General features: G+C 43.6%; 1 long non-coding RNA gene and 1 pseudogene across 2 annotated transcripts; one reads left to right on the forward strand and one right to left on the reverse strand.

Annotated features, from left to right (window-relative positions):
• Positions 1 to 22,700: 22,700 nt before the first annotated feature.
• On the reverse strand, positions 22,701 to 25,914 carry LOC143171945 (uncharacterized). The gene is made up of 3 exons (XR_012997245.1): positions 25,750 to 25,914; positions 24,701 to 24,912; positions 22,701 to 24,070 (listed from the first exon to the last, which is right to left on the reverse strand). It is a non-coding gene; the product is annotated as an uncharacterized LOC143171945 (long non-coding RNA).
• A 162-nt stretch (positions 25,915 to 26,076) lies between these two features.
• LOC143171931 (DNA excision repair protein ERCC-8-like) lies at positions 26,077 to 83,711 on the forward strand (annotated as a pseudogene). The gene is made up of 8 exons (XR_012997242.1): positions 26,077 to 26,233; positions 61,707 to 61,802; positions 61,954 to 62,055; positions 67,212 to 67,336; positions 72,608 to 72,689; positions 73,353 to 73,421; positions 76,870 to 76,936; positions 83,593 to 83,711. The product of XR_012997242.1 is annotated as a DNA excision repair protein ERCC-8-like (transcript).
• The last annotated feature ends 35,695 nt before the right edge of the window (positions 83,712 to 119,406 follow it).

Here is a 119,406-nt window from a genome sequence, read left to right on the forward strand (position 1 = left end):
CAGTACTGCAAAGTGGCCTGGATCATGGGAAACCATCCCGGTCAACACGGGGCTAGTGGGAATCGGAGGCCTGTCGACGTCCAGGCAGAGTGCCAACTTAATACAGATTGTAAGCCCGGAAGGGCAGGTTGCAACTATTCGACCTTTTGTGGTTCCTGCGCCGTTAAACCTGTGGGGACGAGATGTCTTGAGCACTTGGGGACTAGTGATTGGCACTGCTGATCCGCATCAACATTTTTAGCGGGGGTCACTGGCGCTCGGCCCACCGTTCGACTCACATGGCTCACCGATCAGCCAGTGTGGGTGGATCAGTGGCCCCTATCACAGGAAAAGGCCGACGCGTTGCGAACGTTGGTGGACGAGCAAGTGAGTCAAGGACATCTGGTTCCCACCACCAGCGCCTGGAACACCCCAGTGTTTGTTATAAAAAAGAAAAGTGGCAAATGGAGACTTCTACATGATTTGCGGCAAGTAAATGCCGTGATTCAAGATATGGGGACGTTGCAACCAGGTATGCCTTCACCAACATTGATACCTCGTCAATGGGACATTGTGATTATCGATTTGAAAGACTGCTTTTTCACGATTCCCTTAGCGCCGGAAGATGCTCCCAGATTTGCCTTCTCTCTCCCAGTTGTAAACCATCAAGGGCCTAGGTTGCGATATCATTGGACGGTGTTGCCCCAGGGCATGAAAAACAGTCCCACAATATGTCAGATGTATGTTGCACGTGCGTTGTCGCCCATAAGAAACAAATATCCTGACTTAATTTGTTATCACTACATGGACGATATTTTAATCGCCGGACGAGACCCAAAGGAACTCGTCACAGTTATGAAAGATATGTTGGAGGGGTTAAAGACATATGGCTTGCAAATAGCTCCTGAAAAGGTGCAAGTGCAAGCCCCGTGGAAGTACTTGGGGTGGAAGATTTTAGAACATACGATACAGCCCCAACCCATAACCTTGCAATCTAACATTAAGACACTGAATGACTTGCAAAAACTAGTAGGGACTATCAATTGGGTACGCCTATTGCTGGGAATAGATAATGACATGTTAAACCCACTGTTCAAGTTGTTAAAGGGTAATCCTGAGTTGACATCTCCACGAGAATTAATGACAGAGGCCAAACAAGCGCTAGGAAAAATATCACAGGCGCTTACCGAAAGGCAGGCACAACGTGTAATTGAAGGATTGGGAGTTAACTTGTATGTCCTGAATCAGTCCCGACAAGCAGTGGGCCTCTTAGGCCAATGGGACACCAAGGGTACCCAGGACCCCTTAGCCATCATTGAGTGGGTATTCCTGCCGCATCAAGCACCAAAAACGATAGTAACGAGGGTGGAAATGTTTTCGATGCTTGTGCGAAAGGGACGCGCGCGATGTTTGGAATTAATGGGCACAGATCTTAAAACAATTTATCTCCCACTGACTAAAGACCACCTTAATTGGTGTGAGGCTAATAGCCTAGAGCTACAGATAGCGCTGGAAAACTTTAAGGGACAAATTCTAATTCACTATCCATCTCACAAATTATTCTCCCTTAATGAGGAAATTAGTATAATTCCTGAATCCTTGAGTAAGGAGGTACTTGTCGAAGGACCCACCTTATTCACCGATGGATCAGGACGAACAGGTAAGGCAGTTATAGTGTGGTGTGAGAAAGGGGAATGGAAACATCAAGTTCACCATGTTGTAGGAAGTCCTCAGCTGGTGGAAATATATGCAGTAATTCAGGTCTTTCGCCAATGGGAGATGCCATTAAATTTGGTTACTGATTCTCAGTACGTCGCCAACATTGTCAGGCGCTTGGAAAAGGCTTGGCTCAAAGAAGTTGATAACGAACCAGCGTTTTTAATGTTCAAACAGGTATGGGACTTGTTGAATCGCTGCGTAAACCCGTATTACGTGCTCCACGTGAGGAGTCATACCTCTCTCCCAGGGTTTATATCGGAAGGGAATGCACGAGCTGATCGTCTCGCTGCCCCCGTATGGACAATCCCTGTACCAGACATTTCTACACAAGCCCGATTGTCACACGAGTTTTTCCATCAGTCTGCCCAAATGCTGCATCGACAATTTGGGTTGACTTGGGACACGGCATGAAGTATTGTACAAATGTGTCCTGACTGTCAGCAATTAGTTCCCATACCCCAAACAGGGGTAAATCCCCGAGGAGAAAAGGCCCTACAGATTTGGCAATCCGATGTTACTCATATCGGAGAATTTGGCAAACAAAAATATGTGCATGTTTCCATCGATACGTTCTCCGGAGCTCTATGGGCGACCGCAGAGACCGGAGAAAAAAAGCAAAGATATTTTACGGCACTGGAAAGGGGCCTTTGCTGCTCTAGGGGTTCCACACCAGATCAAAACGGACAATGGGCCCGGGTATGTAAGTGCAAAAACGCAGGCCTTTTTGGCACAGTGGGGCATTCGACATATCACTGGTATCCCTTATTCCCCTCAGAGCCAGGGTACCGTTGAGTAGGCTCATCTCACTCTCAAGCAGTTACTACAAAAACAAAAAGGGGGAATGCTAGGGGAATCACCGCAAGCCCGCCTCCATAAAGCAATATATGTGTTAAATCATCTTACAATAAGGGAAGACAGGACAGCAGTTGGCAGCCCTAACACGGTAATAGCGAGACACTTTACATCTTGTAACTCAGCTTCTCCGGTAGGAGAAAGGGCTCGGGTGTGGGTCAAGTCATTGGAAAATAGCCAATGGGAAGGCCCTTATGATCTTATAACATGGGGGAGAGGATATGCTTGTGTTTCCACAGATCGTGGACCCTGGTGGATACCTGCCCGCTGCGTTCGACCGTATCTGGACAAGGAGCCCAAGGAGCCCACAGATGCATCAATGGTTTGAAGTAGATTACTGGGATTTACACAAAGTATCTCATTCGATATTCGGGGAACCACCTAGTGGGCCAGGCCGTGCCGGGGTATATAGGGGACCAAGTGGGTTGCCATTAGCCGTGGACTGGGAACACCAGGCGGTGGAGAACAGTCAACTGGATAATCGAGAGGTGACAGGAATTCCCTGCCTCCAGTGTCCCGGGTCAACACATCACGCATGGACTTTGTGCAAATGCGATAATTGCGAAAGAAACTGGTATTGTCACTCTCAGTTCCGGGCGGGAAGGTGCACAAGGTGTAAAGGGCATACCACCGGGAGCACCGAACCACAGATTCTACAGCTAGTGTGTGGGAGATCACATGGTGTCCCCCAGCTGTGGACTGTGTGGGAAACGGACTGGGAAAGTACCAAACAACAGTGTGACAAACGACTTGGGTGGAAACGGAACAAAAAGAGAACGTAAACCATGATGCCAGTATGGGGGGGGTGTCTTGTGGCTAGTATCACTGTGTGTGGTTGCTGCGTTATGGGCACCCTCACAGCCGAAGGAAAATGTTTGGGTAACTCTGGCCAATCAGACAGGACAGGATTCCATCTGCCTGTCGATATCTTCCCCCGGCAACCCCTTTTCTACCTGCCTAGTGGGGCTTCCTTTAGATAATTGGGACTTGGGCCTGATTAGTCCTTTCAAGGAGGCCTGCGGGGGGGGACGACATGCCACTGACAATTGGGATGGATGCCTACCACATCTTAATCACTTGCCAATAGAACCTCAGGAACTCAAGCTATTAGGGTCCATAAAAATGGATTGGTGTTTGTATTTCAATTATTCAGGGGCCAAGGTTTCCCGAGCCTGGTCAGTTAACGCTACCCTGGGAATCTATAAAAATGAATCACTGTGGTGTAACCACACAAGCAGCAATATATCTAAATCATCCAACGCACCTATAGGATTACCCAGGGGGGTCTTTTTAATATGTGGAGACGGGGCCTGGCCTGGCATTCCCTCTCATATTAAAGGTGGGCCGTGTTTGTTGGGAAGATTAACTCTACTAATGCCAAACACATCTATGATCCTAGACCACAGAAGGGGCACCCCTAAGACGCGCAGTAAGCGCAGAGCACATGCCTACACTTCACAATGTGATGATGCTGTCGACCTATGGAACCGGAACACTATAGCTGCGGTTGCAATCTTGGCTCCAGGTGTCGCAGCAGCAAAGAGTTTGGTCACATTAAATAAATTAGGATGTTGGCTAGCAAAACAATCAAATGCAACCTCTGAAGCACTAACAGGATTACTAATGGATGTAGATTCTATACGACATGCTACTTTGCAAAATAGAGCAGCGATAGATTTTTTTGCTTTTAGCGCAAGGCCATGGGTGTGAAGAGTTGGAGGGAATGTGTTGTATGAACCTATCTGATCATTCGGAATCAATTCACCGCAGCATTCAGATGTCGAAGGAAGGAGTACAGAAGCTAAGAGTGGAAGACCCCTGGGATTGGTTGGATAAATTATTCGGGAAATGGGGTCTAAGCGGCTGGTTAAAAGGACTAGCCAAGCTAGGAGGGCTATGCTTAGTAATGTTCCTTTGCATCCTGGTTTGTGTGCCGTGTCTGTTACAAGGTATGCGAAAAATGATTGAAAGATCTGTTTCAGCAGTGTTTCTAGTAAAACAAAAAGGGGGAGATGTGGGGATGGGAATCTCACTAACGGACATTCCTGAGTTTGATTTTAATGAGCAAACACTGTACCACCTGGCATGACAAGGCACATAAGCAGAAAACAACGGAGAAAGGAATGTGCAGCTGGAAGGAGAAAAACAAGATAAAGACCATGAAGGCATTTCGCATGATCAGAAAGAACGGGCCAATCTGCTAGAGCATAGATGCGCGTGAACACAAGGCTATAACCTATCTGCAAGCTGCAGGTAGCGCGTGTACACTTCTGCTTGCTATAAAAGATGCTAACAAAAAGCAATAAAGGTCTTTGGTTGCCGTGTCTGCCGGAGTCCATGCCGCTTTTCACCCCCACAGTGTGGTGTTTAGCTGCCTGCCTGGTTAAACCACAACACTTCCCTAGAGAGCTTTCAGGCTGAAGTCACAAGGGTACTTTCAGTGTGTTCAATATTACCTCCTATTGCTTTTACTGTAAATAATACTGCTGAAAAGATAATGTGTAATTATTAGAGGAGTATCCAGAATAAAAACTTTAGAAGGTGTAGTTTTGCATTGTAATGACCTAAACTAAGGATTTGCAGTTGAAGCTTCTGCCACTTATCTTGCTCTGCCTGCACATTGGTTTATCGGATAGCAGGTTATGAAGTGATCATTTCTTGCTGACAAATGAGCCATGTTCAGAGCCTGGCCAGTCCTACAATCATTCATATCAACAGAACAGACCATCTAGATTTGCTGGACTATACCAGCAAAATATACTATATTTTTGGCATACCTCTTAATTTTTTGTTATATCATACAAGTATTTTTGTACTTTATAAAAGGTCAAATGAAATACTAGTTAATTTTTAAAATATATAAAAAAAGGAATACATAATCTATCACTGATTAATTGTTGTATCGTTTTTTTTTCTCTCTTTCCCTTCTCTTTGGCCTCATTAACAGAAGTGTTGCATCTATTAGTTTTTTGATATCGGTTAATAGCTTTTCAACACTAGAGTCAGAGTTCCAGTAACAACTATCAGTTTGTCAGGGAGCATTTGCATGTATAGAAACACTGAAACCATCCTCTTAATCATTAGCTGTTTGATAATCAGGTGTGAATAAAAACAATTTTGAGATGTTTCTGGACAAATTGTACTGTCCAGAGACTTTTACTAGGACAGATATTAGCACTATGTATAGCTCTTGACCATTTCTTTAAGAATGAGATACTCAAAATGGAATCATCGTAATAATCACTTGTTTGGTCTTTGTGAAAGTAAAATATTTCTCAATATATATGAGCCCTAGTGAATCAGCGTATACACACTGATTGCTAATCTTTCTGTGAAATAATGTGGAGTAGCTGTACCAAGTATTTAATACAGTTATTCAGACTTCAGGTTCTGCCTTCCTGTTCTCTTCCTGCTGGGTTTAAAATACATATTTTTAATTTTTGTACAGGATTGGCTTCCTACTCCCAGTGTGGCATGGAGTGTTACATTCTGTTTGCATATTGTAGACATACTTAAGTTTGTATGCATTTGTCTGCTTACCGTAACATTTACAATGTGGTGAAATTGGGCCTTGTTTTACTCGCTCTCTTTGGCTAGAGCTAAGGGTTTGGGGGTTTTTTGAGGGGTGGGGTGTGTATTATTTGTTCTCTTATTTGACTGTAGAGAAGATACTGTAAAACATTTGGATCCGGAGAACTGTGGTTTCCTTGTCTTCTATTATATTTAAGGATAGATTTAATCTTGCTGCTTGGAAGGAATTTGTCATATCTCAAAACGAATATTCTCGTTTGTTTTATAATCCCTTCAGCCCTAAACGCTCTGACAAAATACTCTGTTTACTAGGGAGAGAGGTTGTATCATCTTTCTTACTGCTAATTAACTACCCTTCTTTGAGAATAGTGTGATTATTTTTTTTTTCTTCAGCAGCACAGGCTATCAGAGATAACAAACAATATGTTTTGATCCTTGTCCGTGACCTGGATTTCTAAGATGTTGGCATAGTATCTGTAATGCTACCCATATCCTCAGGAACAGTGATGGCATCCGCATCCTCGAGAACAATGACAGAAGCGATTATTTCTAAAATTAAAGGCATTTGTCAGAGTTCTAGGCAAATAGACACAGACCATGTAAACAATGAACAAACTCAAACCAGCAATAGCAGTATTTTAATCAAATGATTCCTGCCACACCAGATCCAATGAACTAACACCTCGGATGTTAGTTTAGATGCACCTATAGGAGCTGGTGCCACGTCTCTGGATTGGCACATAGATGTTAACCCAGACCCCACAAGATGACTTTTATAGTTCTACACTGAAAAAGCGTCTTCTGGCCTACTGAAAACTTAGAGCCCTCTCAGCCCAAAGACTGTATTTTGGGACCATCTTGGGTTGAGTTCACAATTGCCATCCAGAAGGATTTCAAAGCAATATTCAACAATAGAGAGAGTGTATCAGAATTACTCTGTGAAATCTAACATGCAGTTAGACTGCCATACTGGTGGTTAGCAAAGCTTTTCTTCTTCCATATGCAAATGTTTTAATCAGATGTTTTACTAAGCTTGTCTTCATATCTGTCTGTATACCAAAAAAGTTATGTTCTACTAGCCTCTAAATGGTTGTGTTATGTTCCTGGTGCATTTATATATATGTGTGTATATATATGTATTTTTAAACTTTTCATCTCTGAGGTGATTCCATTCAGAGATGGATAAAGTGATGCTGGTACACACAGTGCATGGTTTGCACTGAATATTTTGCAAGCTTGCATAAGTTTCTCTCTGAGTGATCTGAACAGTGCCTTTTTTTTCTTTACAAATATTTTATGTTTTGTATTTCTGGCTGTGGCTTGATACCATTAAACTCAATAGAAAACTCATTGACTTCTCTGTGTGTGTGTTTTTGCTTTATTTATCACAAAAATATCAGATTGTTCTTTGCAGATTTCCCCTCTGCCAAGACCAAAGTAAAAAGTGGCATCTTCCAGTAATGATTTGCTAGAATAGATTATTCCCTAGACTTTTTGACATTTGTAAAACAGAAGTATATTATTTAAATAAAACATTTATTGCAAAGTTTTTTGAAAACTTGAACTTTCCATAGCAAAACTTGTTTTAATTTAGACAAAATACTTGTTTACACTTAAACAAACAGTTAAGAGACATTTAAACACAGTTGGCCATAATCCAGATGATAGAAATTGTTAAACTTTTGGCAATTAGAGCAGTCAGACAGAAATACGGTTTGTAATTTAAAGAAGAGACCAGCAACATTTTGAAGATCACCTTAAAGGACTGTTCTAAAATGTACTAAGCTCTTTCTGTAAGGGACTGACCTTACTAACAGTGATATGGTACTGTATGGTCTTACTGAGTAAACTGAATGGAGGGAGCAGTGTATTACACACCTCCTTCTGATTTCAGTGAGATCTACAGTTGTAGATTACCTTAGGAAAATGGATAATGAAATAGTTACTAGCATTGCACATTGTATAATTGGATTACCTCTCCTGGTGTTTTTTTCTGTTACTGGTTGCATCATTATTAGAATATTTGTTCCATCACCAGTTTCAGAAATTACAACTTGGTGTATCAATGAGCCTTACAACCCAGGTATGTGCATTTTTTTTTTTCCTGTTCAAAGAGACAGCTTGTAGACAAATTGTTTGTCATCCTAGTTTTCTGGGTAGTTGACAGATATGTGCAGGGCAGAGTCCTAGACTAGGGGGGTAGCAGTCTTCAAAAAATAGCATAGACTTATAATTAGGAGAGAGGAGGCATATGCAGGCTTTTAAAAAACAATAAAACCCAAAGCCTGTGCTGTTTTCATTTTTTTAACTCGTTGTTCACATTTTAACTATAGTAAATGCATTTTTAAACTCAGAGTTCTTTTTTTTTTTTTTTTCCCCACTCCCATCCCACCCCAGTCCTTCCTGGCTGGTTATGTAGGTATTTTTCCAAAGTCTCATTGATCTATGCCATATCTTTATTATCAGCACTTTGGCTGAGTAACTTTCATTTGAACATTGCTATTATCTATATTGCACATTTTATGTTACTGTAATTTTTAATTTCTTCTGAAAGCATAATTAGGCAATGGGTCATAGAAAATACATTTGGGTATATATATGTATGTATGTACATTCAGTATATCAGTGACTGGATACATGCAATGGAGCAGTTAAGCAAAAATGTGATTAGTATGGACTAATGACCCACACAAGCATAGGCCTTTTGATTTAAGAGGGGGGAAAAAAATATCTGCCATTTGTGCCAAACTGGAAAATTTTAATATGCATAACTCTTTTTAACTGGGAAACGGAATTGAATTGCAGCCTGGACACTCTAGATGTCTAACGGCTGTCATGAAAGTGGATTGTCTTTTGAGAGGGCTGAGGGAAAAGCTTGTTCTGTATTAATCAAAATACAGAATATATCCATCTAAAGAAACAAAGCAGCTAACTGTCAAAATCATTAGCAGACAAAAGATACAAATTGGTATATGAAATTGGAATAAATCTGTATAGGCCTGGTTACCTTGCAATATTATTTGTGTTCGCTTGGGTTAAATAGGGCAGGATTGAGTTGTTGCCTGTTTGGAAAGCACTGTTCTAAGTCTTTCTTGTTTACTTCATGGGAAATAGGCAACAATTTCTTGATCTAACAGGATAAGGTGTTTAATTTCCTTATAGTCATACATGACTACAGCAAGAAGGATATTGAGCAGGTTTTCCTGTTCCGTATGCCTGTAAATAATTTTCCTGCACCCAGGAAATAAAAATTTTCTCAGAAATAAACAATGTGGCTCTTGTTTCAAGGAATAATGTATGGACTTTTTTCTGGACATAATTTTATTTGGTTTTTGTTTGCTTGTGGAGTATGTATACATTGTAATAGATCAATTGCTAGTTAGTGAATAGTTGGACAGTAAGCCTTGTTTGCAAAAACTTCATTGTTTAGCATACACTTATAAGAAGGGCAGAATCTAGATGGCATCGAGAGTCAGATTTAAGTTGACATCCTGGATTAAAATTTAGGACAAAACCAGGCTAACCATACCATAATGCTTTTGGAATAGTAGTGTCGGTCACGTTTACAAGAGTGAGAACTTCTCCAGAGGACCAACAATCCATCCTAGAGAAGCTTTTGAAGATGATTTATATACAGCTCTCTTTCCCTGGGAAACTGACAGTGGATCCTATCAAGATGTGAAAAGTCCTCGTCAATGGAAATTTTAAAGGAGAAGCAAAGTCTTTTGGGACAGCATCAGATGTGCTGCCATTATGCTAATACCCATTTCTGACAAAAGATATGAAGTTGGAACATGTCTCTGGCAAAGCTAGCACTCTCTCCTCATCTAAATTCCACATTAAAATTTGACATCTTCTGTAGTGACTGTAAGTACTTCATGATAATTAAAACAAAACCAAAAAGCTTAATATCTCCTGTGAGAGACCCAGACCCGTAAGTCTGATCTTATCTGTGTTAAACTACTTAGGCTATAGTTTTTTTTAAGGTACATTGACTAGAGGCTGCAGTAAATGTAGGCTATTTGGGCTAGTATTACCTGCCAGGGCAGGTGTCTGGAAGACTGTCAAACTCTGAGAGAAGGTGGGAGAAATTATCAAAGCTCTGAATTTGCTGTGACTAGACTGTTTCTGGAATGTAAGTGAACTCACTTAAAACTAGCTTGGCTATCTTTAGGTTCTGTTGCAACATGAGCCTACCCTTAATCTTTTTGTACCACATCAAACGCATTGTTAGTGGGATACAAGTAATATTTAATGAATTGTATTGGAAAAATCTGTTAACCAAATGAATTAAACATGGCAAGCTGTTTCCACCTTATTGGACATTAGTTGTAAATGCTATAGAAAATCAGAGCAAGGTGGGAATAATTATTTTGCTACACAGTGTGGGATAGTTGGAATGGCAATTAATACAAAATAACAAATAATACTAAGACGGTATGGCTACGATGCTGGCACTGTCAGCTGGCATTTCTTTTGGGAAGTGAAAAGGGACTGCGAGGCTTGTACTGCATGTGAGTCTTTTCCTTTGGCAGTATGTGTTTCCAAAAATGGAAGCAATCATCAGCCTGACTTCAAACCTTCAATAGAAGTCTGAAGAAACACATCTTCCTTTGGAAAGAAAATAGTACTTGCAGACAACTCTGTAAAGCCAAATGTATTGTTGATAAGATGTAAATATAAATAGCAAAATCAAAGCACGATTTTGACCCTGAGTGCCAGGTGCTTCCAGCTTCTTTGGATTTGCTCATTCAGCATTTACCAAGTTTAATATTGCTTGATCCTGCATCAATGTAAAACTGGAAATCACTGATCCTGGTTCTCTTGAGGTTAATGGAAATCAGAACCATAGAACAAAGCAGCCTATGGCCTTACTTGCTGCTCTTAAAAGTTGAAATGAGTTTCTAATATGATTTTATAAAGCATAAAGAGTTTTAGATTACTTCAAGTCTGTGAATTATTGGAGAAAATATTACTACATGCATAAGTGATAGATGTTAGGTGCAAATATTAAACTTTTTGTATTTTATTTTAGACTATAATATGTATTTATTGTATGAATAAATATGAACTATTGAAAGTTATTAATTTGTCACTTAGCAAAAATTAATTAACTTTATATAAATTTAAATTATGAAAAAATAAAATCAGAATTCTTTAGGAGAAAAATATTATCATAAAATGTTGACTTCCTACCTAAGGTGAAGGTTATTATTGCAGAAATACGGGAATTCTGACCACGAGGTAACATGAAGGCAGTCACCAATGAACAGGGTCACTCAGCTATAAATCTATGCCAAGGAGGGATCTAGGCTTGCACAAATTTATGTTCACCTTTAAAAGGGCTGCTTTTCCTTTTCTTCACAACAGACCTTTTTTGTTTTGTTTTTTTTTTTTCTCTCCTACAATAGGGGTGAGAGCTTCATATCTTGCTTTGAAGGTGATGGGCCACTCCTGCAGCCTGTAGAGAAATAATCTAGTTTTTGTTGTCTCTAGAGGAGTAATTCATTCTCTGCTTTGTGGGAAGAAGTGCTGGTAGTTCAGTTGCTTTGCTAACTTAAGTACTGCTTCATATTTAGGAAAAACTGCAAAGTTTGTTGAAGTGTTACCAGACAAGAGACAAGAAATGGGGGATCCATTCTGTGAACTTCTTAAGATACTGCTGAAAAAATTTTTAGAAATCTTTGTTTCCACTAGGTAAAGTTTATGTTGTGTTATGGATGATGAAATAACATACTGTTAGTAAATGAAGTACAATATCATCCCTTCCAAGTACATAGTGCTTCAGTAAATAAGTATGCTTTAAAAATATTTGCTTGTTTCATCATAAAGTTTACAGCAATGCTGTGCAACTGAAATCGAGTCTATTTGTCTTAATTTAACAAAGGCTGCATATTCAGACTGTGCATTTTTTTTTCTTTAAGTAATTAATAAAGTGTTTCTTCCATGGACTCTTACCATGCAGACAGTGCAAATCAGCAAGCAAAATGAGTCCCGGTCCTGAATTCTCATGAGCATCTGAGATTCGATTTGAATGGGAGTTGTGAATTGTTGCTTTCATGTGGTAGCTCCATGCATGCCCATGTGTGAGTGTGTGACCCGTGTCTATCTGCTGACTGCAAAACATACTGATATTTCACAGCCAGAAGGGGCTCTCGTTCAGTTCAGGTACCAAAACCATCCAGTTCCCTGTTGATGGTCCAGTTTCTCCTCTCACTGATAATGCATGCCATAGTTTGTCCTAGCTGTACACATTAGACAAACTTATTTGGAGATTAACAGAGAAATCTTTTACAAATAATAATTTTGTAAACAGTGAAAATCAATTTAGGGCTACTAGAGATCTTTAAAATAATATATATATCATTTTAAGAAATTGATATGGGAAGAATTTTCATTGGGTTATGGTGATACTGAATAAAAGAAATACTAAGGAGACATATGGTTCTCTTTGTCGAAACAAAGTAGCTAAATGTTCCGTAGATAGATAGACTGGACATTCCGTAGATAAAAGGAAGCCTTGAAGCTCTGTGTACAGGGGTGGAATAGATAAGGAAGTTATGCTGAAATCAGCTAGTGCAACTAGGTGAAAAGACTGAGTTCAATTAGCAGACACGGTGAGGAAGACTATCGACGACCACCAGAGGACCCTGAAAGACCACCAATGAGCATAAGAGCGCATGCATTAAAGACTTTTACATATCTTGATGAGTTCCAGGAAATAACATGAATATGTTAATCATTTCCTGAAAATTTAATGAATATGTATATTCTGATTGTACATAACTCTGGTAAATGAGAGATTCGGCGTGCACACTAGGTGGAGGGATCCCCTGTGCACCCGGCGCCGCAATAAAGAATGCCTGCTTTCTAAAACTCCAAATTGAGTCTTAGAGAGTTTTTCATCTGCTGACTTACGGTAACAATGGAAAAACACAAGCTTGGGATTATTCATTATTTAACTTTATTTTGATCTTGAAGGTTCTTCAGTGGGTTTTTCTTAATGCAAATGTGGATATATCAGATTTAGTGACTGCAGTGGAAACAACTAGGATTTTTTTGTCTGTAGAAGAGGGGCTCTTCCCTAGAAGAAATTGAAAAATTAAAATATTTGTTTTATAACATCTGTGCATTTCTACAGTTAATCATGTTTTTGTTGTGGAAATATAACTTAGTTTCTAGGCTTCATAGTCTATAGACAAGGCTGTAGAAATGTAGAAAATAATCCATTAAGCCATTTGCTATCCCTTCACATTTCACTTACTATTTCCCTTGCTGGCTTTGGCTACCTCTTTCTCATGCCAGCAGTCTGCCTAACTTCTGTTAAACACTTCTGTTTTCAGGCTTTTATACAAATTCACTTCAGTCATCACATGGACTTTCAGATAGACTGGGACAGAAAGGCCAAGAGAAAATATGTACAGTAAGAAAGTATATAAATCTAAAATGTGTAAATACCATATCACTTGCTGAAAGATCTGTCCATTACTTAGACTTCTTGGCCATTTTGCCTGCTTGTAACTCATGCAAAGTTGCAAATCTTGGCTACTTCAGTGTTTTGTGTAAATGATGTTGTATCTGAGTGAGTACTCTGTTCATCTTTTAAACTCTTTCTGAAGTAATCTGCTTTTTGTTTTATGAGTTATTGGCTGTTATTCTTTGGATATGTTGTGATTTATATAATCCCAACTTAAAAAACTTGAAGTATTAATGGTTCTTCTATGTTTCTAAGATCTAGTGGTCACATGAAAATGAGGTTAATTTTAAAGTTAAAACTGTAAATAGTAATTCTTACATTGCTATTTGCAATTGCTTCATATGTATATGCTTACAAGTGAAGTTTCTTTGCAATAGCAAAGACCACAGTATTTATTTGAAAACGTGGGAATAAATCAATATAAAGCAAAATAGTCAATATCTTTAGTATGAAAAAACACTTCTCTAAACTGTAAAAGGTTTTAATTAAATCTAAAGAGGCCTCTTTGGTCTTCAATAGAAAAGTCTACGTAAATTATTTGTTAGTGGTGGTCTGCCAAAAGAAACCTAGGGGACAAGGCAAATGAGACAGTTGAAGTTAATTACTGTTGTATGTGCGTCACAAATGCAGAGAGGCTTAAAAGCCACCAGCACTACTGTGTAATGATTCTTCGAAATAACATCTTTGGGAAATAATTTTCTGAGTTTGGCTCTACAATGTGATTTGACTGTGGAATACAGAGAATGAATTTTTTACATGTGTTTTGTGAAAGCTTGCAGCAGAATAAAAAGTGGTGTATTTTGTTAAAAGTAGATTAGTTAAGAACTTTTTATTTGGGAACGGATAAAGATATAACATCAATCACGTCATGGTGGCAGGCAGAAAAATACACTCCTTTGTTACTTTTGCTTATGTCAGTTTACTCAGACTGTCCTACCTGTGTAGGACTCAAATTATGGACAGTTTTTTAAAGGCACTGTGCTAACAGTAAAATGCAGTGACTTTCCAACAATGGAGAAGAGTGTTATTTCTGAGACTAAAATAGGACCAGGCATAAATAGGTCTTCAACTTTTCTGGAAATCTTCTGTATGGGAAGAATCATAGAATCATAGAATCATTAAGGTTGGAAAAGACCTCTAAGATCATCGAGTCCAACCGTCAACCCAACACCACCATGCCCACTAAACCATGTCCCTAAGTGCCGCATCTACACATCTTTTAAATACTTCCAGGGATGGTGACTCAACCACTTCCCTGGGCAGCCTGTTCCAATGTTTAACCACTCATACAGTTGGCCTCGGCCCATTGATCCAGCCTGTCCAGGTCCCTCTGCAGAGCCTTCCTACCTAATCCAACTTTCAGCTCTGACTCAGCGTGGGCGGGGACAAGAGGGGCGGCAGCAGTTTAAAAACCCACTGTACCCGCCATTTCAGCGAAGCCACCGAGGCGAAGGGCTCCGGAGCGGAGGATCGCGACGGGGGACCCTTCCTGAAGCGGCAAAAAACCGCGGCCAAACCCGCGAAAAGGAAAAGCGCAGGGAGCGAGAGGGAGCCCCAGCCCCGCCATTCCCCGAGCCGGAGGAGGGCGTTCCTGACGAGCGGCAGCTCTGACTCAGCGTGGGCGGGGACAAGAGGGGCGGCGGCCAAACCCCCTCACTTACAAGAGCAGCTCCAGGGAGCGCGAGCGACCCGGAGCGCGGCGAACAGGGCGGGCAAACAGGACGTGGCGCGTCAGAAGGGCGTGGCGCGGCAGTTCACGAGGGAGGGCGTGCAGGGAAGGCGAGCGGGCAGTGCGCAGCCCCGCTCCCGGCTCTAGAGGCCAACTCAACTGGTAATCGTCGGCTTCCGAGAAGAGGACCGGCTATGGTTTCCACTCGGCCGAAAGCCGTCGCCAGAAGGAATGTGGCGACCCAGACGGAGCTCACACGCAAGCATACAGCTGTCCAGGTCTCTGGCTGCAGGGAGTGCCTGAGCCTGTCAGCTGTGCCGGAGGGCAGCAGAGACAACACCTGTGTGCGGTGTGACCAGGTGGATGATCTGCTCGGCCTGGTGGCAGAGCTGAAGGAGGAGGTGGAAAGGTTGAGGAGTATCCGGGAGTGTGAGAGGGAGATAGATTGGTGGAGCCGCACCCTACCATCCCTGAGGCAGAGGCAGCAGAAGGAGGCTCCGCGAGAAGCAGAGGATCCCCTGCCTTCTTGCCACCAGGTAGAAAGAGGGGACCTAAGCGACGGGGGGGGATGGAAACGGGTCCCTGCTCGGCGTGCCAGGCGAATCCCTGCCCGGCCTCCCTCACCTTCCCGGTTGCCTTTACACAACAGATATGGGGCCCTGGAACTTGAGGGCGAGGCAAGTGAGGATGTAGACGAAGGTCCATCCGGACCGTCGCCTAGGGTGAGGCAGTCAGCCCCACGCATTACGACTGCCGCTGCTAAGAAAAAAAGGAGGGTAATTGTCATAGGCGATTCCCTTCTGAGGGGAACAGAGGGCCCGATATGCCGACCGGACCCGTCCCACAGGGAAGTCTGCTGCCTCCCTGGGGCCTGGGTCAGAGACATCACTAGGAAGCTCCCTGGTTTGGTACGGCCTTCTGATTACTACCCGCTGCTGGTTATACAGGCTGGCAGTGATGAGGTTGTGGAGAGAAGTCCTGCAGCGATCAAAAGGGACTTCAGGGCACTGGGGCGACTGGTTCAAGGATCGGGAGCACAGGTAGTGTTTTCCTCTATCCCTGCAGTGGCAGGGAAGGATACCGAAAGGAGCAGGAAAACACACCTGATCAACGCGTGGCTCAGGGGCTGGTGCCGTCGGAGGAATTTTGGCTTTTTTGATCATGGGGAGGTTTACATGGCACCGGGCCTGCTGGTGACAGACGGAGTCCAGCTGTCTCACAAGGGAAAAAGGATCATGGCTCATGAATTGGCAGGGCTCATTGAGAGGGCTTTAAACTAGGTTCGAAGGGGGAAGGGGATAAAACCAGGCTCGCTAGAGATGAGCCGAGGGGTGGCGTGCCGATGCCGGGGGCGAAATCGATAGCCCAGCTCAAGTGCATATACACCAATGCACGCAGCATGGGCAGCAAGCAGGAGGAGCTGGAAGCCATTGTGCAGCGGGAGAGATATGACTTAGTCGCCCTCACAGAAACATGGTGGGGTGACTCTCACGACTGGAGTGCTGCAATGGATGGCTACAGACTCTTCAGAAGGGACAGGCGAGGAAGGAGAGGCGGTGGGGTGGCCCTGTATGTTAGGGAGTGTTTTGATTGTATAGAGCTCAACGATTGTGATGATGGTACGGTTGAGTGTCTATGGGTAAGGATGAGGGGGAAGGCCAACGAGGCAGATATCCTGCTGGGAGTCTGTTATAGACCACCCAACCAGGATGAAGGGGCGGATGAAGCGTTCTATAAGCGGCTGGCAGAAGTCTCTCAATCGCTAGCCCTTGTTCTCGTGGGGGACTTCAACTTCCCGGATGTCTGCTGGAAATACAACACGGCAGAGAGGAAGCAGTCTAGGAGGTTCCTGGAGTGTGTGGAAGACAACTTCCTGACACAGCTGGTAAGTGAGCCTACCAGGGGAGGTGCCTCGCTCGACCTGCTGTTTACTAACAGAGAAGGACTGGTGGGAGATGTGGTGGTTGGAGGCCGTCTTGGGCTTAGCGACCATGAAATGATAGAATTCTCGCTTCTTGGTGAAGTAAGGAGGGGGGGCAGCAAAACTGCAACCATGGACTTCCGGAGGGCGGACTTTGGCCTGTTCAGGACGCTGGTTGAGAGAGTCCCGTGGGAGACGGTCCTGAAGGGCAAAGGGGTCCAGGAAGGCTGGACGATCTTCAAGAAGGAAGTCTTAAAGGCGCAGGAGCAGGCTGTCCCTGTACGCCGTAAGAAGAATGGGCGGGGAAGACGACCGGCCTGGCTGAACGGGGAGCTCTTGCTGGGACTCAGGAAAAAAAGGAGAGTTTACCGCTTGTGGAAGAAGGGGCAGGCGACTCAAGAAGAGTACAGGGATCTCGTTAGGTCGTGCAGAGAGGAAATGAGAAAGGCAAAAGCCCAGCTAGAACGCAATCTGGCCGCTGTCGTTAAAGACAACAAAAAAAGTTTTTACAAATATATTAATGACAAGAAGAGAGCCAAGGAGAATCTCCATCCTTTATTGGATGCAAGGGGGAACATTGTCACTGAGGATGAGGAAAAGGCTGAGGTACTCAATGCCTTCTTTGCCTCAGTCTTTAACAGGCAGACCAGTTACCCTCAGGGTACTCGGCCCCCCGAGCTGGAAGACGGGGACGGCGAGCAGGATGAACCTCCCGTAATCCAGGAGGAAGCAGTCAATGACCTGCTATGCCACCTGGACACTCACAAGTCTATGGGGCCGGATGGGATCCACCCAAGAGTGCTGAGGGAGCTGGCGGAGGTGCTCGCCAAGCCGCTCTCCATCATTTATCAGCAGTCCTGGTTAACGGGGGAGGTCCCGGAAGACTGGAGGCTTGCCAATGTGACGCCCATCCACAAGAAGGGCCGGAAGGAGGATCCGGGGAACTACAGGCCTGTCAGCCTGACCTCGGTGCCGGGGAAGATTATGGAGCGGCTCATCTTGAGGGCGCTCACAAGGCATGAGCGGGACAACCAGGGGATCCGGCCTAGCCAGCACGGGTTCATGAGAGGCAGGTCCTGCTTGACCAACCTGATCTCCTTCTATGACCAGGTGACCCGCCTAGTGGATGAGGGAAAGGCTGTGGATGTGGTCTACCTGGACTTCAGCAAGGCCTTTGACACTGTCTCCCACAGCATTCTCCTCGAGAAGCTGGCGGCTCACGGCTTAGACAGGTGGACTCTGCGCTGGGTCAAAAACTGGCTGGACGGCCGGGCCCAGAGAGTTGTGGTGAATGGAGTTACATCCAGTTGGCGGCCGGTCACGAGCGGTGTTCCCCAGGGCTCAGTTTTGGGGCCGGTCTTGTTTAATATCTTTATTGATGATCTGGATGAGGGGATTGAGTGCACCCTCAGTAAGTTTGCAGACGACACCAAGTTGGGTGGGAGTGTTGATCTGCTCGAGGGTAGGAAGGCTCTGCAGAGGGACCTGGACAGGCTGGATGGATGGGCCCAGGCCAACTGTATGAGGTTCAACAAGGCCAAGTGCCGGGTCCTGCACTTCGGCCACAACAACCCCATGCAGCGCTACAGGCTTGGGGAAGAGTGGCTGGAAAGCTGCCTGGCGGAAAAGGACCTGGGGGTGTTGGTCGACAGCCGGCTGAACATGAGCCGGCAGTGTGCCCAGGCGGCCAAGAAGGCCAATGGCATCCTGGCCTGTATCAGAAATAGTGTGGCCAGTAGGAGTAGGGAAGTGATTGTGCCCCTGTACTCGGCCCTGGTGAGGCCGCACCTCGAATACTGTGTTCAGTTTTGGGCCCCTCACTACAAGAAGGACGTTGAGGTGCTGGAGCGTGTCCAGAGAAGGGCAACGAGGCTGGTGAGGGGTCTGGAGCACGAGTCTTATGAGGAGCGGCTGAGGGAACTGGGACTGTTCAGCCTGGAGAAAAGGAGGCTGAGGGGAGACCTCATCGCTCTCTACAACTACCTGAAAGGAGGTTGTAGCGAGGTGGGTGTTGGTCTTTTCTCCGAAGTAACAAGCGATAGGACGAGAGGAAATGGCCTCAAGTTGCGGCAGGGGAGGTTTAGATTGGATGTAAGGAAAAATTTCTTTACTGAAAGAGTGGTGAAACATTGGAACAGGCTGCCCAGGGAAGTGGTTGAGTCCCCATCCCTGGAGGTATTTAAAAGACGTGTAGATGAGGCGCTTAGGGACATGGTTTAGTGGGCCTGGTGGTGTTGGTTGACGGTTGGACTCGATGATCTTAGAGGTCTTTTCCAACCTCAATGATTCTATGATTCTATGATTCTGAAGATCTACTTCCTCATCCAAAAGTTCTCCAGCCACTGCTGGTCACCTTAGGTCTGTGTGACTGTCATGCAATCACTCTGTACCACAAACACTGAGAAGCATATATAAAGCCTCAGATAACTCTGCTCTGAATAAGTTCTCATCTAAGACCTGCTGCTGCCTTTTAAGAGTCAAAAAATGCAATGCAACAGTCTCCACCTGCATTTGGCTGGAATTAATAGGAAATAAGGAACATGGACAGGCAGACTGTCTCAGATGGGTGTGGGCTAATCACCCTTTCACAAAGGATCTTAGACTGGTTCAACCAACTTGCTATATGAACCCGTTCCTTAGGATTGCTGAAATCAGTGTGGCACTAATAAGCCTGCACTATATCTTTCTTCAGAAACCTTAGTGCAAATCCATGTGACTTGACAGTGTAGTGCATGGGAGGGTACAGCTGTTTGGAAGGATGCTTTTGGCAAGCACCAGTACAGGGACCTTGGAGTCAAGGGTCAGGTACCCTGCAGGATGGACTTGCCTAAAAAGATGCAACTGCCAGAACTGAGATGCACTTTCACAAGTCAAGTCATTTTATTCAGGCTTGCTTTAAAGAAAAGACAATTGGCCAGTCCCATTTTTATGAGCTGCATTTACATTTTTAACACTTAACTTCTTCATCTTTGTAACTGCATTTTTTTTTCTTTGTGATTCTGCCAGCACCAGAGAGAATTCATGGAGAAAAGGAAAATTTATTATATGCAGAGAGGCAACAGTCTTTTCCTCTTAAGTACTGAATTTCTCTAGAAACAGAAAGAAAAGATACATACATCTTTTTTTCCCCCCTGTGCATTCCTTAAGCAGAATGGGTGTGTATTACATGTTTCTGACAGATAAAGTATGGGAATTCCACAAAAAAGGCTAACCCATATTTTTTTGTTCAATGCCAATTTAAACATTACAAACAGTTTTGTGGAAGTTTAACATAATTTTAAAAAGCCAAAACTGGTGCTTCTGCTGTGGGTATAGAGGCTGTTCAGAGAACTATTGTACCTTCGCTACATATTGGGGTGCGAATTAGGGATGTGGGATGCTCTGAAGTTCAGTTCATCGCTACTTCTTTTCTGCCTCTTGTAAACTGAAAAATTCTCTATGAGTAAGAAAGGGGAAAGAATAGAAAGAGTAGAGAGTTCAAATAATACTATAGAAGCCAGTTAACTGAGTGGGAACAGTATAATACAAGGTTTTTAGACACAGTTGCTGAAAGGCTCATTATAATTCTGTCCCTGTTTTTTCCTCTTTAAGATTGGTCTAGAAGTTTCCCAGGCCCACAAGACCTGTGCTGAACTTTCACTCTATATCTTCTGTCCAGACTCTTGAAAATTTCCCTGTACATTCTTTCTGTGGGTGTTTATTTTATAATTCATGCTGTCATGGACACTGATCATTCCAGCAAATAGTCCGAGACTTTGCAGACGGCTTTCTAAAACACTTGCTTTTTTTCTCTGAACAGTAAAAGATGAATAGAAGGTTAGAAGGCTGTATAATATTTCTTACTTCTGTTTTCTCTTTACCCTTGGAACTTTTTTTTATTTTTAGTCTTCTAAATCCTCTCTGCTGGGCACACGCTTACATCTCCAGGGGTCTTCTCTCCAAATCCTGCCTATGCTCTCTGACATCTGCAGCCTCTCCGCTACAGTTTCAGCTGGTTCAGCAATAGCACTCTCCTTGCTTAGCCTTCTCAGGCGTTTCACTTTAAGGACTGTACTAAAGTGTCTGCTGCCTTATTTCCTCTCCTTTTTCTAGGGATCTGCAGAGAATTGCTTTCACCTGTGCTTTGTTCCACCAGGACTCAGCTTTTTTACTTGTGGATAATCCTTAATGGCCACCTGATTTAAAAGCAGTCATTATGGCACCCTTTCTCTCTCCCCGTTTTAGAAAAAGAAATCTCTTGTGACCTAAATGAATAAAAGTACTGACCCTGGAAATATTTAAGGGTGTGAGTTGTCTGAGGAGAACTTGCACAAAACCAAGGGCAAGGGATTGTTTAGGGAGTGGGAGCAGGCTGTAGTGACATTTGAAGGGATCTGAGCTAAATCTTATTGTGTATCTAAGACCTACAGCCTGGACAGCTGGTAAACTAAGGGGCTGTCGTGGTTTAACCTCAGTTGGCAACTGAACACCACGCAGCCGCTCGCTCACTCCCCCCAACCCCTGGTGGGATGGGGGAGAGAATTGGAAGAGCACAAGTGAGAAAAACTCGTGGGTTGAGATAAAAACAGTTTAATAATTGAAATAAAATGATAATAATAATATAATAATTATAATAATAATAATAATAATACACAAAGCAAGTGATGCACAGTACAATTGCTCACCACCCGCCGACCGATGCCCAGCCAGTCCCCGAGCAGCGGCCCCCCCCGGCCAGCTTTCCCCAGTTTATGTACTGAGCATGACTTCATATGGTATGGAATGTTTCTTTGGCCAGTTTGGCTGTGCCCCCTCCCAGCTTCTTGTGTACCTGCAGCCTTCTCAGTCAGTAGAGCATGGAAAACTAAAAAGTCCTTGGCTAGTGTAAGCATTACCTAGCAACAACTAAAACATCGGTGCATTATCAACTTTGTTCTCATCCTAAATCCAAAACACAGCACTGTACCAGCTACTAGGAAGGAAATTAACTCTATCCCTGCCGAAACCAGGACAATATCCACCCCTTATTCTATACCATCTGCGTCATGCTCAAGTCTCATATTTTCCAGTACATTTTCATTAATCACCACCCCTTTATGTATATATATATATATATACACACACACACACAGAGATATCATTCCCTTAGTCTGTGGGCTATCCCTCTAAAACGTTTGGTGAGTTCATTTAGTCCATGACTTCGGGCTCCATCTGTCATAACAATCTTCCAGGGCAGGAAAAATGGAGATGGTATGTGGTGCTGGATTGTTTCATGTTGAAGTCAGTTCTGGTACCATCATCACTGTGCTTTGCTTGGTTTCACTGAAGTTATTCTTCATTAGTCTGGGTGATTCTTATTGTAATAACATTAGTATGGCATATAATATTATTAGTGTTATTAGTATATCTGTGTATTATTAGTATAACTATTATAACTATAGTTAGTACTTAACATCACAAAATTCAGATCATTGGCTATTCTCACCCAAAATCAAATCCCCTCGAGGTACACATCGGACTTCCCCATCCTTCCGCATTATCCACCAAGTGCACCCAGGTCCTTGAGCAAAAGCAGTCCCACGGATGGGTTTGCCTTTGCCCGAGGCAGGAATAACCCAGACTGTCTTCCCCAGCATATTTTTTATGTGCACTACAGGGACTTTATTCCCATCTACAGTACGTAAAAGTTCTGACTGGGCAGGGCCAGCTCAATTGGCAGATCCCCTCGTGTTGACTAACCAGGTGGCCTTTGCTAAATGCGTAAATACATTTTGCATTCTCTCTCCCATTTTATAACAAGTTGCAGGTTCTTTTTCTCTACGCAGAATTAAGTACTGTGTTTTAGTCATTCATCTTCAGCAACTTATTACTCATCCACACTTATGCCAATCTTCAGATGCACCCAATAGCATCTTTTCTTTTGAGCCAACTCCAGATCCCTCTTTACATTTTGGCCAACTTTCTTACTCTGTATCTTTTCCTAATTAGCAGTACCATCATTTTTTACTCAGCTCATTCTTCATCTTAGTACCCTATTTTCCCCATCTAGTTGGACTACAGCCACGTATCTCCTCATAGGCTCAAATACAGAGTCAATGCATTCTTGAACCTCATCCCACAGAATTTCAAAGAAAATGGCTGAAATTGCTCAGTACATTACAGAAACACTTCAGAATCTCCATATCCCCGCTCCCTCACTTACAAAATGCATCAGAACCCCATTATGCCAGTGTCAGTCTAAACACTTGCTGTCTTATTCATGCAGACTGTCAACTCTTGCCTAGAAATTACCTCCTATAAACAGTTTCAATTTCACTTAGCAGTTATGAGGTCTTCTATTACATAAGATTTTTAGATTAGTATCGTCATTTTAAAGTGCTAACACTTTAAAAATATTAAATAGTGATATTATGATTTAACCTACTGTGTCAACTTTAACTATAGTAATGCAAGATAAAAATTCCAGTCTGCCAATAACTCTTCAGAAATAAATTTGGACCTCTTTTGAAAAGGCTCTCAATAAAGCAATATTCAGTAAATTACAAACTTTGATCTGAGAATGCAAAATTTTCTAAATTTACTGAAATATTGGCTTCATCATCTGTGAGCTCCTCCAGCACGACAGAAGGCAAGCCACGGAACATGCCTTGGGAAGCTACCCCGAGAAAAAGGAGCGCATGCAGCATGCCAGCTACAGATGATCAGGGTATTCATAAAAGGGTAAAATGTTATTGCTACTTGTGAATTGTTACTAAAATTAAGCACAGCTTGTGGGTGTGAGAGGGAAGTAAGTGGAAAATCTAGTGAATACTGCATACATATCGTAACTTGCCTGGCCATTGCAGCGCCACAGAAATGACAGAAAAAAAATCTCATCATTTGAGACAGGTTGGTTTTAAGTACAGAATTACTTCTTTTTAATCAAAACTGTACCAAGAGACACCTGGGGAAGTAGGGAAAAAAGATATCAACAGATTATGCTGTCAACTTTAGATATGATAATGTGCTTCAGAGATAAAACATTCTTCTACATGACAACTGAACGGATGGGGAATTTCTCATTTTTTGTTAACTAAACCAATACTTAAAATATAATTCAAATTAAGCTTAAAGCTACTCCCTTCTAAGAAGCAAGTGCACCATCCCAAAAACAATGAATTGAATGCTGCAGAGATTAAACTGACATTATTATATCACATTATGCATTTAGGCAATACTTCAAACTAAATGTTGAAGAAACAATAGATGCTAATACACAGTGCGTTAACGTGAGAAAAAAATACATGTTCCATATTTGGTGGAGAAAAAAAAAATCCAACTCTGCAGGGTATGACTCTCCTAAATCTCAAATGCATATACATTTCTGTTCTCTTCCTCCCTCTGAATTGTTTTACTGCTTCAAACAGCAGTTATAAATAGACTGAACCATAAATACCTATCACTGTCCAGCATTTAAGCTCCCACTGAAAAGTGCTTTTTCTACCTTTTCAGCTTCTCTAAATCCATTTCTTTCCAACTATATCCATTAAGAAGGAAAATCTCCAATTTGATCCAAGTCTTTGTCCACTCTCACCTTATTTCCAATGTATACTTGTTTGGTCTTTCATGATGCTTCCTCTATATAGTCAGAGACACACACAAGTCTATGGGGCCAGATGGGATCCACCCAAGGGTACTGAGGGAGCTGGCAGAAGTGCTCACAAAGCCACTTTCAATCATTTATCAGCAGTCCTGGCTAACCAGGGAGGTCCCAGTTGACTGGAGGTTAGCAAATGTGACGCCCATCTACAAGAATAAACAAGATAAACAAGCCTGTGCAGGGAGAGGAAACAGGATTGTAAAATATTGTAGCATGTGCATTTAGACACCTTCAGGGAAGCTGCCTTCAATAAACTATACGTAGCTGTACAGCATAAATGTAGCATTTGTAGAGAATGATGTGAGGACATGCTATAAGAGCACCCAGGCTCGTGGAAAACAGGCAGAAACCTAGAAAACTATTTTTCCTCAGGAGTGCAGTGAACATACATACAAGAATTCATTCAAAAACATATGCAGAAGTGCTCTAAATTATCAAGAAGAGTCAATTTGCTTATTGCTGCCTGCCTACCTACTACAGGTTGATAGCTACACTCAAGTCTCTTGATGACTGGCTTTACTTTTTTCTTGCATTAGAGCATCAGTCTAATCAGAAACTGAATGTGCTTTTTGAAGCAAGCCGCATACAACGGACCCACCCTCGGTCCCCTCAGCAGCTGCACCCTTTCTTTCACTTAGAAGTCTTTCTTCTTTGTAACTGGGCAGCAGCAGTCAATCAGCCCTGCTGACTACACAGACAGCTGCCAACAGGGTCACCGACCGCGCGGGACCGCGCTCCGCTGGGGCTCGGCACTCTCCGCCGGCGGCTCGGAGGGGCTCCGCAGCAGCGCCCGGGGCTCCCGAGCGGGGGGAAAGAGGCAGGCACGTCTGGGCGCACATACGCGCATGGCCCGCCCGCACGCACGCACGTTTTGCTTCAGCCATCAGCCGCCGCCACCGGCCCGCCAGGCCCCCCAGCCACGGCCCCCACCGGCAGGCGGCCCCTCACCCCACCGGGGCGGCCCGGCGGCCCCTCGCGCCTACTTGCGCAGGTCTCGTGCTTGGGCACCCAGTAGTATTTGTTGCCGAACTGGTCGGTGCCCACCATCTCCTTGGCGGGCCCAAGGAGACGCAGAGCGCGCAGCGCCCGCCAGAGCCGGCTCATCCGGGCGGGGGACGCAATTCGCGCCGCTAAGGTCACCGCCGTCAACGGGCCCCGCTGCAGCACCTCAAGCCCCGCCCCCGGCAGGCTGCGTCACGTGCCCGCGCGCCGTCCCGCACCCTACCCTGTCCAGCTGACCACGCTCACCGGCGCCCCGATGTCTGCCCGGCTCCGCCCATCAGTGGCGGACATGCCAGCAACGTCGCTCGTCATTGGTGGAGATCGGCCACCGAGCTAATCCCGTCCACCCAAGTCTCAAGATAGTGGAGTAGCGTTGGGTGGCCCTGCTATGTTGGGGCTCATTTCGACCCGTCAGGCTGGCCTTAGTGATCCAGCGAGGCTGTGCTCGGCCGAGTCCACCCGGAGGTAGCGTGGCACGGGGGGAGCCAGGACTGGGGTGGGGCTGCGCGGGGAGGCCCGGAGCGGCCGTCTCAGGCCCGCGGGGCGGTAGCGGCAGCCCATGGCTCCGCACTGCTGGGGAGCCCCCACCTGGTCCAAGCCGGGCCAGCCTGAGGTGGGGCCCTGGGGCTGCCCTTGCTGCCGCTCCGTCTGCGCGAGCTGAACCCAGCTTTGCCTCGCCGCCAGCCCCACTGCGTGCTCCGGGCGCGGGGAGCCGAAGCGGCGGAGCTGGGAGCCTGCTTGCGCTCCCCGGCAGAGGCTTCTGCGTGTCTGCCGTACCTCGTCTCGGAGTTTTCCGCACTTTTTCTTTATTTACGTTTGTGGATTAGCAGCCTTGGGCTGAGGAATGTTATTTTGATAGACTGAGTACAGACAGGGCAATAAACCGTACCTCAGTATTATTGCCCTTCTATCTTAACGACTTAAGAACAATTATTCTTGGGGTACCCAGCCTGCTGAGCTCGAAGACAGAGGCGGGGAGTGGAATGAAGCCCCCATAATACAAGGGGAAATGGTTAGCAACCTGCTACACCACTTAGACACACACAAGTCTATGGGGCTGGATGGGATCCACCCAAGGGTACTGAGGGAGCTGGCGGAAGTGCTCACCAAGTGTTGTGGTTTAACCTGAGTCGGTAACTGAGTACCACACAGCCGCTCGCTCGCTCCTCCCCCCCCGCCCCCGGTGGGATGGGGGAGAGAATTGGAAGACTAGAAGTGAGAAAAACTCGTGGGTTGAGATAAAAACAGTTTAATAATTGAAATAAAATAATAATAACAATAATAATAATAATGTAATAATAATAATAATAATACACAAAGCAAGTGATGCACAGTACAGTTGCTCACCACCCACCAACCGATGCCCAGCCAGTCCCCGAGCAGCGGCCCCCCCCGGCCAGCCTTCCCCAGTTTATGTACTGAGCATGACGTCACATGGTATGGAATGTTTCTTTGGCCAGTTTGGCTGTGCCCCCTCCCAGCTTCTTGTGCACCTCCAGCCTTCTCAGTCGGTAGAGCATGGGAAACTAAAAAGTCCTTGGCTAGTGTAAGCATTACCTAGCAACAACTAAAACATCGGTGCGTTATCAACATTGTTCTCATCCTAAATCCAAAACACAGCACTGTACCAGCTACTAGGAAGGAAATTAACTCTATCCCTGCCGAAACTAGGACAATATCCACCCCTTATTCTATACCATCTGCGTCATGCTCAAGTCTCATATTTTCCAGTACATTTCCATTAATCACCACCCCTTTTCCTGGGTTTCTTTTAATATATATATATACACACACAGAGATATCATTCCCTTAGTCTATGGGCCATCCCTCTAAAATGTTCGGTGAGTTCATTTAGTCCATGACTTTGGGCTCCATCTGTCATACTAATCTTCCAGGGCAGGAAAGATGGAGATGGTATGTGGTGTTGGATTGTTTCATGTCGAAGTCAGTTCTGGTTCCATCATCACTGTGCTTTGCTCGGTTTCATCAAAGTTCATTCTTCATTAATCTGGGTGATTCTTATTGTAATATATGGCATATAATATTACATAGCAATTAACATCACATAATTCAGATCATTGGCTGTTCTCACCCAAAACCAAATCCCCTCGAGGTACACATCGGACTTCCCCATCCTTCTGCATCACCCACCAAGTGCACCCAGGTCCTTGAGCAAAAACAATCCCACGGATGGGTTTGCCTTTGCCCGAGGCAGGAATAACCCAGACTGTCTTCCCCAGCATATTTTTTATGTGCACTACAGGGACTTTATCCCCTTCTACAGTACGTAAAAGTTCTGACTGGGCAGGGCCAGCTCGATTGGCAGATCCCCTCGTGTTGACTAACCAGGTGGCCTTTGCTAAATGCGTATCCCAATGTTTGAATGTCCCGCCACCCATTGCTCTCAGCATAGTCTTTAACAGTCCATTGTATCGTTCAATTTTCCCGGAGGCTGGTGCATGATAGGGGATGTGATATACCCACTCGATGCCATGCTCTTTGGCCCAGGTGTCGATGAGGTTGTTTCGGAAATGAGTCCCGTTGTCTGACTCAATTCCTTCTGGGGTGCCATGTCGCCATAGGACTTGCTTTTCAAGGCCCAGGATAGTGTTCCGGGCAGTGGCATGGGGCACGGGATATGTTTCCAGCCATCCGGTGGTTGCCTCCACCATTGGAAGCACGTGGCGCTTGCCTTGGCGGGTTTCTGGGAGTGTGATATAATCGATCTGCCAGGCCTCCCCATATTTATATTTCAGCCATCGTCCTCCATACCAAAGAGGCTTTAACCGCTTGGCTTGCTTGATTGCAGCGCATGTTTTGCATTCATGGATAACCTGTGCAATAGTGTCCATGGTCAAGTCCACCCCTCGATCACGAGCCCATCTGTATGTTGCATCTCTTCCGTGGTGTCCTGAGGTGTCATGGGCCCACCGAGCTATAAATAATTCACCCTTCTGTTGCCAGTCCAGATCCACCTGAGCCACTTCAACCTTAGCAGCCTGATCCACCTGCTGGTTGTTTTGATGTTCTTCAGTGGCCCGACTCTTGGGTATGTGAGCATCTACGTGATGGACTTTTACAACCAGGTTCTCCACCCGGGCAGCAATATCTTGCCACAATGCGGCAGCCCAGATGGGTTTGCCTCTGCGCTGCCAGTGGCTCTGCTTCCATTGCTGCAACCACCCCCACAGGGCATTTGCCACCATCCCTGAGTCAGTATAGAGATAGAGCACTGGCCACTTTTCTCGGTCAGCAATGTCTAAAGCCAGCTGGATGGCCTTGACTTCTGCAAATTGGCTCGATTCACCTTCTCCTTCAGCACTTTCTACAAGTTGTCTCATAGGACTCCATACAACAGCTTTCCACCTCCGATGCTTTCCCACAAGACGACAGGACCCATCAGTGAACAGGGCATATTGCTTCTCATTTTCTGGTAGTTCATTCTACATTGGGGCCTCCTCAGCACGCGTCACCTCCTCCTCTGGCGATATTCGGAAATCTTTGCCCCCTGGCCAATCCATGATCACTTCCAGGATTCCTGGGCGACTGGGGTTTCCTATTCGAGCCCGTTGTGTGATCAGTGCGACCCACTTACTCCACGTAGCATCAGTTGCATCATCTGTACAGGGGATCCTCCCTCTGAACATCCAGGCTAGCACCAGCAGTCGGGGTGCCAGGAGGAGCTGTGCTTCAGTGCCGATCACTTCCGAAGTAGCTCAAACCCCTTCATATCAGAAATAGTGTGGCCAGCAGGAGTAGGGAAGTGATTGTCCCCCTGTACTCGGCCCTGGTGAGGCCGCACCTCTAATACTGTGTTCAGTTTTGGGCCCCTTACTACAAGAAGGACATTGAGGTGCTGGAGCGTGTCCAGAGAAGGGCAACGAGGCTGGTGAGGGGTCTGGAGAACAAGTCTTATGAGGAGCGGCTGAGGGAACTGGGGTTGTTCAGCCTGGAGAAAAGGAGGCTGAGGGGATACCTCATCGCTCTCTACAACTACCTGAAAGGAGGTTGTAGCGAGGTGGGTGTCGGTCTCTTCTCCCAAGTAACTAGCGATAGGACGAGAGGAAATGGCCTCAAGTTGCGGCAGGGGAGGTTTAGATTGGATGTAAGGAAAAATTTCTTTACTGAAAGAGTGGTGAAACATTGGAACAGGCTGCCCAGGGAAGTGGTGGAGTCCCCATCCCTGGAAGTATTTAAAAGACGAGTAGATGAGGCACTTAGGGATATGGTTTAGTGGGCATGGTGGCGTTGGGTTGACGGTTGGACTCGATGATCTCAGAGGTCTTTTCCAACCTTAACGATTCTATGATTCTATGATTCTATATGCTGCCAATATCTCTTTTTTAGTTGGAGTATAGCGGGCCTCGGATCCTCTGTCTCCCCGACTCCAAAACCCTAGGGGTCGACCTCGAGTCTCCCCAGGTGCTTTCTGCCAGAGGCTCCAGGTAGGGCCGTTCTCCCTGGCTGCGGTGTAGAGCACATTTTTTACATCTTGTCCTGCCCGGACTGGCCCCAGGGCTACTGCATGAACTATCTCCTCTTTAATTTGTTCAAAGGCTTGTCGTTGCTCAGGGCCCCATTTGAAATCGTTCTTCTTTCGGGTCACTTGATAGAGAGGGTTTACGATCAGACTGTAATTTGGAATATGCATTCTCCAAAAACCCACGATGCCTAAGAAAGCTTGTGTTTCCTTTTTGCTAGTTGGTGGAGACATGGCTGTTATTTTGTTGATCACATCCATTGGGATCTGACGACGTCCATCTTGCCATTTTGTTCCTAAAAACTGGATCTCCTGTGCAGGTCCCTTGACCTTACTTTGTTTTATGGCAAAACCGGCCTTCAGCAGGATTTGGACTATTTCCTTCCCTTTCTCAAAAACTTCTCCTGCTGTGTTGCCCCACACGATGATGTCATCCATGTATTGCAGGTGTTCCGGAGCCTCACCCTGTTCCAGTGCAGTCTGGATCAGTCCATGGCAAATGGTGGGGCTGTGTTTCCACCCCTGGGGCAGTCGGTTCCAGGTGTACTGGACACCCCTCCAAGTGAAAGCAAACTGTGGCCTGCACTCCGCTGCCAAAGGGATTGAGAAAAACGCATTAGCAATATCAACTGTGGCATACCACTTGGCTGCCTTTGACTCCAATTCGTATTGAAGTTCTAGCATGTCTGGCACAGCAGCACTCAGCGGTGGCGTGACTTCATTTAGGCTATGAGAGTCTACTGTCAGTCTCCACTCTCCGTTAGACTTCCGCACTGGCCATATGGGACTGTTAAAGGGTGAACGAGTCTTGCTGATCACTCCTTGGCTCTCCAGTCGACGAATCAGCTCATGGATGGGAATCAGGGAGTCTCGGTTGGTGCGATATTGCCACCAGTGCACCGTGGTGGTAGCGATTGGCACCTGTTGGTCTTCGACCTTCAGCAACCCCACAATAGAAGGGTCCTCCGAGAGACCAGGCAAGGTGGACAGCTGTTTAATTTCTTCCATCTCCAAGGCAGCTATACCAAAAGCCCACCGGTACCCTTTTGGGTCTTTGAAATACCCTCTCCTGAGGTAGTCTATGCCAAGGATGCACGGAGCCTCTGGGCCAGTCACAATGGGGTGCTTCTGCCACTCATTCCCAGTTAGACTTACTTCAGCCTCCAATACAGTTAGCTGTTGGGATCCCCCTGTCACCCCAGAAATACAGATGGGTTCTGCCCCTTTATAGCTTGATGGCATTAGGGTACACTGTGCACCGGTGTCCACTAGAGCCTTATACTCCTGTGGGTCTGATGTGCCAGGCCACCGAATCCACACAGTCCAGTAAAGCCGGTTCTCCCTTTCCTCCCCCTGGCTGGAGGCAGGGCCCCTCTAGTCCTCATCACAGTATTTGTTTCTCATTTCTTGTAAATACGAGTCAGAAGTTTCTTCATTAAGATCAGAAGTAAGATCAGCCCTTCTACTCTGTCTGGGGAACTGCCCGCTGGAAATTGGAGCAGCAATTTTCCTGGAAGAACCCCTTTCTGTGGTTGTTTTCCCTTGCAACTCACGTACCCGTGCCCCTAGGGCTGAGGTAGGTTTTCCATCCCACTTCCTCATGTCCTCTCCGTGGTCACACAGGTAAAACCATAGGGTGCCCCGTGGTGTATACCCTTTATATCCTCTCTCTTGAGCAAAAGAACGCTGACTCCTAATTGCCGAGATATTGGTCTGTACAGGTGGGGAGTAGGACCTATCGTCTCTGAGTTGCTGGACCTCCCAGGAGAGTTTCTCCAGAGCCGAGACGAGGGAGGAAGAGAGACTTTCCTCGTATTGTCTGAGTTGACTAGCCAATTCATCCACCGTTTGTTCCTCTCCATCTTTCCAGGTCATCACTGCCAATGAATTGGCGTATGACGATGGTGCGCTCCTTATAAACTTCTGCCACATGGGTCGTGTGCACTTGACTTCATCTGGATCTTTGGATAGCTGTTCATTGCTCAGGTCACCATAAATCACCTCCAGCACAGCTAATTCTCTCAGGTACTGGATAACCCTCTCCATGGTGGTCCACTTGCCTGGGTGACATATAACATCTTCCTTGAAGGGATACCTTTCTTTCTCACCTGACAGGAGTTGCCTCCAGAGGATGAGGGCTTGTGCCCCTTTCCCAATTGCTTTGTCAATGCCCCCTTCCCTGGAAAGGGATCCCAGCTGCTTGGCTTCCCTACCCTCTAATTCCAGGCTACTGGCCCCGTTATCCCAGCATCGGAGCAGCCAGGTGACAATATGCTCACCTGGACGATGGCTGAAATCTTTTCATATCTCTCACAGCTCACTCAGGGATAGAGATCGGGTTGTTACTGCCTCTTTCATTAATTCTTCCTCTTCTTCCTCCCCGAGCAGTTGCCGGCCCTCCTCCCCCTGTTCTCGTGATGGCCCTTCTCCAGGGTAGTCTGCCTCGTCCACGTCTTCCTCCGGCTCCCTTTTAGAAGAAGTTTCTTCCTCCCTTACTAAACAAGCCGACTTCCGCTTCTATGATTTTTTCTTGTGTACAGGGGCAACTGATACCGGCACAGGTTGGCTTTTTGGATCAGCCACAGGGCCTGTTGCCGGGGTCAGAGTGGCCGCAGGGCCTGTCGCTGGGGTCAGAGTGGCCACAGGGCCTGTTACCAGAGTCTGAGTGGCCGCAGGGCCTGTTGCCGGGGTCGGAGTGGCCGCAGGGCCTTTCGCTGGGGTCAGAGTGGCCACAGGGCCTGTTACCAGAGTCTGAGTGGCCGCAGTGCCTGTCACCGGGGTCGGAGTGGCCGCAGGGCCTGTCGCCGGTGTCTGAGTGGCCACAGTGCGTGTCGTTTTACTGTCAGATCCAGAGACCTTCTCTTCCCTTTGAGGGTACTGAATAGTGTTGAACAGGGCTCGGTAGGCATGGGCCAGGCCCCAGCACGTTGCAATGATCTGCATCTCTCTGGAGTTGCCAGGGTGGCAGCATACTTTGTCCAAATGTTCTACTAACTTTTCAGGATTCTGCACTTGCTCAGGGGTGAAGTTCCAAATCACTGGGGGTGCCCATTATCCCACACACCCTGCCACTCATAACTATCTAGCCTTGGGGCAGATCTCTGGATGATATTCTTAAATTGCTTATTAACTCTACAAAACCGAAACAATATTCCCAAGAAGTACCAATAGAAGTATCTTAACTACCAAGGCTGTTCAAGATATTGAAAAGTTACTGTAATGAAGGAGGAAACATCACAGAAGAAGGTAGTGACACTGCCATTCTGTATTTCCTCCGTAAAAAAACTCTCAGAAAAGTTACTGTAATTGCTAGTTGTCTCCACGAAGTGGTATCCATAGTACAGTAATGGCTTCATTGCAAAATTCAGATACCAAATTAAGACCAAGGTCAATGTTTTAAAAATAAACTTCCCAAGCGGAATATCACCAATCACTGCCGACCACAGCAAACTGCAAAAACCAACACCAATCTTTAACATGTACAGCAAAAAACCGAGCACGATGCAGATTAGACAAATCAATATCGAGAACAGAGGAACCAACATTGTGACCCACAACTGTTAACAGATATAAATTCCTTAATATGCTCCGGTTAATCTGTTATTGTCTCAAAGCCGTCGTGCCCCACGTTGGGCGCCAAAAAGGACTGTCGTGGTTTAACCTCAGCCGGCAACTGAGCACCACACAGCCGCTCGCTCACTCCTCCCCCACCCCCCTGCCCCCTGGTGGGATGGGGGAGAGAATTGGAAGAGCACAAGTGAGAAAAACTCATGGGTTGAGATAAAAACAGTTTAATAATTGAAATAAAATAATAATAATAACAATAATAAAATAATAATAATAATACACAAAGCAAGTGATGCACAGTGCAATTGCTCACCACCCGCCGACCGATGCCCAGCCAGTCCCCGAGCAGCGGTCCCCCTGGCCAGCTTTCCCCAGTTTATGTACTGAGCATGACGTCACATGGTATGGAATGTTTCTTTGGCCAGTTTGGCTGTGCCCCCTCCCAGCTTCTTGTGCACCTGCAGCCTTCTCAGTTGGTAGAGCATGGGAAACAGAAAAGTCCTTGGCTAGTGTAAGCATTACCTAGCAGCAACTAAAACATTGGTGTGTTATCAACATTGTTCTCCTCCTAAATCCAAAACACAGCACTATACCAGCTACTAGGAAGGAAATTAACTCTATCCCTGCCGAAACCAGGACAGACAGTCACAAGAAAAATGAAGTTAGAGAAAAGAAACAAAGGAGCCGTTCTAGTTTATAGAAGGGAAGGTAGAGCCCTGCTTGTGGTCCAAGATGCACAGGGTGTGTATGTTCGACAATCCTCCGTGTTGCAGCGGTGCCTCACCAGGTCCAGTGCTCACTTCTGTGGTGCCCTGATCTCCTGAACCCTGAGGTGAAGGTCCTGCTCCACGCGGGCCAGTGCGCGGGAGCTGTGAAAGCAATGGCTTTCACACTGCTTCATCTTCCCCCTATCTCCATTGCTTTACCTAGGGTCAGTTAAATACAAATCTTTCACGGTCTCCAACTCCTGCCTCCTCTCCCTCTCTCTGCAGCAGGCTGTTCATAATCATTGCTGTTAATTTGCATCTCCTTTCTCTGCTGCACATAGCCATGCCTACACACAGCTCTCCAAGCTGGGACTTAGTCCTGGCCTGTCTCTACACTGAAGTCCTCAACCTTTTACTCATCCAGTATTATTCATCAAGCTCTTCTGCTTAAAACTATCAGTTTTATTTGCTTCTGAAATATCACCCAACCTCTCTGGGCAGTCCTTTGGCCTGTCCTCCCATTTCTTCTCCATTTCCATTTGGCTGGCATGGCTACACGCTTAGGTGCATACAGTGGTTTGCATAGTTCAAATAGTTTTTTGAGCAGAAGAACATGAGAGCTTTGATCTGAAAGCCATTGGGCTATGTTAGAGCAGAACTGTACCCACAGAACAAGGCAAATGGGAGGGAGGATTCATTAGCTTTTTTGTAACCCTATGTTAACATATACAAGCAGTTTCTAGAATAACATTAGCTGCTTTTTAACACACTTGGACCCAGTGCAATATTTTTCTATGAAGAAGCAGCTCATTAGTTCCCACACTTGCAGCATTTGTTCATTAAAGTCAGTAGAAAACAGTTGTCTTGAAAACCTGACATTTAAATATTATTTTCATTTTATAATTGACCTTTTTTCATTATTATTTTCCCCAGTCATCTGCAGCTTCTTAAAATCTTACGCTCATTAGCAAAAGTAATCATATAAATGTTCAATGCCTGGTTTATCTAAAAGAGACTTAGTTAAATAAAAGTATAGCAGAAGTATTGCCGAAATATTTGAAAATCAGCAGCACTACTAACTGCCATATTAAAGTATTTCTCAGTTTTATAACTTTATTCAATATAAAACAGCTGCCAGCTTTGTTCTTTATCCTCATTTGTTGATGCTACTTCTCCATGATCTTTCTTTACCCAAATTCACATTTCTGCTTTTCTCCCCATCAATTTCTAAATGCCATTTCAGTAGTCCAAACTGAATTACTTAATTTCTCTTAAAATGTTCTCACTGCCTTGTCTCCTGTCACCATATCTAAGACCAGCAGCCTCCATGACACAGAGCTGTAAGCTCTGCTCCATACAGCATTGAGTCTGCAGCGTTTGAGCCCCTCGGGGCTGTTAAAGACAGGCCAAACAGGCACAGGGACATCCTTAAAATTAACTTTGTCTCACCTCTCTTCAGGTGGCAAGAAGGAAAGCTCTGGATTGCTTCTTCAGTTTCCATGCATGAAAATCATGCTATGTCTTGGTAGAGTCTTTAAAATAAATCCAGCATAATGGAAAGAATTTGTATGGAAACTCTCCTGCTTTGTCTTCTTGGGTTATTTCTCTCCTGTTTTTCTGTTTGATCCATCTTCCTTTTATATTTTTTTAGACCATTCTCATCCTCCCCACCTTTCTTTGTAGCCTGTTAGGAAAAATAAGGTGTTTTCTTAGGAACTCTAATCTACAAGCCTTTTAACTATTAAAGTTTAACCATTAAAGCATCTGTGGAAAAACACACATTTCCCTGACACTTGACTCTAGCCGCATTCTGAAACTCAGCTATTAGTAATGCTTCAATAGCTTGTTCACACTTAACAGGTTGATAGGAAGACAAGCTCAGATCCTACATGGAAAATACACAAATGCAAACTAATGTCGTATGCCTGGGTGGGGAGCTACAAAAGCCTCTAACTGCGAGCAAGCAAGTGTAAGAACCTGTCTTTCAGTGGCACAATTTGTTGGAGATTTTGATGAAGCTTTCTAGTGAGCTTTCTAAGAGTGTCTTGGGTGCTTTCAGAGTGGAGGAGAGGAGGGTTGCACACGTGCCTGTGCACAGAGAAAAAAGGATGAATGTAGCAAATCAGGTGGAGGAGATCAAACAAAAAAGGGCCTTTTGGAGAGGATGATGCGCATGTGTGGCTGAAAAAGCAAAGCTCTGAAATGACTATTTCAGAGCACACAATATGCTTCAGATAAGAAAACCCAATGCTACGGCACTGGTAGGAATTTTCCAAATGGTATCTACATTCATGTTGAATTTGGGGGCCAAACGTGGTCTAAATGCTCAAACCTTTACCTGGATTTCCCTATAAGATTAACGGATATTTGGACCTTTCCTTTACACAAGGTGATCAAAAGCAGTTGCCAATGTCAGTGAGAGGTTTCCTACACAGCATTTTGCTTAGTCCCTTTTTAGTGATATTGAAATATTTGTTTCTACCTCACCATAAAATCACAGTAGAAGCCATTTCACCATTTAGACCAAATTAGCTAAACTCTTTTTAAAGAAAGAATATAAGGCAGACTAGATTGAGAGATTTCTTTGCTTTTAGGAATTTCAGTGAAATTTAAAATGGCTTCTCAATTTCTGCCTTAAAAATAGAAGTAATTAGTTTTGTTATAAATTCATTTGTGATTTGGAAGCATCTAGATCCTCTAGCAGAATCAAGGACCAAACATCCTGGGACAATAACTAACCCAACTGACAACCAGAAAGAGAGTGGGAGAAAGAGAACGATGTTGGCTTTTCTTAATTATTTATTTTTAATTGTTATTTTAGTTTTTATTGTTATTGCATTAACTGGTAGTATGTAGGATGATTTACTTCAGTATTTTCCGTGATTTGCAGAATCCTAGACCAGAAGGATTAGGGAAAATGTTCTGACAAAGAGCACTAATTCCTGTATGGCTTCATATATGAAAATATTGCCACCAGAAGAAATGAAGATGCTTGGGGGTAACTTCTTTTTGCTCGTCTTCAGTACATGACAAAGAGACAAGCTGCCTTAAAAATGGTAAGAGAGAATAGTAAGCAATAGTAAGTAGTTTAGTCCTTTCCTTGTGTCACAGTGACATTATATCTGCCAAGAGATGTTTCAGCTGCATTCATATGTATGAGCTTGTGTAGCCTTTGAGACTTTTTATGTATATAGAACTCATTATAAACAGTAAAGACCAAGATCAAGCTGAGAGCAGCCTAGAAGACAAGAGCCCGCAATGTCTCTGAAAACCTTGACATAAGTTCAAAATTTCCATTCTGTTCTCTTACTGCATCTCTCAGTAGGCAAAGGTGAGCGCAATAAATATAACAGTTTACCTCAACCACAGTAAACCTCTAAATAAGACAATAGTTGTCAGGAAGGAAAAAGGGTGGGGAGAAAGCTTCAGAGTATTGTCTAGAAATACTTGAGAAGCCATGTTAGAATCACAGCAAAAGACTGGTAGCCTTAGTTAATAGTTTTCTACTATTCAGTGGTTAAGCTTTGAAGAGGAAACTATTGGCTTCTAAGATTACAGAATTCATCCTAAGCTCTGTCTAAAAATCATCTTTTTATGTGTTTGTGGGTGTCACATGCATAGAGAAAACAGTACCTCAGTTGCAAAACTGATCTAAGAATGTAGGTCTTTCAAACTTCACTGAAGATTTAAACCCAAAAATTTCTCCAGCTGAAGAACATCAGACTGTGTATTATTCCATAGTAACATGCTGTAGACTAATGCAGAAGTAACAATTCATTGAACAGTAACAACCAAGGAAGCATAAACTTCTTTTTGAAACGCTGGAATTTTTTAATAAGATTCAACACGCTGTAAAGAGTTGTGTTAATCTCAGCCAATCTCTGTTTGAGCTGTTCGTGTAACTCATTACTCTGCCTGTGGCTACCCTAGAGTGAGTGTTAAGGAATGTCAAAATGGGTGGAGATATGAAAACAAGTCCACCTAAAAGGATTTTTTCCCAGCTCCCACCTACACATAAGAGTCAGATAATGCTCTGCCATCTGATATGAAGCCACATTCCCACTTCCACCTGTTATTCTTGACCTATTTAAATTCTCAGCCCCAACAGTAAAGAGGAGAGGAAGAATGACAGCACCTACTATGAAACACACTGTAAGACATAACGCTGTTGCATGCAGTTGGTTAACATGTCCCCAGATGCAGCTGTTGAAGATGACAGGAGTCTGCCTGGAAGAGTGTCCTCAGTGGGAATATAGGCCCAGGATATACCCTGTAGCAACAACATACCCTATAGCATTTAAAGTCTCTCACTGGCAAGTCTTAATTTCTCAGCTAGAATAGGAAGACAGTGATCTTTTTTGGAAGAAACCATTTGGTTCACTGAGTTCAGACTAAAAGTTTCACTAGTTTGTTTGGTGGGTTTTTTTCCCACCTTCCTTCCATACTGGCCTTAGACTCCTTCACAGAACATTTTAGGTTTCACGGCAGATTCTCCAAGACAGAATGTGTTTTTCTAGTCATGTTACTATTCATATTTTTAAGCCTCGCCTCACTGTTTGATAGCTCTGATGCACTCCTTTAAACACATAAAGGAGTCATCTTTATCTGCAAAAATTCATTGTTCTGAACTGTTGCCAGTGACATTTATGGTAGGTAGTAATATAGGAGTTTTGAGCACTTCGTAAAAAATCAGACTACTTAGCCCATCTCTGTAAGCATGTTACACCTGTATCGTCAGTAGTGCCACTTGTTAGTAGTGTCTGCTTAAAAGACCACTATCATGGCTGCCTTGAAGATCAATGATAGTATGGCAATAAAAATGCATCTGTGTTGGCCTGCAAAGGGGTACACAGGGTTTTTTCCATGAGGCACTAATAAAGCCAGGCCGGTAAAATCCCAAAAAGGAGGCAATGCCCAGCCCAATAACAGCCCAAAAAACTGTTCGATAACCTCATGGGGACAGCTCCTCTCCTCTCTCCTTCACTCCTGCCATGGTGCCAATTAAGTACAGCTCAGCTTCATCAGGCTCAGCAGTCTGAAGAGTGTTTACTCAGCCCTCAAGGAAGCTTTAGTTACTTGCTCCGAGTTTGCTGTTGCTGTGGTTATGCTACTACAGACACTTGAACTGGCAAGAATAAAAGGAGTTCAGGTTTGTTTATGTGAACTGTTGTGATAGTAATGTAAGTGTGTGTCCTTTGGAAGGAGAACTTTAATCACAATGGGAAGGCATGTGTTGTCTTGCTGGTGTGTGGTGGTGGTTCAGGTGCTTCCTGTCACATCTGATTGTAAAGGTTAAAGAAAAGAGGGATATAACAAGTAATGCTTTGAATAGAAGTCTCTGTTATACTCTAAGACTGTCTGCCTTCTTCCTCATGGAGGAAAAGATGGCGATGTGTATGCATGTCTGTGCTAGCTGATCAGGATTGTGTAGAAAGGATTGGACTTGTTTGGAGAGTGCTAGGGATAGACTCATGTAAGTGAATGAGAACTGTTGAGCACAGCTTAGCTATTTGTGCATGTGATTTTATTTTCACTTTGTTTTGTTGCAGTCTTAAAACTCAGATTGTGGGCTATCTGCTACCCCTTGGAGAGGGTATAAAAGGTACAAAAGAGATGCAAGAAAGGAGTATATTCTTGATGCCCATTCCCATGGACTGAACTTGTTGGCAGAGAGGAAGGGGAAGACCATGGGCAGAACTGAGCAGGAAAGGGTTTGGGGGTAAAGTTGTTTGGGTGACAACACTGTGAGGTGGAATCTGCATCATCCTCTCCGGGCAGAGTGCCTAAAGGACCAGCCTAGTGTAACAGATCTGTGATCTTCCCAGGCCTTTGCACTGGGCAGATGGATAACTGAATGGAGATGCTCAGTGCACCAACTGCTGCACGTCTTACTGGGAAAGTGTGATTTGCTGCAGCTTCAGGGTTAGGTGTTTAAATTAAGAAATACCAGAACTAGTTACTCATTCAACTCTTACTGCTCTTTCTTATGCTTATGCAGGATGAAGGTGTATCACTTAAGATTATTTTCAGCCATTCTTCTGGATCAAAATATACAATAATTCCAACTCTTGGCAAATTTTTGCTGATAATTATTACAGAGTTTATGAAAATTGTCTGAACCAATGAACTTGCTCCAAATTATCACTGACGTAACTAAAACAGGGTTCCACTATGCAGGGAATGCTGTCAATAAGCAGAAAACTAAGGCTTGTTCAGCTGCTTTATTCCCTGAGCATTCTTCCTCTTTGGGGTGCAGCATATAGCCAGCATTTAGGGTCTTGATGGTTTTGGTTTTCTTTAGAAAGAAAGTCTTGAGACAACTGGGTATATTCTCTGGTAGAACCCTGTTTCCTTAAAAACAGTGTTTCCCCAAAATCATAGGGGAAAAAGTTCAAGCTGACAGCCTCCTTGTCTGATTTCCGTAAGGGTAGTGTCTCTATGAGAAATTGTTTCTTGGCTTACTCCAGTTTTGTTTGTATGCATTTCCCTTATTTGCTGTCTCTCCTGTGCAGTTTCATCTCATTATTTGTAGGGACTGGGAGATTGTAACCTGTCCTAGGAAAAAATATCTTTAAGATGCTGCAGCTTAGTCCTTGTAAAATCTTACCATGTAGCTAGTTGATTTAACTGCTTTGGTCGGTGTCTACCTCACTCCATAGAGAAGCATAAATGACCTTTCTACTGAGTGGCAAACGGTGCTCTCTCACTCTTCAAATTAAACCAGATCTGTGACTCTCTAATGTTTTCTTCATGACTGCCACTGCTATTTTTCAGCACACCTGCACCATCTGAACATGCACTGTGAGACTGTGAGTGAGATGGGCTCTTGTGACTCTAATAGGTTATGGATGTAACTGCAGACCTGCACAGTGCATCCTTTCGTAAAAGAAAGTCATTGGGTGTCCACATTTCTATATATAGGAGCATGATAATGGGAGATGTCCTTAATGCCTTTTGCAAATATTTCTAGAAAAACAAATATATAAGTGAAGAATGGGGGTTTTTTTGTTTGGGTGGGATTTTGGGGGGGGGTGTTTTTTTGTTTTTGTTGATTGTTCTCTTTTCTTAATTTCAAAAGCTTAATTTAAAATACCTGATCTGTGGTAGTACTATAGGTATGAGAGACCACAGAAGAAGTGTAATTAGCTATGAAATGTAATATAGATTTCTGTTTGTTTGCCTTCAATCACGTGACAAGAATCAGCAGTTCAAAAAGAGACCACATAGTATAGTGGATTACTACCTAATGGCTTCAGATGCAAGATATATAAAGAAAAACACTAATTGGTAATTAGGTTATGGGATTTCTTTTTCAGGAATCGTTGTCTCACAGGTCTTACATTGCCAGTGAAGAGGCTCAGTTTCAAAAACTTGTTTATGTGTGTAACCTAGCTATGACGACACAGTATGAACTACAAAGACTCCTCTACCATGCAGCAAGATTACACCTTGAAATTCCAAGGCTATTCTTCTTAGCAACTTCTCTAAAAATTCATCTAAAGTAGCAAGTTCTTACATTTGATCAGTTTGTTTCTTCTGAATTTATTGAAGCCCTTATTAGGAAATTGGTGGTACTTATTTTAACTCACGTATTGGGTTTACGTGGCAAGGTTTTGGTAACGGGGAGGCTACAGGGATGGCTTCTGTGAGAAGATGCCAGAAGCTTCCCCCATGTTGAATGGAGCCAGTGCCAGCTTGCTCCAAGACGGACCCATCGCTGGCCAAAGCTGAGCCAATCAACAACGGTGATAGCACCTCTGTGATAACATATTTAAGAAGGGGAAAAAAACTGCTGTGCAACAGCAGCCAGAAGAGAGGAGTGAGAATATGTGAGAGAAACAACTCTGCAGACACCAAGGTCAGTGAAGAAGGAGGGGGAGGAGGTGCTCCAGGTGCCGGAGCAGTGATTCCCCTGCAGCCCATGGTGAAGACCATGGTGAAGCATGTTGTCCCCCTGCAGCCCATGGATGTCCACCGTGGAGCAGATATCTACCCTGCAGCCCATGGAGGACCCCATGCCAGAGCAGGTGGATGTGACCTGAAGGAAGCTGTGACCCCATGGAGGGTCCACGCTGGAGCAGGCTCCTTGGCAGGACCTGTGACCCCGTGGGGGACCCATGCTGGAGCAGTCTGTTCCTGAAGGACTGCACCCCATGGAAAGGACTCATGCTGGAGCAGTTCGTGAAGAACTGCAGCCCCGTGGGAAGGACCCATGTTGGAGAAGTTCGTGAAGGACTGTCTCCTGTGGGAGGGACCCCACGCTGGAGCAGGGGAAGAGCATGAGGAGGAAGGAGTGGCAGAGACAACACGTAATGAACTGACTGCAACCCCCATTCCCCATCCCCCTGTGCTGCTCGGGGGGAGGAGGTAGAGAATTGGGGAGTGAAGTTGAGCCCGGGAAGAAGGGAGGGGTGGGGGGTAGATGTTTTCAGATTTGTTCTTATTTCTCATTATCCTACTCCTTTGTTAATTGGTAATAAATTAAATTAATTTCCCCGAGTTGAGTCTGTTTTGCCCGTGACGGTAATTGGTGAGTGATCTCCCCCTGTCCTTATCTCGACCCACGAGCCTTTCATCGTATTTTCTCCCCCCGTCCATCTGAGGAGGGGGAGTGATAGAGCAGCTTGGTGGGCACCTGGCGGCCAGCCAAGGTCAACCCACCACAACCCATTTCAAACATATCTTACCTATGGCTCTCCTCCGAGTGTCTTCAAAAGCATGTCTGCCACAAGGCCATTTTTCCATGGTTTACCTTTCCTTGAGCATGAGTGGGTATCTTCAGCTTCAAAGTAACTTATTAATCTGTGGCCTGTGTACCAAGCACAGGTTACATTACTGTCATGGGGAGCATGGGGACAAGGATGGCCTGTTTTTTCTGAAATCTGAAAGGAACCCCAACCAGGGGAAGCTGCAATATATTCACAGAAATGGTGTTGAATGCCTCTTTCCCTTTTGCTTATCCATTTCTCTCCTTTTATTTTCCTGCTCTTCTTCCCAATCCCCGTCTGCAGAAAGTTTTATCAAAAAAAAAAGGGAAAAATCCATGAAAGATTTAGGTTTCCACAATGCATTGTTAAGTATACCTAATGTGACCAAGTCTGAATTTTGGAAAATAATTTCTCGGTATGATTTTATTGTAGCTTTGCATCCTGTGAGTACTGGCATACCTGTCAAGGCAGAATGAACTGTGGATTTGTTGTAATTAATGGTACAGCTCCCTTTTGTGGTCCTTTGTTTTTGTTCTTATCTCAGAGGTTGGCAGAGAAAGGAAAGAGAAGCTGCTCTGCTGTTAGCAAGACTCTGCAATTTAGTAGCATTCATGGGAATTCTTGTGAACATCAGCAGGAGAAATATGAGAACAGACAGGAGAAGAAATAGATGGTTGGTCTTTGGAGAGGGGGAGGTGGACTTTCAATGGCTTCCTCAAAAGTTTGTAGATGTCCATTTCTCACTGTGCTATTCAGTCACCTGATAAGATCTCTCCTGACCCTTGGCTATCTGGGCATGAAATAAATGAAACAACCTGAGGGCTCTGGTTCAAAGGTCTCTTCTCGCTCCTGAACCCAGGTGTACCACCTTTGTAATGCACTCTCACAGCAAAATGTCTGGAAATTGGCAAAATTAGTTGGAGCTTCTGCATGGACACTGAACATAGCAAAGGGACCACTCTTTGACAGGCATCCCTGTCCCTCCTGTTCAGGGAACATGGCAGTCCACGAACTCCCAGAGCGTGGTCTTTTGACTAGTGAGGGAACAGGAAAATGATCATGGAATCATAGAATATCTCAAGTTGGAAGGGACCCATAAGGATCATCGAGTCCAACTCCCTGATCCATGATGCGAGAGATGCAGCTGTTCGCACATCTCTGTGTCATCACATGCCACTTGAACGTGGGTAAAGAAGCTGTCCCTTTTGTGTTCAGACAAAACGCAAATCAACAGTTACTTAAGCCCACTCCTGGAAAAAATCTTGCTCTTATCCTTGCAGATGTTGTGCAGGACATGGCATGCTGCAGTCATATGCACGGCTAAGTCTTCACTAGCACCGAAGAGTTTCCCTAGGCTGTACTGGTTTATCTTCAGCTTGCCTAATTAACTCACTTGCTTCTAACAGCACAAACCAAACTTTAAATCAGTTAAAAATTCTCATTGATTACACTGATGTAGAGGTGGTATAGTTTGTACTAACAGCTTATTGTTATCGATCTTCCTAGCGCTCTGCACCCTTCTGGTGTATTCCACCATGACATTTCTGCACCTGCCAGTTTGGCCAGCTAAAGCCTATCGAGCACAGGGCAGGTATTCTGCAGAGTTAGCATTCACTTCTTTGTTAAGGGTTTTTTGTATGTTTATTTTATGCTACATGTTAGAAGGTGCTGGCAGTCATGGAGCACTGCTCTCTAAAAGGAAGTTATTTTTCCAGACATGCTTACACCCCCAGCTCATGGATAAGGCTGTGATTATGACATAATGTTGTGGCCCAGGTACAACAAACAGACCCCACAACCCTCCACCATCCTAAAAAGATTACTACTTCCTTTAGCTTCCTCTATGTGAGCTCCTAAAGAATAAGACATTTGCTACCATCACTGTCAATAACACATACAGCTAAAATTTGACTTATGAAGGATTTAGCTATTCATTTTGTATAACAAAACAGTTGGTAGGTAGCATCTGAATTAGAGTTCTCAGCTGTGAAAAGCTGTAAGATGTTGCAGGCTCCAGAACAGCTGCTGTCTGCAGTATCATGGAACATGCTTGGAGTGTTCATTCAATGGTTATCCATGTTGCACAACAAGCATTTAAATCTTCATGTTTATACATTTTTAAATTGGCAATTGTATTCATGACGTTAGTGAGGTTGGCTCTTTTTTCACATATTGTTTTCGAAGATGGGAAGATTAAAATAAAAAATCTGGTGATGCAAGATTATGGTCCGTATTGGGACCAGTACTGTTTAATAATTTCATCAACAACATAGACAGTGGGATCAAGTACACCCTCAGCAAATTTGCAGATGACACCAAGCTGAGTGGTGCGGTCGACATGCCTGAGGGACGGGATGCCATCCAGAGGGACCTGGACAAGCTCCAGAAGTGGGCCCATGTAAACCTCATGAGGTTCAAAAAGGCCAAGTGCAAGGTCCTGCACCTGGGTCGGGGCAACCCCCGGTATCAATACAGGCTGGGGGATGAAGGGGTTGGGAGCAGCCCTGCCGAGAAGGACTTGGGGGTACTGGTGGATGAAAAGCTAGGCATGAGCTGGCAATGTGCGCTCACAGCCCAGAAAGCCAACCATATCCTGGGCTGCATCAAAAGAAGCGTGGCCAGCAGGTCGAGGGAGGTGATTCTGCCCCTCTACTCTGCTCTGGTGAGACCCCACCTGGAGTACTGCATCCAGCTCTGGAGCCCTCAATACAGGAAAGACATGGACCTGTTGGAGCGGGTCCAGAGGAGGGTGTTGTGGTTTAACCACAGTCGGCAACTGAGTACCACGCAGCCGCTCACTCACTCCCCCCACACCCCGGTGGGATGGGGGAGAGAATTGGAAGACTAGAAGTGAGAAAAACTCGTGGGTTGAGATAAAAACAGTTTAATAATTGAAATAAAATAATAATAACAATACTAAAAATAATGTAGTAATAATAATACCCAAAGCAAGTGACGCACAGTACAATTGCTCACCACCCGCCGACCGATGCCCAGCCAGTCCCCGAGCAGTGGCCCCCCCGGCCAGCCTTCCCCAGTTTATGTACTGAGCATGACTTCATATGGTATGGAATGTTTCTTTGGCCAGTTTGGCTGTGCCCCGCTCCCAGCTTCTTGTGCACCTCCAGCCTTCTCAGTTGGTACAGCATGGGAAGCTGAAAAGTCCTTGGCTAGTGTAAGCATTACCTAGCAACAACTAAAACATCGGTGCGTTATCAACATTGTTCTCATCCTAAATCCAAAACACAGCACTGTACCAGCTACTAGGAAGGAAATTAACTCTATCCCTGCCAAAACCAGGACAATATCCACCCCTTATTCCATACCATCTACGTCATGCTCAGGTCTCATATTTTCCAGTACATTTCCATTAATCACCGCCCCTTTTCCTGGGTTTCTTTTAATATATATATATACACACACAGAGATATCATTCCCTTAGTCTATGGGCCATCCCTCTAAAATGTTCGGTGAGTTCATTTAGTCCATGACTTTGGGCTCCATCTGTCATACTAATCTTCCAGGGCAGGAAAGATGGAGATGGTATGTGGTGTTGGATTGTTTCATGTCGAAGTCAGTTCTGGTTCCATCATCACTGTGCTTTGCTCGGTTTCATCAAAGTTCATTCTTCATTAGTCTGGGTGATTCTTATTGTAATATCATCGATATGGCATATAATATTACATAGCAATTAACATCACATAATTCAGATCATTGGCTGTTCTCACCCAAAACCAAATCCCCTCGAGGTACACATCGGACTTCCCCATCCTTCTGCATCACCCACCAAGTGCACCCAGGTCCTTGAGCAAAAACAATCCCACGGATGGGTTTGCCTTTGCCCGAGGCAGGAATAACCCAGACTGTCTTCCCCAGCATATTTTTCATGTGCACTACAGGGACTTTATCCCCTTCTACAGTACGTAAAAGTTCTGACTGGGCAGGGCCAGCTCGATTGGCAGATCCCCTCGTGTTGACTAACCAGGTGGCCTTTGCTAAATGCATATCCCAATGTTTGAATGTCCGCCACCCATTGCTCTCAGCATAGTCTTTAACAGTCCATTGTATCGTTCAATTTTCCCGGAGGCTGGTGCATGATAGGGGATGTGATATACCCACTCGATGCCATGCTCTTTGGCCCAGGTGTCGATGAGGTTGTTTCGGAAATGAGTCCCGTTGTCTGACTCAATTCCTTCTGGGGTGCCATGTCGCCATAGGACTTGCTTTTCAAGGCCCAGGATAGTGTTCCGGGCAGTGGCATGGGGCACGGGATATGTTTCCAGCCATCCGGTGGTTGCTTCCACCATTGTAAGCACGTGGCGCTTGCCTTGGCGGGTTTCTGGGAGTGTGATATAATCGATCTGCCAGGCCTCCCCATATTTATATTTCAGCCATCGTCCTCCATACCAGACGGGCTTGAACTGCTTGGCTTGCTTGATTGCAGCGCATGATTCACATTCATGGATAACCTGTGCAATAGTGTCCATGGTCAAGTCCACCCCTCGATCACGAGCCCATCTGTATGTTGCATCTCTTCCTTGATGGCCTGAGGTGTCATGGGCCCACCAAGCTAGAAATAATTCACCCTTCTGTTGCCAGTCCAGATCCACCTGAGCCACTTCAGGGGTTTCCTATTCGAGCCCGTTGTGTGATCAGTGCGACCCACTTACTCCACGTAGCATCAGTTGCATGATGTGTACAGGGGACCCTCCCTCTGAACATCCAGGCCAGCACCAGCAGTCGGGGTGCCAGGAGGAGCTGTGCTTCAGTGACGATCACTTCCGAAGCAGCTCGAACCCCTTCATATGCTGCCAATATCTCTTTTTCAGTTGGAGTATAGCGGGCCTCAGATCCTCTGTATCCCCGACTCCAAAACCCTAGGGGTCGATCTTGAGTCTCCCCTGGTGCTTTCTGCCAGAGGCTCCAGGTAGGGCCGTTCTCCCCGGCTGTGGTGTAGAGCACATTTTTTACATCTTGTCCTGCCCGGACTGGCCCCAGGGCTACCGCATGACCTATCTCCTCTTTAATTTGTTCAAAAGCTTGTCGTTGCTCAGGGCCCCATTATGAAATCGTTCTTCTTCCGGGTCACTTGATAGAGAGGGCTTACGATCAGACTGTAATTTGGAATATGCATTCTCCAAAAACCCACGACGCCTAAGAAAGCTTGTGTTTCCTTTTTGCTAGTTGGTGGAGACATGGCTGTTATTTTGTTGATCACATCCATTGGGATCTGACGACGTCCATCTTGCCATTTTATTCCTAAAAACTGGATCTCCTGTGCAGGTCCCTTGACCTTACTTTGTTTTATGGCAAAACCGGCCTTCAGCAGGATTTGGACTATTTCCTTCCCTTTTTCAAAAACTTCTCCTGCTGTGTTGCCCCACACGATGATGTCATCCATGTATTGCAGGTGTTCCGGAGCCTCACCCTGTTCCAGTGCAGTCTGGATCAGTCCATGGCAAATGGTGGGGCTGTGTTTCCACCCCTGGGGCAGTCGGTTCCAGGTGTACTGGACGCCCCTCCAAGTGAAAGCAAACTGTGGCCTGCGCTCCGCTGCCAAAGGGATGGAGAAAAATGCATTAGCAATATCAATTGTGGCATACCACTTGGCTGCCTTTGACTCCAGTTCGTATTGAAGTTCTAGCATGTCCGGCACAGCAGCACTCAGCGGTGGCGTGACTTCATTTAGGCTATGAGAGTCTACTGTTAGTCTCCACTCTCCGTTAGACTTCCGCACTGGCCATATGGGACTGTTAAAGGGTGAGCGAGTCTTGCTGATCACTCCTTGGCTCTCCAGTCAACGAATCAGCTCATGGATGGGAATCAGGGAGTCTCGGTTGGTGCGATATTGCCGCTGGTGCACTGTGGTGGTAGAGATTGGCACCTGTTGGTCTTCAATAGTCAGCAACCCCATGTCCTGGTTTCGGCAGGGATAGAGTTAATTTCCTTCCTAGTAGTTGGTACAGTGCTGTGTTTTAGTTTTAGGACAAGAACAAGGTTGATAACACACCGATGTTTTAGTTGTTGCTAGGTAATGCTTCCACTAGCCAAGGACTTTTCAGCTTCCCATGCTCTACCGACTGAGAAGGCTGCAGGTGCACAAGAAGCTGGGAGGGGGCACAGCCAAACTGGCCAAAGAAACATTCCATACCATGTGACGTCATGCTCAGTACATAAACTGGGGAAAGCTGGCCGGGGGGGCCGCTGCTCGGGGACTGCTGGGCATCGGTCGGTGGGTGGTGAGCAATTGCACTGTGCATCGCTTGCTTTGATTATTATGATTAGTATTATTATTACATTATTATTATTATTGCTGTTATTATTTTATTTCAATACTTAAATTGTTTTAGTTTAAATACCTCTCCTGAGGTAGTCTATGCCAAGGATGCACGGAGCCTCTGGGCCAGTCACAATGGGGTGCTTTTGCCACTCATTCCCAGTTAGACTTACTTCGGCTTCCGATACAGTTAGCTTTGGGATCCCCCCGTCACCCCAGAAATACAGATGGGTTCTGCCCCTTTATAGCTTGATGGCATTAGGGTACACTGTGCACCGGTGTCTACTAGAGCCTTATACTCCTGTGGGTCTGATGTGCCAGGCCACCGAATCCACACAGTCCAGTAAACCCGGTTGTCCCTTTCCTCCCCCTGGCTGGAGGCAGGGCCCCTCTAGTCCTCATCACAGTATTTGTTTCTCATTTCTTGTAAATACGAGTCAGTAGTTTCTTCATTAAGATCAGAAGTGAGATCAGCCCTTCTACTCTGTCTGGGGAACTGCCCGCTAGAAACTGGAGCAGCAATTTTCCTGGAAGAACCCCTTTCTGTGATTGTTTTCCCTTGCAACTCACGTACCCGTGCCCCTAGGGCTGAGGTAGGTTTTCCATCCCACTTCCTCATGTCCTCTCCGTGGTCACACAGGTAAAACCATAGGGTGCCCTGTGGTGTATACCCTTTATATCCTCTCTCTTGAGCAAAAGAACGCTGACTCCTAATAGCCGAGATATTGGTCTGTACAGGTGGAGAGTAGGACCTATCCTCTCTGAGTTGCTGGACCTCCCAGGAGAGTTTCTCCAGAGCCGAGACGAGGGAGGAAGAGAGACTTTCTTCGTATTGCACTTGCTCAGGGGTGAAGTTCCAAATCACTGGGGGTGCCCATTATCCCACACACCCTGCCACTCATAACTATCTAGCCTTGGGGCAGATCTCTGGATGATATTCTTAAATTGCTTATTAACTCTACAAAACCGAAACAATATTCCCAAGAAGTACCAATAGAAGTATCTTAACTACCAAGGCTGTTCAAGATATTGAAAAGTTACTGTAATGAAGGAGGAAACATCACAGAAGAAGGTAGTGACACTGCCATTCTGTATTTCCTCCGTAAAAAAACTCTCAGAAAAGTTACTGTAATTGCTAGTTGTCTCCACGAAGTGGTATCCATAGTACAGTAATGGCTTCATTGCAAAATTCAGATACCAAATTAAGACCAAGGTCAATGTTTTAAAAATAAACTTCCCAAGCGGAATATCACCAATCACTGCCGACCACAGCAAACTGCAAAAACCAACACCAATCTTTAACATGTACAGCAAAAAACCGAGCACGATGCAGATTAGACAAATCAATATCGAGAACAGAGGAACCAACATTGTGACCCACAACTGTTAACAGATATAAATTCCTTAATATGCTCCGGTTAATCTGTTATTGTCTCAAAGCCTTCGTGCCCCACGTTGGGCGCCAAAAAGGACTGTCGTGGTTTAACCTCAGCCGGCAACTGAGCACCACACAGCCGCTCGCTCACTCCTCCCCCACCCCCCTGCCCCCTGGTGGGATGGGGGAGAGAATTGGAAGAGCACAAGTGAGAAAAACTCGTGGGTTGAGATAAAAACAGTTTAATAATTGAAATAAAATAATAATAATAACAATAATAAAATAATAATAATAATACACAAAGCAAGTGATGCACAGTGCAATTGCTCACCACCCGCCGACCGATGCCCAGCCAGTCCCCGAGCAGCGGCCCCCCTGGCCAGCTTTCCCCAGTTTATGTACTGAGCATGACGTCACATGGTATGGAATGTTTCTTTGGCCAGTTTGGCTGTGCCCCCTCCCAGCTTCTTGTGCACCTGCAGCCTTCTCAGTTGGTAGAGCATGGGAAACAGAAAAGTCCTTGGCTAGTGTAAGCATTACCTAGCAGCAACTAAAACATTGGTGTGTTATCAACTTTGTTCTCCTTCTGAATCCAAAACAGCACTGTACCAACTACTAGGAAGGAAATTAACTCTATCCCTGCCAAAACCAGGACAGAGGGCCACAAAAATGATCAGGGGGATGGAACACCTCTCCTATGAGGAAAGGCTGAGAGAGTTGGGGTTGCTCGGCCTGGAGAAGTGAAGGCTCCGGGGAGACCTTATTGCGGCCTTTCAATACTTAAAGGGGGCTTATAAGAAAGAGGGGGGCAGACTTTTTAATAGGGCCTGTAGCAATAGGACAAGGGGTAATGGTTTTAAACTAAAAGAGAGTAGATTCAGACTAGATATAAGGAAGAAATTTTTTACGCTGAGGGTGGTGAAACACTGGAACAGGTTGCCCAGAGAGGTGGTAGATGCCCCATCCCTGGAAACATTCAAGGTCAGGTTGGACGGGGCTCTGAGCGACCTGATCTAGTTGAAGCTGTCCCTGCTCATTGCAGGGGGGAGGTTGGACTAGATGACCTTTGAAGGTCCCTTCCAACCCAAACCATTCTATGACTCTATGATGTTTGGGAATAGGCTGGCCAAGTGTGTTGGCTTTGGTTTTCTCATTACGTTCAGTAAGGTTTTTTTGGCTAATGAGTGCAATGCACTTTTTGCAGGTAATTTACTTCTCCTTCCTGGTATAGATTGAGTTGTGATCAGCCTGCATTTAAGTGATGATACACTCCAAAGAGGTGTGTCACTACCAGTTTTCATTTGAGAAGCACGGAAAAACTCTATTTTCTATAATGTGTATATATGTGTGTATATACATTATATATATTTATATATACAGTATATTATATAAGTATATATGTGTATGTAATGTATATGTACTAAATACACATTATATATACGCTTTAAAATGTATGCATATATAATAGAATGTGTATTTATATTCACATGTGTATATCATATATATATATATGACACCATGACACTCTGTTAAACATCCCCTTTAAAGACATTTTTCATACACCTAAAATTATTGCTTCTACTTTTGCCATAACCATTTTTTACCGTACTTTTGGAGTACCTTCCTTCACTCCTGCCTAGCACCAGTCTCAGCTGCATAACAGTAAAACAATTTTTCATGGTAAGGACCTAATGATTTTAATACTGTTACTTGAGATGGGGAACTTTCCATATAAACCCACCTGTCTAAATAGATTTTGTCACATTTGCAAGAATTTATCAAATTCACTATAGTTCAAATGACAAAAATGGAGCTCAACATGTAGGTAAAGCACATTTAACTGTTGAAACAGAGCTGACTTGACAATACTACAGTAGCTTGCAGTGGATTCATGGTGTCAAGAAACCATGCAAAACCAGCAACAGCTACTCACTTCTGTACAGTTACCTGCAGCATATGTCCACAGAGAGAGGGGGGAATCCTCCTGGCACAACTCATCCATAGACAGATGAGCAGGACTGTGTCATCTTCTCACCTTGTGCCACAGCGAAAGTGATGATACACATCTGAGGAGGAATTTCTCTGCTCTTCGGAAACTGCTCCTGGAAGGTCACCACCAGCATTACACAAGGACCCGTGCATGGCTCTCCGGAACAGACCTAGGCAGAGAAACATTCAGAAATGCCTTGGCTACACAAAGGACACTGTTCTGGCTCAGAGGATTAGGTAGAAAAAGCAATTTTTTTCTGCAATAAGCAGTAAGCAAAATCTGAAAGTAACTCCAACTGGAAAATGAGAAGGGCCACAGAGGGCCCTTTTGTCTCCAGTCCTACTGCCAAACACAGCAATGTGCTGTGCTGTTACAGCTGTGGGATACAGGCTACTTGCAACAGAGCCTACTCAGGACAAGTTTGGCAGTTGTGACTCAGAACACCAGTACAAGTGCACAGACAAAACAGATTTCTCTAGGAAAGCAAAGCTTGCAAACAAGATTTGGGGAATCATAGAATCGTAGAATAGCAGGTTGGAAGGGACCTCAAGGATCATCTGGTCCAACCTTTCTTGGCAAAAGCATGGTCTAGACAAGATTGCCCAGCACCCTGTCCAGCCTAATCTTAAAAGTGTCCAATGCTGGGGAATCCACCACTTCCCTGGGGAGATTATTCCAATGGCTGATTGTTCTCATTGTGAAAAATTTTCTTCTTGTGTCCAATCAGAATCTCCCCAGGAGTAACTTGTACCCATTACCCCTCGTCTTTTCCATATGATTCCTTGTAAAAAGGGAGTCTCCATCTTCTTTGTAGCCACCCTTTAAATACTGGAACATGGCGATAAGGTCTCCCCTAAGCCTTCTTTTCTCAAGGCTGAACAAACCCAGTTCTCTCAGCCTTTCCTCATATGGCAGGCTTCCCAGTCCTTTGATCATCTTTGTGGCCCTTCTCTGGACCCTCTCCAGCCTGTTCACATCTTTTTTTGTATAGCGGGGACCAAAACTGAACACAGTATTCCAGGTGTGGCCTGACAAGTGCTGACTAGAGTGGGATAATGACTTCTTTATCTCTGCTGGTGATGCCCTTGTTGATGCAACCCAGCATCCTGTTGGCTTGCTTTGCCGCAGCAGCACACTGTTCACTCATATTGAGCTTGTTGTCCACCAGGACCCCCGTGTCCCTTTCCACAGAGCTGCTCCCCAGCTGGTTAAATCCCAGCCCGTGCTGCACTCCTGGATTATGTTTTCCCAGGTGCAAGACCTTACATTTGTCTTTGTTGAACTTCATAAGGTTCTTGTTAGCCCACTCTTCCAGCCTATCCAGGTCTTCCTGCAGGGTGGCTCTCCCTTCCGAAGTGTCCACTTCCCCACTCAGTTTGGTATCATCAGCAAACTTCATCAGGGTACACTTGATCCCATCATCCAGATCACTTATGAAGATATTAAACAGCGTTGGGCCCAATATCGATCCCTGGGAGACCCCACTTGTGACAGGTTGCCAGTTTGAAAAGGAGCTATTTACCACCACCCTCTGGGTGCGGCCTGTCAGCCAGTTCCCCACCCGCTGCACAGACCACTTGCCTAGACTGTAATGCATCAGTTTCTCTAGGAGGAGGCTGTGGGAAACCCTATCGAAAGCCTTGGAGAAATCCAGGTAGACAATGTCCACCGCTCGCCCCACATCAACTGAGCGGGTTACTTTGTCGTAGAAGGCGATCAGGTTTGTCAAGCACGATTTGCCCTTGGTGAATCTGTGCTGGTTTTTCCCAGTCACGTGCTTCATTTGACTTGTGATAGCCCCCAGGAGGATTCATTCCATAACTTTCCCAGGGACTGAAGTAAGACTGATAGGCCTATAATTTCCTGGATCCTCCTTTAAGCCCTTCTTGTAGATGGGGGTGATATTAGCCTTCTTCCAGTCTTCTGGGATGTCCCCCGATCTCCATGACTTCTCAAAGATTATGGAGAGCGGCCTCGCAACGACGACAACCAGCTCTCTTAACACCCTCGGGTGGATATTGTCAGGGCCCATCGATTTGTAGGGGTCAGGCTCCTGTAATAGTTCACATAGCAACTCTTTCTTCACTGACGGTGGGTCTGTGTTTGCATCAACCTGGATTTTTGTTCCCAAAGCCCAGAGCCCAACAGTGCTGGTAAAGACAGAGGTGAAGAAAGTGTTGAGAACCTCTGCCTTTTCAGCGTTGTTGGTGACTAATTCACCTCTCCTGTTTAAGAGTGGGCCAGTATTTTCCTTCTGTTTCTGTTTGTTGTTTACGTACCTGAAGAACCCTTTCTTGTAGTTTTTGACATCTCTGACCAATTTCAATTCGAGCTGAGCTTTTGCTTTTCTAACTGCATCTCTGCACACCCTGGCAATGCCCTTGTAGTTCTCAACGGGTATTCGTCCACTTTTCCATCTCTGGTACACTTCTCTTTTGGTTTTGAGCAGACTCAGAAGCTCGCAGTTAAGCCAAGGGGGTCTCTTGCTCCGCCTACTTCCCTTACCTTTAAAGGGGATGAACTGTTTTTGTGCTTCCAGGAGAGTGTTCTCGAAAAACTCCCAGCACTCGCTACCTCCTTTATCCTCCATGGAAATTTCCCACGGAATCCCTTCCAATTGAGCTCAGAGCGAGCTGAAGTTTGTTCTTCTAAAATCTAAAACCTTTGTCTTAGTACTAACCTTCAGCGTGCTCAGCAGGATCCCAAACTCCACAATATTGTGATCACTGCAGCCAAGGCTATCACTAACCGAGATATTACAAAGCAGGTTTTCTTGGTTTGTGAGTAGCAAGTCCAGCAGTGCCTCATTCCTGGTTGGCACATCTAACATTTGTATGAGGAAGCAGTCCTCTACGCATTCCAGGAACTTGATGGATGACATGTGAGCTGCTGTATTGTTCTTCCAACAAATGTCTGGGTAGTTGAAGTCACACATAAGAACCAGGTTCTGTTGACCTGAAGCTTGCTTAAGTGATGCAAATATTGCTTCATTGGCCTTATCGTCTTGGTTTGGAGGTCGGTAGCAGATGCCTACTGTAAGATCCCCCTTGGAGACAACCCCTCTGATCTTGACCCAGAGGCATTTGATAGGGCTTCCACAATCGCCATAGTTGACTTCTATACATTCAAGGTTTTCCTTAACATAGAGTGCAACTCCTCCTCCTCTTCTTCCCTGCCTGTCTTTACAAAACAGCCTATAGCCATCCATCGCAATCCTCCAGTCGTGTGAGTTGTCCCACCATGTTTCAGTTATTCCTATGATATCATGACTTTCTGACTGGGTGCAGAGCTCCAGTTCCTCCTGTTTGTTCCCCAGGCTGTGTGCATTGGTATACATACACTTGAGGTGGTTGGTCTTCTGGTTCTCATCTTGGGAGGCAGCTAAGGAACATTTGTCGCTGCTCTGGTTGGCCTGGCTTATTCCCCAGTTGGTTGCAATGGCGTGAGCATTGCCACTTTGGACCCTGCCCCCCAAGTCCTTCAGTTTAAAGCCCACCTCACCAAGTTGACCAGCCTGCTGCCAAAGATTCCTTTGCCTCTTCTAGACAGGTGGATCCCATCCCTCCCTAACAGGCTATAGTCATCGAAGAATGTCCCATTGTCATAAAAGCCAAAACCCTCACGACGGCACCAGCCACGAAGCCAGAAGTTGATTTGCATTATACGTCTATTTTTGGCTGCACCCTTTCCTCTAACTGGTAAAATGGAAGAAAAGATAACTTGGGCACCAATACTTTTCGCTTGCACCCCCGGGGCTTTGTTGTCTTCCTTGATTCTGCCCAGGTTCTGGCTTGCGGTGTCATTCGTGCCCACATGAAAGAGTAGCAACGGATAGTAGTCTGCTCTTGACAAGTTGTGGCACCCTCTCGGCAACATCTTGGACCTTAGCTCCCGGAAGGCAGCATACCTCTCGTGATTCCCTGTCAGGCCGGCAGATGGGGGCCTCAGTGCCCCTTAACAGAGAGTCACCCACTACGAGCACTCGTCGTTTCTTTTTGTGGCATCCACTGTGTGCTGCTGGTACAGTTTCTCCTTGCAGACCTTGCTCATGGGCGTCTACAGCTGTTAAAGCTTCATAGCTGGTTTTGGTTGTAATGCTGGAGGGTGGGGACTGAAGCAGAGTCCTGCTTTTGTGAGTCACCAGGGTCCAAGGTGCCTCATTCTCTGTGGTGTCCGCCACAGGAGCATGGTTCTGAAACCACTTATCTATCTCCGTCTCGGCCCCTCTAATACTGCGCAGCCTTTTAACTGTTTCCTGCAACTCAGCCACCTGACGCAACAGATCATCAACCTGTGCACATCTTTTGCAGGTACTTACCTTTTCTCCAGGAGAAGGGTCTGGGCACTCATTGCAACCTACCATCTGTACTGAAGTCTCCTTCCTTACCAGTTCCAACTGGGTGGAAGCGTCAGACATCTCAGGGGCTTTCCAGAAAAAAAAAAAACCAAACCAGAAACACTGGTTTTAACTCTGAGGCGAGTGCCTACCATCCTGGCAGAGACCTAGAGCACTTCCCTGGGCTGTGGGCCTACAAGCAGGGTGCACGGCCCTGCTTGTAATGTTTCCATATCTGTTCAAGATTGGTATGCAGATATCTGTTGGTGTTCTTTGGATGACTTCCTTGCTTGGTTACAACTGTTACTATTTCAGCAAAAGCTCCCAACACTGTTGGTGAGCTCCTGCTGATCAGCCCTTCAAGCTTCAAATACAGTCCTAGAGAGTACTCATCTCTGAAAGACTCTTAAAACACAATCTCATCAACAGAATGACAGTCTAAACATCCTTTAATCAGTAGAAGAGTAGCATCTGAGCTATTTGGATTCTAGTACAGCAACAAAATAAGGAAAAGCATTGGTTAGCAGTATTCATGGCAAGCACAATTCTTCAAGCTCGTACAGGACAACCAGGTGATCAGGCCCAGTCAGCATGGGTTTATGAAAGGCAGGTCCTGCTTGACTAACCTGATCTCCTTCTATTTACAAGGTGACCTGCGTAGTACATGAGGGAAAGGCTGTGGATGTTGTTTACCTGGACTTTAGTAAAGCCTTTGACACCGTTTCCCACAGCATTCTCCTGGAGAAACTGGCTGCTCATGGCTTGGACGGGCGTACTCTTTGCTGGGTAAAAAACTGGCTGGACGGCCAGGCCCAGAGAGTTGTGGTGAATGGAGTTAAATCCAGTTGGCGGCCGGTCACAAGTGGTGTTCCCCAGGGCTCAGTATTGGGGCCAGTTCTGTTTAATACCTTTATCAATGATCTGGACGAGGGGATCGAGTGCACCCTCAGTAAGTTTGCAGGCGACACCAAGTTGGGCGGGAGTGTTGATCTGCTTGAGAGTAGGAAGGCTCTGCAGAGGGACCTGGACAGGCTGGATCAATGGGCCGAGGCCAACTGTATGAGGTTCAACAAGGCTAAGTGCCGGGTCCCGCACTTGGGTCACAACAACCCCATGCAGCGCTACAGGCTTGGGGAAGAGTGGCTGGAAAGCTGCCTGTCGGAAAAGGACCTGGGGGTGTTGGTCGACAGCCGGCTGAACGTGAGCCGGCAGTGTGCCCAGGTGGCCAAGAAGGCCAATGGCATCCTGGCTTGTATCAGAAATATTAAATTAAAACAAAAGTAGGTAAGATTTATTTCCTTCCTTCACACATCTATAGAGAGGACCTGCATTTGCAATTTACACATCTGAACAAAGCATCACATAGTATTTGCCTTTGGCTTCCAATGTGCAACTATCACAAATTATCAATTTCTTGTCTTCTAGCTCACACAATTTATTTCCATTTAATTCCCCATCTACATTTAGTTAGTTGTACTACTAGTTCAAGTTATGCCATACCTTGCTACTACAGAAAGATTTCCTTCGTGAACTCTGCACCCAGGGTAATACATCTATAGGGATCCAAGAACACTTGAAGAGAACACAATCCCTTTCAGCTCAAAAGAGGCCAGAGTCTGCAAGTTGATGTATTTTAATCTCCAGCTCCTTTGTCTTAATTACCAGGGGTAATGTAGCTTTGTGCCAGCATTTCTATTACATCCCCTTTTAAAGAGTAGCGACCAAGCTGTAAAAATTTGGCACAAGCCACAGATTACTGAATGTATTCAGCTTGCACGGTAAGTAAAAGTATATGGATGTTGGTAAGCAGAGTCCCTTTGTACTCAGCACTGGTGAGACCGCACCTCGAATACTGTGTTCAGTTTTGGGCCCCTCACTACAAGAAGGACATAGAGGTGCTGGAGCGTGTCCAGAGAAGGGCAACGAAGCTGGTGAAGGGTCTAGAGAGAATAAGTCTTATGAGGAGCGGCTGAGGGAACTGGGGTTGTTTAGCCTGGAGAAAAGGAGGCTCAGGGGAGACCTCATCGCTCTCTACAACTACCTGAAAGGAGGTTGTAGCGAGGTGGGTGTCGGTCTCTTCTCCCAAGTAACAAGCGATAGGACGAGAGGAAATGGCCTCAAGTTGCACCAGGGGAGGTTTAGATTGGACATGAGGAAAAATTTCTTCACCGAAAGGGTTGTCAAGCATTGGAACAGGCTGCCCAGGGAAGTGGTTGAGTCACCATCCCTGGAGGTATTTAAAAGAGGTGTAGATGTGGCACTTGGGGACATGGTTTAGTGGTGGACTTGGTATTGTTAGGTTAATGGTTGGACTGGATGATCTTAAGGGTCTTTTCCAACCTAAATGATTCTATGATTCTATGATTCACTAGCTGTTTCAATTTGCATACGGCTGTACTCTGCTTTTTGAAAAAACAGGATTTATGTGATGCTTGTGTGCACGCATCAGTTCGTCCTCCCTCTTTACAAAACTTCAGCTTGTTGGCAGGTGATAATATTTGATCATTATCAGAGAATCAGTTTTGCAGCTGTATTTCAAGATAAATCCAATAAAGCTAACCTCAGTTCAGTCGCTCACACAACTCCATCAGCTGGAAGGATTTGTGTTGGTGATTTACCCATACAATGATACAGCTTTTGTGGCTGTATGTCGTGGTTTAATTTCAGTCGGCAACTAAGCACCACGCAGCCGCTCGCTCACTCCCCCCCGACACCGGTGGGATGGGGGAGAGAATTGGAAGAGCACAAGTTAGAAAAACTCGTGGGTTGAGATAAAAACAGTTTAATAATTGAAATAAAATGATAATAATAATATGATAATAATAATAATACACAAAGCAAGTGATGCACAGTACAATTGCTCACCACCCACCGACCGATGCCCAGCAGTCCCCGAGCAGTGGCCCCCCCGGCCAGCTTTCCCCAGTTTATGTATTGAGCATGACGTCACATGGTATGGAATGTCCCTTTGGCCAGTTTGGCTGTGCCCCCTCCCAGCTTCTTGTGCACCTCCAGCCTTCTCAGTCGGTAGAACATGGGAAACTGAAAAGTCCTTGGCTAGTGTAAGCATTAGCTAGCAACAACTAAAACATCGGTGCGTTATCAACTTTGTTCTCATCCTAAATCCAAAACACTGTACGAGCTACTAGAAAAGAAATTAACTCTATCCCTGCCGAAACCAGGACACTGTATCATTGTAAAATGAAAGAATCTGTTTAAAATTGAAAATTATATAATTTTGGTGATTCAGGAAGCTCCTTTCTGTTGTGCGTTTTGACAACATGACTGAGTTCTTTCTGTGTCCTCAGCACTCATGTAGTGTTCAGAGTTGAGAGTGGAAGCACAGCGAGCAGAATTTGCATTACTTGGACAACTATGTACCTAACACTTCCTCTCCTAAACGTTTTCTTTTTTACTTTAAAAAGAAATCATCTATAGTCTTCAGTAGATTGTATTTATAACTACATTTTAACGTCATATATTTAAAAACATTTCCTCAAGGGCATTTATTGTGCCACTAAAATTCAATCTTGAGCTCAAATATTTTTAACTCGGTATCTTGTACATGTCAAAATTCTTATTCTAGGTGAATTCTTGGATAATTATATTTCACATTTTTTAAAAGAGCTTAAATGACTTGCTGCTTTTGAAGCATGCCTACGGACGTGCTGTTTGGGGTCTGCCTGTAACAATTTACGCTTCTCGCATCAAGATTTTTGCCACTCAAGCTGAAGCAGAATAGGGGCACTCTGCCATTATAGCTTTTCAGTTATCCACTTAGTTACATTTTTGTTGATAGTGGCTTTTACAAAATAGTGCTGTAGGAAGCACTGGTCATCTTGTAAGGCTAATTTTATATCGGGTTGTGTGGTTTAAGAAAGCAGAATCTGTCTCTCTTTGGAATATGTAGTTTTAGTATATTTAAAGATACAGGCTACTACTAAGTGAAAATATACTAGATACTAATTGCAGCTCAGAAAAGTTTGTCTTGGATAGCATAGTTTTTATTTATTATTACAGAAAACATAACACAGTTTCCTAAAAGGAAATACTGTAATTTGTTCCGTAGTTCCAAGTAGGATGAAGCTTGGAAGGGATGGTACATGATGAAGCTTCAAAGTAACTATAGTATTTGTTGCAACTACAACAAATGCTTCTTAATGTTTATTTTACTCTGTATTTTTAAATTACATTCTGGTTTTTGTTTTGTATGTTGGCCCCAAGTGCAGTTTTGCTATTGCTTTGAGCTTATTTTACATCTCTCTTACCCCACAAACAACATAAACAATAAAATATTTTTTTCTGTCAACTTCACAGGACTTATTTCCAGACCTGTATCATGTCTGCAAGTCTGGTTTTGCAAAAAATAACAGGGATGAGTTAAATGCATTGAGGAAGGGTGAAACTACGGTTTGAGCTGTTCAGAGCTGCGTAGTAACATTCTACAATTCTGTTGTTCATATCTCTGCTTTTCTTTTTTTTTTCTTGTTGTTTTAAGGGTTCCAAGTTTGGAATTAAATAAAGATAGAGATGTGGAAAGACTACATGGGTGTGGTATTAACACCCTTGATATTGAGCCTGTTGAGGGAAGATAGTAAGTATATACTTTAGTTTGGTAAAAATGTATATGAGTACTTCACTGTGTTTTGGTACTATGCATTTATTTTCTTGCTGAACACTCAATTATATTGAGCATATTGAGATCATAAGTGTTGTAACTTATGTGCTTTTATTTACACTTTCAGCATGTTTTCCGGTGGGTCGGATGGTGTTATTGTACTTTATAACCTTGAAAACTTGAGCAGAAAACCAAGTTATACATGTAAAGCACTTTGTTCTGTGGGAAGGTAGGTACTCAAAAATTCTATTAAAAGTTCATAGTGATCTTTCTTGTGTGACTAGCATTAAATTCACAAAATAATGTACATTCTTATTTCTAGGATAAAAAGACCATAGAAAATAGTGCCAGAAATTTTTGAAAGCTAGCATGATGCATTATGGTTTTTGGCATGCAAAAAAAGGCAAGAAACTTTGAGGATTTATGTGATTTACTAAGTAGCAGGAGCTACTTTGTTTTTCTACTTTTTTGTCTACTCTAACAGTTACAATATATGTACAATGACTCTCTGATATTGTTTGAATAGATCTCTGGCAGTTCGAAAGTTAAAATGGAGGGTATTAATTGTGCTCATATGGAAACTAAAGTAGGGAGGTTTGTGTTGCTGTAGACCCCTCAAAAAGTCAGAGTTAGTACTCCAATCTTGTGTTTTAACACTAGAAAAAAAACCCAAATGTTTTCCATGTCAGTTCCTCACCCTTGAGTTTTCCTATTATTTCATGATGAAATTTTCTGACTTTATGCCAGTAACTATGAGAAAATAATTTTGTGACTGTTGTAGAAATATGCCTTGTATCCCCAAAATATATATAATTATATGTATCTTTGAAAACTCATGTGTTTAAGCAAAAGGAAAATAATCTTTGCATAACACTGTTCATCTGATTGGAAAAAAATCTAATACAGATTTGCAGCTGTTGGTTTTATTTCCCCTCTCCCTGCTTCCAGCTTTATTAATAGCTGTTTTAAGTTCACCAGGTGTTCACCAGTTGCAGAAGTAATTAATACAAAACTTCTTAAGAACATGTTTGAACGAAGACAGATGTGTTACTGACAAAAATGGGACATATTTTTCTGAAGAACAGGGTACTGCCATACTGTTTGTGTAATCTATATAACTCAAAGCCTTTATTGATTTGTCAGACTTTCCCTGCAGGCAGTATAAACTTGTCCATTATGGGCATTAAGTCTTCTAGCAAAAGCTGTTTTTTTCCTTGTGTTTAGATAGTAAGGTTATCTAGTAGGTTAGGACTTTATCTGAGGCTCATAATAAGATATATCCTACTCTTTAAAAGATTAGTAGCTACATTTTCCCCTTATTTTTCCCCTGTTTTCAAATTATTTGAGGTCTAAGAGCTTCATGAGTAAGATTGACAAGAACAGAACAGATTTGTAACAATAAGAGGCCTAAATGGTATCTTGGACCATAAGAAAGAAAAAGGATAATAGAACATGCATCAAAACAAATGGGTAGGAACAGAATCTACTACAAGTAAGCTGCATTTGGTAAGTGTTGATGGCTAGGACCGCTTGAACAAAATAAATTAAAATTGTAATTAAGAACAAGTAATGACTATACATCCCCAAATCTCAAAACCAAAATGAATTCTGAAACAGATACAGCAAACTGAAGAAATACATGCTCACAACACACAGCATAAAAACGGGCAAATCTGTGCTAAAATCATGCCATCGCTTACTTCAGTTAGGTCAGTAGAAATATTCCATACTTGAAAATTCTGTTTATGAGCATAGTTAGTTGGAAGTCTGTTTCTTGACTAGGTATTAATTTGTGTGGATGCGTCTTTTATTTATCATCAGTTGAATAGGAGCATAAATCATACTAGTAGAATCTAATTTTGTGTGACACAATGTTCTAAATGATAGGATTATTATCATTATTGCTTAAAGTAACCACAGTAGGTTTTTTGCCTCAATTATTTATTCCAAGTATTTATGTAGCTTCCTAGTATGCTTTAAATACTTATTGTAGCTAATTAGCTACAGATATATAGCTTCAGATATTGGAATATTATCCATGCAGAGTTCATGACATCATAAATGAATTTATAATTGCCAGTATGAAACACTTCCCATCTGACTATCTGGCTCCGATCTTTGAAACATGATAATGATGTGTTGCAAAGGTTTGCCTGTGTTCCAATTTTACAGGGCAACTCTGGTCTGGAAGTTGCTTAAAGAATAAGCTCCTGTTAGAGGCCCTTTGAGGCTATTTCTGAATAGAGTCTGAACTGGGCCTGCTGAGGGTCCAGTAGTTTAGAACATTAGAGGAGATAATGGTAGACTGTGATTTATCCAGTGTTTCTCACCTAGAATGTAGGGTCACTATTGCAAAACCAAGAACTTTCTAAAGTTTTCCTTGTTCCACTGGGAATCAGCACACTGAACTTTACCTGGTTTCATATGATCCACACTGTCCTGTGGCAAAAACTGGCATTTGAGAGTAACTGAACAGTACCAGCTTCTAGATATATTATCTAGATGCTTGTGTGTTTATTAGCTGATGCTTGTGTGGAAGGTTGTCTCCTTTACTTGAAACCTGTCCAGGATGAATGAATGGCAGTGACCTTGCTATCCATAGAATTAATTCTCTACTTTTCTTTGGTAGAAAAAGTTGGGATATCCTAATTAACGGGGGGAAAATATTGCATGTAGAATTGTGCTGGTTTTGGCTGGGATGGAGTTAATTAGTAGCTAGTATGGGGCTATGTTTTGGATTTGTGCTGGAAAACAGTGCTGATAATACAAAGATGTTTCAGTTATTGCTGAGCAGTGCTTACACAGAGTCAAGGCCTTCTCTGCTTCTCACACCACCCCACCAGCAAGTAGGCTGGGGGTGCACGAGAAGTTGGGAGGGGACACAGCTGGGACAGCTGACCCCAACTGACCAAAGGGATATTCCATACCATATGACGTCATGCTCAGCATATAAAGCTGGGGGAAGAAGAAGGAAGGGGGGGACATTCGGAGTGATGGTGTTTGTCTTCCCAAGTAGCTGTTATGCGTGATGGAGCCCTGCTTTCCTGGAGATGGCTGAACACCTGCCTGCAGATGGGAAGGAGTGAATGAATTCCTTGTTTTGCTTTGCTTGTATGCACGGCTTTTGCTTTGCCTATTAAACTGTCTTTATCTCAACCCACGAGTTTTCTCACTTTTACCCTTCTGATTCTCTCCCCCATCCCATTGTGGGGGGAGCGAGTGAGCGGCTGTGTGGTGCTTAGTTGCCGGCTGGGGTTAAACCACAACAAGAATGAACTGGGAATAGCATACAGCCCTGAGACATGAAGCCAGGCTGAGTGGCATGTGGCCACTACTAAGCCTGGCCAGATCAAAGGTGATTCCTGCAGAACTACTCAAGAGTTTTTTAGTTCATTCCTCAGCCCTCTGGATTATGGGAGAATTGATTGCTTTGGTGCAGTGCTGAACACAGTCCAGTGTTGTGCACTTATATTTACTGCACCAGGGTAATTAGTTCCATGAGTTTAGAATGTTTTTTTCTGCACAGTGCATACAAATGCCTCTGCAGGAGTAAGTTCACACTGAGCCAGGCTTGATTTCCTGGCACTGCAGATAGTGAAGACTTTTAGCTTGACCCCCTGAAGAATAAGTGTACAAAAACTGTTGATTTTTAGCACTGTGGCAAAGTAACCAGCTGTTCTAGGATATAGCTTGGAGATAAGCAATGCAGGAGTTATTTTACTAAGCTCAACAGTTGCTCAATAGTTCTTGCTTAGTATTGTCAGTGCTGGCTTCAGGATGACTCTATTTAAAGACATCTTCTGTGCTTTCTAGCAACCCAAGTAAGCAGGAAGGTTTATTAGCTTAGATGTAGTGCCCGATCTATACAGAAGATCTGGATCTGCATTTACACAATGATATCCCTGCAATAGTTATGACTTTGGAGGCCAGGACACTTGAGAGAACAATACAAAGATAAGAGCTGAAGTGAAGAAATTTTGTGAGTACTTCACTAGCTGCAGATGGAGACAGTTGGACTATTTTCGCATGTGTACTGGCTGGGATGGAGTTAATTTTCTTCATAGTAGCTTGTATGGTGCTATGTTTTGGATTTCTGACCAAGCAGTCTTGATAACACACTGATGTTTTAGCTGTTGCTGAACAGTGCTTGCATAGCGTCAAGGCATTCTCCGTTCCTCACTCTGCCCCCTCAGTGAGTAGGTTGGGGGTGGACAAGAGGCTGGGAGGGAACACAGCTGGGATACCTGACCCAAATTGACCAAAGGGATATTCCATACCATATAATGTCATGTGCAGCAATAAAACGGGGGGGGGGGGGGGGGAGGAGTTTTCCAGGGGCTGCCATTGCTTGGGGTCTGGCTGGGCATTGGTCAGCCTATAGTGAGTGATTGCTTTTGCATCACTTGTTTTTCTTTTTTTTGTGGGTTGTTTTGTTTTGTTTCCTCTTACTTATTAAACTGTCTTTATCTCAACTCATGAGTTTTCTCACTTTTGCCATTTGGATTCTTTCCCCCATCCCACTGGGGGGGGAGTAAGCTGGCTGTGGTGGTGCTTAGCTGCCTACTAGGGTTAACCCACAACAGCATGGTACTTCTGAGTCTGGGAGCATGGCATTGGGCCCTGAAGCTGGATCCACGTGGATCCAGCTCAGATATGAGTGCCCTAGCAGGTATGTGGAACTACCTGTATTGTTCAGAGCCTGGTCAGTTGAATCATATCCTGGAGCTGTCAAGATTGGCCCTGGTGTCCCTTCTTTTCACCACTATTAATATATTATTAATTATATTACATTTTGTTACTATGCATAGTTGATTTGAAAGTTTCATGATGATGTTGTTCTTTAATTTCGGAATGCAAAAATAATTAAATCTCAGTAACTCAGTCCACTGCTATCTGGTGACTTCAGTATATCTGAATTTCCAATAACTGTGTAGCTGTAATTATTGGCTAATAATAAATTTTTTGAACTGCGTATGTCATTGTATTTTTCAGTGGATCCAATTCTAAGACAGTGGGATTCCAAAACCATAAATGGTTTGTAGTGTTAGGCCCTCACTTTAAACAGATCTTTAAGCATTAGAATTTGAAAATTTCAAAAGACGTTGGTGCCTTTTATGCCTCAGACTGAGTGTCTTAACTTGAGATATGCTATAGATACCATATTTTGAAAAGGTAAATGATCTGTAGCTTCTTGAAATGAGGGCTTCTCAAAGTAATTTACATTGGTTGATTGAAAATTGAGGCACCAAAATAACTAGTTCTTGAAAACTTAGGTACAACTTAAAAAAAAAGTTTAAGCTATATTTTCAACTTGTCATCAAGTATCAAGACAATTATAAGACAATTATCAAGACTAACCAACTGGAATATTTTCCTTCATTTTAGGAGCCATCCTGAATGTACATAGATTCAGTGTGGAGACAGTCCAATGGTATCCTCATGACACTGGCATGTTTACATCCAGCTCATTTGATAAAACCTTGAAAATATGGGATACAAATACTTTACAAGTAAGAGAGACTTTCTACAGCTTCCAGGCTTCTTTCTATACATGTCATTCATTGCACATCTGCAGTTCACCCAGAGCTCAACAGGAGCAAGCATCTAGAAGGATGAAAACCAGCCAGTTGTTAGAACTGCGGGTACAGCAGCAGGGTGGCGTAGTTCTGGCATTCATGCATACCTTGGTGTGTACCTGTCTGTTTCTGAAGACCTGAATGCCTAAACTGTAAGAGAGCTTGGAACCCTTGGGACAGTTCCTTTCTGCTTTTGATGTGAACAGCTAGTTGATTTTATGCTATGTAAATTTGCCTACCAAGGACTGGTCTGAAGCTATAGTTCATTCTGGGGGATTGTTGTGTCTCACAAAAAAACCCCAAACCACTAAATATTTAGTTTATTTGTATAGCAACGGTAGTGTACAGCAGGGCTAATTATTTTCAGTAACCAAGGTCTAAATACTGCTTTTGAAGGACTGGTTGTCTTGGCATTTAGAAATAAAGAGGAAAAAGTGTTTTATATTTAAAAGCAATAGTCATATGGGTTTGGAAGGGACTTACTGGGTCATTAAGTCCAAATTCTGCTGTTGTAAGCACTATAGACACAGTTTCTAAAAATTGGTGGAGAATGAGAGAAACCACTAAGAAAATGCTAACCAATGTAACTGACTTTACTAAAGTTAACAGATTTTGTAGGCTTTTAGGTTGCTCTGACTCATTAATCCTAGCATCTAACTGTTGAACTATGAATTCTGGACTGCAGTTTATCCTGTTTCCAGTATGCACGTATTAATAGATTTACACTGATGCTATTTGAATGTTGTTTTGTGCATAGTGAAAGAATTAAGAGGTCTGTCATCCTAGGGATACAATAGAGAAAAAATTTTGACCTCTTTTTTTTGTGAGATGTGAAGCTATGTTTGCAGTCACTAAATGCAAAGTTCAGTTCACTTTCCAGGTAGTTCTGTGAGCATCACTTACAAGACACAATGTTTACATGAAGATTATTGATTGACCTGTTCTGTCACCAAATGGTGTATTTGAAAACACAGACAACTTAGTTTTAAGTTTATTTTTTTCTATACGATATTTTAAATTGAGACAACAAAAGCAATTGTACCTGAAAGTCATTGTACTGGTTATTAAAACCAATATTATATTTCATTAATTTTTAACACTGACAAGGGAGCAAATAATTTTGTATGATGGGGTTTTTTTGGTTTGGTTTTTTTTTTAAAGGAATGGAAGAGAGCATATGATGTTTGTGAATTGACAAGGGGCTTCTAAATTATAGCCTAAATACTTCTTTCCTGTTGACTTCTTTCTCCATATTGTAACCTTCTCGTTTGCTGTTTTTTCTTACTAGCTTTTTAAATTTTTGATAATCCTTAAATCTTTTCCATTCGTGCTTCTGATTAGCCAGTTTTCTTGGACTTTCTTTTGGGTCATCTCCCAGCTCTGGCATAGTTGTTCTAGTGTTGCAAACAGACTTAGGTACTTTGCAGTGTTTGCACGATTGTGTTTCTAACCAGGAAAGTTATTGTTAGTATGTGTCCTGGTTTTGGCAGGGATAGAGTTAATTTCCTTCCTAGTAGCTGGTACAGTGCTGTGTTTTGGATTTAGGATGAGAACAAAGTTGATAACGCTGTGCCACACATGCTAGAACTTCAATACGAACTGGAGTCAAAGGCAGCCAAGTGGTATGCCACAGTTGATATTGCTAATGCGATTTTCTCCATCCCTTTGGCAGCGGAGTGCAGGCCACAGTTTGCTTTCACTTGGAGGGGCGTCCAGTACACCTGGAACCGACTGCCCCAGGGGTGGAAACACAGCCCCACCATTTGCCATGGACTGCAGTGGAGCAGGGTGGAGCTCCAGAACACCTGCAATACATTGATGACATCATCGTGTGGGGCAACACAGCAGGAGAAGTTTTTGAGAAAGGGAAGGAAATAGTCCAAATCCTGCTGAAGGCCGGTTTTGCCATAAAACAAAGTAAGGTCAAGGGACCTGCACAGGAGATCCAGTTTTTAGGAATAAAATGGCAAGATGGACGTCGTCAGATCCCAATGGATGTGATCAACAAAATAACAGCCATGTCTCCACCAGCTAGCAAAAAGGAAACACAAGCCTTCTTAGGCGTCGTGGGTTTTTGGAGAATGCATATTCCAAATTACAGTCTGATCGTAAACCCTCTCTATCAAGTGACCCGGAAGAAGAACGATTTCAAATGGGGCCCTGAGCAATGACAAGCCTTTGAACAAATTAAAGAGGAGATAGTTCATGCAGGAGCCCTGGGGCCAGTCCGGGCAGGGCAAGAGGTAAAAAATGTGCTCTACACCGCAGCCGGGGAGAACGGCCCTACCTGGAGCCTCTGGCAGAAAGCACCAGGGGAGACTCGAGGTCGATCCCTAGGGTTTTGGAGTCGGGGATACAGAGGATCCGAGGCCCGCTATACTCCAACTGAAACAGAGATACTGGCAGCATATGAAGGGGTTCGAGCTGTTTCGGAAGTGATCGGCACTGTAGCACAGCTCCTCCTGGCACCCCGACTGCCGGTGCTAGGCTGGATGTTCAGAGGGAGGGTCCCCTGTACACATCATGCAACTGATGCTACGTGGAGTAAGTGGGTCGCACTGATCACACAACGGGCTCGAATAGGAAACCCCAGTCGCCCAGGAATCCTGGAAGTGATCATGGATTGGCCAGAAGGCAAAGATTTTGGAATATCGCCAGAGGAGGAGGTGATGTGTGCTGAGGAGGCCCCACTGTATAATGAACTACCAGAAAATGAGAAGCAATATGCCCTGTTCACTGATGGGTCCTGTCGTCTTGTGGGAAAGCATCGGAGGTGGAAGGCTGCTGTATGGAGTCCTATGCGACAAGTTGTAGAAACTGCTGAAGGAGAAGGTGAATCGAGCCAATTTGCAGAAGTAAAGGCCATCCAGCTGGCTTTAGACATTGCTGACCGAGAAAAGTGGCCAGTGCTCTATCTCTATACTGACTCAGGGATGGTGGCAAATGCCCTGTGGGGGTGGTTGCAGCAATCGAAGCGGAACCACTGGCAGCGCAGAGGCAAACCCATCTCGGCAGCCGCATTGTGGCAAGATATTGCTGCCCAGGTGGAGAACCTGGTTGTAAAAGTCCGTCACGTAGATGCTCACGTACCCAAGAGTTGGGCCACTGAAGAACATCAAAACAGCCAGCAGGTGGATCAGGCTGCTAAGATTGAAGTGGCTCAGGTGGATCTGGACTGGCAACAGAAGGGTGAGTTATTTCTAGCTCGGTGGGCCCATGACACCTCAGGTCACCAAGGAAGAGATGCAACATACAGATGGGCTCGTGATCGAGGGGTGGACTTGACCATGGACACTATTGCGCAGGTTATCCATGAATGCAAAACATGCGCTGCAAGCAAGCAAGCCAAGCGGTTAAAGCCCCTCTGGTATGGAGGACGATGGCTGAAATATAAATATGGGGAGGCCTGGCAGATCGATTATATCACACTCCCAGAAACCCGCCAAGGCAAGCCCCACGTGCTTACAATGGTGGAGGCAACCACCGGATGGCTGGAAACATATCCCGTGCCCCATGCCACTGCCCGGAACACTATCCTGGGCCTTGAAAAGCAAGTCCTATGGCGACATGGCACCCCAGAAGGAATTGAGTCAGACAACAGGACTCATTTCCGAAACAACCTCATCGACACCTGGGCCAAAGAGCATGGCATCGAGTGGGTATATCACATCCCCTATCATGCACCAGCCTCTGGGAAAATTGAACGATACAATGGACTGTTAAAGACTACGCTGAGAGCAATGGGTGGCGGGACATTCAAACATTGGGATACGCGTTTAGCAAAGGCCACCTGGTTAGTCAATACTCGGGGATCTGCCAATCGAGCAGTCCCTGCCCAGTCAGAACTTTTATGTACTGTAGATGGGAATAAAGTCCCTGTAGTGCACATAAAAACTATGCTGGGGAAGACAGTCTGGGTTATTCCTGCCTCGGGCAGAGGCAAACCCATCCGTGGGATTGTTTTTGCTCAAGGACCTGGGTGCACTTGGTGGGTGATGCGGAAGGATGGGGAAGTCCGATGTGTACCTCAAGGGGATTTGGTTTTGGGTGAGAATAGCCAATGATCTGTATTATGTGATGTTAAGTACTAATTATAGTTATAATAGTTATACTAATAATACACAGATATACTAATAACACTAATAATATTATATGCCATACTAATGTTATTACAATAAGAATCACCCAGACTAATGAAGAATGAACTTTGATGAAACCGAGCAAAGCACAGTGATGATGGAACCAGAACTGACTTCAATATGAAACAATCCAACACCACATACCATCTCCATTTTTCCTGCCCTGAAAGATTATTATGACAGATGGAGCCCGAAGTCATGGACTAAATGAACTCACCGAACATTTTAGAGGGATGGCCCACAGACTAAGGGAATGATATCTCTGTGTGTGTGTGTGTGTGTATATATATATATTTTGAAAAAAAGGGGGGTGGTCATTAATGAAAATGTACTGGAAAATATGAGACTTGAGCATGACACAGATGGTATAGAATAAGGGGTGGATATTGTCCTGGTTTCGGCAGGGATAGAGTTAATTTCCTTCCTAGTAGCTGGTACAATGCTGTGTTTTGGATTTAGGATGAGAACAAATTTGATAACGCACTGATGTTTTAGTTGTTGCTAGGTAATGCTTCCACTAGCCAAGGACTTTTCAGTTTCCCATGCTCTACCAGCTGAGAAGGCTGGAGGTGCACAAGAAGCTGGGAGGGGGCACAGCCAAACTGGCCAAAGGGACATTCCATACCATGTGACGTCATGCTCAGTACATAAACTGGGGAAAGCTGGCCGGGGGGGCCGCTGCTCGGGGACTGGCTGGGCATCGGTCGGCGGGTGGTGAGCAATTGTACTGTGCATCACTTGCTTTGTGTATTATTATTATTATTATTATCATATTATTATTATTATCATTTTATTTCAATTATTAAACTGTTTTTATCTCAACCCACGAGTTTTTTCTAACTTGTGCTCTTCCAATTCTCTCCCCCATCCCACCCAGGGCTGGGGGGGGAGTGAGCGAGCAGCTGCGTGGTGCTTAGTTGCCGACTGAGGTTAAACCACGACAGTATGTAAATAGTAATATTTGTATTATTCTAATTTGTAGCTGTTACTTGAAAAAATACTTAATGCGGATTTACATTCTGATAACATACTTGTGCTCTGATTAATTTAATCTTTTTATTATCAGCCTACAGGTGCATTTCACTTTGAGGGAACAGTCTATAGCCATCACATGTCTCCGGTTGCTACAAAGCATTGTTTAATGGCAGGTATGTATGTGTTTTTAGGAAATTTCCTATGTATTTTGGGGTTATAGTAAAAAGCAAGTAATATTCAGTAGGGTGGTATTTTGGTTTTTTGTTTTGTTTTGTTTTTTGTTTTGTTTTTTGTTTTGGTTTTTTTTTTCCTTCCCCTGTCTTATTTTTACATCATTTCAGTCTTCATAAGACTGAAAGGTCGTTGGTAAAATAAAATATTTTTGATTAGTCGGATGATGTCGATGAGAATATCACATTTGTTCGTCTGAAATAATGCATCATTCAATTCACCTTCTAGATAAAAATTCCTAGCTATAGTTAGCATTTGAAGGTTATTAGATCCAAACATAATAAATTGTGTAAATGGGGGGGTGTGTATTGCTTACAAGTAAACAATTTATATTTAGCCAAAAATTATTTAAAGAAGAGATATTTTTAATTTTTAAGTTTCATAAGTAGTCCTGTTTATCCCCAATTTTTACTTTTTGTTTGTTATATGGTAAATTTACTTGGACTAAAAATGTAAATCTATTAATAGAATGTGTTGCTCTGACTAAATGAACTGTTATGCAGCTAACATTTTTTCTTCTAGTTCTTTGTCATTGCTAAGATTTTTTTGTTGTTGTTTTCTTAAATGCTGGGGCTTTTTAACTGTCTTTGTTTCTCTTGTTACAGTTGGTACCAAAAGCCCCGAAGTATAGCTCTGTGACTTGAAGTCTGGATCCTGTTCTCACATTCTGCAGGGTACTTCTTAGTCTGAAACAAATGCTAAACAATAACTACTTTGAGTAAAGCAGGCCCTATAAAGAAACACTGTATACAGTGTATTCTTTGTAAGTAACATGACTAATTTATTTAGTGCCAATTGTGAAAGTTACACAGTGGAAAAATTTTCTTCTGGGTGTTAGTCTAGTGCTAATGAATTGGAGAATACAAATATTAATTAATGAACAGTTATTACAGATGTTTGGGCATTTTCATGATCTAATCAATAGTGATTACTATTTATTACATGGTTAAGTGTTGGCATTGGTTTTGTGTTCGTGGAAATTCAATATGGGGTGCCGTTTTGTGTTGTTTTTTTTTTTAAAAAAACAAGCAAGCAAAGAACAAACAAAAAAACCTCCCACCAAAACAAAAAAAAACTTCACTATTTTTAACAGAATATCCTGTGGAGGTGCTTGCATGGATTTGTTTAGAAGTTTCTGTATAACAAGCAAGATACTACTTGCTATAGAAGGGTAGTATCTAATCCTTTGCATTACCTAATTCAGTAAGCCATAGGCTTTTATTGTTCTGTAATCCATTACTTTTTGCACTTAATGAGAATTTGCCCTTAATGTCTTTTTTCTAATGTTTACTTGTTGGGGGATGAGTATATATACACATGCTTAAGTGAAGGCAATCACAAGGTAAATCTTCATGCTTCAAACCAGCAGGGCAAGAGCCAGATCTGATCTAGAAACTGTAGAGAAGTGTTAGCTGAGACACAGCAATGTGCAAATGCAGCTCTATTTCTTCACTGGCCAGCTCAAGTCTAAAAGCAGCCTAGGTGCTTTCGTGTGATGAAGAGCTTGAGCTAGTAAGTCCTCCCGAACTGAATCAACCACAATGGGTGTCTCAATGTTCTGTTTCTACAACTGAGAGCACAGAGAGTGCAGACACAAAAATAGTTCTCTAGAGAATCAGTTTGGCTTAAGCAGGGCTTCTTAATTTTGACACAAGAGTTAGTGCTTTCCAGGCACAAGCTGGTTGTGTCTTTGCACGCAGTCTGGTACAGTTAGCTCAAGTACAATATCAAAGGAACAAGTGGACGCAGATTATGTCCTTCACTAAACTTGATCTAATCATTCTTTACAGAACTTGAAGTGCTAAATAGTGTCTTGAAAATAGATGTGAGTATTTTCACATAGGCTCTGACAGCTGAAATACAGCTAAAAAGTCATACTTGGCTGTAGTTTACTTAATGGATCCATATAAATGTGTCTGCCCTGAGCCTTCCAAGTGTATCCTGTAGTACCTGTATTATGGAGAATTTTTCCATTATCCTGGGCATCACAGCCCTTTGATTACTTCAGGTAGTGGAAAGCCAACTACTAGAAGATGTACCAGAATGTACTGGGTTTGCGTGGCAAGGTTTTGGTAGCAGGGGGGGCTACAGGCGTGGCTTCTGTGAGAAGATGCCAGACGCTTCCCCCATGTCTGATAGAGCCAGTGCCAGCTGGCTCCAAGACGGACCAGCTGCTGGCCAAGGCTGAGCCAATCAGCGACAGTGGTAGCGCCTCTGTGATAACATATTTAAGAAGGGGAAAAAACTGCTGCGCAACAGCAGCCGGAAGAGAGGAGTGAGAATATGTGAGAGAAACAACTCTGCAGACACCAAGGTCAGTGAAGAAGGAGGGGGAGGAGGTGCTCCAGGCACCGGAGCAGAGATTCCCCTGCCACCCGTGGTGAAGACCATGGTGAAGCAGGCTGTCCCCCTGCAGCCCATGGAGGTCCACCGTGGAGCAGATAGCCACCTGCAGCCTGTGGAGGACCCCATGCCAGAGCAGGTGGATGTGACCTGAAGGAAGCTGTGACCCCATGGAGGGTCCACGCTGGAGCAGGCTCCTTGGCAGGACCTGTGACCCCATGGGGGACCCATGCTGGAGCAGTCTGTTCCTGAAGGACTGCACCCCATGGAAAGGACCCATGCTGGAGCAGTTTGTGAAGAACTGCAGCCCATGGGAAGGACCCACGTTGGAGAAGTTCATGGAGGACTGTCTCCTGTGGGAGGGACCCCACGCTGGAGCAGGGGAAGAGTGTGAGGAGGAAGGAGCAGCAGAGACAACATGTGAACTGACTGCAACCCCCATTCCCCGTCCCCCTGTGCCACTCGGGGGGAGGAGGTAGAGAATTGGGGAGTGAAGTTGAGCCCGGGAAGAAGGGAGGGGTGGGGGGAAGGTGTTTTTAGATTTGTTCTTATTTCTCATTATCCTACTCTGATTTGATTGGTAATAAATTAAATTAATTTCCCCAAGTTGAGTCTGTTTTGCCCATGATGGTAATTGGTGAGTGATCTCTCCCTGTCCTTATCTCGACCCACGAGCCTTTTGTTATATGTTCTCTCCCCTGTCCATCTGAGGAGGGGAGTGATAGAGCAGCTTAGTGGGCACCTGGCATCCAGCCAGGGTCAACCCACCACACAGAAAGAAGGTGGTTCACATAACTCTAAACTGCATAGCAAAAATGTATTTGTATAACTTGGTTTATTTTTCAGCAATGTGTTTCTATTATTACATGAAGCGTGACTGTAAGCTTTGCACTTAGGGCACCTTAGAATCATAGAATCATAGAATCATTGAGGTTGGAAAAGACCTCTAAGATCATCGAGTCCAACCATCAACCCAACACCACCATGCCCACTAAACCATGTCCCTAAGCGCCTCATCTACACGTCTTTTAAATACCTCCAGGGATGGGGACTCCACCACTTCCCTGGGCAGCCTGTACACTTCCTATTGTCTGTATTTGTTTAACGTTTGAAAAATTCCAATTTTTAAAGTGTGTGTGTGTGTGTATGTGTGTGTATATATATATTTTACTCACCAGTAAGCTGCACTGGGTATGACATTTGCTAAGACAACATTTATCTTAATATCTTAATATTTGAGACGTAATTGGGGGGGGAAATATCCCAAATTCAGGACCAGAGTATTTGAGGGTAAGCTGAATAAAGTTTTAATCTTAAGTACATTAGGTAAATATACTTTTTATTAAACATTTTGAAAGGATTTGAAGAAAAAACTGATGGAAATTTCCATCTGCATGTGAGAACACCAGTGCTAATACAAAATGTAATAACAGTATTTAAAGTAAACTCAGTAGCTGTGACTGTGCTAGAATGTGTTTTGCACAGGTAAAACCATCTTTGTTATCAAAAGTTATGCACATGTAATACTCCATGTATCACTTTCATCTCACTGCAATCCCGCTCGAGCAAGAGGAAGAAAGGGAAATAACCTCTAGCCCAAAATAATTTGTTTTCACAAAATCCAAATTTGTATTACAGTTTAGATAATTTAGATTATTGTTCTGGATTGGTGGATCCTATAGAACTAAGTATTTGCTTTTACTTTTAGTTATTTATGTAAAATGGTGTGTATAAATATTTTCCTAGAAAATCATATAAGCTTTCTCATATCATTTTTAGGTCACAGGCAAGAAGTACTGGCAGTGTCTTGGTCCCCACGTCATGAATATGTTTTGGCAACAGCAAGGTAGAGATGTTGTTGTACTGTTATATGCACTAAAAATGTCTGATGGTAAAATTTTATGTATTCATTATGCATGTTTTTTACAATTCAAATGCACTTTTAAAGTTAATCTTCATAATTTACTTTAACCTATTTACAGCTTTGTAGATCTTGCCTAGAAAAACTAAGCCTGAAGAGCTGTCCAAGTGATGCTTATTTTATAGGAAGATTGTATAGAATTTTGAAATAGTAATTGCATTTAAAGGTATAGGAAAATGATAGAGCATTATAGAGATACTTACTTCTTGCTCTTTATTAGTGTGCAAATTGCTAATCTGTTTTATAACAAAGTAAAACATGTTTAACTCAAAGTACTGTCCTGGTTAATCACGCTCAATTATGTCAAAGAGCATAACACAGGTAGCTTAGCTGATGGGTAATAACTTTCCAATCTGCAGTAATTCAGTGAGTATGGGCCCATTTGGGGTTTTTTTGACTTTTTGACTTTACAGTCAGCTCAAACCTCAACAATATCACTCTTTATGGTCTTAGAGTATTTGTTTACAGCAAAGTAATGCATTGTCAGCATATTCAGTTGGAATACCACTTGGAAGTTAACAGAATCAATCTGTAGTGGAGGGGAGCACAAAAGAACAAATTACTCATTTGCTTTGTCGGCTGCAGAATGGATATGGAATAAACTTATAAACAGTTGTTTTTGTTTTGGTCAGTTAGTATATGTATAGTATACATATTTCCGCTATTAATGCACTGATCTAACTTGAGAACACACAGGAAAAAGCATGTAGTGCTTCAGTTAGAAGGCTGCTAATCTAAGAAGCAGTTTGATTTGGTATATTTTCCAGCTGTAGAGCAAAGAGATGCAGTTGTTTTTGTTTAGCTGGGGTGAAAAGTGATTTATGTGGTTGGGGTTTTTTTGTTTGGTTGATTTTTTTGTTGGTTTTGTGTTGTTTTTTTTCTCCAAAAGGACAGTTAAGTTGCTGGGAACTGTACAAATAGTTTCAGTAAATACATCTACATTGATGACTTATTGCATGGGAAGTGGTCTTTTCCATTAATTTACCTCCTATCTATATTTGGGAGTCTTGTGGCGCACACAGGAATATACTATTGGAGTGCTCAAATCAAGCTGCACATCAAGGTGCCATGCAAAGGTTCCTGTTTTAATTTTCTGTTCAGTAAAGAAAATTGTTGTTTCCTTCCTTTATTTTGAAAGAAGGACATACTAGGTAGGTCAATTTCCATGGGATTTTAGCTAATAGTGATAATGGTCTGTCATTGCTATCAGGAAAGGAAGAAATTTTACTCTACCTTGGAAATCTCTTACTTCTGCTGCTTAGTTTCAGAACACAGCAAGAAGAATTCCCTATAGACATTTAAATGAAAGGACTTTTCTATCCCCATGCTACCCATGTTTACCAGCTTGTTCTCACCACTTCATATACGGACATCTTTCTGTCTTCAAATCACCATCACCAAAGTAGATAATGCAGTTTGTTCACTCTCCTACCACCAGCTGGATCACTGTTTTTTGTTTTTCTGTGCCTGTTCATTGACTTGTTTCATAGGCTATTTTACAATTTTCTTATTTGGCATGGAGTAGCTTGATCCTGTCTTGCTTTTTCAAGTCCAGAATTATATTGTCCAGAGTACTGTATTTTCACATACCACCCAGAGGTACTGCTTTAAATAATTTTAAGGCACCAGCAGACAAATAAATGCATGTGCAGGTGATACAAGTTCACACTATAGTCCCTTTATTTCCCCTACTAGCCAGTCCTTTTGATCTCCGTAATTTTTTTCTATACCTTTTAAAAGGTATAGAAATTAATCCATTGTCCTGGTTTCGGCAGGGATAGAGTTAATTTCCTTCCTAGTAGCTGGTACAGTGCTGTGTTTTGGATTTAGGACTGTTGCTAGGTAATGCTTACACTAGCCAAGGACTTTTCAGTTCCCCATGCTCTACCGACTGAGAAGGCTGGAGGTGCACAAGAAGCTGGGAGGGGGGCGCAGCCAAACTGGCCAAAGAAACATTCCATACCATGTGACATCATGCTCAGTACATAAACTGGGGAAAGCTGGCCTGGGGGGCTGCTGCTCGGGGACTGGCTGGGCATCGGTCAGTGGGTGGTGAGCAATTGTACTGTGCATCTCTTGCTTTGTGTATTATTATTATTATTACATTATTATTATTGTTATTATCATTTTATTTCAATTATTAAACTGTTTTTATCTCAACCCACGAGTTTTTCTCACTTCTACTCTTCCAATTCTCTCCCCCATCCCACCAGGGGCGGGGGGGGAAGGAGTGAGCGAGCATCTGTGTGGTACTCAGTTGCCTACTGAGGTTAAACCACAACATCTATGCATATGAATTTTTTTGAGCAATGAGCCAAATTTGGGGCCTAGTGGATTGTTTCAGTTAGTAAGAGAAATGAATGTTGGATTCGTACACATCTTGTGTACATCCTTTATCACAAAAAGGAATAGAAAGCACTGATTCACTGAGTATAGGAAGAATCAAATAGAAGGAGGTAGGTTTTCTGTTTGTCTGTGTGCTCAAAGGACAAAGCCAGTTCTTAGGATCTTTCTTCAGTTCTTGTTTTGGCAACATCCTTTCCTTCCCATTGCTCCTTTATCAAACAGGCACGTTTACACTGAGTATATCCATATAATTTACTTTTCCCAGCCTCCACTCCTCCCTTTCATTGTACATGCCTTTGTTATGAGCAGTGTTGTGCCTTGGGAGTTGTTGCTGTTACAGCTCACGTGCTGTGGAAAGGATTTTAATTGCTCTTTATCAGCAGAATAATATGCCTCTTAAAACTACTAGCATTAACAAGACTTAACACAGCCAGTATTTACAAACACTATCTTTATAAAATGAGCAGTAGTATCCACAAAGGACATAACATAAGCTCCACATCTCATGAAAATATCCTCTCAATATTAAAAAAAAAAAAAATCAACCTACATGTATGCTAATCAAACTCTCTTTGTACAGATTTTTATGATGATTGAGAGAGATTTTCTCAGGACTCCTTTTTATTATATTTTTCTTACATAAGTGCTCTTCGCTATGAAAGAGCATACTTTAATAATAGAGCAACAAGTAGTCGTCTTCCTTGCCTGGCTCATCCTGACTGATGTTTATATTTGCCTCAAACTTTGCACTCAGGCAATCGATGTACTATGGATCAAGAACCTGACAAAGCAAGACATTTGTATTAGAATATTTACCTGAAACTTTGCAAATCTGTTAGGTTATAGTCAAATGATTTCACACTTAGGATTTTTTTTTTATTTTTTTTTTAAACTATAGGCCGTGAGGTTTAGGTAGGGAGCTTTAAAATGAACCCAGAGAGCTTTACTAACATTCGGGGAACTACAGGCCTGTCAGCCTGACCTCGGTGCCGGGGAAGATTATGGAGCGGTTCATCTTGAGGGCGCTCACAAGGCATGAGCGGGACAACCAGGGGATCTGGCCTAGCCAGCACGGATTCATGAAAGGCAGGTCCTGCTTGACCAACCTGATCTCCTTCTATGACCAGGTGACCCGCCTAGTGGATGAGGGAAAGGCTGTGGATGTGGTCTACCTGGACTTCAGTAAGGCCTTTGACACTGTCTCCCACAGCATTCTCCTAGAGAAGCTGGCGGCTCACGGCTTAGACAGGTGTACTCTGCGCTGGGTCAAAAACTGTCTGGACGGCCGGGCCCAGAGTTGTGGTGAATGGAGTTACATCCAGTTGGCGGCCGGTCACAAGCGGTGTTCCCCAGGGCTCAGTTTTGGGGCCGGTCTTGTTCAATATCTTTATCAATGACCTGGATGAGGGGATCGAGTGCACCCTCAGTAAGTTTGCAGATGACACCAAGTTGGGCGGGAGTGTTAATCTGCTCGAGGGTAGGAAGGCTCTGCAGAGGGACCTGGACAGGCTGGATCGATGGGCCGAGGCCAACTGCATGAGATTCAACAAGGCCAAGTGCCGGGTCCTGCACTTTGGCCACAACAACCCCATGCAGCGCTACAAGCTTGGGGAAGAGTGGCTGGAAAGCTGCCTGGCGGAAAAGGACCTGGGGGTGTTGGTCGACAGCCGGCTGAACATGAGCCGGCAGTGTGCCCAGGCGGCCAAGAAGGCCAATGGCATGCTGGCCTGTATCAGAAATAGTGTGGCCAGCAGGAGTAGGGAAGTGATCGTGCCCCTGTACTCGGCCCTGGTGAGGCCGCACCTCGAATACTGTGTTCAGTTTTGGGCCCCTCACTACAAGAAGGACGTCGAGGTGCTGGAGCGTGTCCAGAGAAGGGCAACGAGGCTGGTGAGGGGTCTGGAGAACAAGTCTTATGAGGAGCGGCTGAGGGAACTGGGGTTGTTTAGCCTGGAGAAAAGGAGGCTGAGGGGAGACCTCATTGCGCTCTACAACTACCTGAAAGGAGGTTGTAGCGAGGTGGGTGTCGGTCTCTTCTCCCAAGTAACTAGCGATAGGACGAGAGGAAATGGCCTCAAGTTGTGCCAGGGGAGGTTTAGATTGGATGTAAGGAAAAATTTCTTTACTGAAAGAGTGGTGAAACATTGGAACAGGCTGCCCAGGGAAGTGGTGGAGTCCCCATCCCTGGAGGTATTTAAAAGACGTGTAGATGAGGCGCTTAGGGACATGGTTTAGTGGGCATGGTGGTGTTGGGTTGACGGTTGGACTGGATGATCTTAGAGGTCTTTTCCAACCTCAATGATTCTATGATTCTATGATTCTATGATTGTACATATGAGTGGGTCTCTGTTTTTCAGCAGAAATTAAGAGCATAGGTTGCAGGACAATACTATTTGAAAACAAAGTATTTTATATATAATGCTATGTAGTACTAATGAATTTAAACTAAAAATACTGTTATTTTTATTAGAAAAAATACTTCTTTTAAATCATGAAATAATTTGTCAATTTCAGGTGTTCATAGTGGACTTTTCCCTCTTCATTAATATATATGTATGTCATCAAAATTCTAATACTTTGTTTTTATTAAGTTTGTTTAGAGGTAAGCTATACTGTTCTCATTAATATACTTTTGTATTTTCTCATGAATACACTTTTGATGCCTGATAGGACCTAATTAGACTGATATACCCAACTGGAATATTTCCTAGCATGTTTGGAAACTTTCCACTTTTAACCTTCAGTGACCTTTTTTTCCGTATAGGACTTGTCGAGCTTGAAACGTACAAACGCTAATAAGCTATACTTTTTATACTACTTTTATTTGCAAGGCTTCCCACACACCTCACAAGTCAGGTCTCAGAAATGTAGCATTTGCTTCTATCCCAGCTGCCCTTATAGGGAACAGTATTGAATTTCTCAGTGATGATTTAGCTGTGGGTAGAAGATAGGTATTTTTTTATATCACTCTTAACTAGTCCATAATAATTTAGCAAGTTATTCCTTATTTGCTTCTCCTTCATGAGTCTGTCTCTTCTAATCCCTTTACTTTTATCTTCCCCCTTTACTTATGCTGTCTTTCTGCTTGCCCTTCAGTTGTTTTCATACTGCCTATTCATCTCCTACCGTTTCTTGGTAACTCATGAGGGAGAGATGCAGAATCTTTCCCTAAGTTGCAGATGTTTTTCCTCTGTTCCTTCTTCCCCGAGCAAGGGATGACTTGCTAAGAAATCCTGAGGGCTAGTTCTTGCATTGGCTAGACTGGTGCTTCTGTTCTTTGCCATCCTACTGGCATATGCACTTCAGAAATGTAGTTTTCTGCAACATCAGTCAACTGATAAGCAAAGGGCACTTACAGGGTAGAAGGTAGTGGTAGGTCAATTTTTGTTCAATCTGTAGACTAAAGTCTTGCAGTAAACTGGGTTTTAAGTATCTTTCTGAGGTGAAAACACTCAATAGAAACTAGGCTGAGAATACTAACTCACTTTACACTTACTGCTGAAACTGAGTAAAACAATGTGGTCAGGCCTACACCCACTACCAACTACAAGAAACGTTACCTCTTTGTTTTCCATAGTCTAGTTTAAAGGTGGTCTTCCTTAGGCTTCTATTTGAAAACTAATATTTAGAAATTGATATATCAACATTTATTGTGTACATGTGGCGTATTTTAAGGAGAACATGCTAGAACATGTAATTGCTTTGTCTTAAAGTAGGTTCTTTAAAGCCTTATATGTTACATTTTCAATTGACGGAACTCAAGAAAACATAACGTATATCATTTATAACTGTATATTGTTGTGTGTAAAGAGTTCTTTTAATAGTTTCAATATCTGAGAGAAAATTATTATATTGTATCATCTGGGAAAATGTTTAAGGAAGTAATTCCTGAACCAGTTCTGATCTCAGTGATAGTTTAGGTGCTCAGTGTAGGTCTGGCACGCAACAGCCTGTGCAAATTCTATCTCTAAGTGTGGAACTGCTGATTTTTTAGGCATATCTTTCTTTCTCTTTCTTAAAGTTTATATTAAGGAGAGTGAACTTTAATGAATAGAAAAATTATTCTTTTGATACACATCTGGATTTGGAAATCTCAGGAGTTGTGTTAACATTGGGAAGCTTACTTAAAATGAATTTTATTGGGTATTAATGAAGAAATGAAATTGACCTTTCTATGTAAAGTTATTTCCTGTAGTTTTAGTTAATAGCTAACTGCATAATCCTTCATTTTACAGGTGAACTATGAGGAAGTCTGTAATGAAAGTAGAAAAGGACTCAAATTCACCATCTCTTGTGGCTGTAATCCAGAGTTTGCCTTTGTACCATATGGTAGTACCATTGCTGTTTATACAATTTTCACAGGAGAACTGATAACTATGCTTAGAAGGCATTATAATACTGTCGACTGCTGTGTATTTCAACCTAATTTTCAGGTAAGTAAAGTACAAACAATATTCCAGTCAACCTGGAATATTTATGCAGATTGCCAAACCATTTGCACAAAAAGTGATAACTTTTCAGGGATGTGCTTTAATCAAAGATCTTGACATAACAGGGAGTTCTGTGGCCTGTGTGTCAAGCGAGACGTTTGGTCAAGTTCTTGTGATGGCCCTTTCTATATTTGGTTCCTTCCACTATTCATTTCTTCTCATGTAGGTAACTTTTCAATATATCTATACTAATTTTTTGCCTTATATTGTCATTAATAAATCATATGCATTAAGGCTTTTGCCTGTTTTCTGTAAGACTGAAGAGAAGGCATTTGTCTTTCTCTGAGACACCTAAGACTAATCACAGTAAGTAAGAATGGGAAGTACATTTAGGTGAAGTGCATTAGTATCGCTATCAGTACTGAGAAACCTCTCAAGTACTTGGCTAGGGTGATCTTGCTCAAATGCCTGTAGTTATACCAACCACTGGATCTATGAATGGTTTGGATGCAGTTGTTGAGAACATGATGAGCTTCTTAAATTAATCTGAGTACATTTCACCTAAGAAATACCATGGCATTACCAGGGACTCATGGTGCTGGCAGCCTTTTTCTTTTTCCTCTCCCCTTTTTTCTTCTCCTCCTATGGTATATTTTTCTCTGTAATAAAAGGCTTAAGGATAACAAAGCTTAATTTGTTATGAGATATTTTACAACAAATTGTTCTTATGGCTTGTGGTGTGGCAAGAGCAGAGTGGATATTAGTATGGTTTTTAAGGCTGTTACATAGTTGCCCTCAGGTGTTGAGTACTGTGCTTAATGTTCCAGCTCCTCCTTTCTCGTCTTTTGTTTCTGAAATATCAGGCAGAAATATTTGAGGCAGTGTCGTGGTTTAACCTCAGCCGGCAACTAAGCACCACGCAGCCGCTCGCTCACTCCCCCCCGGTGGGATGGGGGAGAGAATCGGAAGGGTAAAAGTGAGAAAACTCATGGGTTGAGATAAAGGCAGTTTAATAGGTAAAGCAAAAGCCACACACGCAAGCAAAGCAAAACAAGGAATTCATTCACTACTTCCCATGGGCAGGCAGGTGTTCAGCCATCTCCAGGAAAGCAGGGCTCCATCACGCGTAACGGTTACTTGGGAAGACAAACGCCATCACTCCAAACGTCCCCCCCTTCCTTCTTCTTCCCCCAGCTTTATATACTGAGCATGACGTCACATGGTATGGAATATCCCTTTGGCCAGTTTCAGTCAGCTGTCCTGGCTGTGCCCCCTCCCAGCTTCTTGTGCACCTCCAGCCTGTTCAGTCAGTAGAGCATGGGAAGCTGAAAAGTCCTTGACTAGTGTAAACACTACCTAGCAACAACTAAAACATCGGTGAGTTATCAACATTGTTCTCACCCTAAATCCAAAACACAGCACTGTACCAGCTACTAGGAAGGAAATTAACTCTATCCCTGCTGAAACCAGGACAGTATCCACCCCTTATTCTATACCATCTACGTCATGCTAAAGTCCCATATTTTCCAGTGCAACCTCATTAACCAACCACCCCGCTTTCCATCCTTTGATATAACACACAGATATCATTCCCTTAGTCTATGGACCACCCTTGTGGAATGTCTGTAAAATGTCCAGAAATGTCTATGAAATATCCATTGAGTTCATTTAGTCCGTGAATTTGGGCTCCATCTGTGATGGTGGTCACTCAGGACAGGAGAGGTGGTGTGTTGCGTGGAGTTACTGGGTACCAAAGCCAGCTCAGGTCAGGTCACTGCTGCACTTGCACTGCTTCTTGTAAGGCTTGTCCTCCACTTGTTCGGGTGGTTCCTGCTATAGTAATTCCTATAACACGCAACTCAAATCATGGGTTACAACAATTTAAAGGTATTTCCATTACAATCTCCACCCCCGGTCCCTTTGGGCCAGGTTATAGGGTTTAACATTGCAATGAACTCCTCCCCTTGCTCCTAGCCTGGCTAGCAACAAGGGGTTTCTGCTATAGTAATTCCTATAACATGCAACTCAAATCATGGGTTACAACAATTTAAAGGTGTTTCCATTACAATCTCCACCCCTGGTCCCTTCAGATTAAACCATAGGGTTTAACATTGCAATAAACTCCTCCCCTTGCCCCTGCTCTGGCTTGGACTTATCCACAGACTGCAGTCCCTTAGGGTAGTACCTGCTCCAAGTGGAGCCTTATCTATGAGCCACAGTCTCTCCAGGGGTACGCCTGCTGCGGCATAGACTTATCCACAGTCACTTTGAGATGCACCTGTTCCAGCACGGCCTTCTCCATGGGCCACAATGTCTTCAGAGATATACCTGCTCCAGCGTGGCCTTACTCGCAGCCACAGTCCCTTCAGAAGTAAACCTGCTGTAGCACAAACGTAACCGCGGCCACAGATGCTTCGAGATGTACCTGCTCTGGCATGGGCTTATCCACGGCCACAGACGCTTTGGGGTGTCCTGCTCCCGCATGGACTCATCCACAGGTCACAGTCCCTTCGACTCGAGTTCACACTGGAGTTCCAGCCTGTCCAGTACAGCAGCACAGAAACAGCAGGGATGCCCTGGCCATCTGCCAGCCCAGGCACATCGCCATTGCTGTTATCAAAATGTTCCCAGGCACAGCAGAATACAATGATAAGCAGTACAGCAAGCAGAGAAAGCAAAAAACAGCCACTAACGAGCATTGGACTCTAATATACAGTAAGGCAAGCAAGCCCCATGGCAAGCACAGGAGCCTGCCAATTAATAGCTAAACAGCTATAACGGGTATAAATTCGATCTAGCACATTCCAATCAAACCTGTCATTATCTCGAACCCTTCGAGCCCCACGTTGGGCGCCAAAAAGGACTGTCGTGGTTTAACCTCAGCCGGCAACTAAGCACCACGCAGCCGCTCGCTCACTCCCCCCCGGTGGGATGGGGGAGAGAATCGGAAGGGTAAAAGTGAGAAAACTCATGGGTTGAGATAAAGGCAGTTTAATAGGTAAAGCAAAAGCCGCGCACGCAAGCAAAGCAAAACAAGGAATTCATTCACTACTTCCCATGGGCAGGCAGGTGTTCAGCCATCTCCAGGAAAGCAGGGCTCCATCACGCGTAACGGTTACTTGGGAAGACAAACGCCATCACTCCAAACGTCCCCCCCTTCCTTCTTCTTCCCCCAGCTTTATATACTGAGCATGACGTCACATGGTATGGAATATCCCTTTGGCCAGTTTCAGTCAGCTGTCCTGGCTGTGCCCCCTCCCAGCTTCTTGTGCACCTCCAGCCTGTTCAGTCAGTAGAGCATGGGAAGCTGAAAAGTCCTTGACTAGTGTAAACACTACCTAGCAACAACTAAAACATCGGTGAGTTATCAACATTGTTCTCACCCTAAATCCAAAACACAGCACTGTACCAGCTACTAGGAAGGAAATTAACTCTATCCCTGCTGAAACCAGGACAGGCAGAAAGGGCAAGTGGATATCTTTTCATGACCTCTCATACAATACATCATATAATTTAATTTGGTAGCTCTTGCTTTGAGTCCAGTAATGTTTCCCTACCACTGAGATGGACTTCACTGAAAGTTTTGGACACATTACAGATGAGACAATAGAGCCTAAGCTAATAAGCTTTACTAGACCTGGAAAGCAGTTCTGGAATGAATAGGCAGTGAGATACTGGATCCACTGAAGGGTGGAATATTCACATTATAGCTAAGGCACATCTTTTCTGGACTGTTCTTGAATAGCTTAAAAAGCCCTTTGTGTTTTTAAGAATAGTTTAAGAATAGTTTCCAAACAAAAGTGCTAGTGTGTTTATATTAAGTCATCTTTGGTGTTCTTTTTGGTAAGCTGAAGAGATGAGGCTTATTAAATCTCACTGTAAATCATGTTTTCCAGCCCTGGAAGTGCATATCTATAGTGTCTCTATCTTGGCTTTTAAGATCCTTAGAAAAGGATCACTCGTGTGTGTGTGTGTGCATGCACACAAGAACCACATCAGCCACTATAGCTATAGGTTTATGTTGGCAACAACTTCACTTGTTTATCCATTGTGATTCCTGATTCTCTTTCAGAATCACCCTTTTCCAGAGTTCAGTTCTACATTCTCAAAGTGTGACTAGATTTTTTGTCTTTTCTTTAAATGTCCTTGCTTTTTGTTGTATTAAATTGTTACTCTGATGGAATTACATTACTATAGTCAGTGTGTCAACACTAAAGGTAGTGGTAGTGTTATTTTGTCTGTTTATGTTCACATGTATACTTCCAAATAGCTCATTCTGTCTTGAGACAATTAAGTACTTTCATCAGTCTTCATATAATTCCACTAGGAATGATGATTTCCCAGTTAAAACTCCTTTTCTGAGAATGCAGTCATTTGTAAAATTTATAGTTACCTGTTTTATTTTACTCTTGCAAGCATTATTAAATCAATATGTTACAAAGTTATTCACAGCTGTGTATTTCTATTTTCAGTTAAACTAGTTGTAAAGAAAATCAGTTTTGCTTGACAAAACCTGCTTTGTTGCAAACTCTGACTGGTGTTTATATTCCTATATCTTCACTCTACAGTAACTGAATCTTTTAATCACCTTTTCCTTTGTCTTGTTTAGGATTAAAGAAAAGTCAATTAGTTCATTAGTATCAGTATCATTCCACTTATTTTTGTTCTGTTTTTCTGAATGGCATATTAGCTCACTTTCAGCTTTGTAGTATTTCAATACATATTAAAACATAATTAACAGGCCAGAAGTTTTCTTAGACAACTCTTCTAAGTCCCTCTGATATAAGTTATTCATCCACTGGTGAAATGTGTAGCAGATGGCTTTCTAACATCTTTCTTTCTTATTAGCATGTTTGAAATTAGTACACTATTGTCTTATGAAACAAGGTCTGCATCTGTTCTGTATAGTTTCTACCATTTCCATCTAGTAGTAAGTCTCTGTCGTTGTTAGAGTTTTCTTCATATTAATAGTCTTTTAAACTTTTTTTGCTCTCTAACCCTGCTGAATGATTTTCCTACCCACCCCCAAATCTGGTCTTTAGTTTTTCTTACTATTTTTTTCTATGTTCAAAACTTCTGATTGATATTGGTTGCTGCCAGTCCCTCACTTTCTTTCTGTTTATTAACTGTATTTTAATCACTATCTTTGTTTCACCTCATAACTGAAATAGTCTCTAAAAGGAACTTTAACTTTGTACCAATTATGTATTTGAGGTGAGAAGTGTCTTCTGTTTGCTCAGAACCATATAATCAAATATGATCACTGATACCCAAGCAACTATCTATTTGCAATCCAATGATATTACTCTGTTTGCTCTTGTGAGGTCCAAATTAATTAGCAGGTTTGTGTGGAATACCTTTTGTGTTTGAGATATTATGTGGAGCTGTCTCCGCAGAGTGGTGTGAGATTTAGTTAATGTGTGTATATATATCCCTTTTGAGATCCTGGGAATAGAACCATAAAATCCACTATATTATTGTTGGCCTAAATTGTTCTTACATAAATCTCTCTCTGAAGTTAATAAGATGTTAGTCTGCTTGAGTAATAAGAACTGCAGAATTTGGCCCATTAATAAGAGCCATTAATCTAATAGGAGGTAGGTAATTTCAAGGGTGGTGTGGAAGAGGTAATCCTCATTGTGAAATCTCTTAGATGATGTTTACTGTTGCATCTAATATGCTAGATACCATTGTGCCATATTAACTGCTTAAAATAATTTAAGTAAACAAACAAGACCGGTGTCTCCCTTTCAGAAAAAGAAATGGAGTAAAGTGCCATGCACAAATGTCCTAGTTTCGGCAGGGATAGAGTTAAGTTCCTTCCTAGTAGCTGGTACAGTGCTGTGTTTTGGATTTAGGATGAGAACAATGTTGATAACACACCGATGTTTTAGTTGTTGCTAAGTAGTGCTTACGCTAGCCAAGGACTTTTCTGTTTCCCATGCTCTACCGACTGAGAAGGCTGCAGGTGCACAAGAAGCTAGGAGTGGGGCACAGCCAAACTGGCCAAAGAAACATTCCATACCATGTGATGTCATGCTCAGTACATAAACTGGGGGAAAGCTGGCCGGGGGGGCCACTGCTCGGGGACTGGCTGGGCATCAGTCGGCGGGTGGTGAGCAATTGTACTGTGCATCACTTGCTTTGTGTATTATTATTATTATTATTATTACATTATTATTATTTTATTTCAATTATTAAACTGTTTTTATCTCAACCCATGAGTTTTCTCACTTGTGCTCTTCCAATTCTCTCCCCCATCCCACCGGGGGTGGGGGGAGTGAGCGAGCGGCTGTGTGGTGCTCAGTTGCCGACTGAGGTTAAACCACAACAACAAATAATATGTCATAAAATATTAGGATAAATAAAATATCAGTAAACAATTTTGTTTTAAATTATAGCTACTTCTGTTGTTCAGGAGATGCCAGTGACATCTGCAAAGGTATTTGGCAAATCCAGTGGTAGGCTAATAAGTAAAGATAACTGAAAGTTAAATTAGGTTTTATTTGAAATCTTTCTCAGAGTCTTAAAGCATAATATTTCCATATATTGTACCATAAACACGCATGGAGCATGTTTATGGTACAATATATGTATCTGTCCTATACTGTACCATAAACATGCATGGAGCTCACTGGCTCTTCTTTTGACTGACTTAAGATATGAGTCACCATTTCAGGTTGTAATAATTAATTGTAAGCATTAGTCAATGCAGTGTATATTAACTGAAGATCTTGCAATGCCAGGATCAGAAAATGAGACAAGTAGTAATAAAGATTAAATGGAAGTATGCTGATGTCACCATTACATTGCTCACAAGGAGAGATTTTGGGGTGGGAGGAGTTGTTTTAAAGTTCTAGTGATATTCTGTATCCTGTCAAAGACAGGATGCTTGAGTAGAGTACTGCTGACAGGATGAAGTGGGATTTGACCTATACCTTGGTGTAACTTTGACCTGTCTTCTTTTAAGCAAGATAAGTAGGATGTTTCTCTCATAAAATTATAAACTCTAATCTTGTGTGTGTTATGCATGAATAACTTTGTGGGAAAATAAGGGAAGAATGGCGAGGAGGACTGTAAACATGCTCAAGTGACTTGCAGCTGGGGTGTCGAAAAACACATATATCATACTAATCATTGTTTAGTCTTGTGTGCTTGACAAGTAGAACATCTGTGTTTAGATAACATAGGCCTGTGATAGACTCAGAGGCACCCTATTGAACATGCTTGAGATTCCTGCCCTGCTGTGGGAAAGATCAAAGCACAGTGGTAAACTATGCCTGCACGAATCCCTGATATACAGGTGAAAACAGCAGGTTCGGCGATCCTCTAGCAAGGACTGAGCTCTGCGGTGCCTGCATTCCCGCTTGTGTGCCTCTGCCCAGGTGCTGCTTCGGGGATCCCCTGGTTCACGAGGTAATGAAAATAAATTTACTCTTTGCATTTCATCCATGGTTTTGTGGTTGTTCCTGCATCCTGCCTGTGTCAGCTCACACAAACTTCATTCATGGGAGCAGTTTTACAAAAGTATGTCAGCTCTCTTGAATAAGATTACCCACATAAATGGGTATTTATAGGAATTGGTCATTAAGTTCCTGCACCAACTGTCAGCATAATTCATGCAGTTCTAGAATTAAATATACATAATATAGAAAGAGACTTTCTGCAAAGACAGAACTGTAATAATTTATTGAACTTATGTTGAATCAACTTATTAATTACGCACATATGCACAGAGTTACTAGTTTAAGTGTAAAAGCCAACATGTTTAAAGCAAGACTTTTACAGTCAGCTTGAATACAGAAAAAATATATGTTTCACTCAGGCAGTTTTAACACACGGCAATACTCAAGTGTTGTCAGACATCGCATATAGTCTTTGTTCCTAAATAAATATTTCATATTCTTTTTTTCCCCAACATCATATCTATCTCACTGTTCAGTAAAATGAATGTTTTCATTTGTAGTCAGGACAGGCTTCTCACTGCACAAGAAATCTGTTGGTTTTTTTAATCAAGAAGGAGTTCCTCATATGCTCAGTCAGCTTAGGGCCCAGATATCAAGACCCCTGTCATTGCAAAGCTGAAAAATTCTTAGATTTGGGAACATCAATAGAATTGACTGTTAAATTTTTTTCCCCTGTTTACCCTTGTGTTATAGTCCTTATCCTAACTTGTATGGAGATATATAGATATATATGTATACACACACATATATGCACACAAGATATAAATATATATATATAAAATACCACTGTTTTGGCACCATTGGAGGAAAGTTCTTAGTTTTCTTCCTACCTCATTTTTTAATGCAGGTAAAGGTCTAGTGCATACAGTTGAGAATTGTAAGCTCTTCAGTGCACATTGGCCTAGGGTCTGCCACAATGAACAGGTAAGCCTAGTGTTAGCTTAGTACAAATAAAGTTTGAGATATATGGTCAAGTTATGGGCATATCAGTTAAACCATGGGAACTGTCCAGATACATATTTTTGGCATGTAACACATAGGAACTAACATGGTTAAAGTCCATAAAGAAAGAGAGCTTGAGTATTGGCCATGTGCTTAGCCACTAAGATGCATGCTGAGGTTTTGACACCTAAGAGGCATTCTTGAAGGCAGTATATTGGTTTCAGTGGAGAGCAGTTAATGCTTATAATATCCAACTAAACAAAAGTATGTAAAACATATCAATAAAGTCCTTTTGTGTGGTTAAAGCTGAGTTATGAAATAGACATGCCTTCTTCCATCCTCCTCTTGTTTTTGTTTTCTTTTAGTCTATTTTATAAAAACAGTGGGAATGGAGGATAAAAAGGGATGACTGATTGGCCAGGAATTCAGGCAGGTGCATAACTACTCCCCACAGCTTCATCCCTTCTAATCATATCTGTGTGCAGTGTGGTCAGCCTTACCCACCAGCCCACATGTTCTGCGCAGATGACAGCTAACTGATGTCATCCACCATGCTGGCAACCTTTAACCACCCCCAGTCCTGCCAAATTCCACCAAGCCCAAGAGACTGGAAAAAAATATTTGGGGCTATTAAGGAAGAGCTTTCTGTTTACATATGAAATAATTTTTTAATTGCATAGGTGTACAGCTTTGTTTTTAATTTTAGTTTTATCACCACTTGCTTTCAAATTATGGCAGAAAGAAACCAGGATAGATTTAGTTATGCATTTTAGCTTTGTGCTAAGAAGGAGACTTTCAGCCAGTCACTGAGGTCTCTACACTTGGAAGATTACAAATCCACCCTTTTCTTGCAGCTGTGGGACAGATGCATCTGTGATCCTAAACAAGTTTTATAGTAAATTTCCTCATGCCAAATTGGAGATTTAAATCAGCAGTTTAAATCAGTCCAACCAGTTATTTTTACAGCCATATGTTTGTAATCTAGAGTAACATGTTTAAGCAACAATGGGGTAATTTATTCAGCAACAAAAATAATATGCCTTTGTTTAACGCAAAATAGATTAACAGAGAAAAGGGGGGTTATTAAAACATTTTTTTTCCGTTCTCGGCAGCCACATTTGAAAGATACTGAGCATTTTCCTTTTCTATTGACTACAAAGCATTTATTTAACAGGATACTTGCTTTATATTAGTTACAGGTCTTAGCCTTCAACAGAATTGTTAAAATATTCTAAGAAAAATCCTTTCCTCTAACTTAGGGTACATCTGTTCCGCAGGCAGCAGCATAATACAGAGATGTTAACTCTAGTTTACGTGAGCAACCTTGCCACAGGCTAATGTACCTTGCTGTGATGCTGCATCAATTCACCTATATGGAGCTTAATACTGCCATGGCTAGACTACTTTGTTACTGTGTTAATATGCTTCTTTCCTATTCTCTGTAGATATGCTGTATCAACAGGGCACAATGAATGCAGCAGTTTGGGGAGTCCATGTTTGCTGTGATAAAAGATATACCAAACAGTAGGTGTATGGTAAGAATACCGAGTTCTCATGTTTTGTGGCAGTCAGTGGGGAGTGTCTCGTGTTGCTCAACAGTTAATTACTGTTGCTATCGCCTCCTACGCTGTTCTGTAACACCTCAGGAAATCAGCTGATTATGATTCTCATGCTAGCAAACATGAAAAAAATATTTTGGGACTTTATAAAATAGTAGATTTGAATGAAGCTCTTTTCTTTTGCCCATCACTAGTTCTTCCAGGTGGAGTATATGGCCCAGATAATATATTTTTGTATCTAGAACATGCATTATGGCCTATATGAGTTGAAGCTAAGCATCTTATGTATCCAAATGGTCTGATGCTGTTCTGTGGTTTTGCACTAGTGCAACAGGAGCCTTACACTGAGCAGGACTTCTGCACATCTTCTGTAGGAAATGGTCACATTTGGCACTTACTCGGAGTGTATTGCACGTTCTCAGGGTAGTGCATAAATTGTTTCCCAAGGAAAAAAATTGTGTCTCTAGAGTTGCATGGAACTTTGCCATCTGAATGCTATTCATCATTGTTTATAAAGAAAGTTTCCAGAACATTTAATTGTTTTGCAGACAGCTAATATACCTGAGGGCCTAAATGAATGTTTGAAACAGCTGTTTCATCCTGTTCTGCCACTATGGGTAACTATTAAAGTTTAGGTTGATTAATTAAGTATGTCAAAATAATTTAAATAACACTCAGTGATGGGCTACTATATTAAATGTATATACCCGTGACACATGCAGAACTCTGGGGTATAAGAATTATATTGCTGCTTAGCAGAATTCCCCTGTGTTGGATTATAGGTTTCAGTACTTCAGGAGGCTTGCTCTGTGTGCCCTAAACATGTATAAGGTCTCACTGGTACACCTTGTATCAGTAGGAAGGCTTATTATATATTCCAGTGACCTTGAAAACTGTGCCAGCAAAGTTTTTTTTCCTGCCAGAGAGAGGAAAAACGATGCAAGTCAAAGGGTAGAAAGTGGTCCAGTAGTTCACGAGACTGCTCAAGCATTAAGCTTGACAGTGTTGAGGTTTAACCTCAGTCAGCAACTGAGTACCACACAGCCGCTCGCTCACTCCTCCCCTCCCCGCCCCTGGTGGGATGGGGGAGAGAATTGGAAGAGCACAAGTGAGAAAAACTCGTGGGTTGAGATAAAAACAGTTTAATAATTGAAATAAAATAATAATAACAACAATAATAATGTAGTAATAATAATAATAATAATACACAAAGCAAGTGATGCACAGTGCAATTGCTCACCACCCGCCGACCGATGCCCAGCCAGTCCCCGAGCAGCGGCCCCCCTGGCCAGCTTTCCCCAGTTTATGTACTGAGCATGACGTCACATGGTATGGAATGTCCCTTTGGCCAGTTTGGCTGTGCCCCACTCCTAGCTTCTTGTGCACCTGCAGCCTTCTCAGTCGGTAGAGCATGGGAAACAGAAAAGTCCTTGGCTAGCGTAAGCACTACCTAGCAACAACTAAAACATCGGTGTGTTATCAACATTGTTCTCCTCCTAAATCCAAAACACAGCACTGTACCAACTACTAGGAAGGAAATTAACTCTATCCCTGCCGAAACCAGGACAGACAGTCACAAGAAAAATGAAGTTAGAGAAAAGAAACAAAGGAGCCATTCTAGTTTATAGAAGGGAAGGTAGAGCCCTGCTTGTGGTCCAAGATGCACAGGGTGTGTATGTTCGACAATCCTCCGTGTTGCAGCGGTGCCTCACCAGGTCCAGTGCTCACTTCTGTGGTGCCCTGATCTCCTGAACCCTGAGGTGAAGGTCCTGCTCCACGCGGGCCAGTGCGCGGGAGCTGTGAAAGCAATGGCTTTCACACTGCTTCATCTTCCCCCTATCTCCATTGCTTTACCTAGGGTCAGTTAAATACAAATCTTTCACGGTCTCCAACTCCTGCCTCCTCTCCCTCTCTCTGCAGCAGGCTGTTCATAATCATTGCTGTTAATTTGCATCTCCTTTCTCTGCTGCACATAGCCATGCCTACACACAGCTCTCCAAGCTGGGACTTAGTCCTGGCCTGTCTCTACACTGAAGTCCTCAACCTTTTACTCATCCAGTATTATTCATCAAGCTCTTCTGCTTAAAACTATCAGTTTTATTTGCTTCTGAAATATCACCCAACCTCTCTGGGCAGTCCTTTGGCCTGTCCTCCCATTTCTTCTCCATTTCCATTTGGCTGGCATGGCTACACGCTTAGGTGCATACAGTGGTTTGCATAGTTCAAATAGTTTTTTGAGCAGAAGAACATGAGAGCTTTGATCTGAAAGCCATTGGGCTATGTTAGAGCAGAACTGTACCCACAGAACAAGGCAAATGGGAGGGAGGATTCATTAGCTTTTTTGTAACCCTATGTTAACATATACAAGCAGTTTCTAGAATAACATTAGCTGCTTTTTAACACACTTGGACCCAGTGCAATATTTTTCTATGAAGAAGCAGCTCATTAGTTCCCACACTTGCAGCATTTGTTCATTAAAGTCAGTAGAAAACAGTTGTCTTGAAAACCTGACATTTAAATATTATTTTCATTTTATAATTGACCTTTTTTCATTATTATTTTCCCCAGTCATCTGCAGCTTCTTAAAATCTTACGCTCATTAGCAAAAGTAATCATATAAATGTTCAATGCCTGGTTTATCTAAAAGAGACTTAGTTAAATAAAAGTATAGCAGAAGTATTGCCGAAATATTTGAAAATCAGCAGCACTACTAACTGCCATATTAAAGTATTTCTCAGTTTTATAACTTTATTCAATATAAAACAGCTGCCAGCTTTGTTCTTTATCCTCATTTGTTGATGCTACTTCTCCATGATCTTTCTTTACCCAAATTCACATTTCTGCTTTTCTCCCCATCAATTTCTAAATGCCATTTCAGTAGTCCAAACTGAATTACTTAATTTCTCTTAAAATGTTCTCACTGCCTTGTCTCCTGTCACCATATCTAAGACCAGCAGCCTCCATGACACAGAGCTGTAAGCTCTGCTCCATACAGCATTGAGTCTGCAGCGTTTGAGCCCCTCGGGGCTGTTAAAGACAGGCCAAACAGGCACAGGGACATCCTTAAAATTAACTTTGTCTCACCTCTCTTCAGGTGGCAAGAAGGAAAGCTCTGGATTGCTTCTTCAGTTTCCATGCATGAAAATCATGCTATGTCTTGGCAGAGTCTTTAAAATAAATCCAGCATAATGGAAAGAATTTGTATGGAAACTCTCCTTTGTCTTCTTGGGTTATTTCTCTCCTGTTTTTCTGTTTGATCCATCTTCCTTTTATATTTTTTTAGACCATTCTCATCCTCCCCACCTTTCTTTGTAGCCTGTTAGGAAAAATAAGGTGTTTTCTTAGGAACTCTAATCTACAAGCCTTTTAACTATTAAAGTTTAACCATTAAAGCATCTGTGGAAAAACACACATTTCCCTGACACTTGACTCTAGCCGCATTCTGAAACTCAGCTATTAGTAATGCTTCAATAGCTTGTTCACACTTAACAGGTTGATAGGAAGACAAGCTCAGATCCTACATGGAAAATACACAAATGCAAACTAATGTCGTATGCCTGGGTGGGGAGCTACAAAAGCCTCTAACTGCGAGCAAGCAAGTGTAAGAACCTGTCTTTCAGTGGCACAATTTGTTGGAGATTTTGATGAAGCTTTCTAGTGAGCTTTCTAAGAGTGTCTTGGGTGCTTTCAGAGTGGAGGAGAGGAGGGTTGCACACGTGCCTGTGCACAGAGAAAAAAGGATGAATGTAGCAAATCAGGTGGAGGAGATCAAACAAAAAAGGGCCTTTTGGAGAGGATGATGCGCATGTGTGGCTGAAAAAGCAAAGCTCTGAAATGACTATTTCAGAGCACACAATATGCTTCAGATAAGAAAACCCAATGCTACGGCACTGGTAGGAATTTTCCAAATGGTATCTACATTCATGTTGAATTTGGGGGCCAAACGTGGTCTAAATGCTCAAACCTTTACCTGGATTTCCCTATAAGATTAACGGATATTTGGACCTTTCCTTTACACAAGGTGATCAAAAGCAGTTGCCAATGTCAGTGAGAGGTTTCCTACACAGCATTTTGCTTAGTCCCTTTTTAGTGATATTGAAATATTTGTTTCTACCTCACCATAAAATCACAGTAGAAGCCATTTCACCATTTAGACCAAATTAGCTAAACTCTTTTTAAAGAAAGAATATAAGGCAGACTAGATTGAGAGATTTCTTTGCTTTTAGGAATTTCAGTGAAATTTAAAATGGCTTCTCAATTTCTGCCTTAAAAATAGAAGTAATTAGTTTTGTTATAAATTCATTTGTGATTTGGAAGCATCTAGATCCTCTAGCAGAATCAAGGACCAAACATCCTGGGACAATAACTAACCCAACTGACAACCAGAAAGAGAGTGGGAGAAAGAGAACGATGTTGGCTTTTCTTAATTATTTATTTTTAATTGTTATTTTAGTTTTTATTGTTATTGCATTAACTGGTAGTATGTAGGATGATTTACTTCAGTATTTTCCGTGATTTGCAGAATCCTAGACCAGAAGGATTAGGGAAAATGTTCTGACAAAGAGCACTAATTCCTGTATGGCTTCATATATGAAAATATTGCCACCAGAAGAAATGAAGATGCTTGGGGGTAACTTCTTTTTGCTCGTCTTCAGTACATGACAAAGAGACAAGCTGCCTTAAAAATGGTAAGAGAGAATAGTAAGCAATAGTAAGTAGTTTAGTCCTTTCCTTGTGTCACAGTGACATTATATCTGCCAAGAGATGTTTCAGCTGCATTCATATGTATGAGCTTGTGTAGCCTTTGAGACTTTTTATGTATATAGAACTCATTATAAACAGTAAAGACCAAGATCAAGCTGAGAGCAGCCTAGAAGACAAGAGCCCGCAATGTCTCTGAAAACCTTGACATAAGTTCAAAATTTCCATTCTGTTCTCTTACTGCATCTCTCAGTAGGCAAAGGTGAGCGCAATAAATATAACAGTTTACCTCAACCACAGTAAACCTCTAAATAAGACAATAGTTGTCAGGAAGGAAAAAGGGTGGGGAGAAAGCTTCAGAGTATTGTCTAGAAATACTTGAGAAGCCATGTTAGAATCACAGCAAAAGACTGGTAGCCTTAGTTAATAGTTTTCTACTATTCAGTGGTTAAGCTTTGAAGAGGAAACTATTGGCTTCTAAGATTACAGAATTCATCCTAAGCTCTGTCTAAAAATCATCTTTTTATGTGTTTGTGGGTGTCACATGCATAGAGAAAACAGTACCTCAGTTGCAAAACTGATCTAAGAATGTAGGTCTTTCAAACTTCACTGAAGATTTAAACCCAAAAATTTCTCCAGCTGAAGAACATCAGACTGTGTATTATTCCATAGTAACATGCTGTAGACTAATGCAGAAGTAACAATTCATTGAACAGTAACAACCAAGGAAGCATAAACTTCTTTTTGAAACGCTGGAATTTTTTAATAAGATTCAACACGCTGTAAAGAGTTGTGTTAATCTCAGCCAATCTCTGTTTGAGCTGTTCGTGTAACTCATTACTCTGCCTGTGGCTACCCTAGAGTGAGTGTTAAGGAATGTCAAAATGGGTGGAGATATGAAAACAAGTCCACCTAAAAGGATTTTTTCCCAGCTCCCACCTACACATGAGTCAGATAATGCTCTGCCATCTGATATGAAGCCACATTCCCACTTCCACCTGTTATTCTTGACCTATTTAAATTCTCAGCCCCAACAGTAAAGAGGAGAGGAAGAATGACAGCACCTACTATGAAACACACTGTAAGACGTAACGCTGTTGCATGCAGTTGGTTAACATGTCCCCAGATGCAGCTGTTGAAGATGACAGGAGTCTGCCTGGAAGAGTGTCCTCAGTGGGAATATAGGCCCAGGATATACCCTGTAGCAACAACATACCCTATAGCATTTAAAGTCTCTCACTGGCAAGTCTTAATTTCTCAGCTAGAATAGGAAGACAGTGATCTTTTTTGGAAGAAACCATTTGGTTCACTGAGTTCAGACTAAAAGTTTCACTAGTTTGTTTGGTGGGTTTTTTTCCCACCTTCCTTCCATACTGGCCTTAGACTCCTTCACAGAACATTTTAGGTTTCACGGCAGATTCTCCAAGACAGAATGTGTTTTTCTAGTCATGTTACTATTCATATTTTTAAGCCTCGCCTCACTGTTTGATAGCTCTGATGCACTCCTTTAAACACATAAAGGAGTCATCTTTATCTGCAAAAATTCATTGTTCTGAACTGTTGCCAGTGACATTTATGGTAGGTAGTAATATAGGAGTTTTGAGCACTTCGTAAAAAATCAGACTACTTAGCCCATCTCTGTAAGCATGTTACACCTGTATCGTCAGTAGTGCCACTTGTTAGTAGTGTCTGCTTAAAAGACCACTATCATGGCTGCCTTGAAGATCAATGATAGTATGGCAATAAAAATGCATCTGTGTTGGCCTGCAAAGGGGTACACAGGGTTTTTTCCATGAGGCACTAATAAAGCCAGGCCGGTAAAATCCCAAAAAGGAGGCAATGCCCAGCCCAATAACAGCCCAAAAAACTGTTCGATAACCTCATGGGGACAGCTCCTCTCCTCTCTCCTTCACTCCTGCCATGGTGCCAATTAAGTACAGCTCAGCTTCATCAGGCTCAGCAGTCTGAAGAGTGTTTACTCAGCCCTCAAGGAAGCTTTAGTTACTTGCTCCGAGTTTGCTGTTGCTGTGGTTATGCTACTACAGACACTTGAACTGGCAAGAATAAAAGGAGTTCAGGTTTGTTTATGTGAACTGTTGTGATAGTAATGTAAGTGTGTGTCCTTTGGAAGGAGAACTTTAATCACAATGGGAAGGCATGTGTTGTCTTGCTGGTGTGTGGTGGTGGTTCAGGTGCTTCCTGTCACATCTGATTGTAAAGGTTAAAGAAAAGAGGGATATAACAAGTAATGCTTTGAATAGAAGTCTCTGTTATACTCTAAGACTGTCTGCCTTCTTCCTCATGGAGGAAAAGATGGCGATGTGTATGCATGTCTGTGCTAGCTGATCAGGATTGTGTAGAAAGGATTGGACTTGTTTGGAGAGTGCTAGGGATAGACTCATGTAAGTGAATGAGAACTGTTGAGCACAGCTTAGCTATTTGTGCATGTGATTTTATTTTCACTTTGTTTTGTTGCAGTCTTAAAACTCAGATTGTGGGCTATCTGCTACCCCTTGGAGAGGGTATAAAAGGTACAAAAGAGATGCAAGAAAGGAGTATATTCTTGATGCCCATTCCCATGGACTGAACTTGTTGGCAGAGAGGAAGGGGAAGACCATGGGCAGAACTGAGCAGGAAAGGGTTTGGGGGTAAAGTTGTTTGGGTGACAACACTGTGAGGTGGAATCTGCATCATCCTCTCCGGGCAGAGTGCCTAAAGGACCAGCCTAGTGTAACAGATCTGTGATCTTCCCAGGCCTTTGCACTGGGCAGATGGATAACTGAATGGAGATGCTCAGTGCACCAACTGCTGCACGTCTTACTGGGAAAGTGTGATTTGCTGCAGCTTCAGGGTTAGGTGTTTAAATTAAGAAATACCAGAACTAGTTACTCATTCAACTCTTACTGCTCTTTCTTATGCTTATGCAGGATGAAGGTGTATCACTTAAGATTATTTTCAGCCATTCTTCTGGATCAAAATATACAATAATTCCAACTCTTGGCAAATTTTTGCTGATAATTATTACAGAGTTTATGAAAATTGTCTGAACCAATGAACTTGCTCCAAATTATCACTGACGTAACTAAAACAGGGTTCCACTATGCAGGGAATGCTGTCAATAAGCAGAAAACTAAGGCTTGTTCAGCTGCTTTATTCCCTGAGCATTCTTCCTCTTTGGGGTGCAGCATATAGCCAGCATTTAGGGTCTTGATGGTTTTGGTTTTCTTTAGAAAGAAAGTCTTGAGACAACTGGGTATATTCTCTGGTAGAACCCTGTTTCCTTAAAAACAGTGTTTCCCCAAAATCATAGGGGAAAAAGTTCAAGCTGACAGCCTCCTTGTCTGATTTCCGTAAGGGTAGTGTCTCTATGAGAAATTGTTTCTTGGCTTACTCCAGTTTTGTTTGTATGCATTTCCCTTATTTGCTGTCTCTCCTGTGCAGTTTCATCTCATTATTTGTAGGGACTGGGAGATTGTAACCTGTCCTAGGAAAAAATATCTTTAAGATGCTGCAGCTTAGTCCTTGTAAAATCTTACCATGTAGCTAGTTGATTTAACTGCTTTGGTCGGTGTCTACCTCACTCCATAGAGAAGCATAAATGACCTTTCTACTGAGTGGCAAACGGTGCTCTCTCACTCTTCAAATTAAACCAGATCTGTGACTCTCTAATGTTTTCTTCATGACTGCCACTGCTATTTTTCAGCACACCTGCACCATCTGAACATGCACTGTGAGACTGTGAGTGAGATGGGCTCTTGTGACTCTAATAGGTTATGGATGTAACTGCAGACCTGCACAGTGCATCCTTTCGTAAAAGAAAGTCATTGGGTGTCCACATTTCTATATATAGGAGCATGATAATGGGAGATGTCCTTAATGCCTTTTGCAAATATTTCTAGAAAAACAAATATATAAGTGAAGAATGGGGGTTTTTTTGTTTGGGTGGGATTTTGGGGGGGGGTGTTTTTTTGTTTTTGTTGATTGTTCTCTTTTCTTAATTTCAAAAGCTTAATTTAAAATACCTGATCTGTGGTAGTACTATAGGTATGAGAGACCACAGAAGAAGTGTAATTAGCTATGAAATGTAATATAGATTTCTGTTTGTTTGCCTTCAATCACGTGACAAGAATCAGCAGTTCAAAAAGAGACCACATAGTATAGTGGATTACTACCTAATGGCTTCAGATGCAAGATATATAAAGAAAAACACTAATTGGTAATTAGGTTATGGGATTTCTTTTTCAGGAATCGTTGTCTCACAGGTCTTACATTGCCAGTGAAGAGGCTCAGTTTCAAAAACTTGTTTATGTGTGTAACCTAGCTATGACGACACAGTATGAACTACAAAGACTCCTCTACCATGCAGCAAGATTACACCTTGAAATTCCAAGGCTATTCTTCTTAGCAACTTCTCTAAAAATTCATCTAAAGTAGCAAGTTCTTACATTTGATCAGTTTGTTTCTTCTGAATTTATTGAAGCCCTTATTAGGAAATTGGTGGTACTTATTTTAACCCACGTATTGGGTTTACGTGGCAAGGTTTTGGTAACGGGGAGGCTACAGGGATGGCTTCTGTGAGAAGATGCCAGAAGCTTCCCCCATGTTGAATGGAGCCAGTGCCAGCTTGCTCCAAGACGGACCCATCGCTGGCCAAAGCTGAGCCAATCAACAACGGTGATAGCACCTCTGTGATAACATATTTAAGAAGGGGAAAAAAACTGCTGTGCAACAGCAGCCAGAAGAGAGGAGTGAGAATATGTGAGAGAAACAACTCTGCAGACACCAAGGTCAGTGAAGAAGGAGGGGGAGGAGGTGCTCCAGGTGCCGGAGCAGTGATTCCCCTGCAGCCCATGGTGAAGACCATGGTGAAGCATGTTGTCCCCCTGCAGCCCATGGATGTCCACCGTGGAGCAGATATCTACCCTGCAGCCCATGGAGGACCCCATGCCAGAGCAGGTGGATGTGACCTGAAGGAAGCTGTGACCCCATGGAGGGTCCACGCTGGAGCAGGCTCCTTGGCAGGACCTGTGACCCCGTGGGGGACCCATGCTGGAGCAGTCTGTTCCTGAAGGACTGCACCCCATGGAAAGGACTCATGCTGGAGCAGTTCGTGAAGAACTGCAGCCCCGTGGGAAGGACCCATGTTGGAGAAGTTCGTGAAGGACTGTCTCCTGTGGGAGGGACCCCACGCTGGAGCAGGGGAAGAGCATGAGGAGGAAGGAGTGGCAGAGACAACACGTAATGAACTGACTGCAACCCCCATTCCCCATCCCCCTGTGCTGCTCGGGGGGAGGAGGTAGAGAATTGGGGAGTGAAGTTGAGCCCGGGAAGAAGGGAGGGGTGGGGGGTAGATGTTTTCAGATTTGTTCTTATTTCTCATTATCCTACTCCTTTGTTAATTGGTAATAAATTAAATTAATTTCCCCGAGTTGAGTCTGTTTTGCCCGTGACGGTAATTGGTGAGTGATCTCCCCCTGTCCTTATCTCGACCCACGAGCCTTTCATCGTATTTTCTCCCCCCGTCCATCTGAGGAGGGGGAGTGATAGAGCAGCTTGGTGGGCACCTGGCGGCCAGCCAAGGTCAACCCACCACAACCCATTTCAAACATATCTTACCTATGGCTCTCCTCCGAGTGTCTTCAAAAGCATGTCTGCCACAAGGCCATTTTTCCATGGTTTACCTTTCCTTGAGCATGAGTGGGTATCTTCAGCTTCAAAGTAACTTATTAATCTGTGGCCTGTGTACCAAGCACAGGTTACATTACTGTCATGGGGAGCATGGGGACAAGGATGGCCTGTTTTTTCTGAAATCTGAAAGGAACCCCAACCAGGGGAAGCTGCAATATATTCACAGAAATGGTGTTGAATGCCTCTTTCCCTTTTGCTTATCCATTTCTCTCCTTTTATTTTCCTGCTCTTCTTCCCAATCCCCGTCTGCAGAAAGTTTTATCAAAAAAAAAAGGGAAAAATCCATGAAAGATTTAGGTTTCCACAATGCATTGTTAAGTATACCTAATGTGACCAAGTCTGAATTTTGGAAAATAATTTCTCGGTATGATTTTATTGTAGCTTTGCATCCTGTGAGTACTGGCATACCTGTCAAGGCAGAATGAACTGTGGATTTGTTGTAATTAATGGTACAGCTCCCTTTTGTGGTCCTTTGTTTTTGTTCTTATCTCAGAGGTTGGCAGAGAAAGGAAAGAGAAGCTGCTCTGCTGTTAGCAAGACTCTGCAATTTAGTAGCATTCATGGGAATTCTTGTGAACATCAGCAGGAGAAATATGAGAACAGACAGGAGAAGAAATAGATGGTTGGTCTTTGGAGAGGGGGAGGTGGACTTTCAATGGCTTCCTCAAAAGTTTGTAGATGTCCATTTCTCACTGTGCTATTCAGTCACCTGATAAGATCTCTCCTGACCCTTGGCTATCTGGGCATGAAATAAATGAAACAACCTGAGGGCTCTGGTTCAAAGGTCTCTTCTCGCTCCTGAACCCAGGTGTACCACCTTTGTAATGCACTCTCACAGCAAAATGTCTGGAAATTGGCAAAATTAGTTGGAGCTTCTGCATGGACACTGAACATAGCAAAGGGACCACTCTTTGACAGGCATCCCTGTCCCTCCTGTTCAGGGAACATGGCAGTCCACGAACTCCCAGAGCGTGGTCTTTTGACTAGTGAGGGAACAGGAAAATGATCATGGAATCATAGAATATCTCAAGTTGGAAGGGACCCATAAGGATCATCGAGTCCAACTCCCTGATCCATGATGCGAGAGATGCAGCTGTTCGCACATCTCTGTGTCATCACATGCCACTTGAACGTGGGTAAAGAAGCTGTCCCTTTTGTGTTCAGACAAAACGCAAATCAACAGTTACTTAAGCCCACTCCTGGAAAAAATCTTGCTCTTATCCTTGCAGATGTTGTGCAGGACATGGCATGCTGCAGTCATATGCACGGCTAAGTCTTCACTAGCACCGAAGAGTTTCCCTAGGCTGTACTGGTTTATCTTCAGCTTGCCTAATTAACTCACTTGCTTCTAACAGCACAAACCAAACTTTAAATCAGTTAAAAATTCTCATTGATTACACTGATGTAGAGGTGGTATAGTTTGTACTAACAGCTTATTGTTATCGATCTTCCTAGCGCTCTGCACCCTTCTGGTGTATTCCACCATGACATTTCTGCACCTGCCAGTTTGGCCAGCTAAAGCCTATCGAGCACAGGGCAGGTATTCTGCAGAGTTAGCATTCACTTCTTTGTTAAGGGTTTTTTGTATGTTTATTTTATGCTACATGTTAGAAGGTGCTGGCAGTCATGGAGCACTGCTCTCTAAAAGGAAGTTATTTTTCCAGACATGCTTACACCCCCAGCTCATGGATAAGGCTGTGATTATGACATAATGTTGTGGCCCAGGTACAACAAACAGACCCCACAACCCTCCACCATCCTAAAAAGATTACTACTTCCTTTAGCTTCCTCTATGTGAGCTCCTAAAGAATAAGACATTTGCTACCATCACTGTCAATAACACATACAGCTAAAATTTGACTTATGAAGGATTTAGCTATTCATTTTGTATAACAAAACAGTTGGTAGGTAGCATCTGAATTAGAGTTCTCAGCTGTGAAAAGCTGTAAGATGTTGCAGGCTCCAGAACAGCTGCTGTCTGCAGTATCATGGAACATGCTTGGAGTGTTCATTCAATGGTTATCCATGTTGCACAACAAGCATTTAAATCTTCATGTTTATACATTTTTAAATTGGCAATTGTATTCATGACGTTAGTGAGGTTGGCTCTTTTTTCACATATTGTTTTCGAAGATGGGAAGATTAAAATAAAAAATCTGGTGATGCAAGATTATGGTCCGTATTGGGACCAGTACTGTTTAATAATTTCATCAACAACATAGACAGTGGGATCAAGTACACCCTCAGCAAATTTGCAGATGACACCAAGCTGAGTGGTGCGGTCGACATGCCTGAGGGACGGGATGCCATCCAGAGGGACCTGGACAAGCTCCAGAAGTGGGCCCATGTAAACCTCATGAGGTTCAAAAAGGCCAAGTGCAAGGTCCTGCACCTGGGTCGGGGCAACCCCCGGTATCAATACAGGCTGGGGGATGAAGGGGTTGGGAGCAGCCCTGCCGAGAAGGACTTGGGGGTACTGGTGGATGAAAAGCTAGGCATGAGCTGGCAATGTGCGCTCACAGCCCAGAAAGCCAACCGTATCCTGGGCTGCATCAAAAGAAGCGTGGCCAGCAGGTCGAGGGAGGTGATTCTGCCCCTCTACTCTGCTCTGGTGAGACCCCACCTGGAGTACTGCATCCAGCTCTGGAGCCCTCAATACAGGAAAGACATGGACCTGTTGGAGCGGGTCCAGAGGAGGGTGTTGTGGTTTAACCACAGTCGGCAACTGAGTACCACGCAGCCGCTCACTCACTCCCCCCACACCCCGGTGGGATGGGGGAGAGAATTGGAAGACTAGAAGTGAGAAAAACTCGTGGGTTGAGATAAAAACAGTTTAATAATTGAAATAAAATAATAATAACAATACTAAAAATAATGTAGTAATAATAATACCCAAAGCAAGTGACGCACAGTACAATTGCTCACCACCCGCCGACCGATGCCCAGCCAGTCCCCGAGCAGTGGCCCCCCCGGCCAGCCTTCCCCAGTTTATGTACTGAGCATGACTTCATATGGTATGGAATGTTTCTTTGGCCAGTTTGGCTGTGCCCCGCTCCCAGCTTCTTGTGCACCTCCAGCCTTCTCAGTTGGTAGAGCATGGGAAACTAAAAAGTCCTTGGCTAGTGTAAGCATTACCTAGCAACAACTAAAACATCGGTGTGTTATCAACATTGTTCTCATCCTAAATCCAAAACACAGCACTGTACCAGCTACTAGGAAGGAAATTAACTCTATCCCTGCCAAAACCAGGACAATATCCACCCCTTATTCCATACCATCTACGTCATGCTCAGGTCTCATATTTTCCAGTACATTTCCATTAATCACCGCCCCTTTTCCTGGGTTTCTTTTAATATATATATATACACACACAGAGATATCATTCCCTTAGTCTATGGGCCATCCCTCTAAAATGTTCGGTGAGTTCATTTAGTCCATGACTTTGGGCTCCATCTGTCATAATAATCTTCCAGGGCAGGAAAGATGGAGATGGTATGTGGTGTTGGATTGTTTCATGTCGAAGTCAGTTCTGGTTCCATCATCACTGTGCTTTGCTCGGTTTCATCAAAGTTCATTCTTCATTAGTCTGGGTGATTCTTATTGTAATATCATCGATATGGCATATAATATTACATAGCAATTAACATCACATAATTCAGATCATTGGCTGTTCTCACCCAAAACCAAATCCCCTCGAGGTACACATCGGACTTCCCCATCCTTCCGCATTATCCACCAAGTGCACCCAGGTCCTTGAGCAAAAACAATCCCACGGATGGGTTTGCCTTTGCCCGAGGCAGGAATAACCCAGACTGTCTTCCCCAGCATATTTTTCATGTGCACTACAGGGACTTTATTCCCATCTACAGTACGTAAAAGTTCTGACTGGGCAGGGCCAGCTCGATTGGCAGATCCCCTCGTGTTGACTAACCAGGTGGCCTTTGCTAAATGCGTATCCCAATGTTTGAATGTCCGCCACCCATTGCTCTCAGTGTAGTCTTTAACAGTCCATTGTATCGTTCAATTTTCCCAGAGGCTGGTGCATGATAGGGGATGTGATATACCCACTCGATGCCATGCTCTTTGGCCCAGGTGTCTATGAGGTTGTTTCGGAAATGAGTCCCGTTGTCTGACTCAATTCCTTCTGGGGTGCCATGTCGCCATAGGACTTGCTTTTCAAGGCCCAGGATAGTGTTCCGGGCAGTGGCATGGGGCACGGGATATGTTTCCAGCCATCCGGTGGTTGCTTCCACCATTGTAAGCACGTGGCGCTTGCCTTGGTGGGTTTCTGGGAGAGTGATATAATCGATCTGCCAGGCCTCCCCATATTTATATTTCAGCCATCGTCCTCCATACCAGACGGGCTTGAACTGCTTGGCTTGCTTGATTGCAGCGCATGATTCACATTCATGGATAACCTGCGCAATAGTGTCCATGGTCAAGTCCACCCCTCGATCACGAGCCCATCTGTATGTTGCATCTCTTCCTTGATGGCCTGAGGTGTCATGGGCCCACCAAGCTAGAAATAATTCACCCTTCTGTTGCCAGTCCAGATCCACCTGAGCCACTTCAGGGGTTTCCTATTCGAGCCCGTTGTGTGATCAGTGCGACCCACTTACTCCATGTAGCATCAGTTGCATGATGTGTACAGGGGACCCTCCCTCTGAACATCCAGCCCAGCACCGGCAGTCGGGGTGCCAGGAGGAGCTGTGCTTCAGTGACGATCACTTCCGAAGCAGCTCGAACCCCTTCATATGCTGCCAATATCTCTTTTTCAGTTGGAGTATAGCGGGCCTCAGATCCTCTGTATCCCCGACTCCAAAACCCTAGGGGTCGATCTTGAGTCTCCCCTGGTGCTTTCTGCCAGAGGCTCCAGGTAGGGCCGTTCTCCCCGGCTGTGGTGTAGAGCACATTTTTTACATCTTGTCCTGCCCGGACTGGCCCCAGGGCTACCGCATGAACTATCTCCTCTTTAATTTGTTCAAAAGCTTGTCGTTGCTCAGGGCCCCATTATGAAATCGTTCTTCTTTCGGGTCACTTGATAGAGAGGGCTTACAATCAGACTGTAATTTGGAATATGCATTCTCCAAAAACCCACGACGCCTAAGAAAGCTTGTGTTTCCTTTTTGCTAGTTGGTGGAGACATGGCTGTTATTTTGTTGATCACATCCATTGGGATCTGACGACGTCCATCTTGCCATTTTATTCCTAAAAACTGGATCTCCTGTGCAGGTCCCTTGACCTTACTTTGTTTTATGGCAAAACCGGCCTTCAGAAGGATTTGGACTATTTCCTTCCCTTTTTCAAAAACTTCTCCTGCTGTGTTGCCCCACACGATGATGTCATCAATGTATTGCAGGTGTTCCGGAGCCTCACCCTGTTCCAGTGCAGTCTGGATCAGTCCATGGCAAATGGTGGGGCTGTGTTTCCACCCCTGGGGCAGTCGGTTCCAGGTGTACTGGACGCCCCTCCAAGTGAAAGCAAACTGTGGCCTGCGCTCCGCTGCCAAAGGGATTGAGAAAAATGCATTAGCAATATCAATTGTGGCATACCACTTGGCTGCCTTTGACTCCAGTTCGTATTGAAGTTCTAGCATGTCCGGCACAGCAGCACTCAGCGGTGGCGTGACTTCATTTAGGCTATGAGAGTCTACTGTTAGTCTCCACTCTCCGTTAGACTTCCGCACTGGCCATATGGGACTGTTAAAGGGTGAGCGAGTCTTGCTGATCACTCCTTGGCTCTCCAGTCAACGAATCAGCTCATGGATGGGAATCAGGGAGTCTCGGTTGGTGCGATATTGCCGCTGGTGCACTGTGGTGGTAGAGATTGGCACCTGTTGGTCTTCAATAGTCAGCAACCCCATGTCCTGGTTTCGGCAGGGATAGAGTTAATTTCCTTCCTAGTAGTTGGTACAGTGCTGTGTTTTAGTTTTAGGACAAGAACAAGGTTGATAACACACCGATGTTTTAGTTGTTGCTAGGTAATGCTTACACTAGCCAAGGACTTTTCTGTTTCCCATGCTCTACCGACTGAGAAGGCTGCAGGTGCACAAGAAGCTGGGAGGGGGCACAGCCAAACTGGCCAAAGAAACATTCCATACCATGTGACGTCATGCTCAGTACATAAACTGGGGAAAGCTGGCCGGGGGGGCCGCTGCTCGGGGACTGCTGGGCATCGGTCGGTGGGTGGTGAGCAATTGCACTGTGCATCGCTTGCTTTGATTATTATGATTAGTATTATTATTACATTATTATTATTATTGCTGTTATTATTTTATTTCAATACTTAAATTGTTTTAGTTTAAATACCTCTCCTGAGGTAGTCTATGCCAAGGATGCACGGAGCCTCTGGGCCAGTCACAATGGGGTGCTTTTGCCACTCATTCCCAGTTAGACTTACTTCGGCTTCCGATACAGTTAGCTTTGGGATCCCCCCGTCACCCCAGAAATACAGATGGGTTCTGCCCCTTTATAGCTTGATGGCATTAGGGTACACTGTGCACCGGTGTCTACTAGAGCCTTATACTCCTGTGGGTCTGATGTGCCAGGCCACCGAATCCACACAGTCCAGTAAACCCGGTTGTCCCTTTCCTCCCCCTGGCTGGAGGCAGGGCCCCTCTAGTCCTCATCACAGTATTTGTTTCTCATTTCTTGTAAATACGAGTCAGAAGTTTCTTCATTAAGATCAGAAGTGAGATCAGCCCTTCTACTCTGTCTGGGGAACTGCCCGCTAGAAACTGGAGCAGCAATTTTCCTGGAAGAACCCCTTTCTGTGATTGTTTTCCCTTGCAACTCACGTACCCGTGCCCCTAGGGCTGAGGTAGGTTTTCCATCCCACTTCCTCATGTCCTCTCCGTGGTCACACAGGTAAAACCATAGGGTGCCCTGTGGTGTATACCCTTTATATCCTCTCTCTTGAGCAAAAGAACGCTGACTCCTAATAGCCGAGATATTGGTCTGTACAGGTGGAGAGTAGGACCTATCCTCTCTGAGTTGCTGGACCTCCCAGGAGAGTTTCTCCAGAGCCGAGACGAGGGAGGAAGAGAGACTTTCTTCGTATTGCACTTGCTCAGGGGTGAAGTTCCAAATCACTGGGGGTGCCCATTATCCCACACACCCTGCCACTCATAACTATCTAGCCTTGGGGCAGATCTCTGGATGATATTCTTAAATTGCTTATTAACTCTACAAAACCGAAACAATATTCCCAAGAAGTACCAATAGAAGTATCTTAACTACCAAGGCTGTTCAAGATATTGAAAAGTTACTGTAATGAAGGAGGAAACATCACAGAAGAAGGTAGTGACACTGCCATTCTGTATTTCCTCCGTAAAAAAACTCTCAGAAAAGTTACTGTAATTGCTAGTTGTCTCCACGAAGTGGTATCCATAGTACAGTAATGGCTTCATTGCAAAATTCAGATACCAAATTAAGACCAAGGTCAATGTTTTAAAAATAAACTTCCCAAGCGGAATATCACCAATCACTGCCGACCACAGCAAACTGCAAAAACCAACACCAATCTTTAACATGTACAGCAAAAAACCGAGCACGATGCAGATTAGACAAATCAATATCGAGAACAGAGGAACCAACATTGTGACCCACAACTGTTAACAGATATAAATTCCTTAATATGCTCCGGTTAATCTGTTATTGTCTCAAAGCCTTCGTGCCCCACGTTGGGCGCCAAAAAGGACTGTCGTGGTTTAACCTCAGCCGGCAACTGAGCACCACACAGCCACTCGCTCACTCCTCCCCCACCCCCCTGCCCCCTGGTGGGATGGGGGAGAGAATTGGAAGAGCACAAGTGAGAAAAACTCGTGGGTTGAGATAAAAACAGTTTAATAATTGAAATAAAATAATAATAATAACAATAATAAAATAATAATAATAATACACAAAGCAAGTGATGCACAGTGCAATTGCTCACCACCCGCCGACCGATGCCCAGCCAGTCCCCGAGCAGCGGCCCCCCTGGCCAGCTTTCCCCAGTTTATGTACTGAGCATGACGTCACATGGTATGGAATGTTTCTTTGGCCAGTTTGGCTGTGCCCCCTCCCAGCTTCTTGTGCACCTGCAGCCTTCTCAGTTGGTAGAGCATGGGAAACAGAAAAGTCCTTGGCTAGTGTAAGCATTACCTAGCAGCAACTAAAACATTGGTGTGTTATCAACTTTGTTCTCCTTCTGAATCCAAAACAGCACTGTACCAACTACTAGGAAGGAAATTAACTCTATCCCTGCCAAAACCAGGACAGAGGGCCACAAAAATGATCAGGGGGATGGAACACCTCTCCTATGAGGAAAGGCTGAGAGAGTTGGGGTTGCTCGGCCTGGAGAAGTGAAGGCTCCGGGGAGACCTTATTGCGGCCTTTCAATACTTAAAGGGGGCTTATAAGAAAGAGGGGGGCAGACTTTTTAATAGGGCCTGTAGCAATAGGACAAGGGGTAATGGTTTTAAACTAAAAGAGAGTAGATTCAGACTAGATATAAGGAAGAAATTTTTTACGCTGAGGGTGGTGAAACACTGGAACAGGTTGCCCAGAGAGGTGGTAGATGCCCCATCCCTGGAAACATTCAAGGTCAGGTTGGACGGGGCTCTGAGCGACCTGATCTAGTTGAAGCTGTCCCTGCTCATTGCAGGGGGGAGGTTGGACTAGATGACCTTTGAAGGTCCCTTCCAACCCAAACCATTCTATGACTCTATGATGTTTGGGAATAGGCTGGCCAAGTGTGTTGGCTTTGGTTTTCTCATTACGTTCAGTAAGGTTTTTTTGGCTAATGAGTGCAATGCACTTTTTGCAGGTAATTTACTTCTCCTTCCTGGTATAGATTGAGTTGTGATCAGCCTGCATTTAAGTGATGATACACTCCAAAGAGGTGTGTCACTACCAGTTTTCATTTGAGAAGCACGGAAAAACTCTATTTTCTATAATGTGTATATATGTGTGTATATACATTATATATATTTATATATACAGTATATTATATAAGTATATATGTGTATGTAATGTATATGTACTAAATACACATTATATATACGCTTTAAAATGTATGCATATATAATAGAATGTGTATTTATATTCACATGTGTATATCATATATATATATATGACACCATGACACTCTGTTAAACATCCCCTTTAAAGACATTTTTCATACACCTAAAATTATTGCTTCTACTTTTGCCATAACCATTTTTTACCGTACTTTTGGAGTACCTTCCTTCACTCCTGCCTAGCACCAGTCTCAGCTGCATAACAGTAAAACAATTTTTCATGGTAAGGACCTAATGATTTTAATACTGTTACTTGAGATGGGGAACTTTCCATATAAACCCACCTGTCTAAATAGATTTTGTCACATTTGCAAGAATTTATCAAATTCACTATAGTTCAAATGACAAAAATGGAGCTCAACATGTAGGTAAAGCACATTTAACTGTTGAAACAGAGCTGACTTGACAATACTACAGTAGCTTGCAGTGGATTCATGGTGTCAAGAAACCATGCAAAACCAGCAACAGCTACTCACTTCTGTACAGTTACCTGCAGCATATGTCCACAGAGAGAGGGGGGAATCCTCCTGGCACAACTCATCCATAGACAGATGAGCAGGACTGTGTCATCTTCTCACCTTGTGCCACAGCGAAAGTGATGATACACATCTGAGGAGGAATTTCTCTGCTCTTCGGAAACTGCTCCTGGAAGGTCACCACCAGCATTACACAAGGACCCGTGCATGGCTCTCCGGAACAGACCTAGGCAGAGAAACATTCAGAAATGCCTTGGCTACACAAAGGACACTGTTCTGGCTCAGAGGATTAGGTAGAAAAAGCAATTTTTTTCTGCAATAAGCAGTAAGCAAAATCTGAAAGTAACTCCAACTGGAAAATGAGAAGGGCCACAGAGGGCCCTTTTGTCTCCAGTCCTACTGCCAAACACAGCAATGCGCTGTGCTGTTACAGCTGTGGGATACAGGCTACTTGCAACAGAGCCTACTCAGGACAAGTTTGGCAGTTGTGACTCAGAACACCAGTACAAGTGCACAGACAAAACAGATTTCTCTAGGAAAGCAAAGCTTGCAAACAAGATTTGGGGAATCATAGAATCGTAGAATAGCAGGTTGGAAGGGACCTCAAGGATCATCTGGTCCAACCTTTCTTGGCAAAAGCATGGTCTAGACAAGATTGCCCAGCACCCTGTCCAGCCTAATCTTAAAAGTGTCCAATGCTGGGGAATCCACCACTTCCCTGGGGAGATTATTCCAATGGCTGATTGTTCTCATTGTGAAAAATTTTCTTCTTGTGTCCAATCAGAATCTCCCCAGGAGTAACTTGTACCCATTACCCCTCGTCTTTTCCATATGATTCCTTGTAAAAAGGGAGTCTCCATCTTCTTTGTAGCCACCCTTTAAATACTGGAACATGGCGATAAGGTCTCCCCTAAGCCTTCTTTTCTCAAGGCTGAACAAACCCAGTTCTCTCAGCCTTTCCTCATATGGCAGGCTTCCCAGTCCTTTGATCATCTTTGTGGCCCTTCTCTGGACCCTCTCCAGCCTGTTCACATCTTTTTTTGTATAGCGGGGACCAAAACTGAACACAGTATTCCAGGTGTGGCCTGACAAGTGCTGACTAGAGTGGGATAATGACTTCTTTATCTCTGCTGGTGATGCCCTTGTTGATGCAACCCAGCATCCTGTTGGCTTGCTTTGCCGCAGCAGCACACTGTTCACTCATATTGAGCTTGTTGTCCACCAGGACCCCCGTGTCCCTTTCCACAGAGCTGCTCCCCAGCTGGTTAAATCCCAGCCCGTGCTGCACTCCTGGATTATGTTTTCCCAGGTGCAAGACCTTACATTTGTCTTTGTTGAACTTCATAAGGTTCTTGTTAGCCCACTCTTCCAGCCTATCCAGGTCTTCCTGCAGGGTGGCTCTCCCTTCCGAAGTGTCCACTTCCCCACTCAGTTTGGTATCATCAGCAAACTTCATCAGGGTACACTTGATCCCATCATCCAGATCACTTATGAAGATATTAAACAGCGTTGGGCCCAATATCGATCCCTGGGAGACCCCACTTGTGACAGGTTGCCAGTTTGAAAAGGAGCTATTTACCACCACCCTCTGGGTGCGGCCTGTCAGCCAGTTCCCCACCCGCTGCACAGACCACTTGCCTAGACTGTAATGCATCAGTTTCTCTAGGAGGAGGCTGTGGGAAACCCTATCGAAAGCCTTGGAGAAATCCAGGTAGACAATGTCCACCGCTCGCCCCACATCAACTGAGCGGGTTACTTTGTCGTAGAAGGCGATCAGGTTTGTCAAGCACGATTTGCCCTTGGTGAATCTGTGCTGGTTTTTCCCAGTCACGTGCTTCATTTGACTTGTGATAGCCCCCAGGAGGATTCATTCCATAACTTTCCCAGGGACTGAAGTAAGACTGATAGGCCTATAATTTCCTGGATCCTCCTTTAAGCCCTTCTTGTAGATGGGGGTGATATTAGCCTTCTTCCAGTCTTCTGGGATGTCCCCCGATCTCCATGACTTCTCAAAGATTATGGAGAGCGGCCTCGCAACGACGACAACCAGCTCTCTTAACACCCTCGGGTGGATATTGTCAGGGCCCATCGATTTGTAGGGGTCAGGCTCCTGTAATAGTTCACATAGCAACTCTTTCTTCACTGACGGTGGGTCTGTGTTTGCATCAACCTGGATTTTTGTTCCCAAAGCCCAGAGCCCAACAGTGCTGGTAAAGACAGAGGTGAAGAAAGTGTTGAGAACCTCTGCCTTTTCAGCGTTGTTGGTGACTAATTCACCTCTCCTGTTTAAGAGTGGGCCAGTATTTTCCTTCTGTTTCTGTTTGTTGTTTACGTACCTGAAGAACCCTTTCTTGTAGTTTTTGACATCTCTGACCAATTTCAATTCGAGCTGAGCTTTTGCTTTTCTAACTGCATCTCTGCACACCCTGGCAATGCCCTTGTAGTTCTCAACGGGTATTCGTCCACTTTTCCATCTCTGGTACACTTCTCTTTTGGTTTTGAGCAGACTCAGAAGCTCGCAGTTAAGCCAAGGGGGTCTCTTGCTCCGCCTACTTCCCTTACCTTTAAAGGGGATGAACTGTTTTTGTGCTTCCAGGAGAGTGTTCTCGAAAAACTCCCAGCACTCGCTACCTCCTTTATCCTCCATGGAAATTTCCCACGGAATCCCTTCCAATTGAGCTCAGAGCGAGCTGAAGTTTGTTCTTCTAAAATCTAAAACCTTTGTCTTAGTACTAACCTTCAGCGTGCTCAGCAGGATCCCAAACTCCACAATATTGTGATCACTGCAGCCAAGGCTATCACTAACCGAGATATTACAAAGCAGGTTTTCTTGGTTTGTGAGTAGCAAGTCCAGCAGTGCCTCATTCCTGGTTGGCACATCTAACATTTGTATGAGGAAGCAGTCCTCTACGCATTCCAGGAACTTGATGGATGACATGTGAGCTGCTGTATTGTTCTTCCAACAAATGTCTGGGTAGTTGAAGTCACACATAAGAACCAGGTTCTGTTGACCTGAAGCTTGCTTAAGTGATGCAAATATTGCTTCATTGGCCTTATCGTCTTGGTTTGGAGGTCGGTAGCAGATGCCTACTGTAAGATCCCCCTTGGAGACAACCCCTCTGATCTTGACCCAGAGGCATTTGATAGGGCTTCCACAATCGCCATAGTTGACTTCTATACATTCAAGGTTTTCCTTAACATAGAGTGCAACTCCTCCTCCTCTTCTTCCCTGCCTGTCTTTACAAAACAGCCTATAGCCATCCATCGCAATCCTCCAGTCGTGTGAGTTGTCCCACCATGTTTCAGTTATTCCTATGATATCATGACTTTCTGACTGGGTGCAGAGCTCCAGTTCCTCCTGTTTGTTCCCCAGGCTGTGTGCATTGGTATACATACACTTGAGGTGGTTGGTCTTCTGGTTCTCATCTTGGGAGGCAGCTAAGGAACATTTGTCGCTGCTCTGGTTGGCCTGGCTTATTCCCCAGTTGGTTGCAATGGCGTGAGCATTGCCACTTTGGACCCTGCCCCCCAAGTCCTTCAGTTTAAAGCCCACCTCACCAAGTTGACCAGCCTGCTGCCAAAGATTCCTTTGCCTCTTCTAGACAGGTGGATCCCATCCCTCCCTAACAGGCTATAGTCATCGAAGAATGTCCCATTGTCATAAAAGCCAAAACCCTCACGACGGCACCAGCCACGAAGCCAGAAGTTGATTTGCATTATACGTCTATTTTTGGCTGCACCCTTTCCTCTAACTGGTAAAATGGAAGAAAAGATAACTTGGGCACCAATACTTTTCGCTTGCACCCCTGGGGCTTTGTTGTCTTCCTTGATTCTGCCCAGGTTCTGGCTTGCGGTGTCATTCGTGCCCACATGAAAGAGTAGCAACGGATAGTAGTCTGCTCTTGACAAGTTGTGGCACCCTCTCGGCAACATCTTGGACCTTAGCTCCCGGAAGGCAGCATACCTCTCGTGATTCCCTGTCAGGCCGGCAGATGGGGGCCTCAGTGCCCCTTAACAGAGAGTCACCCACTACGAGCACTCGTCGTTTCTTTTTGTGGCATCCACTGTGTGCTGCTGGTACAGTTTCTCCTTGCAGACCTTGCTCATGGGCGTCTACAGCTGTTAAAGCTTCATAGCTGGTTTTGGTTGTAATGCTGGAGGGTGGGGACTGAAGCAGAGTCCTGCTTTTGTGAGTCACCAGGGTCCAAGGTGCCTCATTCTCTGTGGTGTCCGCCACAGGAGCATGGTTCTGAAACCACTTATCTATCTCCGTCTCGGCCCCTCTAATACTGCGCAGCCTTTTAACTGTTTCCTGCAACTCAGCCACCTGACGCAACAGATCATCAACCTGTGCACATCTTTTGCAGGTACTTACCTTTTCTCCAGGAGAAGGGTCTGGGCACTCATTGCAACCTACCATCTGTACTGAAGTCTCCTTCCTTACCAGTTCCAACTGGGTGGAAGCGTCAGACATCTCAGGGGCTTTCCAGAAAAAAAAAAAACCAAACCAGAAACACTGGTTTTAACTCTGAGGCGAGTGCCTACCATCCTGGCAGAGACCTAGAGCACTTCCCTGGGCTGTGGGCCTACAAGCAGGGTGCACGGCCCTGCTTGTAATGTTTCCATATCTGTTCAAGATTGGTATGCAGATATCTGTTGGTGTTCTTTGGATGACTTCCTTGCTTGGTTACAACTGTTACTATTTCAGCAAAAGCTCCCAACACTGTTGGTGAGCTCCTGCTGATCAGCCCTTCAAGCTTCAAATACAGTCCTAGAGAGTACTCATCTCTGAAAGACTCTTAAAACACAATCTCATCAACAGAATGACAGTCTAAACATCCTTTAATCAGTAGAAGAGTAGCATCTGAGCTATTTGGATTCTAGTACAGCAACAAAATAAGGAAAAGCATTGGTTAGCAGTATTCATGGCAAGCACAATTCTTCAAGCTCGTACAGGACAACCAGGTGATCAGGCCCAGTCAGCATGGGTTTATGAAAGGCAGGTCCTGCTTGACTAACCTGATCTCCTTCTATTTACAAGGTGACCTGCGTAGTACATGAGGGAAAGGCTGTGGATGTTGTTTACCTGGACTTTAGTAAAGCCTTTGACACCGTTTCCCACAGCATTCTCCTGGAGAAACTGGCTGCTCATGGCTTGGACGGGCGTACTCTTTGCTGGGTAAAAAACTGGCTGGACGGCCAGGCCCAGAGAGTTGTGGTGAATGGAGTTAAATCCAGTTGGCGGCCGGTCACAAGTGGTGTTCCCCAGGGCTCAGTATTGGGGCCAGTTCTGTTTAATACCTTTATCAATGATCTGGACGAGGGGATCGAGTGCACCCTCAGTAAGTTTGCAGGCGACACCAAGTTGGGCGGGAGTGTTGATCTGCTTGAGAGTAGGAAGGCTCTGCAGAGGGACCTGGACAGGCTGGATCAATGGGCCGAGGCCAACTGTATGAGGTTCAACAAGGCTAAGTGCCGGGTCCCGCACTTGGGTCACAACAACCCCATGCAGCGCTACAGGCTTGGGGAAGAGGGGCTGGAAAGCTGCCTGGCAGAAAAGGACCTGGGGGTGTTGGTCGACAGCCGGCTGAACGTGAGCCGGCAGTGTGCCCAGGTGGCCAAGAAGGCCAATGGCATCCTGGCCTGTATCAGAAATAGTGTGGCCAGCAGGAGTAGGGAAGTGATCGTGCCCCTGTACTCGGCCCTGGTGAGGCCGCACCTCGAATACT

This window comes from Aptenodytes patagonicus, chromosome W, assembly GCF_965638725.1.
Source record: "Aptenodytes patagonicus chromosome W, bAptPat1.pri.cur, whole genome shotgun sequence".
NCBI lineage: Eukaryota > Metazoa > Chordata > Aves > Sphenisciformes > Spheniscidae > Aptenodytes > Aptenodytes patagonicus.